The sequence below is a fragment of the Lutjanus erythropterus genome, chromosome 17 (genome assembly GCF_056507025.1).
Source record: "Lutjanus erythropterus isolate fLutEry1 chromosome 17, fLutEry1.hap2, whole genome shotgun sequence".
Lineage (NCBI taxonomy): Eukaryota > Metazoa > Chordata > Actinopteri > Lutjaniformes > Lutjanidae > Lutjanus > Lutjanus erythropterus.
In genome coordinates, this window is record NC_139333.1 from 6,861,407 (window position 1) to 7,005,585 (window position 144,179).

Consider the following 144,179-nt stretch of genomic DNA (forward strand, 5'->3'; position numbering starts at 1 on the left):
TTAAAAATGTGAGTTAACTGAATATGAGTTGATTAACTAGTTCAAAGTCGTATTATGAGTTTTGAAAATGTAAAAACAATTGAGTTAAGTGAACTTGAGAACACGTTCAAGTTCAACACACTAAAATATGAGTTGTGGTTAGCATAGCTTTCATTATTATGAGAAGAATCAGCATGTACTAAACACACAAAAAGTTTCCATCAGAACACTTCACGTTAATAAGTTCTGAAAATAAAAACTAGACATTTTAAATCAAAATTTTAGATTAATAAAATTCATATATTTTAGTTACGTTAACTAGAAAAGATTATTTGATTCCTGTGTGATGTTTTGCAGTGCAGGAACCAAAAAGTTTTCCCCATGAATACAAGCTGAAGAACCCTGTATGGTTCTAGTTAGAACCTCTATTTCTTAGATTTTGCTGCACAGGTTTGACTGAATGTGTTCATGTGGATGCTCATGCCACCCAGGTGACAGAAGGATTATTACCTTCCTGATGTACTCACACATCCATAAGGGATTTTCACATGTGATGTAACTTAACTCCACTCCTGCACTGTAAAATCCATCTTTTACAATCACTTAGGACTTAAACACACTTTCTTTCTTCATGTATCTCCTGAAGCTCTGCTGAACATGTGCAGGGACGCTGATAGAAGCGCTCTCTGAAGCGCTGCTGTGCATCTGTGTATGAACTCCTACACTGTACAGGAGTACATACAGCGCGCCTCCTCCTACTGTAAAACAACAATCCTCACCTTGATTTATTTCCCTCACTCATTTTCTCATGCATATCTGGGCGGTGCACTACATCAGGGTTCGAACCATAAAGTTGCAATGGGGCGCGTTTCATTCGACGGCACAGAACATGTGGTCAATTAACACGCCCGGTTCAGTGTCCCCATGCAGGACCGGCCTGTGTGGAGTTTCCTGATTTCCTGTGGAGAATCAACTCTCTAATCTCACACTTGACTGAAAAGCTTCACCGAGGGTCGAGTTAGCTATTAGAGGCTGAGTGTGTGGTTGTCTGTGTGTTTTATTAACGTAATTGTCCAGGGAAAGTTGGACTGTGCCTCGTATATCAAGCTTCGTCCCAGTTGTGCAAAGTAGATTTGCATAAAACAAAAAATGTCAACTAATACCCAGCCCTAATTGGCTTCAGAGAAGTACGCTGTAAAAAACAGGTATTTAATAGAATCAACTAATCTCTTTTCATTAACTTCATGTAAATATAATCTTATTTTTTCAACTTAATTGAACTTGAAATATCTAACATTTAGTTTCAGAGTTCTTCTAACTTAAAGTATTCTGATGAGTCAAATGAATGTACTGTACAGAGTTTAGTCAACTCATTAAATTAAGTTTTTAAATAAACATGACCAGCATATTACCAGACTTCCCAGCATGCATTCCTTGAGAGTTAAAACTCTACTGAGACCCTCCTATTTTTATAGTTTGAAGAAAACATTCAGTGGATGCATTTTCACATGTTGTCTTTGTGTCAGAGGAACAAAGTTGCTCCAACAGGAGAAAAGGTCAAAGAAATTAAATTTGTATGAAACATTCATGAGTGTGAATGAAGAGTTGTTGGATCAACTTAATATCTTAAACTTATTGAATGTTTTTTCTCAAGTACAGCTGAACTAATATCAAGTTTATTTGACTCAAACTTTAAATCAAAATCATAACAAAATTACCCCAACTTGCCATTTCAAATGCAGTCAACTTAAAATGATCAAGTAGCCTTTTTGAGTAAAAACAAATATTAGAGATTAAGGAAATTAATACCTTGTTCAAGGACTTTTTGGACTACTGTAAGTTACTAAAGTAGTACTACTTAGTAGGACCTATTCGGGGCCAGTCTTGATGTTGCTGTTCAGGTATTTGATATGAAAGTTCCAGACTCTTAATACACAGAAATACTAAACTCACTAAGCTATGATTCCACATTGCTGTTCGGGGTAATGTTTGGCTAACAGTCATTACATTTGTTTATTGCAGCGAGTCAACTATGTTTTTGTCTGATTCATTTCAACAAGCAAAACTTTACCAAAGTAAATAGTTTGTAATAAAACCCTGCAAATGTAATATCTGCAAGTTATACTGTAGATTGAATAATTGTGACAACTGTTGGCAGGCTAAAAGCATTTATCTGTTGGAAAATTCAGCACATTGTTACTCACTACTACATCTTCCTGTATCTAAAACAGTGGCAGATTCCTGTGTGACTCTAGTTTTTGGCAATATTGAGCTTCTTTCCCTTATGTAAGCCTCATTAAAGCTGGAAAAATGAGTTAATTTGTCGCACAATACCTCATCCTTCTGGTCTTATCATCACTGGAAAGGGATTCAGGGAAATTAAAGTCCCATCACTCCTCTGTCTGTTACAAGTACCATCGCTCCCTCATTGTAAGTCCATAAGCAAAATTCTTGGCCTTGAACTATACAGAACATCAGGCCCTGGCCTAACCTCTGCTTCAGGGAGGCTGAGCCTCTTTCCTTTTGGCTGTTTGATCCTTTGCACAGATGGTTTTCTTCAAGAAAAGGTGCTGAGTGAGAGCTGAAAAACCAGGTTTATGGTATCAAACGAGCCCAAGAATACTGACCGTCCATGCTGTCCTGCCAAAAACAGCTCAGGCCAGCAGGGGAACGAGCAAACCAAAAGGCTCTAAGTGAAGGTAACGATAACAGCTGTTTTTATTGAGACATCTGAGCCATAATGGCATATCAAATGATTTTTGTGCAGTTCACAAGCTTGAAATTGTACGAATGCAGGAATAGCAACAGTAGAGGCAAATGTGTAGATTAGTTGCTGTGATGACAGCAAGAAGCGTCAACGGAAGCGACTCCTCTTGAACAACCAATGGCAGCTCCTGAAGAGGACTGGAGAGTATTTTGTCATTGAAAGAAGAGCAAAGGATGGCACTGAAGGCCTTTCTCTATGGAAAAGATGTTTTCGCTCTTCTCCCAACCAGCTTCAGCAAGAGTTTGATCTGATTGGTTACAGTTAGCCTTGTTAGATGTGATAGACAGGTGATCATTCAATCACCTGCCAAGTGTTTTTTTTTTAAGTGCCTGCCCTTTTCCAGACAGTTTCTAAGGAAGAGTTCCCAGACGGTTCTGTGTAACAAACTGTCTGGCGTGTCAGGTTAGACCTGTATGAGGTCAAAGTAGATAATTAGGGTGGGACAGAAACAAAACTGAATAATGTTTCATCAAAAGGCCATAGAAATGACAATACAAAAATACTCGAAAATACTTTTAAAAATACGAAAATACTGTTTTAATCTAACCATGTAGCAGTACCACTGGCTCCAGGGCCCACCAGGGGACATGACCCAGTGGTTGAGATTGGCTGCTCTACAGGATGGGTCATTAAATCACAAAGTACCCATGGTAATGATACATCTTGATGTGTTTTCTATATTTGACATATTGAACCATTAGATTTGCAATTTACCCTGGATGAATAGTTAAGTGTAGGAATGGCTTCAATCCAAACCTCATCAGTCACTTTCGTACACCAAGTGATGTGGAAAGAAGCCATAGTAGTCACATCCTGACGACACTCATCTAATCTTTTCCTTCCTCTCAAGCACACATCTGGACTGCACGCCTGGCAATGATGCACCGAATGACAGTTCAGCACTTGAAGCTCAGTGCAGTCAAGAAGTACTCTTCGTAGTCTAATTCAAACGTAGTTATGAATGATCACCTGTTATCCTCGGATCAAATGTAAGCTCATTCAACCATACTCCATACATACTACAAGATGCAGCCCAGATGCGAGTGCAGGAGGTGGTCATCTCCACATCAAATTCTTGTACTGCCTCACTGGCTGGCCTTGTTATGCAAACAGTCGGTCCTGTTCAACTGATCAAGAGATCGGCAGCCCATGTGGTCTTCAGCACACTCTCAGCCACTGATGCTTTCCCTCCACTGGCTCACTGAGTGCATATGTTTGCATAAAACCCTGATACTAGCATATCAGCATAAGAACAGACCACCTGTCTGCCTCCAGCATATGGTAAAATCATGTGCTGTCTTCTTTAAATTCAGACCGTATCAAGCATCAAAGATCCACAAAGAATGTTTCAAGATTTCTGAAACCTCAGTTGTGGATCTTTCCAGGATATTTATGACTAAGTGTGTGTGTAAAGTCCTTGCAAAGCTCTAACTACAATAGCTAGCTAGTGAAACTATGAATGCCTTAGCTAGTAAAGACTTTAGCGGGAAGTCACAATAGCATCACAAGTTGCAACGTAACTTGTATAACATTTGAAATGTTATTGAAAATCTTTCTGGTTTACATAATTTTTAAACAGAATCATGATTTCAAAAAGTAAACTAAAACTAAAAACAGTAAATTGAGATCTACTACTAATAATCATTTTACGTAATCACAGCCAGATACAGAGTTGTACATTGATCCTTTTCGTAACTATAAATGCTGAGCATTGCTTTGGATTGTTAGCAGGAAGTAGTGTTTTTATGCGTATAGGAGACACTTTCTGCCAGAAAGCCCTTTCTTTTTCCCCCAGTAACTCTCAAGAGGAGCTTTCTGTCAGAAGGCTAACTTCCCCCAACAGCTGTTTTTATTTAGCAGACTAGCATCAATTCTGTAAGTTGTTCAGCAGGTTTTTTTGTATTTACAACAAAGATTCTAATTTTCAAATATTATGAGCTTGTCCCAGGGTGTGAATTTATGTTCCCAGGGCCCTAAGTTCCGATGGTTCCAAGTTCCCAAGGTCCTTTGTTTCCAGGTTCCTATTTTCCCAGGGTCCCAGGTTCCTAAGATCCTATGTTTCCGGGTTCCTATTTTCCCGGGGTCTCAGTTTCCAAAGGTCTTATTTTCCCAGGGTCCTGTGTGTCTCAGGTTCCTATGTTTCAGGGGTCCTATGTTCCAAAGGTCCTTTGTTTCCTGAGTTCTATGGTTACAGTGTCCTAAGTTTCTAAGGTCTTAGGTTACCAAGGTCCTATGTTTTCATGGTTCTATGTCCCCAGGGTCCCAATTCCTAAGGTCCTATGTTTCTATGGTCCTAAGTTCCAAGCGTCCTATATTTTAAAGGTCCCATGTTTCCAGAGTTCTATGTTTATGGGGTCCATCCCAAAAAGAATTGTTATGTTCCTAAGGTAATATGTTTTCAGGATAATGATCTCAGGGTCTTATGTTCCCAGGGTCCTAAAATTGCCAGGGTCCTAAGTTCCCAATGTCCTACATTTCCAGTTCCTGTTCTATGCTAACCCCCAACACATTATGTTCTATACAGCAGCCAGCAGTGAAAGACAGTTGATGTGTGTGGCTCCCAGATGTAAATGGGTGTAACCAAGTGTGAAAAAGGGTGTTGCTGAGAAAAGCGCATGAGACACATTACAGTCACCTTTCCCAGGATAGGTGGATCCTGTCAATATGTCTTAAAGCTCCACTGGGTGGAACTGAGTATTTATTTCAAAGCAGAGAGGAGGAAAGCTGTAAATCTCATCTAATGAAGTAATCACTGAACCTTTGGCATCAATCAGAAACCTTATCAGCCTCCGGCAGACATATTAAGGTGATTTTGTGCGGGGGAGGAAGTTTTGACACATGAGGTATCAGATTCCTGTCGTCAAAACGAATAAATCTTTCAAGATCGTGGACTGAGACAACCGCAGTCCGGGCTTCAGCTCAGGTCCTCTCACCAGGTTGTTTTGCTTCCCTAAAGCAGTGGAGATGTATGATGAGGATTTCCGCTGAAAGAGCTGTTGAATTTCTCCCTTGTGTGTTAGGCAACATTCCCCTGGGGCGACCTCCCACACTGAACAATGTTGACACATTATGAGCCTGCTGTATAACTCTTCTACTTCCTTTGATTCTCTCATTTTCTCCAAAAGTGCACGTGTGTGTGCGCACATACGAACACACAGCCACTTACCCCTTCACCCTCTATTCATCTATTCAATGTATTGAACTTTTATTCTCTTTTGACTGCTTCCTTTCCACTGACAACCCCTCAATTACCTTTTCAATCTCCTCTGCCTTTCTGACTCCCCCAGAAAGGTGGAATTCTTTGGCCGACTGCTCCCTTTAAAATGCGCAATTACCATTGTTTTCATTTTTAAATATCGACCATCTTGGTCAGGATATAATTATAATTAGGATATCCTTTTCCACTCGCCAGTAATAAGTCACATTTGATGATTTCCCCTCTGCGTCTCAAGCAGAACTGGAGGGCTTTTTCCGTGTGAGGAGTTTGTGTCGCTGGATGCTCGGCGTTGCAGCCATGGTGATGGATTTGAGGCCCTTCTCAAAAACAACACGGCTTACCTTTAATCGTGCCAGTCCACTTTACACATTAGCACAATCAATTTAATTGGGGAAATTGCCGAGCGAGAGGTGACATCAAAGACGGAGGCAAACAGCCCAACGCATGCAATCACCCGGCATCCATTGCCGCCTCTGGACGGGGCCGTGCGTCACGGTGGCTGAAGTGGAAAATGTGAATCGCTCACAATGCCTTGTAATGCAGAGCGAGGTCTCCGAGGCCTGCCAGACTGCATCACTGTGCCCATTTGTCTGGGTGGTGTTTTTCGTGTTACTGCGGGGGTCATGGCGCTCTGGCATGTGACTCCATGTCAGCAGCAAAGATATTTTATCCATCTCCATGTGTGCTGGAGACACAGTACGAAACAATCAGAAACTTTTATGGTTTCAGGAGCCAGAGTCTCATATGTCACATTCTCCTTGCTTACATCAAGGTAAGGACGAGGTCAGACCAGACCACTTGTTTGAGCTCCAGTCACTGTATAATGCTGTTCTTTGTAAATGTGCACAATGCACACTAGCATGTAACACAGTATGTGGGTGGGAAATTGTCACAACCTGCATGTTTAAGTGCAGGTGGGAGTCAAAGCTTTTTACATTTGTCTGAAAGCAGAGCTGATCTTAAGTAAGAGAGAACTGGTTATTCAACATTAAAGCGGTATTAATCGATTTACTGGCGTCGTCTGGCACATTGTCACCTTATAAAGGTCATATGGCCAACATGTTAGCAAATAGCTGCCTATTTAAACATCCTGCAGGCACAGAGCAAAAGTGTATTTTATTAGGAGTCATGTTTCTGGCCACATAATGGATTCAAGTTCAATATTAAATTGTAGCTTGCTACTTTGTTTTGTCCTCCACTAACAAGCTAAAAACAAGCTAGCTCTGCAGTTGCTGATGCTTCACTTTATCCGACTACAGACTCTGACTCAAGTCGGACCAGCAACAAAGCTTAGAACCTGGGCTGTTTTCCTTACTACAAATCCTTTAAAGGCATAACTTGTAACATTTCTGGAATGAGATCTTTTTATCTACAGAGGTCATGGGTTCTCTTCCATGGAGATCGCCATTTTGCACCACGCAACATGCTTCTACAGTAGCTGAGAATGGACAAAAGAAACACTGGCTTTAGGTATGGCCTTTTATTTTGTATGGCTACCGTAGGTTACACACTTGGAAAGGGAGGGTGAGGCGAGGTGTTTGCAATCAGAAAGTTCGCTTCTGGACGCCACAAAATCCTACACACTGGTCCGTTAATCAGGTGAAGTTGGATCATTGGCACATTTGAATGCTAATAAATGAACTCAATAGGTAGATTAAATACAGTATAAATGTGAATGATGTCATGGTGTCTGAAATAATCAAAGGTGGCCAGAATTCCATTTTATTACAATCATTGGAAATTCAGAGAAATTGTCCCAGAAAAACTGTGATAAAAATGACTTTACAAGAAACAGAAACCCTGGTAAGTTTCTCACCAACAAAACAACAAAAATGATCTCCCCCGCTTTTTAAAATCATGCTTCTTGTTGCAGTCTCACACAGCACTTGGCACGGCTACCAGTGGCTCACTTCCAGCATATTCATCTATGGTGAAGTACCAGAGGAAAAAAAGTCCACCATGATACTCTGTTAGCACTTAATGAAATGTTCCCTGGTGTGTGCAGTCACGCACCTACGAGGTTGTAACAACACAATGCAAGTGCAAACAATCACATTTGCACGGTTTGTATTCTAAATCAGATTAGATTCAAACAATTTACATGTATTAAACATGCTGCAGGCCTTGCATACAGAGTGCTTGGCTCACAGTTTGTAAATTGCATGAATTCAAATGTGAGGAAGATTATATATGTATATATAGTAGACCAATAACTTTCTTTCAGCAGTGATGCTCTCACTGCACTGTAAAAATGAAAAAAGTCCAAAATTTTAAACTTTTTTTTTTCAAAGCTAAAATAACTTTCCTTCCTTAAATAAACTTAAATTTTTGAGTTTCAGAAATCCTCCCCAAAATGTATTTCAAATATTGACCCACTCTAAGTCCCGCCCCTTTTTGTGCTGTGCTTCAGAAAGAGTTGGGTGAGCTTGGTACCTGGTGGAAACTTGGTCTATTTTCTCCTGTCCTGTTTCCTGTACTAAGATGCCTCAGGCTCATCTTTTGTGAAAAGAAAATCAAAATTTGAAGATTGTTAAAAGATATTGCTGTAAAAGTGAAATACAGCCTACAACGTACATATATAGTCACACCTTAAGCTAATAGTTAAGCTAATAGGTATCTTACTGGGTAGCTAAATTCAGATAGCTTGAAGCAGATTAGTTAGCCAGTTAGCTTGTGTTTTGCTAAACTAGCTAATCCACATTGACTGTAAGCTAGTCCATTAGCTAGCCAGTTAACTAGCATTTTGCTAACATGAGCTAACTTAAAATATGACTACATCCACACGTTGCTTTTACAGGTCCCCCAGGAATATCCTTTCAACTTGTTTTCAACATAGATGAGCACATGGCATATCCAAGTTTAAGTTTATCTAAAAAAAGAAATGTAAATTCTCAACAAAAAATATAGGTCAGTAAAATTGTGTTCAGTTTATTTCAAAACTAAAACTTTGAGTTTGATTTACAGCTCAAAAATCTACACTGTAAAACAAAAAAAGTTGAGAAAACTCAAAATTCCAAGGCAACTTTTACCAATTAATAATCTTACATTGAGATAATTCACGTTTCTTCTTTAGATACACTACAATGTTTGTGTTTTAGAAACCACAAAAGTTGTATTTCAACAAATTATGAGTAAACGCACTGAAGTGAAAATAAATAATGGTTAATATTTTCATTTAAAACTATTTAATTTTTAGGCACCCAAATAATGACAAACAAGATTCACAGCTTACTGTGATTTTTTTTTCTGAAGAAAAGTAAATTATCTCAACTCAGGATTGTAGGTTTGCAAAGCTTTTTCTTTTCTGTTTCAAAACTAATGAGTTTGAGTTTTATCGAAAAGTGAAAAACCTATTGCAGGAAGCTGTCTTGAAATTTTGAGGCCTTGAAATTCTGAGTTGTTGCAAGTTTCTCTTTTTTTTTTTTTACAGTGTGTAGATACTCTCCATCTGGTTGTATGATGTTACACTGTAATATTTTGCACCTCCTGCAACCTCAGCCACCCTTAAAGTCTCATCACCCCACCCATGAGGTTGGAAATCACTTGAGCACAGCGGGGAGACAGCGATGTCAGCAGACGAGACTGGTGCAGAAAATCCATCTCCACCCCGTCTTGCACTCATCAGTCATCACCACGTGCAGTGACCTAGGCAGAGGCCGCACAGGTCAAGACCACGCTGTCCGTCTCTGTTACTCCGTCCATGAATAAACAGAGGCCAGTGTATGGGTGAGCGTGTCCGTCAGGGTGATTACACGCACACGAAGACGCACACACAAGCGCTCACACACAGCCTCGTGCCGACTCCACTGGCATAATTAGAAACATTTGGGATCATTTGCAAAGGGAACACAAGCTCTGATGGGATCCAGATGCACTACTGGGTTTCACCAAAATACAGGAACCCTTATTTACGAGGGGCCATTACTGGCTCCTCACCCAGGGAGGTGTGTGTGTGTGTGTGAGAGAGTGTGTGTGTATGCACAGCCTGGTTTGTCCAGATACTAAATGAGTGTTTTGGGGGTGGATCATCCATATTCAGGTCAGACTCAGTTTAATGGCTTTTATTTTTGTGAGAAAATGAGGGTTTACATTCAGCACAAAGAAAAGTTTGATGACAGTTACATTTTCTTTTAGTGAGAAAGAAATGCAATATATTCTGCAGTTTTTTTGTCCACAACAAAATCTACACCAGTGATTATTTTGCTGTTCATTTTTTGTCATCTTCTTCATTTGGTGTCAGCAAAATGTCTCCTTTGGATTCCCTGCAGAGGAGAAAAGATCACACTGTTAGACTCCCTCTCATTTCAATCAAATGGTGTTAATTGAGAAGTGAGGCTCAGCAGCACTGATGGTTACTCATTGCAATGCAAAGAAGGAAACTGCTGTCACTTGCAGGACTCTGCTGCCACCTTGTGGCTAAGAGATGAAAAAGAGGTTTATCAAGGAACCACAGTTGTCGAGGTTCTTTTGACCTGCAAGCTGCTGAAAAAATACTTCAAACTACTTTGTAAAAATAAAATATAATACAAAAAATTATCATGCCACACTGTAAAAATGAACTATTTCTTTTAACTTAAAAAAGGTATGTGTCCAGACTTCCTTCAGATTTTAAGTTGAATGAAGACAAGTTGCAGTAATTATGCAATGATTCAAAACAAATGAACTTTTGACTTTATTAAAGTAAAATTATATTAATTCACATGTACTTAGAAAAACATGTTCAATAAGCTTAAGATATTAAGTTGGAAAAAAACAACTCTTCAGTCACTCTGACAAACCTTACAAACAAATTTGATTTCCTCTCACATTCAATGAACCTGAATAAATAAAATATGTATATTCCAAATATTTAAGTTCATGAGAGAATATTAGTTGATTCCACTAAATTCCTGCATGATTTTTATCTACAGTGCAGCAAAAAAAAAAAAAACAAAAACAAAAAAACATGTTTATTGCAAAAAGCACTCACTTGTTCACAGGTCATAAATAAATAAATGAATAAATAAACCCCACTGTTCATGGGAAAGTGCAACGAATGTCAGCTCTGGTATTGTATTCAACAAATTAATTTTAGAAAAGATCAGAAAATGTTAGATTTAGTTAAGTTAGGTGTTTTTAAAGTAAAAATGTCACCAGAATCTCTGTTTTCCGCCCATAACCTAGCTTTGATTGGATGATAACCTTGCCATGAACCAACATGCATATTTTCATCAACAAATGAATCAGATCAGTAAAATCAACGGCTTTTGTGTTTGGTTTATGTGAAAACCTGCAGAGCACTGACTCTTCATGGCTCATAAGAGATTTGGTTTGTAACAGCAACTGACAGCAACAGTTTCCATCCACAAAAGTGAATATTTTGACATGAAATACTGTAAAATCTTATTTCAGCTGTAAGAATTCCTTACTTACCTTGAATACTGAATACAAATTACATTGAGATTTTGTAATTAGTAACATAATGTATGTAAAATGTAACCTTACCCTGAGTATTTTTGGATTACTACAAAATCTAACATTGAAAATATTACGTTATGCAAAAAACAGTCCTCTTCCTTGCTGCCTCGTACACACACCCACCTGACACCTCATTATCCAGCCACTTACATTTTCATATCATATTTGCTCCACAAATCCATTCTCGTTCAGCCTCCGACCTCTCTGCTCTCATGTTCTGTCACTGTTTCTTCAGTGTGCCTGGAAAACAGACAGGACGGGACTGTTCTTTTAGTTAGACACTGCATAACTGATTTGAAACCTCATGGTAAAACTCAAAGACAAAGCAAACATAACAAAACAAAAATACCTGTTCTGATCTACTCTGGTGGAGGCTGTGTGTGAAGAACTAACATGAAAACATCAGAAAGAAGATAAACTACATTTGTTTTAACTTAAAATTGAATTTGAAAAGACAAACTTGACATTAATTCAGTTGTACTCAAGAAAAAGATGTTCAATACGCTTAAGATGTCATGCTTTGAGGTTTTTTGTTGGTTGTTTCCTGTTTTACTTTGTAGTCCCTCATGTTTCTGTTGCTTTACTTCCTGTCTTTGTCTGTTTTCCCGCCCTTTTGATTCCTGATCAGCTTCACCTGCTCATAATTAGTTACTTGTGTATTTAGTTCCAGAGTTTGTGAAGCTTTTCAGTCATCCAGGTCTTGGTGATTGAAGTGACCGTGTCCCTGTGACAATAAACCATTTGTTTTAACTGAAAAAGGTAGGGTCAAGGCTGCCTTAGAATTTGAAGTTGAGGCAATTTTGTAATGATCTAAAACAAACTTTTCTCATCACATAGACCCTTTTACAGCTGATGTCACTGAAAAGCTGCACGCACATTACATCAACAGAAGCATCATCTCCCCCAGAGGTTGAATTAAATGTTTTACAAACACCAAAATCACCAAAATGTTGAGTGTATGATACTTAAGAATCAATATTCCAGTGGTTGATATAAGTGTAGGACATTGAAACTCATAATTGTATTAATGACAATAAGTTCATATGAGTCGTATTTTGTCTCACTGAGTTTGTCATATCACAGCATGTTGTGTACAGCGTGTTACACTGTGTCAAAATGATGTCTTCTTTGTGTGACATTAATGCCTGGCTGCAGTGTTGTGAGGTGACTAAAAACATGAGTTTATCCCTCTGGACTATGACAACACTCATTAAATAAAACTCCCACTGGCTGGTCATCAAGAAGGTCACAGCGTGCTGCGTCAAATCACATCCTGTCATGTCACGCTGTGGAGTTTCTCTGACCTCTCTGCAGAGTCTGTCAATGAGATCAGCTTAATGCGCCGATCGGAACACCACTACGGTTCACCCCGTCCTCGGTTCTCCTTCACCACGTCCTGATCGATCAGGAAGCACAGTGGCGCCTCTGAACATCCGTATAACACTGTGATGTCACTCATGTGCCGATAAGCTGATCAATGGAGGGAAGGATCCCTGCAAAGAACAGACAAACAGGTGAGGAAATCAGGTGGCCGCTAACATCTACGTGTGTATTTTAGAGTGTGTGTGTGTGTGTGTGTGTGTGTGTGTGTGTGTGTGTGTGTGTGTGTGTGTACCTGGTGCAGGCCGACAGAGGGTCAGTCGAACCTCAGCTGGTGAAGTCTTGAACAGTTTTATCACCTTCTGCAGAAAGAAGAGAGAACTTTTATCAGAGTCGGGCACAAATAATGAAGCTGCAGATAGATGATGTCAGCGGTGGAAGGAGTGTTCAGACACTTAACTTTCCCTGCCAGCCAGTGCCAGCATTTTTGACAAAATTCACTGACTTTTCAACAGCCACAGAATATTCCTTTCTATGAATATGTTAACGTGGAATATATCAAAAGAAAGAACAAATCTTTCAGACAAAAAACGAGAAAACGGCATTTTTGTATAAGAGACGTTTTAGGCAGAATATCGACTTCAAGTTTTTATTTTTGTTTGCAGCAACATCATTATATAAAATACAGGAAACATCACGCAGAGTATGTTGAACAGACGTTTCAAAACTACTATAGAGGGGTTTTCAACCTTCTGTAACTTAAGAATTTGTGAGGATCACCTTTCCAAAAACCCATCCAATTTGAGTCGCTGCATCCGCGGGAGCGATAGCTAGCTAACATGCTTGTCTCTACTTGATGATGTGTCTTGATTGGTGTGATGATATTAAAACTTTCAAAATTTTATTATATTAATATTGTTTTACATTTTAATCTAACCATTTGTCACATTTATCACTACCTCCAGGGCCCACTAGATGGCAGTCTGAGGCCAAACCAGTGGTTGAAAATGGCTGCCATAGAACACCTGTTACCCGGTATTGTTTCAGCACCTTAGACGTAACTGGTTCATTTCATTCAGTCGCTGTGAGTGAACCATCTCATAAGCATCAGATCCAAGAGGAGTAGAAGTCTGGTTTTCTCTCAGACCACTTGAAATACGTTGTTATTTTGGAACTTTTGACACCACAAATACTGCATACCCCAGCTTTAATCCTTCAGTTCATCCCAAATATTCACATTCAAAAGCAGCAAATTTAGAGATACATGAGGCAATAAGGAATTCAAACTAAGACATCATCATGCAAATGATAAATAATTTTCTATTCTGAATTTATGTCAGATATAAGAAAGTGAAGGTTAACTAATGAGATTAATAAACATGTAAATACTGCACATACTGGATAGGACAGCTCCTTGAGCGACTGGCCGTTGATGGCTAACAGGACGTCTCCCTCCTGGATCCTGCCGCTCTCCTGGGCCGGCTGGCCGGGGAAAAGCTGCTTTATTCGGACCAGGCTGCCAAAGTCGCGAGTGGGCGGATCCAGCTCGCACATCACGAAGCTGAAGCCCAGGCCGCTGGCGCTCTTCGTCAGAGTCACTTCCTGGGTGTTGTCTGGAGGTGGGAGGACGGTGGGAGGCAGTATGGAGGCCAGGAGTGAAAAAGGAGAGAGGAGGTGGATGGATGGGAGAGGAAGCAAGAAGGGTAGAGAAAATATATAGCTGATTATATTCTTTTGTTTGAGGAAATTCATTATATTTGAATCAGCTTTGAGTTGTTGAGATTTCAACTTAAACTGAGAAATGAATGGAAAAAACACTAAAGCAGAGTAGATATTTGGTGTATAGACTTGGACCTCATCACTTCTTACAAGGATGCAACAAAACTACAATGATAACTTTCTCAGAGATGAGACTCGGAGCCTACAGGTGGATGCTATGGCGGTAGGTGGGTCTTTTGAAAGTGACTGCAGCCGTTACAGCATCGTTTTCTGGTGAACAACGTAGCAACAGGGATAACAAAGCTACAGAGAGAGCAGATGGTCAGATAGAGTAACCAGGTGTGTTGGACGTGCAGTGTGTTTTAACCAGAACATGTCATGAGAGCAGCAGGAGACTCAAGTTTTCTCTCTAGAATTAGGATTTACTTCATCCTTGTACAAGGAGCCAGAAAGTACTGACATTTATTTCATGTATTATCTGTTTTTCGTCTAATGACTGTCTTTACTTTTAAAGCAATATGTTTTGCTTTCATGCTGAAAGTTAGAAGATCAACACCTCTCTCATATCTATCATAAATATAATTCAGTCCCTTCAGGAAGTTGTGATCGCAGCAGTGAACACAAATCATAACCAGTCCCTGTGGATTCTGCACAACCTTGTAAATTTGACCAATCACTGAGTTTGAGCTCCATTGAGCTTCTTTGTGGAATATTGCCCAGGTGCGCTTCTTTTACAAATAAGGCATATTTTGTTAAAATTGTTGTAATCCTGAGCCTTTTTGGTAAGGTTACTTAGATCACTCAGAACAGAGTGTGGTTTTATTCTCACCAGAACACGTTGCCTTTTTGTTTTTGTTTTTCAAATTTCTCTTGCTCCCTCAAAAAATGTCTAAAAACGCTGCAACATGCATCACAATTTTCAGAAAAGCTGCCTTGAAATGAAAGGCACTCTCTGCCACAGCAATCACAAAAAAGGCCAACATTCTTGTATGGATTGTATAATATATAAGGTCCTAAATTCCCAAGGTCCTCTGTTCTAGGTCCTGACTCGTATAGAGCTGGAGAGCACAGGACCCTGGGAATGTAAGAATAGAATAACCCCTATAAAGCTACAGCCAGCAGTTGGTTAGCATACGTAAAACTGGAAACGGGGGAAACATCCAGCCTCACTGTGTCCAAAGAAAGAAAAATCCGCCTGCCAGTAAAACATGTAAACTACAACTTGTTGTTTTTACACTTTTGCTTAGTTTAAACAAATGACATATAACATATTAATGATTGAGGTGGGGGTAGTAAACACTGCCACCTCACAGCCTGCTGGGGGCCTGGGGAGTTTGTGACAGGGGCGAGACCCTAGCTAAGCTAATGCTAACTAAGCTAACTGGCCACTAGTGAAACAAAATAAATGTGCTTCCCAAAATGTTTCCTTTTGCTTTTATTTTGCAACAGTTGGTCCCATTTTTCCCCCTTTACAAACATTACACACACACAAAACACAAAAGATGGTTTTAAATGAGTTTAGTTGGTAGCTTTCTTCTGATTACAACAGCAATTTGTCAAGAACAGATTCTCGATTACAGAATAATCACTTTATCATCACAGGAAATCAATACTTGCTATTTTAAAATTAAAAAATAAATAGATAAAGGAATCATTACTTGCATGTCATCTGCAGCCTTCTGCAGACATGATGAAAGGCGACAGTAAGTCAATTAAGATTATTTTGATAAATAGAAATTCAATTCAGTTATATTATTCATTGACAAATGCATATATAAATGTATATAAAATGAGCACTGATACAGGTGTGTGCAGAAATGGACAGGAGGGACATTTTGAAGGTTCTACTTTGGCCTCATGTGTCCTGCGTTAACGGTCGTCGAGATGATAACCTCTTAATGTGATCAAATCCACTCTGTATTGTGTTAAAACATGCCTGTCTGTGTCAGAGGAAAGAGGAGAGATGTGGGATGACAGATATAGAAGGACAGGCCGAAGGATAAGGGAAGCCAGAGGGATAAGAAGAGGAAGGTCGGGGTCAGCAAGGAAGATCAGGATGAAGAGGAGGAAGTGTGTGAAAGTTCACCTTGAAGCAAGCAGCCAGACTAGCCTGGGTGGGCTATTAAAGCACAAAACAGCTTAGAGTCAACAGGTTCTCTCACGCAGGTTCTTCCTCAGCAGTGTGAGGCGTTGCTGTGACTTAACGCTCTGACTCAGATCGATCTCGGAGTTTGCAAGAGACACAAATGCTGCCTGAGCACCTCACAGAAAGAAAAGATCCAAGTCTTTCTTAGTTTGTCGGGGCACTTGAATGTCACCCGTTCTTCAGAACTGGGAAAAATCATGTCCAATCTTAAAAAATATTAATACCAACCCTCTAATTTAGATTTTTTTTGGGTGAAAAATTATTCTTTAAGGATTTATATATAAGAAATATATGTGATTTATGAAATGTTTGCATTTTGATTTTTTGTTTAACTTGCCCAATGCCAGAGAACACCCTTGTCCCAAACAAGAATTCACAACTTCAGACAATTTAAAAATGTGTCAAAAACCTTCAGCATCTAAAACTAACAATACCTGTTAATAATAAAGGTATAAAAATGTGTAAAAATGTGCTATTACAATCACCTTGGGTCAAATGGATTTTTGAAAATAAAAATGTTGGCCCTTTCAGGTTGTGTCCCAAATTTCCATCAAGCACTGATCAATCAACCCTGTCAGATTTTTACAAAAACATGATTTAATTAGGTGTAACAAGGGTTAGCTACACCCTACGCACCCCTGTCTCACTTCCTGGTTTAAAAAAGGCAGGAAAACTGCTCAAACACTGGTGAACTTTTTAGTTTTGGCAAATTCATTAAATGTGTTAATTAAATGTATCTCAACCATAACATGTCAACTCTGTAGCTCTTCTAAATAAGAATTATGGTTTAAAAGTGTGTATTTTGATTAGCATTAAGGAACTCTGAGCAGCTTCAGACCCTCAACGTTCAGTTTTGTCCCAGTTCTCAAGAATAAATGGTGTATTTTGTGTTACAAGTCCAGGGGTCTCCTACCGTCAGTGACAAAGCTGTAGTCCCTGGGCCGCTCAGTGGTCGTGTTTGGATTAGTACTGGTGGACGAGCAGCTGTTGATCCTTTGCATTCTGGTAGCTGGACCAATGCTCTGATTGGATGTGCTGCTGCTGGTGTCTGCACTGAGAGAAACCCTGGGCAGGTTCATGGACTCCCTCTCCACAACCAAGGTTACCATCTAGATGCAGGAAGGACAGGAAAAGACAAGAATGTGATTGGGAGACATAGAAAAAAGAATATGTGATTAAAAAAGGAGAGCCAAACTAAACCAGGAACTTCAGACACAGTGGATCTTTGAGTTAATGCTAACATCAGCATGCTAACATGCTCAGAATGACAGTGCCAACATACAGAGGTCAGACTATGTCATTGTTTTGCTAGTCACAAGTAATTCTCAAGTCTTTGCACTGAAGTCCCAAGTCAAGTCCCAAGTCGTTCACATTAAGTTTCAAGTCCTAAACAAGTCAACATAATAATGTGGCACATCGGCCCAGCCCAGCAGGGATTTGTATCTCCATTACAACAAGGCAACCCAGCAACGCAGGTGAGAAACTAAAGTTCAAACCACAGAGATTCAGTTAGAAGCAACGAAAGTACGGAAAACAGAACACACAAGACTTTTAAAAACTTGCTTCACTCTTTTGCACACACGAGTTCAGTCTCACAACATATGCTTATTTGGAGGGGGGAGAAAGGGGTGTAGACACGGTTTGACCACAGTTGGCGAGACATCGCCGCTCACCACTTGAAGGTAAGACGGGCGCATTTTGGCCTCACTCTAGAGAAGGTCTGTCTTGGGTGCAATTCGCCACAGCTCAGCACATTAAAAGTGGTAATGGAAATGCAAATAAAAATAAACTCCCAAAACTTACTCTGCTGTTAAGCTAACATTAGCTATGCATGAGATCACTAACTATGCTAATATAGGTCTTGACTTACTGTTCTTTGTGGAACTTCAAATGTCAAAAGTTGGAAGTTGTTGTGTCTCCGTCTGTAATTTTCAACCCACATGTTTTACATACGAGCTTTGCTATCATTTTTTCCAGCTTGCGTTAAGTAATGTAACATTAATTCGTCATGGTTCCCTCCTGCAACATGATGGTGAAATCATAAGTCACTGGTGTTCAAGTCCAAGTATAGATAATTAATTTTGTCAAGCCAAGTCTAAAGTCAGTTCACACCTCTGCTAAAATCTTTAGCAGGTAAGATGTTTACCATGTTAAACATTTTAGTTTAACATGTTAGCATGCTAACACTTGCCAATTAGCACTAAACTCAAAGTACAGCTGAAACCAAAGTATTAAATAAACGTGTCAACTTCATTAAAAGAGGAAAAATTAAAGGGTCACTTCATTTTTTCCATAAAATACTGGATCAAATTTGCAATGCAACATTTCACTGAAAAACCACCATTATCAGCCTCATGGCGGTACAAGATGAACATTTAAGGCATCATCAGAGACACAGGGATTTGTCCTCTGGGAACCACAAATATCTGTACTGAATTTCATGGCAATCCATCCAATAGCTGTTGAGGTATTTCAGTATGGACCAACAGAACAACTGAACAACAGACATTGTCATGCCTATAGCGATGCTGCTAGCGTGGCTAAAACACAGCTCATCACCATCGGCGCAGGTAATCACTGGTCTCTAATAGACTTCTCACACTGATATAATACAACATCAGTCACATGTCGTCCTTTACCTCCCCAGTTTTACTCAGACACCCCACAGCCTGATGGTAGGTGAAGCCCTGGAAGCTAATCCCATCCACCTCCAACAGTCTGTCACCTGTAACAAAGAACATTTGGGACACATTAAATTAGATTTTTCTCCTCTATTTGCTTCGGTTCTTTACGCTGTTACATTTAGATTTTGTGTTCTGTTTTTCTCCTGTAACATTATTCTTTCTGCCTTGAAAGCTTCATCTAAAGGCCAAACCGTAGACACTAAATGTTCTAATCTTAATAGGTGTTGAATTTCGGTGACACAGTGTTAAATGGAGTGTTGTTTGTCCACTCTGAGAGCTGTTATGGCTCTGGGGAAGATGGTCAAAAATACATCTTAAGTGTTAAATTAAATTATTTGCTGTGTGCTCTCATTACATTTGGTCAAACAACAAAAAACATTAAAGATAACATTGCATTACCCTGTATTATTATCTTCCTCTTTTCCAGCTTACACTTTCATGTGAATGTGTAATATGCTGGTCATTATTGTTACTGTATGCCTGTTAGCTGCTGCTGTTTTCCTTGATCCCCTCAAAGAAGAATAACGCAGGCTTTATATAGGTTTCCATCTGAGTAACACATACACCCGTTTTTAATTTTAGATGTTGGATAGACAATAATCCTACAGTCCAGTAATCCTGCGCTCTTGCTCAGGGCTGTCTCACTATCAGACTCAGAACGTGCTAAAAGACTGCAGCAGCCGTCAGTGCAGAGCTCACGCTGGGAGTCTGCAGCAAACCTGCACATTTATAAGAAGGGGCGACCCATCATTCATCGTCATTCTTGGGAATTGAGACAAAATCGTATTTTGAGGGGGTTTTAATGTCTACTCTTTAATTATCCTGGAAAAATTGACATCTTTTTCATTTCATTGCATAGTTGTAGTGTGCAGTCATTTTATTTGCTAGAAGTTCTCTTAATGCTAATCAAAACAAAATTTTTTTAAACCATCATTTTTATTTAACTTTGATATTGCAGGGCTATGGAGTTGACATGTTATGGTTGAGACACATCTGTTGCAATTGTTTGATGAATTTGTTGAAAAAAATAAAGTTTAAAGGTGCCTGGGCAGTTTTCCCGCCTTTTTTAAACCAGGAAGTAAGATAGGGGTCCTTAGGGAATAGCTCAACCTTTATAAGCCTGATTAAATCATGTTTTTGTAAAAATCTGACAGGTTATGTTTGAGACGCATCTGATACCAATTTTATTTAATGAATTTGTTGAAAAGTAGAAAGCATATCAGTGCTGGAGTGATATTCCTGCCTTTTTTACACCAGGAAGTGAGACAGGGGTCCTCAGGGTGTAGCTTTATGTCCAGTTAAATCATCAGACAGAGTTGACAGAAATCATCCAAAATTTTCAATCAAACACACACACACACACACACACACACACACACACACACACACACACACACACACACAAATTAAAAGAAATATTGTTATCATTGCACATTATTATGACCAAAAATTTAAACTGACCAAAAAAATATTCTTGTGTTGGTATCAATATTTTAAAGTTTTTTGTAAGACATAATTTGTCCCAGTTCTCAAGAAAGGGTTTTTATAAGAAACCAATAAATTGCCACTCTGGGGAGGATTCAAATGGCTGTAAACAGATCAAACATACAATTATTTAACCAGTTAGAAAGGATTACCCTCCACATTTACACAAGACCATTGCTGGATATGATATTTAGCTGTAATACCTGCATGTAGACGTCCGTCTCTCTCAGCAGCTCCTCCTGAAACCAGGCTTCGTATGTAGATTCCTCCATTCCGAAGATTGGTGTTGACACCACCCTGAATGATTGATGAGAAAAACTTTCATTCAGAACACATCTGTGATTAACTGTAGGAGGGAGTAGTAGGGCTGGATACTGATATTGGCACCAGTTACAATACAGATTATGGATTACGGTTCCTCATCCACACATGTCGTAATGACTTGACATCTATATGTATGATGATGACAGCAGCCTTCCCTCAGGTCAGCAAATATAAGAACTGCTGAAGTGTAAAGCTGGAGTTCGTACAGTACCAAAAACACCAACTCAAAATGTACTTTGCTGTTATTAGTACTGTCACTGTTATTTAATGCAGTAGCAATCAGTGAAAGTGACGTAACATAAACCAACACTTCTCTCTCTCTAATCTTGTCACATGGTAATCAGATTGTATACTGCAGACTTTGTGACCCACTGCTGGAGTTACTGGACTAATTTTCTCCTGACTGTTAATGTATTAAATCACATTCTCACATTGTAAACACAGTATTTAAATGGGTGCAGGGTTTTTCTTACAATTTTTTATTACTGTCATGATGGAAAAGTGTCTGAAAATGCATTTAAAAGGATCGTGGGAGTCGGAACACAAACTGTAAGTATTAATTTAACTTACTGGAGTTTTCACCAAGAACAAAATTAGGCTTACTGTATAAAATTGATTTGGGCTTCTCTGCCGAGACTTCATGGAAAGGCTAACTAGGCTAAATATCTTTTTAGCTGGCTAGCAAACAAGGTGACTTTTGTTCACTTTTTAGCAAACTACAATGGCAAACAATGTAATGTCTTCTTAACTTTTTAGCCAGTCAGCAAACAATGCAACATTTTGTCAGCTTTTTAGCTTGCTAGCAAACAATGTAATGTTTCGTTAACTTTTTAGCTAGCTAGCAAATAATCTAATGTTTATAGGGCAACCAAAAAATTTTAGTTGTAACCGTTTCTCAACTCCTTTAGACTTAAATTTCACATAATTTTTAAACGTCCTGACGACTCATAAATCATTTATTTATTTATTTTAGGTAATTAGGTTTAGGTTTACATCAATAAACTTGGAATTATTAAACAGAGATTTGTTTTTGTTTGTGCAACAGAGCTCTGCTTAATTATTAATCTGGATTTACTCATTTTAAACCTTTGCTAAACTGATCAGAATTAATCTGAGATTAAATTATTCATTGTTTGTGCCCCCAAGTCATATAGTCACATCAATGGCAGATTAAAAATGACAAGAATGTATTTAAACAATAATATCAGACTTAACAGCAGCAAATGTATCACTGTACTTGTAATGACATTGTTTCTGAATTCCTTTTGGCACAGTTTTACATGTTGTCAAAGTCAATGATTGTAAGTACAGTCACATAACTTTTAAGCCTGGAGTGAGTTCTACAGTACCAATTCACAACTTCATCTTTGATAAAATATTTCAGAGACTCACAGAGATGCTGATGCCCAGACTCCCTGATATCTTTCTGAGCTCCACAGTGACCTCCTCCAGCCTCGCACAGTTTAGAGGAGGAGACACAGAGCAGCCGTCCTGAAAGCAACACAGACAGAAACATACACGCATACTGATTACTGTTAGTATAAAATTACTATAGTGGTCACCAATTATTGATCAAGACCAGCAAACAGTTACTTCACCATGCCAGGGTTGTCAAAATTCTATACTGCTGATATGAATTCTGGCCATCTGCATGAGGTTTTACTTAATTAATGACCCTTTAAATGATTATGCTATGATACTGACACAAAAACACCTGAACCATCACCATGACTCTACCTGTGAACTGAGGGCTCGTACTTCTCGGGGGACATGCAGCCTGTTGCCGGTCTTCGGTGTCATCATGACTGAAACAATCTCATCCGAGCTTTCTTCTCCTGATCGGCCGTCGGCCATCAGTGTGGTCTGGGACTCGTAATTCCTCAAAATGGGAGACCGCACGCTGTTGGGACTGAGGGAGACTGAGGAGAAAAAGAACAGACGGTTAATGTTACACCTCAAAATACTGAAGTGGGAAATGTTGTAAACGCTCAGAGTATGGTGATGGATTATACTGTCACTTTGAGAAATTAGAGCCTGTAGCCAGTTAGCTTAGCACAAAAACTGAACATAGGGGGAGCAAGCTAGTCGTTTGTTAGTTTCTGTCAATTATGGCCAAGAAGTAGTGAGGCACAGAATCCCCTCTTAAACCACAACATGTAATTTTTACATATAACTTTAAAAAAAATACAGATTTATTAACCTTTGGACAAAAACAATGCTACCTGTTTACCCCTGTTTCCAGTATTTATGGTAAGCTAAGATAACAGCTGCCAGCTGTAGCTTCATGTTTACTGAACAGACAAAGAGGCATCAATCTTCATCAATCTAGTGTATTTCAGTGTATCTGAATATGAAAGATCTGACGATTACAAACTTTCTTTTTGTTCAGATTCGTAGATATATTAGCCTGTAGAGTGGTGCAGGCTAAAACCTGGAAATGACTTGGCATATTTGCACCTCCAGTTCCCCTGTCTTGAAGTCAGTGGATTTTTTGGAAGGGCTTTTGGTTAGATGCTTGAAATAAGGTCTGTAGTTAACAGCTTATCTTTAAGTTTTGTTCTATGATATAAAGTATGCCTCCCACATGTGTATTTTGAAGCTTTTGCTTGTTTTAAAACAGGTGGTTGCTAAGAAGTGACTGAAAGAGGCTACATAAGTTGCCATAAACATCATCCCGCTGTTCACTTAGTGGTTGATACACTGTGTTACATTAAGTTACATTATGTTGCGTTGTGTTACGTAACTCTGTGTTACATTACATTGTGTTTTGTTACATTGTGTTACGTTATGTTACCTTGCCCTGTGTTACGTCATGTTGTGCTATGTCATGTTATGTTACAGTAGGTGACTGTAATGTAGTTGCAGTTCATTTATAGCCTAATGTTACATTTCACTAATTGTATTCACAGGCCAGTAATAAAAAAAGGTGTTCGTTTTTCATTGTCAGATTATCTTGCCAAACAAAACATGTTGGTATAAGCTTTTTTATTTTCTGCAATAATCCAAAATCCAAAACAAAAACTGACTTCTTGTTAAAGGAACCACAGCAATTCTTGGCTTGCCTACAACAATATATCATCAATAAATCATTGTGACATCCTATTTTAGCCTTTAAAATATAAATTCATGTCAGATGTAGAACACTTTCCTAACACTTTGATTTTTTGCATTGGGTCTACAATGTGTTTAACATCAGAGTTTGAAGCTTTGTACTGTATCATGAGAGGTGGAGGATGGAATATGTTTATGCCCTTGAGAGCAAGATGAGTCAACATAAACTGACATTTTGCCCAAAGACAAACAAGTGGGATGATGATATAAAAATACACAAATATTTTTTGACCTGTTATTGCATGAAACAATAGAGAGGAAAATGGTACATGCAGGGACATGTGCTAAAGCTACAGTAAAGGCACTATGAAGCACAAAGAAAGAAAAGTTTTACATGTTGCATCAGGCTAATTACTAAAACTCCAATGTTACATGCAAACAAAGGAGGGCAAGGGTCACAGCCACAGTATCAGTACACTCATACAGTAAACACACACACACAAAGCACCTTTTGGCTGTGAGATAATGAGCTGCACCTCCTCAGGGCTGCTCTGCATGACCTCCGCTGCCTCGCTGAAGGTGACGCCCTCCAGGCTGATGTGGTTCAGCGAGATCAGACGACCACCTGCACGCAAAGGTCACAGTGATCTGGTGCTGGTGTCCGATAACAGCGGAGTCTGAGGACCTCGCCGCCACCTCTGAACCCACGCGTGACCCTAAAAAGCCTGTGATTGAACCCCACAGACACCTCCCATACCCTCTTTGTTCTCCTTTGCACTTTCCTGCTCCATAGTCTCTACAGTCATTCTCATAAACAAGAGGAAGATGCTGGATGAATTCAAAAGAGAAGAACTTATCACCAGATAATTGGACAAACATGAGCAAACTAAAAGGACACCAACACAGACACAATTAATAAACGCATTTAAACAAAATAAATTAGGTTTGTTTTTAGGACAAAAATGGAAAAACAGAAGTGATGAGGACAAAGTGTGATTTTTAAATGAAAAACAAAGCAAAATGCAGTAATCCTTTGTACAAAGTGTTTCTAAGGATAAAGCAAAAATGTCCGCATGATTCTCTACCTGGTCGGATTCGTCCGTCCTTATCAGCAGGTCCATTAGGCACGACGGAAGCAATGAAGATACCCAAGTCATAATGTCCCACAGTGTCCTCTCCAACTATCACTATACCTGTGCAAACACAAACCACAGATGTGTCAGGAAAAGAAATTCCTCTGTCACCTTCAAAGGGATTTTCTGGAAGATTATGATCTATAATATTTATTCCTGTCGGATTTGTTCAAGCATTTTGCCTTCAAAGTTCCAAAATGCTCTGATAATCCAGGAAAAGTCCACATACACTCAAAGTCAAACACATATGTGCAGTGGAACGCACAAATTACCAGTTAAATCAAAATCTTAACAATTCTTCTTGGGTGTGATCATCTTACCCAGGCCAAGCTTTGGGTCTTTCTTTAATGTAACGCATAAAACCTCTCTCTCTGATGATGACCCCAGTTTTGTTGGTGTTTCTGTAAGACACAAAGTGGAACATAAACCTTAACATACTTAAAAAGAAAACTTGTTTAACAGTGTGATTTTGATTTGCATCACACAAGTATTGTAAACGCATTCATGAAGCAAAATCACATCTGTAAAGATATAAGGATGTTTAATGGCGGCAAACAGCTGCAAAGATGTCAGCTAGCAGCAAAAAGCACCCAGCGCTAACATTATCTTTGTTTGGCTACTTTATGACGGAGCTGCTTGTTGAGTCCATCCAGGAGACAAAATGAGCAGTGCACTCGGTCGTACCTCTGGCTGCCGGGGAGCCAGACGGAGCTTCAGAGCCGCTCCTCTGAGAGCAGGCTGGGGAACGCATACCAGTGCTGCTGCGCAGACTGCTGGAGCAGGTACTGCAGGTGAAACACAGAACACCAAACAGGTTATTTCATGGTAATAAAAAACAATGGTTCTTATTTTCAGATGGTCATGCACTGATGAAAAAATACTTATGAATATTATCTTCAATTTTTTCCATATTCTATCAGTAAATACCAACAAATCTTACACTCTAGTTTTAAAATGTGTAAATCCAGATCTATAATTAAGCAGAACTCTATTGCAAATTAAAAGCCAATCTCAGTTTAGTAAATCTAGGTTTAATGATTATTGAAATGAAATTTTAATTGAGTTTCATCAATATGGCTATGCCTGCTTACACAAATTAACATAATATATTGCTTGCTAGCTTGCTAGCTAGGTTAAAGGTAAAAAAAAAAAAAGTTATATTATTTGCTTACTGGCTAAAAAGTAAAAACAAAACATTCCACTGTTTGCTAGCTAGCAGATAAATAAATAAATAAATAAAACAAGTTATATTGTTTGCATAAAGGCTTAAAAGTAAAAAAAAAAAAAAGTCTTATTGTTTGCTAGCTAGCTAAGAAGTTAGTTAGACTAATTAGCCTACTCATGATTAGAGGAGACATACACATGATAACTGAGATGTGTTACGTCTGTCCCTTAACTTGAGGAGTAATTTGATTATTTTGCTCAGTCTGTCTCAAAAAGGCTGCCATTTTAAAAGTTAAACCTCAAATGTACGTTTAAAGTTAATACTGCATCACAGCATCTACGCAACAGAATTCAATTTTATCTAGGTTCAGAGAAAAAAACTATACTGAGGTTTAAAGAGAAGTTTAAATTTAATCTTTCTCAATTTTAAGCTAGTTTGGTGCAACCTGATTTAAAGTTAAACCATGATTTAGCCTGGTTTAACACTTAATCCTTGTTGGTGCAACCCAGCCGTAATGAGTTCAAGAACAACTGAAACACCAGATACTGCGGTTGTTTGAATGTGCATAAAACTACAGATTTCCTGTTGAATGTTTAAAGCAGGAATATGAGAAGTGTTTCATGAGTACCTCTGCTCATTGAGGCTCTGGCGCTGCTGTTTGATGCGGGCCTCGATCCTGGCTGCGACATCATCGCACAGCTTGCTCAGGGACTCATCCTGAGGTGTGGTCAGACCGCTGTCATCCTGTGGCGTCTCTGAACAGGAGAAGGACTTGTGCCGGCTGCTCTGAGCACGACACACTGCCGCATATTGCACGATGCTCTCCTCTGGAGGCAAAGAAACATGGAGGAGTGAAAATAATCAGCAAACAGCAGAATGGATTTCAGTTTTTTTTGTTTTTTTTTTTTTTGGCTTCTGCATCCCGGAAGCTGGCTTTGGCAATCGTCAGAGTGCTTTAACTAACCTGAGGCCAGGCTGTGGGTGAGCTGGCGAGAGTTCATCTCATTGTTGAACTTGTGTTGGGCTGAACAGAGGTTACACAGATATTTGGCTATCTTGGATCTCTCTGTGATGAAGGTGTACTTCTTCTTGCTGGCCCGACTCTCTACTACAAACTTCCGCCTCTGCAGGAACATGGAGGAAAAGTTTTTAGGGCACAACACAAAGAAAACTTGACAGACGTGCCCTGAAGGCAACAATATAGCTACATGTGGGAAAGAAATGGTCAAACTGCAGTCAACCTGAATAACTGCGTCAGCCCTACCACTGACCTCATTCGTATTTTGGCAGCAATGTGTTTTGAATTTCACTCTGTAAAAGGAATTAAATGATAAAACCATCAGTCCGCTCACATTAGAGGAGATCGTTGCTGTCTCCCTCCAGTATAAAGTCTGACTGGTGGATCGGCAGCCAGCTTTAACCTCATAGACGATGACTCCTTTGGCACAAACCCCGAGGATGATCTCTCCTTCTTGAGGCTTTTTCTCACGCATCACACGGTGGAACAAAACGCCGTATTCCGGCAGCTGCTGACACACCTACAGACACAAACAGAGACTGGTAACTGTACTTCAGATGATACTAATAGTTGTCATACTTGTATAGGTGTTAAATGAAAGCTTATGGAACACTACTAAATATTAATTTTCATTATAAAATTCGACTGTTCTACTACCTTGAGGAACTCGAGCTCTGATTCGTCGCCGAGCATCTGAGCGTTGTTGGTGTGAAGTTGTAGCAGCTCCCCCTGAATGTAAGGCAAGGCACGTTTCTCCATCACGCTCTTGGAGACATACTGGTCAGGGCGGTAGTAGTTCCTACCATACACCTAAACACAACAGATCAAAACCTTTCATTTAGAAGAGCTTAATTTATGCACTAAAAACTCAATAATTCATACTATGGCATCTTTTTAAAAGACCAGTGTGTAGGATTTAGTGGCATCTAGCATTGAAGTGTCAGACTGTAAAAACCTTGTGTCTCGCTCTCCTGATTGAAACTGGTTGGTTCTAACTTAAGTAAGTTCATGTCGTACTTTGTTTTACAGTAAGAAAACATGATTGGACATCAGATCTAAAAGGGTTAAAAATGCTTTTTTATCTTGACTTGAAATCCATTGAGCTGACCATTAAATTGACTTTATTAGAATAAGTAATTTTATGAGAGGGCTCCTTTCAGTTTAATTTGTGTTTTACAACCTCAGGCATGCAGTCTCCGCACTCTGTCTGCAGGGCCAGAGCTCCCAGGTAGAGAGCCGTCTCCTCATGGCAGGACAGCCTGTCCTCCAAAAGGTCTTTCCTGAGCTGGAGGTAATACTGGTGGCGGGTCTGTTTGTGCCTGATAGAGAAGACCGCAGACATTTAAAGGATTCGACCCGACTATATGAGACATACTTTGTTCTTTCCGGATAAGACAAGAAAGAGAAATACTTACAAAAGAAGAGAAATGTCACTGACAAAGAATTTGACCCTGAAGTAAAGGACAAAGGTGGTTGTAGGCACTTTCTTCCAGCTATCTGGAGCAACTTTGGAAATCTTGGTATCATTGTCCACAAAGAAAAACTCATTATCTGACCAGAGAAAAGATAAAAGAACAAAGAAAGATAGTGAGTTTACATAAATCTAATCATCGTAATGTACCAGATTAAATTGGTAGTTATGCTACAATTTACTGTTAACATGTTGAACTACAGGTACTCATGACCTTGTAGTTAAAAAACCTTAAAAATTAAATCTCCTCAAGTGTAAATTTAAAGTTAATCTTGGATCACATTTTAAAGGTTTGGTGCAAAAGTATTCAATTTAATTTAGGTTTAGAGTAAAAACTAAGCTGAGGCTCAAAAGAGGTTTGAATTTAATCTTCCTTCAAAATAAATTCACCAGGATTTAATTGGGTTTATAACATTAATCCTTGTGGGTGTAACCCAGCCCCAGTGTTTTTTTTTTTCTAACTTCAGATAATGCTCTCACCTATGATAAATCAAACACAGTTCTCTTAAAAAAAAAAAAAAGTTTGAAGTTTTATTTTCAGGCTTTTGCTCCCAACAGGATGTAAATTAATCAGCAATTACATCACCTAAATAAACGACCTCAGTTGGCCATTTAGTTATTTACTCATCCCAGTTTTACAGTTTTCATCTTTGTTCCTTCTGAGTACGATGCACTCACTCGCTCAATTTTTTTTTTAAACCTCTTTACCATCAATATAAGCAAGGCCAAAGTAGAAATGTTCCATCAGGTTGGAGTGAGCCACGATCATGTCAAAGACGTCTCCTCCTCTGGATTTCACTTCACACTTGACCAGGATGCTCTGACCGTTTGGCATCAGCACACTGAGCTCTCTCTGGGTGGTTGGAGACTTTCCTTTCTTTGACTGTCAGAGGGAGAAAAGACTTTTAACGACAATTGAAAACAAATAAATAAAAGAAAGTTGATGGGAGTGACCTTTTCAACTTTTGGTGGTATGAGATGGATGAGATCAGATGGTCATTACACTGTTATAACCATGTCATGACACCTGTCATTAACACCTAGGAGTCTTTATAAATGTTTATGACTGCAAAGTTGACATTGTTTGGGATGTCTTTGTTTAGACTACTTTACACAAACCAAAACAAAAATGTCTGTTATGACAACTTGACATTAACCAAGACAACCTAAGATATAAAAGTCTTTGTCATGACAACTTGACATTGCATTAAACTTGTCCTTGACCTCAAGTTAAGTGTTTGGACTTCTCATAAGCATGTCATTAAGTTTTATTACACTGTCAAATGGTTTTGTGACAGTTTCAAGAATGTTACAAGGCCAGTTTGACGACAGGGTATAGCACCAAGATGAATTAGCTGTCAGAGTTACCTGATGACGGTTAGCTAGTTTACTTGTTGCTAAGGCTAACTGCTGTCTGCTGGTATCTGTGGGTAGTGTTAGCCAGTTAGCTCATGTAGCCATGGGGCTAGCCACCTAATTAGCTGACTCAGTCCTGGAGTGCCAGGAGTCAAACCCAGCAAGAAAACCCACATCTACACAAAAAAGACATTATTGGCTTTATTAATATCAATTTGTTATAACAACTTGACATTAGTTGAGCGAATAACATCTTTGTTACGACAATCTGATGACAACTTAATGTTAATGTCACGTGTCATGACATAGTTAAGACGGGAATAAATGTGAAATTTGTATAATTTGAAGCAAAGCGAAGCAAATGATCCAAATCACACAATGCGAAATCCGAAATGATCCGGCAATCAAACTTGCGTGACTAACTCAGTCAAATATTAATTTTGCTTTTGGTGTGAACATGCCTTTATGCTCACACCTTCAAATAAAGTGTTGCCAAAAAGTAAAAACTTGGAAAGAGGTCTCTGAATATGTTTAGGGATAAAACTTATCCATGCAGCTGCAGAGTAATGCTTTATTCTGTATGTACAAAGGGCAGTGGAACTCACCACGATGGATCCAGGCAGCTCCAAGACAACCAGCGGCTCATCTGACATCCTCATAAACTCAGGACCCATGTCCTGCAACAGAGGACAAGGCAAAAGAAAATATACTGTCAACTCATCTATCACATCATTTTATTATTAGATTTCATAACTTGCTATAATAATCTGGCTCACCTTCACTTTCTTGTCACTGAGACTCAATGTGGACTCAAACCTTGAGTTGGCATTTCGATTGCCATCCAAGAACGGACTGCAGGGGCTGCGGTTCAGCGGCTGCCAGCTGCTGTAACTCTCCCTGTGTCGACCTCCCGAGGGAATCCTGGGAAAAAATGAGTTTTCCATTTTCAGTCTGATGGGAGGGGAGATCTGTCACTCATGACGCGATGGCTCAAAGAAACATCACACATTTCATGGCAGAAGTTTCCTCAGGGGATTTTGTCTTCCTAGTGCTGTCTTTTTACTTGTCTCTTTATTCTTGCTGTCTTTTTTTTTTTTTTTTTAAAAAATCATTTAAAGGGACAGTTCACTACAAAAATGGATGATATATTTCCAAAACTAATTTTTTTTACAGGCCTGGGAAAAATATGTATTTTTGATTCTGTGGTGAATTATTCCTTTAAGCAACAAATTAATTTCACTTGAATTTGGTTAATGAAAATGTATTGTGTTAAAAAAAAAAGAAAGATATTTATTCAAGTGTTTATTCATGTGTAATTATTCTGAGAAGTTTGGTTTTAATTAGTTATTTGATATCATAAAAAGGGGGTCATGAATGGGAGGAAGTGGAGAGGGGTCACTTTGCTGTCAGTAGTTCGTACCCTGTGGAGTCGCATGGATAAGATGCACCAGAAAACGTTCTAGCAATCTTCTTCCTCAGCGCCCATGATGAGTTAAAAGAGCCTCCTGAAAAACAAATTAGTATATAAAACTCATATTCACGTGCTAATATGAAGCTTCCACATTGGTAAAGCCTCTAAAAGCAGTAGTTTGACATTTTATAAAAAATATGCTTATTCTTTCTTGCTGAGAGTTAGATGAGAAGATTGATACCACTCTCATGTCTGTCCGCTAAGTATGAAGCTATAACCAGCAGTCAGTTAGCTTAGCTTAGCATAAAGCCAGCAGCGGCGTTTTGCATGGCTGTTTGTGCACGGATTAAACAAACAGGATATAACTTGCTAAGTGAGCTTTAGAGGTACTGCTAGGTGCTCTGCCCACAAGTAACACAGCCCACATCCTACCAACACCTGTAAATCTCACTCTTTTCACTTTTCACCCATTTACACATTTCAATTTTTGTACACATTCAAAAATTACATAAAATAAAATGTATTGTGTTGAATTTCTTCTTCTGTTGGATGGAGCTAGTCTAACCTTTTAGGCCTAGCTTCCTGTTTTTATGCTTAGCTAAGACAACTAGCTGCTGGTGGTAGCTTCAAATTTAGCGTACAGACATGAGAGTCGTATCGATCTGCCCATCAAACTCTCAGCAAGAAATGGTTCCCTTTTTGACTTTGACTCTCTCTAAAAAGAGAACATAGGATGTGTGATTTACAGAACAGATTTGAAAGCTGTAGCAGACAAAACATGGAAATTACTTCCAGTTGAACTGACAAAAGGAATCAGTTTCTTACTGTGTAATCTGTCCCTGACCATTTGACTGCGGTCTGTTAGCGGAGATCCATTGTCAGCCATGGACACATGGTCAACCTGCAAAGAAGGAAACAAGCAGAGAGTTGGTGCTATCAGTAACAAAATACACTAAAACTACTCAAAACCAAACATGACCTCACCAATCCAGTCAAACACTCACTGAGTTTCTGTAGACGTCCTCAACCAGCTGCCTAACGAGCCGCTCAACAGGAGGAAGCATCGCGGCCTTGTGGTGAAGCTCGCAGGCCTCCAGCACCGTCAGCAGGTCGGTCCGCCTGACCACCATGTCCTCGCACATGCTCAGCAGCAAACCTTCCAGTTCTGCACTCAGCGGGACCGGCTGGGAGCAAACAGGAGACAGCGAATTGGACAGTGGGTAAGAACTAAGAATACGCAAGAATGAGTTTGTGCAAGAGGCAGAAGTGGGAGGAAAGTACCTGGTTTTGAGGTAGATGATAATCAACACACCAATAAAGAGTCATCCCCAGTGAGTACACAACCATCTGAGGACAGAAAAACAAGGAAATGATTCAGTCATTCATTCCTGGTCAAATAAAAACACTTCTCTGAAGCCCTGTTCTTGTTTTCCTATTGCTACTGTACGTGTGGAGCTTGTGTGATAAACCAGAGGTCTCAAGCCTTTGCCTTGAAGTCCACTGTCACGTCAGAAGTCCTAAACTTTGATTTTTGAGTCCTAAACAAGTGGGTTTCCAGCCTCATTAATTTACAATTACTTAGCTGTTAAGCTAACGTTAGCACCTTATGTTAGCTTAAGCTTTTGCTCCCAATATTTGAGTTTAAGTTGTTGCGTTTCTGTCGGTAAGTTTCAACCCATACACCAGGTGATTCTTGTACATGGGCAAAATTATCTTGAATATTACTTTTTCCAATTGGCCCTCATCAGCGTGACGTTAGTTCTTCATGGTTGCTGCTGTTGGGTTGGTTCAAATGAATTGGATCTGAGGAATTAAGTGCTGACTTGTTGGCAGCACATATTTTTTAATCTTAGGGCTTAGTGTAAAGTATCAAGTATTTTCAAGTCGAAAGGTTCAGGTCCAAGTGAAGTGTCAAAGTTTCATTGGTGTTTAAGTCCAAGTTGAGCTGCAGTCTTTTTTTGTTTTTGTCAAGTTGAGTATAAAGTCATCAAATTTGACTCTTTCTTACTCGTTTTGACTCTTAACTATTTATGTCCTTTTTGATTAATTAAAACTCATTGTTCATATGTGATAATACTCCTATCCAAATAAAGCACTATGCAATAATGAATAGCTTTAAAAGCGGCAAGAAAAAGTTTTATGGACCAAATTTCTTTTTATTTCTTGATGGTCTGGTTCACATTTTCAACATTCATTTTCAATTGTATCCTCGAATGCAAACTTTCCTTTTAAACCCTTATATTGTGACCCCTTTGTAGGTTTAATATGTTATGTATGTGTGAGTGTTTTATGAGTGTTTTCCCCTTGTAATTTAATTCTATTCAAATAATCCTTAGAGGCTTGAAGTGATAAAACTACCCATTATTTATCTACCCATTATTATAACCATATAGCAGTGATATGTGTAGAAAAGACGGAAAAGTAAACATAGTTTTATGTTTTTTAATCTTTTCCTATTCCGTTAATCCTTTTATAACCTCTAATATTTATCCAGGGTGCCTCACCACTATTCTACATTCTGTTAATTTTCACACGAGTCTGCAACTAATTTGTAGTTGATGTCCTCACAACAACAATTTAAGTCTGAGTTTTCCAACCTTCTCGGCTGCCGTCCTGGTAGTGGCGGTGTGACCCTGCTGGACCTCAGGAGCTGTGAAGGAGGCCACGTCTTCATATCGGGCACAGCTCTTGAAGGCCAGACTCCCATTGGCTGACAGTAGCACCGAGCCTGGGCTCAGAACACTGCACATGTTACCTGAACCTAAACAGAGAGCACAACAGAAACTGGCGACATTTACCAACTCAAAGGGTTTAGTAAGTTTCTCTTGGGTTATATGAGAGAGCACATTGTTTCTTAAATGCTGCCTGAGAAAAGAGTCTTGTGGCCAGACAACAGGTGGAATAATGAGGAAGTGAGAACTGACGAGCACTTACCTTTTTTAGAAATGTCCAGTAAGGCCTCAGTGGTGGCGAGGAGGAGACACCAGACCTCATCCTCATCCAGTGGTGAACCCCGGGCCTCCAACACTTCTGCCAGGGTCACAAACGTACCCATCCTGCTGGGATACACAAACACAACAAGATACACATATTCAGTCAACTATTTCCTTTTCTGTTTCCTGTACTTAGATATGCTATGTGCCGGGGTCATCCATGTTGAAAGAAAACCAAATTTGAAAGATGGTCGGAAGATGTTGGGGACCTGTTAGCAAAATGTTAACTAGCAAGCTAAGGATTGACGTAGATTAGCCAACTAATTAGCTAGCAGATGTTACTAGCTAGCTAACAACTGATGGTAATTAGCTAGCTAGGTAGCCTGAGTGCTTTACTAATGTTAGCGAACTGTATGTCACTGCATTTACAGGTACCCCGTTTTTCTTTCCTCAGAACTCCACAATATAAATTAGTTTATTTACCTGTACAATCAATTTCAATCAATTAATCAATCAATCAAAGTGGGAACTACAACAAAATCTCAATTTACAACCTTGTAAATGATAAATAAACCATCTTGTGTGATATCCTTGTATTTTCAACATAGAGGAGCCAAGTACATACTATGTCTAACTACAGGAGACAGGAAGGAGAAAGCTGGCAGAGGTTTGAAAAAGGGGCGGGGCTTAGGAAGGGTCTATCATGCATGAGAAAAACCTGCTCCTGTACTGTACATTTGTTGCCATATTAAAATATCAGCCTTGAAGGATAAGTATGTAGGATTTAGTGGCATCTAGTAGTGAGCTTGCAGACCACAATCAACTTGCCTCACCCTCCCCTTCCAAACATGTAGGAGAACCAATGATAGCTGTGAAACTTGCAAAAACACACAAAAAACCTTATCTAGAGACAGTGTTTGGTTTGTCTATTCTGGATTACTGTATTTTCAGGTGATTATACAATAATGAAAACATACTTGTGAATATTACAATTTCTGCCATATTCTGCTAATAGATCCCCCCCTAAATTTTACACACTGGACCTTTAAACATCTGAGAGAGATTGAGTCAGTAAATAGGAGATGACAACCTTTTTCAGAAAAGAGGACACAAGTTGGAAGACATATGTAATCTAATAGTTGTCTCTCCTGTCAGATGTCTGATGTGTTTTTTTAATGTCATTTCTTAACAAACTGGCTGAATGTCATTATGGACTACAGTCCCACCGAGGAGTACGTCAGACACAGTGAACGCTTCAAGGTCAGAGGTCGGCATTTGAGACAGACAAGCTCAGGGTTTAGTGGTATTAGACCTAATTAAGAACAAATCCAACACTTGCGTTAATTGCTTTCATACTATTCCTCTCAAAATACAGTGACCACATGTAGTTTCACATAAAAAAACATGCAGAATGGTTCAACTGCTTCAATGACTCTGAGATCCCAGGACGCTGCGGTTTCAAGTTTGAGGTTTCAGTTTTCAAAGCTTAACGAAAAGAAAACGCGCTACATTTGTTCTTTACATGTTTATTTTTGTTGCTTGTTAAATTTGATCATTTTTCTTTAAGATTCTGCATCATCTTGCACCAATTCAGTTCACTTGAGCCTGAAGGTGTTGAGCAGTTTTAAAGCACTTATGTGCTTACGTCGGAGGATTTCTGAAATGCTAAATTACCCTGAGAAGCTTCTGGTAACTCTAGTAAATGGCCGGCATACTGAGGACAACACATACCTAGTTCAGGAGAAAGCAAGTAGTGTAACTCACTGAGCATTTCATTTTATGAATTAAAAGAAAAAAATGTTACCATTTATTATCAGTCATATAATCATTGTATTTTCTTATTTGTATTTTTAATTTCTTGTTTGTATTACGTACTCTTACATCATCAAATTCATTTAACAAGGCTTTAACCTGTAGTTTCTGGCTGCTTAATCATTTTTAACTGTAAAATTCTAAGTTGCTACAGTGTACGTTGATTAAGTCGGATTTATTTAATAATCAAAAGCTAACACAGTGTTTGATTTGATATAACTGGATGACATCCCACTCACAGCTATAAAGCTTTAGATTGATTTAAACGGGACCGTATACTAAGGCAACAGTCATTCCTGTTAGTTGCATTACATGTTTTCTTACTGTTGCACTTCCACCACTTGCTCTGGAGCCCATTGTCATAACCATTACAGCTGAGCCAAGCATATGGGGAGGGGTCGGGAACAGGACTGACGTGTGTGAGTGACATTAGCACTTCTCACTGATCCCTGTAAATCTCTGTTGAAACTGATGACAACAGTAGATTTTCTGAAAGGATTTTTTTTAAGTGGGGTTGTATGAGATTCTTATCCAGAGTCAAAGTGTATTTCCTATAGTAGCCAGCATGCTCCCAGTCTGGAGAAGCTGCTGGTGCTGGTGTAGGGGCTAAACAATGAACTGCTGCATATTTTAGCCACCAAAATCAATATCAGTTTAAGTGAAGGCTATATTTAGAATATTTTTTACCACTTTACTTTGCAGTCAGACAACTTTTTCTGATGGGAAACCAACTCTATATGAGCCAAATACAGCGTTCTCCAAGCTAACCAAACTCCACTGGCAAAAACAGTAGTTTTAAACCAAAACACAGGAGTGACCAATATACTGCTGCTCTGACTGGTTTGTTTGTTTGTGTTACTGTGTGACTTCAGTGAAACAAAACTAACCCTTTAAAGCACAGAAGTCATATGTTAATACAAGCTAAAAGACTGGGAATACAGACAAGCAACTCCCATGTTCTGTGAGGTAAAATTACTGATTACTCTCATGGAGTTTGGTTGGTTTGGAGAGAGTGGTATTTGGCTTATATAGAGGCAGTTTCTTGTTGGAAAAAGCTGCCTGAGGTAACAAAAATATTCTAAACATTGTGCACACTTGAAGTGATATTGATTTTCTTATGCGGGACATTTTTTAAGTGGCTAAAATATGTTTTACTGTTGACAAAAGTCAGACTCAGTAGGCCAAATACGGTAGCATTATATGTAGGACTGGCACAAAACAGAAAAGGTTTAAGTGCACACTATATTTAGAATCTTTTCACCACTTTACCTTGCTGTCAGACAGCCTTTGATGGGAAACTGCTGTTGCATAAGACAAATATCACTCTCTCCAAAGCCACCAGACTCCTTTGGCAAGAACAGTAATTTTACTTTGCAGAACACAAGAGTTACTGGTCTACTGCTGCTCCGATTGGTTAGTTAGTTTGTTTGCGTTGTTGCGGGACTTCAGTGAATCTGAACAAACACACGAGTCATACATTAAAAGATCAAGACAATACACAAGCAACTCCTGTGCCTTGCAAGGTAAAATTACTTATTTTGCTAATGGAGTTCGATGGCTTTGAAGAGAGCAATATTTGGCTTATAAAACAGCGGTTTCTTGTCATTAAAGGCTGTCTGACAGCCTGTAGGATTGATTTATGGCACAAAACAGGAAACAGCGCAAACAGGGGTTACTTTTTCATCATGGTAAATGGAAGATGGTGGACAACAAGTAGGCTTCCAACACATTCAGTAATGAGAGAAGTAAAACTTGTTGACTTAAGATTTTTTTTTTTACAGCACAAAGCCATTGAGATTTGTGGTATTAATTTATTACATCTAACAACACCACTGATGTGAGAAATGGCTACAGTGACTAACCAGATTAACATAACACTCTGTGTATTAACATGGTAACCCCCGGTAGTTTTCGTTATATATCTGACAATCAGATTAACATCCGGATGTTACTGTGGCAGCTTCCTAGAAGCATCTTAATATAATCATCCTATTTCTAGTCATATTAGAGTGAAAACAGAAGAATATTTTTGGTGTTTATTGCTTTCTGCCTCGATAATTTAAATTCTTTAATTGACTTTAATCTCTTCTAATTCAATCGAGTGTACTGTTTTAACTGCTGCTGGCATTTCTGCTGTTTCGACACCGTGCAGACACTCTCTCTGCTCTGCATTCATTTCACTCTGGGACCTTTCTGACATACAAACAGAATTGAAACTGACAGAAAGCAGACATGCTTACTGTGGCATGTCAGGTGACACATGATAGATCGGCAAGTAACCCAGCTCTGTTAATCAGGTTACTCTGATTCAATTCAGCCAAGACAATCTGCAGTGAGGTGTCTACAGGTGGCCGTAACAATCAGTATGGGACTTTTCACAGCAGACATTTTGACTCCATAGTCGGTAAAGCACAAGTGTTAATACTGATAGCAAAATGTCCCAGTGAGCCATGACAGTGAGCCAACATGCCAGCGTTACAACAGTGTGAGATTTCTTATTATAATTATCCGTTATAGTGACCCTTTAAACACACAACTACTCACTCTGCAAAAGAAAAAAAGGAATATCAACAAGAGATGCAGTTTGATGATGTTGTGACATGGCAAGGGATTATGGGAGTTGCTGTCTTCACTGTGAAAACATTTTAAATATGTAATAACATAATTACATATATTAATATTACCATTTTATTCATGTTACGAATAACTTCCCTCCTAACTCTCACACGTATCTGATGTATCCCGTATTTAAGTTACAGCAACTAGCAACGACTTAGCAACAACTGGTAGGAGATACAACGTTAAAATGAATAAATTACAGATTTTTTGGGGTTTAAACATTGTCGGAAACACTTGGGATAACATAATACATGAACTTATATGTACTAGTTTTATTTGAGTTACGTCTAGTCACATGCATGACTTCCGTCCTCGCTATCTGTCATAGCATAGCAACTAGCAGTTAGCTAGCAATGGCTAGCAGGAAACACACTGTTGCATGAATAAATTACAGATTTTTTTCCGTACTTGGACATTGTTGAAAACACATTACAGCTTTAAAAAAAATGTAAACTTTTTTTTGGTGAGGAAACACTTTCATATAATTTCACAAAACTTTAAAAATATATATTCTGTAATAATGATGGCACAGTAGAATTCAGAACTGTAGTTTAGCAAATGCACACATTATGCTAACCAGTAATGTTCTTACTTTGTTATACTGTGATACCAGCATATTGCAACCCTACAACCTGCACAGCACCATGACCCCAAACTGAAGCAGCTAAATGGAATTCATCCATTATTCAAGTTATTAATTACCCCTGTGCTTTATTTTTCCATTGGGCCCAATTTTTGATGTCCTTTTTAAATTACATAATAAAATTAGTGGGCATGAAAACACAAACAATTATAGTAAAGTATAACAGTTAATTTGGTAATAATTAGCTAGCAACGGCTAGCGGGAATAGGTCTAATAAATGGGATAAAGTTAGTACACATTTTTAGACATTTTAATGCAGAATTGTTACATACACTAATGCAGTAGAATTGTATTCTGTACTGTGGTATACTGTGATACTGGTATACTGCTAAAACCCAACAGCATGCGCAATATCTAAACCCTGAAACTGAAGCAGCTAAACTCCTTTACATACACACTGTGCCCATCATTTTAATGTCTTTTAAAACATCACATATTATAAAATTAGTGGGCATGGAAATACAACTAATTATACTAAAATATAACAGTCATTTTAACAATAATGAAAAGTGAGAAACTTCAACATAATAAAAAAGTCATTGTATTGTAATCATTTTGGTGTTACTGACCAAGTATATGTGTCAGTTACTTTGTGTTGTTTGTTACCTTGATTTATTCAGAGCTAACAGGTTCATTTTCAGTAATATCCTGCTTCTAACTTAGTAACTTTGTGAGTTTCAGCGAATGGTTTGACACAAGAGTGCCCTTTGTCTCATTCACTTTCATTCAGTTGATCCCAGGCACTGACTGTGTCGTTACAGCAGCAGCATATACTCTATGTAAAGAGTCCCGTACCTCGTGATCCAGACACTACGGTGTCTGTAAACACACGTTTGTAGGCCCACAGGTGTTTTATGAGCGATGTTCAGACTGAAAACACTGTAACTTGACACTTAATGCAACCTACCTTATTTCATCCGGTATCTGAGGAGATTCCTGTTAAGTTCCTTCAGACATCCACCGCCCTGAACTCTAATCCCTCTTCCTCCTATGCATCCCCTGCTGCCATTCCAGCCACCTCTCCCTCGTCCGTGTGCCACACACCCTCATTTCCTCATGACAGATCAATTGTCTCTGCAGAAAGGACGCATCAGCTCCATAACATAATTTGCTCCGCGCTCACTAACTAATGACGTGTTGTTTCTGTGTTTTCCTTCATTTTCAACTATATTTAGACGAGGGAGCATAAGAACATAATTGGATTTGCAGGGCAAGCTAACGGCAGATGGGGCAGCAAAGGACCAATCCATTGTAGGCGGCACTGTGTTAATCTGATGTTTCAGCCACAAGTGACACATTAATTGTCCCACTTTCTATTAGTTTATTAGATTATTGAACATGCTGCAGGCTTAAACTGTGTATCCCTCCACTTAGCCTGCTGTTTAAAAAAAGCATTTAAAATGTCATTTGGTGAGAAGTGATAAGAATATAAAGTAGGAATACCACCATTCAAAGAATTAACCTACGTAAAATTTAAAAAGTACCAAATTACTCTGACATACATGTTGTGAAATTTCAAAAACATGCAAAGAAACAAGTACAACTGTCTGACAGACTGAGATGAAGTAAAAAGTGACCTTTGACCTTTGAAATGTGTGGAAGTGTATTGCATTCATTTGAGAAAAAAAACACCTAGCTAAAACTAAAGTCTAATAAAGCCCTGAATATGCATTTACAATGAAAATAAAGGTTCAATTTCATGGTTGTTTTAGCAGCTAGGCTGCAATTATTCACTGAAAAAAAGAGAAGTGTTGGACCAACTTAAAAAAATAACTTCAATTGGCAACACAATAAAAGGATTTTTAAAATATCAATTGTGTTAATCTAACTTGTTTATTAAGTTTATTTCATTTGTGTCTCACTAAAGTATCTTCTTAGGTTGTTTTTTAGTGTGGTTGTACTCCAAAAAAATGGAAAACTGTTTAAAAAAATCCTCTGTTTTTCTTAATTAATTAGTTCATTTTTCATGTAAAATAAATCATCCCTATTTTTCTGAATTAATTGGCATAGAGAGCCTGCTGGATGTATCTCTTTAATTCAGAAAAACAAAGCATTTTTTTATTACATGAAAAATTATCTCATTAATTCAAAAAAACAGAGCCGACTTTTTCTTTTTCCCTCAAATGACTGTGGAAAACTGCCATAGAATGTAATGCAGTTGTCTAAAAGTATAAAATCTTATCAACATCCTAAGGGCTGTCGGGGTGCTGCTTCTATTATTTTTGCTGTTTTGTGTGCAAACTATGTGCCAGTTATTTGCAACACAATAGCTAGTAGCTTTAATAGTTTTCTTGTACACATACTCATTACCCACCACTTCATTCTGAGCTACGCCATCAAGAGACGCCCTGTAACTGTCAGGATTTACGTCTCCTTTGTCCTTTACAGAGGAAGGAGTAATTAACACACTGACCTGTGGAAGACGTGTCAAGGTGATGCCTTCGTGTGACCTCCGGCCACCAGAATAAGCTTTCTTAAGGGTCACACCTGTGTTCATGATTAAACACACCAACTTTAGTGTGCTGATCAGGGTGCTGAACTCTTAAAAGCTGGAACAGAAAATCATCAGCAGGAAAGCAGTGATTAAATGAATGATTGAACAAAAAGTCCTGTGTTTTTTAAAAGTCGAACCAGAAGGATTAGTCCAAGCTGTTCTCAAATGAACCAGAAAGATAGTTGATTGTTAAGTCTCATTCTTAAGATGTAGAGTAATGATGTTTTGGGTTGGTAAAATGCCCAGAGCACAGAAAAATAAGGAGAAAATAGGGAAAGTACAGGCAGAGAGCAGGTATCTGCAGATACGGAGACTTCTAATGTGTCAAAAGTGATGATTGAAAGGGATATTGTTGATATGAGTCTATACTTTGTCTTTTTTTTTTTGTTGTTGTTAAGAAAAATGTTGCATTTTATGTCTTTAACAATGCACTGCATTTGATAAAATTTTAGCTTTTTAAAGTAAAATCTTAATCTGAAAAGTAACTATAAACTGATGCTGTCAGATAAATGTAATGGAGCAGCAAAAGTGCAGTACTTCAGTGAATGTGCTGATTATTCTCCACCATTGTGAACTTTAAGTAGCCTGATATTTAAATGCTTATAATTACATTACAAGTATTGTGGCTTTTAATGTTGTCCAGATGTTTGATGTTAGTGATAACCATGAATAAAGGCCACCATGGCCACCAAAAAGAGAATTATTTTGATTTATTTATACTTTTATGCCTTCTGACATTTATGAAGATGTTGTGTACTTTGCTTATCATTGTGTTTAAAATATGGCAACTTTGGCTGATTATTATGGCTGACATTGTAGGGCAAATATGTTGCTAACCTACACTCAGTTTCCACTTTTATTAGGTGCACCTAGCCAAACTAAAAAAAAAAACCAAAAAACTTCCACCTGGCAACACACAAATGAATTCATTAAAAAATAAATTGTGTTAATCTATCTTGTTAACTCGTTTTGAAAAAGCTTGGTAGCACTTCATTTGTGTGTTATTAACTGCAGTAATTTCAGATGACTACCACACATTTTTCAGTGTGGCTGTGCACAAAAAAGTTCACAAATGTATTGTTTTTTTCACATCAAGTTAACAAGTTAAATTGACACTTACTTTACTTTGTAAATTAATAGTTACAACTTCATTTATTTGTGTTCATAATTGCAGCAATTTAAGTTGGTCCAATTCTCTTTTTTCAGCGTTGTGCTGCTGAATTGTGAATTATACTCAAATATTTTGTTTTGTAATATTAATCATTATCATTGGTAACACCTGTGTTTACTCTACTCGTTTATGTCAAAATGGCAGCAATGAAAAGGTGTAATAGACATCACTTAAAGATGAACTAGCACCACACTAAACCAGTTTCAACAAAAACTGAATGTTAAAACCTTTGTGAAAGTAGAATTTGCTGCATTGTAGTACTAAACTGCATTTGTTTTAGCTAGCTGTACCTATTAAATTGGTAACTGAGTGTATATCTACCAAATAAAATAGGGCACTCTGATTTTGCAGTTAAATTTTTGTAAACTGTAATCTACATTAGCTGGCCTTTAACTTGTTCAAATAAAAATTTGAGTGCCTAATTTTGTTTGACAATTAGCCACAAGTTAACAGGAAATAGAAAAAACAAACCTCTATATGCTATCTGAAATGCTATGTTGGTTGCAACATCATTTACATAACATATATTTGTATTTATGCAGACTACATATTATGTATATATGCTTAAATGTATTTTGAAGCAGCTACGTTTTAGCTAGCTGTACCTAATAAATTGTTAGCTGAGTGAATTAAATTAAATGAGTTGTATTAGCCAGCCTATAACTTAAAACAATATAAATTTGGGTGCCCACTTTTGTTTGATAGTCAGCTACAACTGTAAACAGGAAATAGAAAAAACAAACCTCAACATGCTAACTTAAATGCTATCTTTGTTGCAGCGTCATTTATATACCACATATATGTATTTATCTATACATTATGTATGTATTAAATGTACTTTGAAGCGTTTTTAAAATACACCTGCACGTATATGTAAAATAGCAGTATCCTGTCGTCATTTCAAAACGTTGCGAAACCGTCGCTTCCGCTTCCCCGGATCGGCGGCCGGGAACGCGCAGGCGGTCTTGAACGTCCCCCCGGTCCTCATTGTGCAGCCGAGGAAACATCGCAGGGTTTCGACGACGTTGGTATGAAATGGCAGAAACTGCTTGTGTCACGGAAGCACAAAGATTAGGTTACGTAGAAGCTACACATGTATTTTGCGATGATCCCGGCCTGCTAGTGTGAGGGAAACGGGAGAGTATCCGGAGGAAAAGAGGGATTAAAGAGCTGTTTTTCTCCAAATACAAACGTCCGGGTTGTGTCTCCAGCAGGCAGGCAGGCAGGCAGCAAACGGCGACTGCGGGTCGACACTGTTGGAATTAACCGGAGAGGGTGAGCTCGACATACGGATTTTTTTCCTTCCTTTGAGACGTGTTTGACGTGTTATTGTCAACCTTTTAGGGGCTATGAACAAACTAATGTGGGTCCCACACGACACTGTAAATATGTGTTACTACAGTGTACAGGGTGACCACCACAGCAGGCAGGACAGGTCTGGCCTAACTGGTAAAAGGCAACCAGACTGAGTGGCTACACTGGGAAGCACACTACTGTAACCTGTCCATATCAGTGCTACACACACATTAGCTCTGCTCACACTGTACACTGTGAACCGGGTGGTGTTGCCAGTCATAGAACAAGTGAAAGGTTCAAGTAAAACGCCGTGACCTCCAGTCTGTGGTCACCTAAAGACGATAACATCTTCCATGTAAACAGAAATCATCTCTTGACGCCTTTGAATACACCCTGTTTTAGCTAACACCAGTTTGCTGGTATTTACAGCTGTGATATGATCTCCTGCATATTTCTATTGGCTTGAAAGGTGGGCAGACTAAATTCCTGCGATGTAAACTGGCTATTATACTGTAGCAGCATGTCTGTGAATTAAATGACAACACTGTGCAGATGGGAGATCAATATTTGGCTGTGTGCAAGGCTGCAGTCTGTCGGTTTATGTGTTTTAATGTGAATTATGTGATGTGTTCATGGCCTTATTAGGGCTGGGAAATATGGCTTAAAGACGATATCTTGATATCTTTAGACTGTTCCGCTATGTATGATACATATCTCATTACTAGAGCCTGACCGATACAATAGCTCATTATAAGCCAAACAAAGGTAAATCAGTATCTTTGTGTATATGTGTCAGTATGCACTAAAATTAAAACTGCTTTATGGAAAATTTAATGGAAAAAATGGTGATGGTGTGATTTAGATTTAGCTCAATTGGGATCATGTATGAGGACAAGATGAGCTTCCTGACAGGTGTAAATGCTGAGAAGCTGCTAAAATATTCAGCAATAGACATATTCTTGACTTTACTGATGTTTGCTTAGCTATTTATGTACTTTTTAATGTATTCTTTATTTTCTAATTTCTTTCATTGGCACGTGTATATGTTAAATTGTTTAAAACGTTAAAAAGGGCTGCATGATGTTGAAAAACATATTGCAGTTATTTTGACAGAGATTGCAGTTGCACAATGATTCCCAGCTAGTGGGGATGATCATTTTTGCGTCACAATTTTCTTTTTCGCTGACAAAACTGTTAAAATCCTGATAATGTGACATTTGTTTCTAACGTCTTATGAGATTTGTAAGCCAGGGCATCTCTGCAGCACTACAGGACTTCATTAAATTCATGTTTTGTCACACATTTCTCCTTTATCAAAAAAATGCAGCTTCTGCGATTTAGATATTGCACTTGGCTATATTGCAAGTTCGATAATATGTTGATTCATTGTGCAGCCTTAATGTTAGATACAATCTATAATATTCTTTAAGTAAGCTATTTCTTTAAGAAAACAGCCTTCTTAGTATCTTTGCATTGTCATATCAGTGCAAAATCCATATAGAAAAAGGTTTATTTTTATCTAGCTCAGAAATTCGCCATATCACCCACTATATCTGTAATCAGTGCATTTTTCTCCTCTAAATGAGCTCAACCATAAACATTTACATCAGTAAAATAGAACATACACATTAATGCAGCAGTAATAGGGTTCAATGTTGATGAGTTTTTTTGACCAGGGAAAAGGGTCAGAAATCTACATACCCTAGTACAAATTGTTTTATTTATTAGAGGTAATCAAAGAACAACAAAGACTGAAGTTAGCCTATTTATTAAAGTTTAAACTAGGGCTGCAACACCTGTAAAATAGCAAAAAATGTTCATCCCACTTTTTCCAAGGTGATGTCTTTAATGGTCTTGTTTTGTCAATCTAAAACCCAAAGATATTCACTTTGATAATGATAATGAATGGAGTGGCAGAAAACAGCAATTTCTGCCATTTTTCATGAAAAATTACCTAAACAATTAATTGATTATCTAAATAGTTAAATTCATTTTCACCACCTGCCTGGTTGGACAAGTGAAGTGCAAGATTTACTTGCCCGACATGGCATTTCACTTGCCCTGGGCTAGTGGGGAAAGCTCACTGTCGAGCCCTGAGTAATATTAATCCAAAACCATCACACTAACAGGGATCATTGTGCTGCACAAAGACTACTTTAAGTACGTAATACAATAAGACATACATATTATTGTTAAGATTTAGAGTCCCAAAGTTTTGCTTGTGGTGGAGTCTGGGCTTGATGATATGGACAAAAATCAAATATCATAAGATTTTTTACCATAATATTGACAAGAGCTGTGAATTCAATATATTGTGTATATTATATTCTGTATAAAGATTGGATGATATATTGGTATCAGAATTTCTTCTTTACTCCGGTCAGGCCTTAATTAACACAATGAGATAACTGGTAAACATCAGTAATGTGGGTAATGACTACGTGGGTAAAGGCAAATAATAGTGCTGCTAGAACAGTCTGGTAAGTTCAGATAACTACATCATTTACTGTAATGTAGCCTTTAAAACCAGGAAGATACAACACTTATTCCATACCACAATATAACAATATCCAAAATCTAAGACGTTATCTTTTCCCATATTATGATATCAATATAGTATCAATATATGGTCCAGACCTTGGCCTCACTAACCTCCAAATTATAAAGGTGAATGTGATTATTGCTCCTTTGCAAATGAATAATGTAGTTTGGTTTATCCTGCATCACAGCAGTCAAATGGTGAACATGTATCAGCTTCTATCTTTACAATAAAGATAGCTTATCAGGCCAGGGCATCAAATGTGAAATGATATTAATAACCTGATCTGGTTTACTAGAATTGTCTGGTCAAAGGTGGGTTAGGCTGAGATTGCTACAGCTTGTGTGTGTGTGTGCGCGCGCGTGTGTGTGTGTGTGTGTGTGTGTGTGTGTGTGTGTGTGTGTGTGTGTGTGTGTTTGGTGCATGCATCTCATGCTATCTATCTAACATGTTCCTGTAGTCATATTTGGGTGATGGAGCCAGACTGCACTGCACATTGCTAGCGAGGTTTTCGAAGCAACCTGCCAAGAGAACAGCAGCAGTCAGCCAAAAGCACCGAGAAATCTGATTCCTGCACCAAAAGTGTAAGGTAGCCTGCAGAGATGGGATTATGAGTCCTGGCTAACACATGATGAGCTCATATGCAGATCTGGAGCTCCTATTGGCTGATACAGACAAATTGTGGGCCTGTTTACTTGTGAATTTTAGATAATCTAAAATTTTCTCAATGATTTTTACCACGGTGGTAACAGTATCAGGGCTGGCCACTGGTTTCTTACTTCCTCTGTACCGAAATTGAATAACCTGAGTCCACACTTTCAAATCCACCCACTCCGCTGAGTTGGCTGTTTCTCTGAATATGGAAATGAAGTGTAATGAGTTGACAATTTAGTCTGATTTCAGGCTAAAAAAAATCGAAGAGAAATTGGGCTGCAACTAACAATTATTGTCATCATCAACGATTTGTGAAGCAGCTGTTCACAGTCGGAAAATGGTAAAAAAAAAATGTTGATCCATGCTTCATTGTCGTCAAATGTCTTGTTTTGTCCACAACCCAAAGATATTCAGAAAAACACAGAAAATAGCATTTAAGAAGCTGAAATCGGAGAATATTCACTTTTTATCTTAAGAAAAAAAGCAGATTACTAATTATTTATCAATTATCAAAATAGTTGCTGATTAATTGAAAAGCTGATTCATAATAGACTGATCGAACAATTGTTGCAGCTCTAATGACAATACTATAATTTGCCTCATTAGGTGTGCAGTTAGTATTTGGTGTAATAATAGTGTTGGTTGTCCTGCTCTAACCTGGCAGCCCAGACACAAATAAAACAACAGCATGTCACAGTTCAAACAGTCACGGTTGAGGGCAAAGTCAGTTTCGTTGAGAAAGAATCACCACTCTCTCATGGCTCTGCACATCTTTGGATCAGTTAATCAAAAGTTACTTACTTCGCTTACTATTTTGATACCCAATTAATCATTTCAGTCATTTTTCAAACATGCCAGACAGTTGCTGCTTCCAGCTTATTAAGTGTGAAGATTTGCTGCTTTTCTTTGGTATTTGATAGTAAATCGGAAGTCTTTTGGGTTTTTGGACTGGTGGTTGAACAAAAGAAGCAATGTGAAGATGCCACTCTGGGAAACTTTGATCACATTTAGGAAGCTGGAATCAGAGAATTTATTTATTTTTTTTAAAGTACTCATACTAATCAATAGATTATTAGAATAGTTGGCAAATGTTTAATAACTGATCCATAACTGATGAGTCGATTAATCGTTGCAGCTGTACTCCAAATTCTCTTCTGCAAGATGTGATGTTTTTTTTTCTGTCTTTGTGCAAATGTTTTGTGCTTACACCACATATACAGTAGTTGTTCAAATGAGGTTTGCTCTGCTGTATAAAAGTATGATGACATTCTATATTGAAATATATCATGATATAAATTAAGTCACTATTCCTACTGAACTTAAAGATTCCCTTAAAGTTCCAATGTGTAAGAAGTTTAACTTTTTTTCTTTGAAAAAAAAATACTCAAATTGATTAATCTATTATCAAAATAGTCCTGATTTCTCATCTTTGTGAATTGGCACTATTTCTGTGGCCATTAAACAAGGCAGCAGCATGTGTGAGGTGTTTATTAATGGGGTGGAAAGCCTGTATTAATGTTACTGTTTGTTGTGGGGGTGGTTCTCCGAGCGCCGTGCTGCAGACTCCAGTAGATAGGCGTATTTTCTGGTGTTTGAGACTGTGCACTTGCACTCTGCATGCTTTATCGGATGATGATGATTAAGGTGATAAAATTAGGTCGTGGTATGTCTCGTCTGCGTCGGCTGGGAATTTTAGCTAAGTTAAGAGTGTAACAGTTGCATCACTTGTCTGTTCGGTGTCGGACCTTAAGAAGCCTAAACCTGTTTGAGACTGTCTTGTCCACCGCACGGCCAAATGGGGCTTTAAGTAGCCAAAGTATTACTGATGTGTATTTACCTCGTTTGGCTTTGTTTCTATGACAGGATCAGTTGTTTGTATGTTGTTGCAGTGCAGCTCATGTCTAAATTTCATATTGAGGAAGATGTTGTCAAAGTGGGAGGCTCAAAGCCCCCCACCAAAAAATATGTGTTACTTGGTTGAAGAGATTGTCCAGAGATACAGAAATTTAGGAGAATTTTACTGTTTATCCCACTTTCTCAGAGTCAGAACTAACCTTTTTTATGCCAGCTTTTTGTTGTCATGTGAAGTTATGTCAAACAGCAATATTAGGCTAGCTTGCCTTCATTTTTGAGTGTCTATTTGATCAAATAATATAATCCCGATCCCGTAGACACCCAGGAATTTAACAAAACCAACCAAGTAAACTAAGGGGGAGCACCTATCTTTTATATCACCCTAATTCAATGGATAAAATGTATTTACTATTAAAGCATATAGCCATTCATGCCTGTGCTGGTTGCAGAACATGTGAGAGGCTTTGTACACTTTAACAGTTCACCTATTTCAGGCTCAGTGGTCATATTTGAGGCTCTCGTCTCCTGGCAACAGATAAAAAGCTAACTGCATAGCCAATCTTCTTACTGCTGGTCTTGCTTGCTTATGTGGGTCATATAGAGACATCAGTCATGAATTGTGTCTGTTTTGTAACCAGTTAAAAACTCCCTGTACTGTAATAGCTTTGAACTATTTTGTTTTATGATGAGCGCATTAACTAAGGTTGGGGTCAGATTATAGGAAGTCTGAGCTCAAATACCCCCAAATTGTCCCTCCAAGCAATCAGGAAAGAAATGTGGATCTTTGCTTTTTGGTACCAATGTTTGCCACAGAATGAGCTCTGATCAGCAGCCATTCACTTTGGCTGAATGTCAGCAGCTCAATGATAAAATCCAACTCTTCCAAATTGCTGGCGAACTAAATCTCGGTCTCCCGGATAACTCAGACGTTGTTGATTTTTGCAAGAATCTGGAGGGTAGAGTCTCTGCAATCGGAGCGAACAGGAGCAGACCTGTAGCCAGCAACTCCCAGGAGAGACGTTGTGATGGACAGCTGTGAGGGAGAGACCGGGGCAGATCTGGACAGGACTGCCAAGGCGATTGTGTGTTCACCTGTGCAAAGGCACACATCTGACACTTTGTGACACGATTATCTGTTCTCTTTTTGTCTGGTTGTCAGAGATGTTATTCCCTCACAGGCAGGGATTTTCAATGGATTGCAACAAAAATCTGTGAAAAAGCTGCAAGCTTGATGCCTCAATCATGTATGTTACCGCAGGAGCATTATTGAATGGTTATAAATAGATCAGAATGACCTATGACCCTTGAAGGTGTCATGCGCTCACATAGATAAAGTGTTTTGTTATGTGTAAACCAACACTTGATTACTAAGCTAACGACTTTCACTCATTCATTCATGTATTTGCGTGCAACCCTGACTGTAAAACATTGTGGGAATGTGTGATCTGCCTCTTAACAGTTTAATTGGCTTGACAGACTGACACACACTGTCATATCGCTCTCCCCTGTTTTCACATGCAGCCACAGATCCTCAAGTCTCACAGTAACCCTGAGATGTGCCGTTTTATCTTCAGACGGCACACTGAAGCTTAACATCAGCTTAGGCATATTCTGCAGTGTTTTAATAAACCTACCTGTAGCTAGAATAAAATAACACGAGTTCACACTTTCTCCAATGTGGCCTGTATTTGATTTACCAAGCAACATTTTCAGAAAAGCATGTTAGAAGTGACAAACATGTTATTTCTGGTCCCTTTGCAGCCAGATACTGCTTGCAAAAGAAGTTTATATTTTTGCTGCTGCATGGACCAATCTAAAGATTATGAAAGAGGGTTTAAGTCATGTTCTCTGAAGTGTGGGTGCTCATCAGCAAGGAAGAGGAACTGGATGTTGCAACATAAATTTGCTTATATGCAACATTAGACTGAATAATATGGAAATGCTGGTATGTGGGAACATTAGATATTGTGTCACATGTGGCTGCAGCAATTCTTCATCTAGAGCAGTGGTTCCCAAACTTTTTTCTGGCCTGTCCCCCTTCAAAAGCCAAAAAAAGTTCATGCCCCCCACCACAACCCACAATTTCTATCAATCATTAACAATAATTGGGCAAGCAAGTGATAAAAATGGATTCAAAAGTTGAATTGTAGTGAAATAAAAGTCAGCATGAAAGTCAGTTTAACTCTCGATGTTAGGGATGGCTCGACACTAGGGATGTGCACGGTTAGTCGACTACACGATTAAACGTCGCCTCCCTCGCTAGTCTGCATCAGAAATACTGGTTGATTAAACTATTTATCAATATTTTATGACTGCACAATGCAAGGTAATTGTTGCCTCTAAGATGTTATGCAGCTGCCCGCCGCTGGTAAGGGCTGCAGCCCCTCTCGCCGTACGCCATAAGCGCGTGTGCCCCGATGGTCCACGCAACCCCAGATGTTTTTATCAGCAAAGTTGGACAGATGACAGCTTGTAAAACCAGCACGGTTTGGCAGTGTTTTAATCTAGAAAATGGAAATGACGTTAAATGTAGACTGTGACAGAATAAACTGGTATATAATCACTCGACAGGAGCAACATGTGACCACATTCAGCACAGACACGGACATCCTCTTCAGTCTGAAAAGTTGAAGCATCTAGTGAGTTGTTGTCATGTTTTGATGGTTAATGTATAATGTTTGTGTTGCACAATGCAAATCGGCATACATTTCAGCGCCATTTAAAATACGATTTAGCGATTGTAGACCATGATTAATGGCTGCAAATGGCTCTTAATACATACAGTATTTTTTTGGACAGTGTAACATCAGTTAATAAATTGTGCTCAGTTTGAATTGCTTTCTGAGTGTTTTCTTACTGTTAGACTAGTCGACTAGTCTGAATAAATTTTTGCGTTTTATGTCCACTTTTTCACGTCCAATACAGATACTGCAGCCTTGAGTATCTGATACGAACACCTCTCTTAAGTGGTTAATAATAGATTAATATGGATGCAGCTTTGCATGCAAGCTTTGCTTGACCTAGTCATCTAAAAAGCATCATTCTCAAACTGTGAAACAAATATTCCAATAAAGGAAGAAGGATTTAAACTTTTTCACATACGTGACTTTTAGCAGCATTTTTGATTTTCACCAAACATTGAAAACAGAATAAAAATAAACTTCACCTGTGTTACTTGTGACACTTTTCTTATCCACAGTTCAAAGTTTAGTCAGGCCTTCAAATAGTGTTTCCCTCCTGTTAGAGTCCATGGTTGGGGTTGTGGCTGAGGTTGGGTTATGCTCAGGCGTAGCAGAGAGAACTGGTTTGGGTTAATGGTACTTTGTGTTCAGACTGGTCGGGGTTAGGGATTAGGTTGCTTGCAGCAAGTTAAGGTGAAGAGACAGCAGCTGTCATCATCACAAGACAAATCTGAATAAATGCATCTGAAATTGTTTGGTAAGCTTTTGATTCTGTGTTTACTTGTGTTTCTGTATCTGCAAGTGTTTGACTGTTTGATCAAGCGTACGTTTTTTTTTTTTTTGTGTTGCACATCTGTCGCTGCAAGATAAAATAACCACGATCAGGTTCTTCTGTGCTCCTTTCATTCGTCCGCGCACCTCTGCAGCGCATGGCCCAGCTGCAGACTGGAGACGAGGCTCTCCAGCGGGGGAGAGAAGATAATGTTAAGATCAGAGTCAGAGAGAGGAAGGGAGGAGAGAGGAGAGGAGACGAAGATGAGACGGAGCAGAAAGGATAAAACACAAGGATAGGAGAGGAGGAGAAGGAGGAGACAATGTTAAGATCATCTCTCTTGTGTATTGGTCTTGATTTCAACCACTTTTTGAATTTCTAAAAACACTTCAAAGAAAAGTTTTTTCATCAGTTAGTGTATAGCAAGCAAATGATATTGATCCTTGAATTGCTTTAGCCTCCTTGACTTTGTGTCTACTCTCCTCTGGTCTGATCCCGACTAAACCTGGGCTACGATTTGATCTGGATTTAACTCTTTTCGCAGCTCTGCGAAATAGAAGAAAAGAGCGAAGGTTTGAAGAACCATGTATCCAAGAATAGGAAGCGCAGAGGAGAGCTAGAAGAGGGAAAGGCTCGTAGGCTAACCGATACTGAAACGAAAGGGGGGCTGGGTTGACGGTAGTCTGAGAAATCTAGAGGTCGGGTCGTGGTCCGTGGAACGTAACAGCTATCATCACAAAGCTGACCTCCTCAGCACAATGTTCCAAATCCCACTAATGATTCGACGTCTTCAGAGCCGGCATGAAACCCAGCTTCCTGCTTCCTCCATGCATCTCTGCCTGGATCATCACTCCACCGCCCAGACCTTTGAGTTTTATATAGTGGTCGTTAGAATTGATGAACCTCACTTGAGGATTGGAGGCATGGCTGCTTTCAGTTTCTGTTTTTTTTCTTTCAATAATATTTTATTGAAAGGAACATGCATTGTTAGGATATTAAAACTCCTGTAAGGTGTGGCCAGCTTGAGTGATTGTTGCAAAAAATGCTTAAATCAAAGTTTTTATTAGGTTAAAGGGGCAGTAAGATAAGATTTGTACTGCACCATTGAACACACGAGCTGCACCCTAGTGGGGTTGGTTGACTGATGATTTGACAGTTCTTTGAGGAATAAATAAAACTTGACATTACATGAGGTCACTGCATAGTACCAAACCTAGTAGTCATTAATTGAATTAACCGAGTGAAATGTTGAGGCAATAAGCTGTTTCAGAGCCAGACGGCCTGAAGTTTGGGGCTTTTTTGATGGATCGATTTATAACATGAGCAGTTCACCAACAGTTCTTCAGTGTTTCATTGGCCGTTGTCCAAAACTCTGTCTTTGATGGTGGTAGTAGACAGGGAGGCAGGTCCTGTTTACCCACCATGGTAAATATTAGTTTGCCACAAACATAGAGTGTGGACATGAAGTTTGACACCACCATAGACGTTTGTTCCAAAATTCAGTGAGTCATTCGAAAAAAGTTCCTGTGTTTTAGTTCAGTGTGAATGTTTTGGCTGCTGGAAGAGAAAGTGTGAAACCAAAGGTTGAAGACTGCTGAAAAAAACGACAACCTCTTTTCCTCTTTACACACTGCAGGTCTTGAGAGGAGAGCTCCACTTGGATGCCCAGTCACAGCGTTTGTCCAAGGCCTCACCATGAACCGGAACAAGCGTGAAAAGGAGTACTACAGTATAGATGTGGGCGATTCAACTTTTATGGTTTTAAAGCGCTACCAGAACCTCAGACCCATCGGATCAGGAGCACAGGGAATTGTCTGGTGAGTCCAAAGGAAAACAATTCCTTGTATTTCAAGAATGTCTCGCTGAAATGTGTTGATGTTGTAAATAATAGTTTGACAAGATAAACTGAACTCAAGGTCCACTTACCCAGTTAATCAGCCTTTTTCTGGAGTTTTTAAATGCATCTCTTGGGCTTCATGAGTGGATGGTGTTAAATTAATTGTCATGGAGATGGTTTAGGTCAGTTATGCGCCCCAGCGGGCTGCAGTGACAGTCACTGAATACAGACAACCTGTGATGAGCCCCATTTTCCCTTCAAACAAGCCTGTGTCTGTCAGCTCTTATCTCTGGAGAGCAAACATAAAGGCGCTTTTGAATGTGTAGGTTTTGTCCGCTCTTAGTACATTTGTAGCTTCTAACTGAATTTCTGTGCTTTGACTTTTAGTTTCACGACTGCGTTGTTGTTTGTACTTTCAGGTATCTGCTCCAGTTAATATTTAATTTGAAATACAAGCATGTATTTTAAATTTTTTAATATTTTTTTTCTTTTGAATACTTTATTTTGAAACCCAAAACTATGTTTTCCTCAGTTCTAATGTGAGTATTAATATGAAGAGTTTTGTGTGCTGTTTCAAATTTGTGCCATAGACCTTTCAAAAGCAATGGAGAGGGCTGGGGCACAGGGATCATGGGGAAGCTGAAAGAAAGGTTGCTACGCCCAAAGATGGGCTTTAATTGGGTCACATGATGACCACTAATTCATCTCCATGACAACTAGACAAACTCTATGAAATGTGATTGAAAGCCCTGGTAAAAAACAACAACAATGACAACAAAAAACTAGTAAGCAGATCTTTAGGTTATTTTATCAAACTATTTTGCTCCTGTTTTTTTGTTTTGTTTTTCATTTATATTTGATTTTGACAGACTTGACATATAATCAAAGAAGTGTTTGCTAATGTCTTTGTCACTTTGTCTGCTACTACAGCATACTTTAAAATTCTGACCTCTCTTTGAAGTACAATAACACCTTTTCTTTATGAAAGCTAAAACACGATAAGAAATGTGTGATCAGTGATAATTAAATAGGAAATTCCACAGCCTTATGTATGAATCAGCCGTGCGGACAAGGTGTCTGGAGTGTCTTGCACGGATAAAAAAAATCTCTTCATCTATTCATCAGTCAGAAAAGGTAGAAACTGCAGAATTGAACTGCCCACGCAGGAACAGTCTGATGAAAAAACATTTGGTGGAGCTGATGCAGAGCTGTCTGCTCTGAAAGTTGATGGGATCAGATGTTATAACATCAGCATACGTTGCATACAACACAGAAATTGATGCACACTGTTGTGTTTGTTGACAGTACAGTCTGGTGTTGTGTTCCCTGTGGATTTCGGTCTGATATTCTATCACATTTGCAGTTGTGCCATGTCTTTACATCTCCATCATTCCATCGGTTGACTGATTGGACCATCAAATTTATAATCAAAGTCCAGAGTAACCCAGTCACAGGTCCTGTAACACAATCTGGGCATGATTAAGTTGTCTGAGTTCTTTGCTGTCATTAATCTTCTCTGGTCCTCATACCGGGTAGGAACACCAAGAAACTGATGCGCACAAGCATCAGTCAAGACTTCATTTTGTCATGTGAGGAATTACTGGTCATCAAATATCAATATCTGCCATGCTTCTTTCATCAGCCATCACATAAGAGAGCCGACTGTCCAGCCATCTAGTGTGACAGTCTTTTTAAACAGGAAAATACGCTTAGTAAATACAGTCTGATACAATTCATCTGTCCAGACACTCTCCCGTCCATTTCTTGTTAACGTGAGAATGTGTGGCAAAATCAAACTACACATTTTCTTTCTATTGTCTCTTTCCAGAAATCATTATCCGGTTACTGAAGATAATCCACAGACATGGTTGTGAGCAGTTTCATGTAGGAACTACTTTCTTTCCAGTAGAAAGAAAGGAGTTCTGGTAGATTCTACTGCAGAAAGATAAGAGTTCCTACCTGAAAGTACTCCCAAGAAGATCTGTGAATTACCTTGAGTAACTGGGATATGATTTCTGAAAAAAAGACACTAGTTTTCAATTTTTTCAAATGTATGTTTTGGTGCTTTGATGACCACAAGCTGAGTGCTGTTTATTCCCATTATGCTGGAGAGAAGGCAAACATTTTTATGGCGGATATCTCCAAAACTCTGCAACTCACACAAAAAAAATCTAGATGGATAAATAGCACAAGTTGGAAGAAAAAATCTTTCTGCTCTTAGTTTGCATTGAGTTACCAAAACAGATTTGTTTACAGTGTCCCTGGTGTCTCAACTGTATGTACACAGATACACACTGGAAAAGGCTTTGTGAGAAAGAAAAGAACATTTTTTCTTATTTTAAACAATAAAATGTAAAAATATGAACAGTAAATTAAATACTTTAGGCTTTTATGCCTTTAATTGATATGACAGCTGAAGATATGGCAGGAAATGGGGAAAAAAAGACAAAAAGCCGTGATTTCATTCCATCGCCAACATTGCAAACAATCATTACAAAACAGTGCAAAGGGTTAAAGTATCACTACTGTCTGGCTTACTGACATATTATTGTTGACTAAGCTTTCGTTTTTCATCACAGTTCAGCGTATGACCACAACTTGGAGAGGAATGTCGCCATCAAGAAGCTGAGCCGGCCGTTTCAGAATCAAACTCATGCAAAACGGGCCTACAGAGAACTGGTGCTGATGAAATGTGTCAACCACAAGAACGTAAGAAGAGCTGTCTGACATTTTCTGTTTAAGTGTTTATGTACATCAGTTTCACAATTGGGGAAGGTAGATGTTGATCTGTGACGCACATGCTGCCTTATTTATCAGTGTTTTCCTATGGATACAGGCATGAATCTGGGTTTAAATGCATAAGCTTGTTTCAGAGTTGAAATCACTTGAAAGTAATGTGATGAACAAGCATGTGGGAGCAGTGAATTCTCAATAGAAATAACAGAGGACACTTTGATTGAGCGGAACTTGCCCCGAGGACAGCCCTGGAAAATGTTTAGTCTCTAAATCAGCTTGGACATCATTCTTGTCCCTGTCACAGTGAGTCATTGAATCATAATGATCCAAAAAGCTGCCCACCATGTCTGATTGACGGGTGATCTTGAAAACAGGAAGCTTGTGGATTACCCACAGGGCTCCTTCCTGCTGCTGCAACGTGTTTTTGTTTTACAGTACGTGGTGTTTTGAATTAGGAAATGTCCTGTTGTTATTCATTATTAATGCTCTGGCTGCAGTAGCAGTCTGTCAGATGCTCCTACTGTATCAGAGAGGGAGAGGTGGTGGTGGCGGTGATGATGTCATTCATTACAAACCACCATCTCCAGGCCAGACTCGCAGAGTAATATCTGTGCTTTCTGTTTTTTTTTCTTTTTTTTTTGCAGATAATCGGGCTATTAAATGTATTCACACCACAGAAGACACTGGAAGAATTCCAAGATGTGTGAGTATAACTGAGCCAGATAACATCTGTTCACTGCTTGTTGGTAAAATCAATACAGGATGGAGCTTGCTGGGGGATTATCTCCTCTAACTTTTAGGGGCTTGTGGTTACCATGGTATCCTGTCTTACCACAAGTACACAGTACAGAGAGATGTCTTTCAGGGAATAATCATAAAGCCGTATTCACAGTAAGTGGACATATTTAAAGGGATTGTTTGGATTATTTGAGTTGTGCTTGTGTGAAGTTCTTACCACTAGTCGGTGCATGCCTGCAGTTTGGAGGAAAAAAGCAATAGCAGTTTAAGTGCACACTAAACTACCAATACAAATATTTTATTTCAGTTCTTCAGAAAGATCTGATTTTCACACAGACAGAGAAAAAAGAGACTAAAAGTGTGCTTCCTCCTTTAGTTTGTTTATAAAATTCCAGCACCTGCCCTGCAAACTCCACACGCCTTCATGCTGCGAATTAAGCGTTTATTTTGACCAAACCAAACTTGATGATTGTTTAAGCGGTGGAAAGAAGATTGCAGGGATGTTAAAATTTTAGTTTTGCAAAGGAAGACTGGTCAGTTTGGCGAGAGCAATCAATCAGCTGTTTCTCATTAAACAAAACATCCTATTCATTAAAAGCAGGTTTCTCACTGTTGCGATCCTTTCCATAATGTTGTCAGACACTTGTAATAACAATCTGAGCCTGTCAGTGGCAAACACAAGCAAGCGCCGCCTGCCCTGTTTGCACCACAGTGTGCTGCGGTGAAGTGGCTCACAGCGCATCACCTGCACTCTGTTTATATCACTCTTCTCAGTTTTAATCACAGTTAGTTTTGTTGTTTGTGGTGATTCACTCTGTGAAACGTGCAGCCTACCATGCTGTTGCATCACTCTGTGTACAACAAAAAAGAAAGAGATGAAACTTGTTTACCAGCCATCCGTTTGTGCACCAGCTAATATATCTATAATTATTCATTGAAATGTTATCCCTGTGCATTTTTGTATGCTTGTATCTGTTTAATCCCGCTATTGTCAAGCACACTGACTGACATTGGGGAAAAAACAACTGCTCGACTGGAAGGCTGACACGTCTATGACTTTGAACCTTCGACTTTTTAGGGGGAATATTTTCAATGCTTTCCCTTGCCATTAGGCTGTCTGACAGCAAGGTAATGGGGTAAAAATATTCTAAATGTAGCATATTCTTAAACTATGATTGATTTTTTCAGGTGGACTTCTTTTTTAGGAGGCTAAAATATGTTTTGCTGTCCACAGCAGTACATTGCTTAGCTTCCATGCTGGTATTTATCTGGAGGTCATCTACTGTAGGTTATACGCTCACCATGAAGAAGTACCTCATATAGCCCCACTTCAAATAATCTGAACTACCCCTTAAAGACACTTTCTACAAACAAGATTCAGTCGGTGGATTATGAGGTGGAAATGTTTCATCTTAAATGAACTATGAGCACTGACTGAAAAAAAAAACATACAAACCACCAAATAACTCTCTGTTTGTTCTGTTGCAGTGCAACTTCTGCAGTCTGTGCTCAGTTTCATTCATTTGTAAACTCCAACCTTAACAAATTCTATGTTTGGGTCAACACTGCCTTTAATAATATCAACACTGGGGCATGTTAGGCAGCGTCCTGGATGTGTTTCGAAGTCGACAGGACGGCCATGCGAGTGGAAACTGGCTGTGGAATCGCAGAGAGTGGAATACTACACTGAGATGTGGGGGAAGTGATGGTTTCGGAGAGTATGACGGGAACAAACATGATTAATGCCATCCTCTAGAAGCTGTGTGTGTGTTTGTGTGTGTGTGTCTGCAGTGCTGTGTCTGCCTGATTGGAGCTAAAAAGGAAACTGGACAAATCATAGCCAGAGGGTTGCGGGGCAAACACACAGTTAGAGGATGGAGGATGAACACTCCATTTGCCTGTGTGTGTGTGTGTGTGTTTGTGTACCTGAATACACACTTATATTGCAGAGCAGTAGACAGTGCATTATACCAATTTCTAAAAATATGGATTTCAGCATATATACGTATGTCAGGCTTGCACAAAAACCTTCTTTGACAGTGAATTAACCCCATTTTCAGTTTCTTACACATTGCATTAAAACATGGAGCATGAACACACATCATCCAAGCAGAAGTCCTACATCTTACAGTCTGAAGCTGTGCGCTCTGTTGCCAAGATGCTGCTTTTTATATAGAAATCTGTCAGAAGGTCCTTACTCCATGTAGGAGGATTGTAGGGACCGATGATGTAACAGCTGCCAGATAACATAACATCATCACTGTTTTGAGAAAGGGAACTCTTACTGTCACTTCCTAAATGCCATGGAAAACAAGTGCTGTGTGGGCAAGGGGCTAAGAGCTCAATATGTAGTTTTAAGTTTATTTCAACCCTAATCACAGTGAAGTGGCATTTGATTTCAGGTACCTCACCAACCAGTTTGATCCAGTTACATTGCATATTTAATGAAATGAATTTATTGCATTGTCACATAAGTTATAGAAATATGCTACATCCTCACATCCTCATGAAAAATACCTGGTGAAAGCTCTGTGTGTACAAACTGTCACATCTGTAAATCTTTATCAGGGATGTCCCTGCATTTTTCAGTAAGACGATGCTAAGACACATTCTGTATGTGTTATAAAAGCATGGCTTCGTAATAAAAGAGTTCAGGTACTAGACTGACCTGCCTGCAGTCCAGACCTGTCTACCACAGAAAATGTGTGGTGCATTATGAGGCACAAAATACAACGAGAGAGACACCGGACTGAAGTTGTGTATCAGGCAAGAACGGGAAGAATTTCGCTTTCAGACCTTCAGCAGTTATTGTCCTCAGTTCCCAAATGCTGAGTGTTGTTAAAAGAAAAGGTGATGTTACACAGTGGTAAACGCGCTGCTGTCCAAACCTTTCTTAGAACGTTTTGCAGTCATGAAATTCAGAATGAGTGTATATTTACAAAAAAACAAAGTAAATCAGTCTGAGTATTTCATATCTTGTCTTGTACTGTATGCAGTTAAATTAGGTCAAAAAGGATTTCCAAATCTCTTTTTATTTACGTTTTACATGACATCAGAATTTTTTTAGAATTAAATTTGTGGCATTCCCTGTGCACGTATGTTCGCCTGCCCGTGTGCGTCTTTGCGTGATTACTTTACCCTCTGTGGTTTCCCTGCAGGTATCTAGTGATGGAGCTGATGGATGCCAACCTCTGCCAGGTGATCCAAATGGAGCTGGACCATGAGAGGCTGTCCTACCTGCTCTACCAGATGCTGTGTGGAATCAAACACCTGCACTGTGCCGGCATCATACACCGGGTGAGGCTCACTCAGATACATGCGCATACACACAACATTTTGGATGCATCAGCTCCAGATAAGTGGGTCTGATTGCTATACTGCAAGCACACATGTGAACACACTGAAATACAGCTGTAGATTTACAAGCCCCGCATGTCTCAGCATCAGAGATTTGGAGGAATCAGCGATGACAAGGCTGCCAACATTGATATGTTAATAAGATTCAGCAAAATGTTCAAAGTGGCCGGCAGCTATTAGCCAGAAAAAACATGGCATTGAAAAGCCAGTGTAAGCCAACTGAGCAACAGCAAATGGAGCGCGTGTAATGTTTCCAGCTTTAAAAAGTTTAAAGTTTGGAGTTGAAGGAATAGTTCAACATTTTGGAAAGTACTCTTTTTCACTTATTTGCTTAGAGTTAGAGGAGAAAATTACACTATTTCTCTTGCTGACTAAAGAAATTACACTGGCCAGAATCCTCCATAAAAACATAATTTGTTGTCTTAACACTTACGTTTTTGTATGGATTAGGCACAGAAGGTTTGTGGCCCTGTTTCAATAACGCAAGCACAACACATGCACTGAGTGTTGAGTCTTGTGTGTACGTACTGCATAGGTGTCTCCAGCTGCACCAATATGATGCTATTTCAGTCATAATTCTGCTATATGGGACATTGTAAATGATTATGTTAGAGTATAAAAACAAGATACAGCCGCATTAGCTTTGTAATGCATTTCAAGAATAAAATGGAAATGAGGCTTTGATGCACAGAATTAATGAGCTGTGGTAGGTTTTAGCCAAATAATTTGGTTATTTTGTAGCACCCTGGTATAATTTTCAGGCAGTTAATCAAACATAAAGGCAGTGAATGGTCGGGCATAATGGCGCCGCGCTCTTGTAGAGACATCCCTAGTCAAAGGCTGCAGTGAACTATTCCTTTCAAATTTGAGAGTTGGAAGAATCTTGTTTCATTTCCATTCACTGACACTGTAGTAATCCATCCCTCCAGGATTTCGCAGGCATTATTTTGGATTGTTGCAGCCTGAACTGCCTGAATTTATGTCAGCTTTTCTAAAAAAATTTGTGATGCACATTGCAATGTTTTAAGTTTGTTCAGGAGAGAGTAAAACTGCACTCTGTTCTGAGTAACTTTACCAAAAAGGCTCAGATTATTAAAGATCTAACAAAATATACTCCATTGTAAATGACATGCCTACACAGTGAGCTGTGGAGCTCAAACTCCGCAGAAACAAATTTCTAAAATGTAAAAGTGCACAGAACATCAATTTGAATGGGGAACTTCTGTGATTGGTGGAAGTTGTGGGATATGTGTATGATGATTGATCAAATTTGCAGAAAAGTTGTGGTGATTGGACATAATTGCAAGGCTGTGCAGAATTCAGTGAGATTGATTGAATTTGCATTAACTGTTGCAATCGCAACATCACAGCTTCCTGGAGGGACTGATTAATATATGAAATCAGCAGAAAACAGAGCCAAACATGAACAGGTTGCTATGCAGTGGAGATGATGTACATGTTGCAGTAAAACAAACACGCCCAGGTGCTCATTCACTTTGAAACAACAGACACACGATGACATACAAACACACACCCTGAAGCGCTAGCAGCAACATACAAAGGATCCCTCATCTGTGCGCACACAGTGAATAACACACACACACTGACAGCACTCTGTCAATCACCCTCAGTGAAAGACGCAGCAGTAGATTAGCGGAGCTCCTCCTGCTCTGCCAGCCAGAACTAATTGAGCCACAGGCGGAGCTAACCAGTCCCGCTCGCTCGCATCAGCCCGGCTCGGCACGCAAAGCTTTCAGAAGGTGAACGGATGCAATATGAGTCATGGATCGCCAAAGATTCTCCTGTTCTTGTGGGCTTTGTCTCCGTGATGAGAGCTCTCCAGTCCTTTTTAAGATGCTAAGCACTCCCTCCAGAATACACTTTCCTACATCTCAAGGCAGCCGAGCACAATCCACTGTGCTTCAGCCCTACAGTCTGATGATCTCATTGTCAAGAAGTGATTCTATTGATTGTGATAATGAGGATTTGTACCTGTAATGGATTTAATATTTCCTGAAATAAGAGCTGTACTGTTTGCTAGTGAGCTGCGCCCTTGACAGCAGCAGGAGTGCATAATTCTCCAAACCAGGAACTGATCACGACGGACAAAAGTAACTGGTCTGACATGACAAGTTAAGTATCCAATTTGTTGCTATGTAAATTATGCTGCATACCAGCTAGTCAAGCTGTCATGACTGACAAATAGGTTGTTGTAATAAGTAGACTGGCAGATGGCCATCAGTAGTTTGTAGCTGCAGGCACTGAGTCCGGTTCATGACATGACACCTTCCTGGATAGAAATGTGAAGAGCAAGAGAGATAATAATGTTAGTTTGTCAGGATTACTTTCAGAAGAGGCAAATCAAGCCATTTCAAAAGCTCTTTTTGTCCTTAAGCAGGATATGTAAGACAAATGAAATGAGACTACCAGTGACAGTTTAAATTAAAGGAAGGTTTGTGGGAACTGAGGACACTAATTGTTGTCATCTTGCTGAAATAAGCAGGGACATCTCTGAAAAAGACATAATCTGGATGGCAGCATATGTTGCTCAAAAACCTTTATGTACCTTTCAGCATAAAAGGGACCTTCACAGCTGTGACGGTTACCCATGATGTAATGGGCACACACACACACACACACACACACACACACACACACACACACCCCAATACCATCGCAGATGCTGGCTTTTGATTATCTGGCATTTCAAGATAATTGTCATCTGCTGATGCCTGCTCTCGCAGGGCCCAAAAACAAAAAATGTCAGCAGACACATCTGCGGGCAGCTCTGTCAGTGTTGCTCCTGTGGAACAACTTTAGTGCCCCCCTCGTGAATCTTGGGTAGGTAGTGAAAACTTTGGGATCATAACTCTCATGCATCCTGCTGTAAATGTTTCTTTTAGAGGAAAACAAGCACCCCTCTACACCTACAGTAGTGTAGTTGTTTTAGAGAACAGCCTGGCTGATATCTCAAGAACATCTTGACAGAATTTCTTCAAAGACCTCATGTCTGTCCCATTCTTCTTAATCCAATATTTCAGTAACTCCAGGACAGATTCTTCACATTTGGTACAAATGTCCACTTGGACTTGAGGATGAGCTGATTAGAATTTGACAGTTTGTCAGAGTTCGTTTGTTTCTCACTGGGAATTACTCTCTGGAATCACACGTGTCAACATAGTGGTCATTTCCATTTTGACAAAAAATACCCATCATACCTTTGATTAAAATTTTTCACTACATATATTTTAGTCGTCTGGACAGACATGGATGTAAACTGCAAATTGACTGGTTGGCAGATGCACACAACGCAAGGCTGTAATTCTAGTTCCATTATTTCCTGCACATTACAGTCTAATATACGTGGTTATCATAAACAGTAACATATCGTTTTAGATGGAATTTTTAATCACTGAAATACAAAAATACTTTGAGTTATGTTGTAGTGTTTAAATACTGGTAGTTAACATAGATCAGGGTGCAGTACGTCATTCAACTGCATTATATTAAACATCAGATTATGCATATATAACGCCACAGTTACAGTTGATTAGGTTTGCTGTCATTTAGGTTGACAGGAGAAATGTGTCAAACAAACAAATATTTACATGACACTTATGGTACAGGGTCAAGACTAACTTTTTTTTATTGCCTTACCAAAACTCAGCCTCGTGAGCGCTGGCTTCAGCTGATGTCGATTATCTCAAAATGGCAGATAATCGTCCCCATTCATCAGCAGACTGATTAATCAGTCTATCATTACTGCGGTGTTTCCTGTTCTACCTCAGTCTAAATCAGGCTTGTGTTGTGTTTTCTGAACAGGACCTGAAGCCCAGCAACATCGTGGTGAAGTCTGACTGCACACTGAAGATCCTGGACTTTGGCCTGGCCAGGACAGCCGCCACCGGCCTCCTCATGACGCCCTACGTGGTGACCCGCTACTACCGCGCCCCTGAAGTCATCCTGGGCATGGGTTACCAGGCCAACGGTGAGTGGAGGAAAAAAGCAGCTTCTTGACAGCGACCGGCCAATGAGGAAGCTCTTGAGCTGCTGCCTGGCCTGCTGCATGGCCCCTCCCCCCCTGGGATGTTTTTTTTCGACAGCACCTCCCAAACACACACACACACAGAAACACACACACCCACACACACTCTCCCTGTTCCTGTAAAGGTCACATTCAGGGGGGAAGTTGGCATGTTGGGCATCGGTGCTTTGTGGGAAACTTCCTGTCTGGGGACTCCAGTTCCCAGCAGTGCTTTAGCATGCGTTTGATGTTTTATTAAGAGGTTGCCTGTCCTGAGCTCCTTACAGTCTGGCTAAAAAATGCCAGTATGAAAACAGGCACTCGTGCATGCTTCAGCAGTTTCACTTGGTGCTCCTGCTTGGAACGTATCACAGTTTATGCAAAGCGGTCTTAAAGGATTAGTTCAACATTCTGGGAAATATGCTTATTTGCCATGTATTAGATGGGATGATTGATACAACTCTCATACCTGCACTTTATGTAGCAAGCTTGAACCAAGGCAAAGTTAGCTTAGCTTAGCATAGAGATTGATAGCAGAGGGAAACAGCTAGCCCAGCTAAATCCAAAAATAATAAAATCCACCTGCCAGCTCCTCAAAAAGTCATGTTTGTTTAATGTTACCCATTCTTGAGACAAACTTTAAAAATTATTACCACTTATTACTAACACTCAGGAAAGGACTTATGTGAAATATATGCATTTTATCAAATTTATCAGATGTTTTGGTTTGCTTTAATATTTTTAATTTCTTAACCTGCTATGTTAAATCAAAATTTAAAATCTAAAACTAACAATACCTGCTGATAACATATATATATATGTATGTATATATATATGTATATATATATATATATATATATATATATATATATATATATATATATATATATATATATATATATATATATGTATATGGTATTCTGATCATCTTTTTTCTGAAAATGGTGGCCCTTTAAAGTTGTGTCCCAGATTTTGCATCAGGTTTTTATAAAAACATGATTTAATAGGCATAAAGTTATACCCTAAGCTCCCCTCTCTCACTTACTGGTTTAAAAAAATGTTATTAACATTTTGTCAACTTACAAAACTTTCATGTATTTAAGATGTAAAATAAATGTTATTGAAATGTGTTACACTGTGGGAAAAAATGTAATTAAATTATTGTTCCTAAGCAAAATGTTGGCAATTACAAAGGGGTTACATTCATTTCCCACATCTGTTAGAGATCTGCACTCTACTAGTTTCAAATTAAAATTTCAAAATAAAAGTCTCTCAACATGGACGTCTGAATGTGAAGAATTCACAATATAGCATGAATAAAATATTTTGTTTCTAATGGCTGGGGAAACACTGAATTTATCTTTTAATAAAAATAAAAAATGAGGAATAATTTGTCAATTTGTCAGTTGAATATTGATACTTTTCAAGGTATCATATCAAAGTTAGAAATTCCAGTATTGTGATAAGACTACTTTGAACAGAGCCAGGCTAGCAGCTTCCCTCTGTTTCCAGTCTTTATCCTAAGCTAAGCTAATTGTCTTGCTTCATGTTTAGCTTGAAGACACAAGAGTGGAATCAATCTTCCTATCTGATTCTCAGCAAGAAAGTTAACAAGCGTGTTTCCAAAAATGTTAATGCATTCCTTTGATAGACACGTGACTGGGGCTCCTTTAGCTAAACAAATAGTTAGATTTTTAAGTATTAAGTCAGATGCATAGTAGCCAGTTAAGCAAATCTCAATTTTTTGAGTTTAAAAATACATCTTCCCATTTCAACAGGCACTATAATATGATTAAATAGCAAAACTGAGTAGAATCTTGTTAATACTAATACTCATCCTTAATCCTCTTGACCAAAAACACTGACCCTATTTTTTCCTGCTGACTTGTTGCATTTTTATTTGCTTATTCTCTTCTCCCTCCTTTTATGCTGCGCATATGTAGTGGATATTTGGGCTGTGGGCTGCATTATGGCAGAAATGGTTCGCCACAAAATCCTTTTTCCAGGAAGGGATTGTATCCTTGAGCTGCTTGCAGCGGTTGTCTGGCACTTCATGTGAAACAAAAAAAAAAAAGACACAGCACACAAACTCCGTCTTTGGTCTCTTCAAACCATTAGTGTCATCATCAAATGGATCGCATGGAGATCACATCCTGTGAGCAACTACAGAAATTCTATTTCTCGGATTTGCCTGACACCTCGACTTTGCAGCCACCCACCTGCTCTTCCTACAGACGCACAAACTCACACGGCTCCCTCCTCACTCACCTAAGCAGGGGAACTGTTGCTTCAAGCACGACAGTCACATGGAAAAACCCGAAATAGAATTTAATAGTTTGCTCTTCCATAGCTGAGAAGTGAACTGCATAAAAATACCCTCGTCTGTCCTCAGACTGCTTTCCATATTGTCTCTGTAGATGCCATGGCAGCAATTAGACAAAAAGATGAATTGTTAGACTTGGCTTCACAATTTGAAACTGAATAAATTGGTGCTCTGCTACAGAAATATTTGTGAGGCTCTGATTCTGCAATGTTACACATGAGGGTGTGACAGAAAAGCTTAAAAATGATCATTTCTGGCCTTATAGATCAGAATAATCCTGTTGAACACGTACAGCATGGATTGCAGTGAGGATACTGAGGGTGTTAAGATGCATCGCTGCAAAAAAAAAAAAAAAAAACATTTTCAAAGACCTTGAAAGTCAGTGTCTCGCTTTTCAAAGCTTCTGATTCAGCCTTCTTGAAGTTATTTGATTAGTAATACTGCTGTTCTTACAGAAGTAAATACAGTTTAAGATGCGTTTATGTCAAAATTAGTCCCAATCATTTTCCTCAGCCCTGTGGGATGCTGACCCAAGTTTAAAAGTGCACTCAACTGCATGCAATTCATTTTTGTCATGTATCACACACATCACCTGGCACCGCATCATGTTTTTTTCCCCTTTTGTTCTGTTAAAGGTTTTCTTTTGTTGTTGTTGTTGTTGTTGCGGTTGTTTGTTTTTCTGTTTCTTTTTCAGTCCTGCATGCTAATTTGGTGGTTGTCATTTCATTTTTCAGTTGATGTCTGGTCTGTTGGCTGCATCATGGCTGAAATGGTCCGGGGTAGTGTGTTGTTTCCAGGCACTGATCGTATCCTTAAGTTGAACCTCCATCCAAACCCCCGAAATGCCGTCTCGTCTCATTGTTTGTCTGACATCTTGTTCATGTCTTTGCACACAGTGGGGAAAACCAGCCGAGCTCCTGTGCCAGTTTAATCACAGATGAGGTTATTGTCTTCAGTGTTGATGTTTGTTTCTTTTCGTGAAGAGTTGTAAACCTTTTTAAAAGGTAAACAGTTTGACAGTTAAATCACCAGTGTAATCCATAACAGCTCCGTGACATATTTTCCTGAAACTTCGCCAAGGAAGCTAAAAAGTTGTGTACAGTTTCCTTCCACCGCACAGAAGGTTAAAGCTAAGGATTAAAAGCTAATGCTATATGAACCTTAGGTAACCAAAGTCAACCATTAGCTACAGGAATCTAATACTGCTGAACACTGTAATATGTTACAAAGAAAGCTTAAATGATCAAGCTAATGCTATATATCAAGCATTAGCATATAATTAGCATATGTTGGGTTTTCCGTTTCCAGTGCTAAGTGGCCTATAAATAGAGGTGACAGCTAGCCACATGAAGGTAATTGTTGCTTAACATTGTAACATGCTAATGGTTAGCTAAGGTTTATGTAGCGTTAGCTATATAATTAAAAAAAGCCTGAATTATCAAGCTAATGCTATGTGAACCTTAGCTAACCAACGTCATCCATGGGCATTTAATTAGCATATCTGTGATTATCTATTAGCAGTGTTAAGTGTCCTTTAAGGAGGGGTGACATTGACAGAGAGAGCAGCTAGCTGCATGAAGCTAATTGTAATATGCTAGTGGTTGGCTTTGGTTAGCTAAGATTCATATAGCATTAGCTCAACAAATAAAAAAGCCTGAAGTATCAAGCTAATGCCATATTAACCTTAGCCAACGTCAACCATCGACATTATAAGCATATGTTAGGGTTCTCTACAAAGAGAACTGACAGATGGCAGCTAGCACGTGTTTTTTGTCTGTGAGCAGCAGTCTTAGACGTTTTGGGGGTTAAAATGGTGAGTTGCATAACTAAAGTGAAAGTATACCATTTAACAAACTAATATGACATAACGTAACACTGCCATATGTCAGTTTTTTTGAAAGCTTAAAGAAAATAACTCTCAGTGGGAAAGTTTTGTCTAACCAAAAGTAAAGCAGAGGCTAGCTTGGAATGGTGGCAGGACTTTAGTGCTCTGAAAAGGCTTCTTTATAATGACATTTTTTATGTCAGTTAATAGTAATTTTGTTGGTAAAAAATAAGCAGCATACTTCAGTATTACCTTTTTTTGTATAAATGGTCAGCTTGGCTTTGGAGGACTGAGCAGGCCTGATAATTAGAGTGAATTGTCATGTTGTTTCACGTCAGTACTCAGTCTGACATTAGGTCCATGTTAGCCGATTTCTGTTTTACCCTAACCTGCCAGCAGCACGTGACATATCAGTCCTACAGCTGCAACGATTCACCAATTAATCGATTAGCTGTTTGAAAGAAAATTAGTTGCCAACTATTTTGATAATCAATCAAGCAAACGTCTTTCGGTTTTGGCCTAATTCTGTAATTTTGGGCTCTGGGAAATTTGATGACCATTTCTCACATTTGGACACTTTATAGACTAAATAATTAGGATAATCAATTAATTGTGAAAATAATTTGATTAAGAAAATAATCTTTAGTTGTAGCCCCTTAAATATAATTTTAAGTCGAAATTGAAACTGAGGTAGTGATTGCTGTCTGGAGTTTGCTGTGTTTTAAGGAAACATGTTTGGTCTAAGTTGATAATTTAAGGGAGAACCTTTTTCTTTTCTTTCAGCAAGAATCAAAGCAACAGGTTGTAGTCTAGGTGTAAATGTCAAACTAATCTTGTCCTGGTTTGAGCATGACTGGCTGGGCTTCCCCTCCTTGTTGTTCATTCAGTTTTAAGGATGAACAAAGATGTGAACAAGGTGTTTCTGTGTGTGTGTCCTCCAGGTAGATCTGTACGTTACGTCTGTCTGTATTTATGTATGTGTGTGTTTTTGTCCTTTAAAAAAAAAAAGAGTTGCACACATATTTCCAGCATCTGGACTGTTTAAGGTGAGCATCTCATCTCACTTAACATGCAGCACTGATGAACTTCCAGATGTTTGAAATGATTTTTGCATAGGGTTGAAAGGGAATTTAAATTTATTTATGATTTTGTCCTTACAAGTAAATATCTCTCTAGACAACCTTTCACCAAATTTATTAATGTTTTCCTGTTGTTGTTGAGGCATTTTCTGCAATAACACACTCTGTTATCTGAAATCATCACTTTACAGAAGAGTTTATTGTCTGGTGTACCTTTTTCAACGCCCCTCCTCCAAAAACAGCGTTGAAATGTTCTTTTTCAGCACAGTTACACAAGTATTTCAGGAGCATATCCAAGCCAGAACAGTGCGGTTCGAGACATAGCAACTCCAGATGGCTCTCTTTTATTATTCATCGGTTCAAAATGTCCCACCCCGACTCTGGCATGGCCGCTCCTTCTGTCCAAACCCAGCCCAGTGCTTTTCTTAATACTGTAACCTTAAGACATCGACCAGTGGAATAAAGTGATCGAGCAGCTGGGGACGCCGTCACAGGAGTTCCTGATGAAGCTGAACCAGTCGGTGAGGACCTACGTGGAGAACAGGCCACGGTATGCTGGCTACAGCTTCGAGAAGCTCTTCCCCGACGTCCTGTTTCCTGCAGACTCTGAACACAACAAACTGAAAGGTAAAGATGCTGTTGTTGATGCTCTCTTAATGACCGCCATGTGTAGCACAAGAAAATAGGTGCACCGTATAGAGCTGCAATGATTATTTGATTAATCAGCAACTATTCTGATCATCAATTAATTGAACACAATATTTACATTAAAAAAGGTAATCAGAACTAATTAAACAAAGCCACAGGATTCAAATTATGCATTATTTCTCATTTATCTGACCTATTCTGACAGGTTTTACACCATATTTGGTGACCCTTCACATTAACACCAGAACTTCTAATACCTCTTACACCTCTTACATCTTGTCAATGGCAGAGAATCGTAATGATGGAATACCTCATCACTGGCGAGACAGGAAGTAAAATGGAAGGATATGCAAGTTTACACATTGTCACATGTATGTAAATTGACTATCAGTTCGCTCTGCATTACCGTATGCCCACATTTACATAGAGTTGCTCTGTTCAGAAAACAGAACTACATAAAGGTCTAATTCTCATGTGTTGATCAGAGTTGTGACTAAAGGTTTGTGTGGCCTGCAGAAGACTTTCAGATTCCAAACTGGGCGGCACCATTTTTAAGTTTAGGAATGGCTGGCATACAGCATTTGCTTTGTCTGTTGACCCATCTTTTCTCCAACATCCGGAGTGTTTCCACACTGCGGATATTTCCCGCCTTCTTGGGAATAAATCAGCAAAGTCTTTTTCTTGGTTGCTTGCCATTATCTGCCTGGTGCTAACACTGTTTGAATGTTCAGGAAGGAGGTGTGCTTGGACAGAGACAGTGACACAGACATGCCAATGGAATTTCAAAATGAAGGCATATCTTAAAGATGATTACATGGATTGATGTTTTTACTTTGTATTTATGATATTGGATGGCTGATCATTACATTGATACATTGATCCATCATTACACCCCAACAGCTGAGAGTTAAAACCATTTTGCTGTGTAGTTCCTCTATTACAGGTGCAGCAATCGCACAGCTTGAAGGGGAACCATTTCTAAAATTTAAATAGCTGTTTTATCACATGCCAGGCGCTGCAAGGAATAATGAGGCAATCAGTGTTTCTGGAGCCATGAGTTTTATGTCAGAATGTGCTGCAGTTTCACTGCTTGAAATTTGAACAAAAGACTGTTTAAAGCTGGTTCTTTTCTGCTATTGTAGAATTTATCACAGGTGGCTTTTTAAATGTCTATTTTTGTAATTGAAAGATTAATATAATAGGTCCATGGTGACTCTGAATATCTATCCAAGGACTTGCAAAGCAAAAAGATGAACTTTTCCCCCATTTAGCATCAGTCTATGCTGCCTTACAACCGTCTGCTGACGGCAAAGCCCAAGTGACAAATCACTTTTCAGTGGCTGCCTGAGATTAAGCACTTATTACGGAAGCTGACAGTTCAGGACCAAGTTGTTTACTGTGAAGAGGAATTTACCTCAAGCGTGTTCATGTGTAAATGGAGAGAAGATGACAGGAACACTCACAGTGAACGCCGTGGAGCTGTTGCAAGACTTTGCAAGAAAAAAAAAAAGGAGCTCTTCTTTTTCTGTCCTCATTAATTTACAGAGGCAGGAATATGTGACAACAGTGTATTTCCCTGAAGTGTCCCTGTTAGGCTGCGTGTATTGGGTATTAACATGTGGCTCTGAAAGAAATGATAGCCCACGCTGGCAGGGCTTTCAGACAGAACATATGATAATCAAGGTGCATGTCCAAAAAAAAAAAATAACAACAAATACAGCCATGAAAACAGGTGCACATATTTTTTTTTCTCTGTGGATTATATTTAAAAGATGAGGTTTAAAGGCGCACTGTATAGTTTTAGCCACAAGTAGCACTGTGGAGTAGTGGAATCACTCTCAGCAATGCATCATGGGAATGCAACCTAGGGCAGGCTGAGTTCATCAGCTGCACATATAAATGTCATTACAGCCCTACAGTGCCCCCCCCCCAAAAAAAACTACAAAAACTTTCCAGACTTAAGTTCACTTTTTACTGCTACCACTACTAATACTGGCACTAGTAAAAATTAATAATAACAATTAATGCCAGTCATAATTAATAATTATATATAATCATAAAAATCAAGAAAAAAAGAGTACTGGTATTGGTATCGATATTGACAGATATCCAGATATTGGAACTGAAAAAAGTGGATTGATACATCTTTTAAGTATTTGTACATTGTACCAGTGGATACAATGAAACCAATTAGATATCTGAACACTGGCCCTCATTGTCCCTCAGTGATGCTGTTTTCATTAAAGATCCCCTCCAGCTGTTTTATTAAATAAAGAGATTCTTAGCAAAACCTGAGGAATACCTTTCACATCTCTCTGCTGCGTTGTATCACTCCACTAAGTCCCTCCCCCAAAACTCACAAGGTTGAACAGCAGCAGCAGGAGTTGCTTCCCTTGTGAAAACAGCCAATAAGGACGGCCTCTAGCTCTAAATGACCTCATGTTAGGAGCTAGAGTTTTTTCTCTGCCCACTTTTATTACAATATTCTAAAAGGTTATTAAGGAATTTTTGCACAATGACACCAAAAATAAACTGCCTACCCCAGTTTTAACTAGTTAAAATCCCTAAAATTACATCTACTCCTTCTCTCTCATTAAAAATATCCAGAATCCATGAATATGCAAAGATTTTTCACTGCAAAAGTTAAAGTTTTGGACAAACTAAGTTCCACACTGGACTGTGATTGGCCTCCACCCTAATTTTGTTGTCATAAAATCCCGGTGTGAGGCACTCATCTTAAACCCAGATTTAAAGTGAACACAGAGAAACTTTTAATCTATAAACGTTTAAACATCCTTGCAGTGTCAGACTCATTCTGCACAGTGAAGCACAAACATCACCATCGAATGCTGTATCAACATTCAGAGCAAACGATTTTTGAGTGGAGGGGAGCTTTAACACTAAATGATCCCTGTCTGAACAGAACATCACAATAGAAAGACATTCTGGTCAGTTTATTTACTTTTCATGTTGTCTTTTTCTGCCGCAATTTGTTTTCAGCGAGCCAAGCCCGAGACCTACTATCCAAGATGCTGGTAATAGACGCGTCAAAGCGGATCTCAGTGGACGAAGCTCTCCAGCATCCTTACATCAACGTGTGGTACGACCCGACTGAAGTGGAGGCGGTACGTTCTCACTAATTAATAGTTCATTCTTAATTGCTGTTTTAGAGCCCTTAAATATATTTTTTTTCTGGTGTGTGTCGTTTGATTAGATTTTATTAACATAAACCAGCAGGAACACAACTGCCATAAGATTTTGATTCACATGTTGCTGAATTCTGATCGGTGCACAGACATGTTGGACGACATATTTTTTGGGCTTTTATTGTTTGGCTGTGCAGTGGTAAAGGAGCATTCTGCTGAAATTTGGGTCAATTTAGGAAAAGCACTTCATATCTCCTCCCTAACCACATGCACACAAGTAAATAAGTAGAATGTAGTGTTGCTCAGCTTCTAAATCCCCTGTTGAGATATTAAAATAATCCATATCTTAAATATAAAAACCCTAGCTATAACAAGGTTTGGCATTAATCTGTGAGCAAACAGTACCGGCTAGCTATGGATATGTCAAGAGTGACAGGAATGTGGGTTTACTAAGCCTACTCAAACTGATTCTTGCAGAAGGTGGACGATGAAAAATATGAATTTGTGAAGAAAATTTGGGAGTGATTGAAAGCAGGAGTTAAAATGGCGAGGATATGACACATTTAAGGTCATAATGTGTGGTGTGTGCTGCTGGTTTCCTTCAGCTAGCCCAGAAGCTTGAAGCCTTTAAGAAACACTACATTACAATTCATGGGAAAAGTTGGCAACACAAGTGTCAGAGTTAACAAAGGCTGTGTTAAGTTGCCTTTTCTGTGTTGTCTTTACAAGAGTTCACATTTAGGCCATCAAAAATGTACTTTGGCTACCAAATTTAGGGGCAAGCGCTTCAAAATAGTAGTTTCTATCCCTGTATAAGGACTGCTCTATTGTCTCTTCTCCCTGAAACTGTTTGTGTTCTGCATAAAATGTGTTGTCTGTCTGTGTTTGGTGACAATCCACCACACTCTCCTTGGAAACACAATGACTCAGCCTGCGCAAATTGATTCTGCCTGTGATCAGGCACATCGGGAGATGAGGTGAATTGTTGCTTTCTCCTCACCCCTCCCCCCCCCGTTCCTCTCCGGCATGAAAGGATTCCTCATAACTGACAGCACAGCCTTGAAAAGTGCAGATTTGTGTTCGGACTTTGCTCTGACACTGCATAAATGCATCAAATCTCCGTTTGACTCTGGGGAGGACGGATAACTCCGTCCCAAGGCTGGCTTTGGTAGGTAGTTTATTCCAGCCCAGCGTGCGCTATAAATTTGATTTTTAGAAGTTTGTGGTATTTTCTTGGAAAGGTTTTTTGCACTCCAAAGCAGAAAAAAAAAATCTGCATTAAGTGGGTTTTAATGTGAGGAAGGTTAAATGCAGCAGTTTTCTATCTTTTGCCATCAGTCAGCTGAGTGTGTATGTTTTCAGTTTGAGCTGGGAGCTGCTGCAGCCGAGTTTCCCTTCTCTGGTTTGACTTGGCTTGATCATTCACTGCTGTAGTGTTTAGCTGGAATGAAAACGTGCATCAATCTCTCAAATGACTGAAAACCTCAGGTCTGTTGGTTAAAACAGACTTAGAAACTGTCTTTGTGAAGTTCTTTAAATGTCAGTATCAGTATTTTTTTTGACAGTCGGCTGGTCTGGTGGTTAGACTGTCCTTGACTGTCCTCTTGAAAAGGGCCGCAACTCATGATTATTTTTTAATTAATTAACCTAACATTATTCTTTTTATAACAACAATAACAATTAATTTACCCAAAATAAATATTAAAAACTTGTCTTATTAATATTTTAATATATATTAAATCATAATACTGAAAAATAGACACACAAAGCAAATTAGAATAATGAAAATGTTGGAATATTTGAACTGCCACCCTGTTTCATTGACCCAGTTTGTCAGAGAAGAAAGAGACGAAAGGATTGCTATTATTATTAATTAAATCTCTGTGCCAACCTATCCCTGAACTGCACAATCAGTATTTTTATTTTTTACTCTTTTTCAAATATTTGGGGATTTTTTGATGTGCTCGTTTAGCTGAGCGCGATATGCATGGACTCGTCGCTCTGTTTTTAAATCTGTAAAGGAGACTGAAACATAAAAAACATGTGCCTGTCGTTTCTTTTCCAGCCACCACCCGTGATCACAGACAAGCAGCTGGATGAAAGAGAGCACACAGTGGAGGAGTGGAAAGGTAAGGAAAGCTCCTCTGTTTCTCCTCTCCTCTTTGATAAGCCGTCATAACTACTCAGCCTTTTTGCAGTGTGTTGCATAAGGTTGGTGTGTGTTTGTGCTTCCCTGCCTGTGGGACATTTAGGTTTCGTTCTCAAACTGATATGCATGATTTCCTCTGAATTCCCAAATGCACAACTCTAAATTTACACTGGAAATGACTGATGCGCATGTTGCATACATGTTCCCCTGGTTTCCCATTTTTACTGCCTGAAATTTCAAATTATGAGTCTGTGGCTTTTTCACATAAATATGCTAGATTGTTGGGTTTGATGAAGCACAGGCTTTTCAAGTTCCTTTATTTTGTCCACGTTTCTCAACTGAAAAAAACCTGGGGAAATAAAATGGCTGTGCAACAAGTCGATCAAAGGAAATGTCAGAATTGTAGATTAATTGTGGATTAATTTCTGGTGGCGTACATGGACAGGGGGCCAAGACATGACTGTAGATGATTGATGGGATTTTGTAGAACGAGACAAACCTGCCAGGCTCATGTTTTCATCTGCTCTGGCAGATTCATCCGTCCCCCTGTTTATTTAATATGGGATGTGTTCAATACAGCAATTGACGAGGAGTATTACCGGTCAAGATTTCAGAAACACATTTTAGTGCACTGTTTAGCCATAAAACGAGCCAGATCATGATCCTGCTTGAAAATGGGCCAAGCACCGCTACATCACACGTTTTGTTGCTCGGGATCGGTGGCAGATCTATTCAGTTGCTTCCAGAGGCATTTTGCCACTGAAATCAAGACTAATTAACATTTGCAAATGAAACTCTTATTGTCAGACACCAATTTTTACCGCCAAATATAACATCAAAATGGATATTTCTTTTTAAGCTGCAGGAAGTTGTATGAGATACAAACCTTGACATCTCATCAACAACAGCAAAATATGCAACTGTTTGTGATTGTGAATGTATTTCAGAGGAACAAATAACGGAATATCATCAGCATAGAATGGCATAGCACTTAAAATTGATATTTTGTTTACAAATAATACTGTTTAAATGCAAAATGTAACTGGAAAATGACAGTGGACCAATGATTGAGCCCTGGGGAACATCATGGGGAAGAGAAGATGCTCTATTCATCTTCCTCCTCCTCAGTGCTGACAGAGTGATAATGAAAGCAGGAGATTCACACCTGCGGTGTTTCCTGATTCCACACGCGCTGCTGACAAACGTGTCATCACATCTTTCTCTCCTTGGAAATAACTTATTATGTAAAACCGGGCATGTATTAATTTCACCGGTTGAGAGAAAAACACGTTTGTATTTAAGTAACATCTGATCACACAGTCATGGAAAATGGCTGAAGAGCAAAATGGTGACGAGTACTTGACATCACAAAACCAGAAAAAAGGTAAGAAAACCTGTACGGTGACGTCGGTGAACTGCATGCAGCTCATGGGGTCTGTGCTCACTTTTTTCTGTGTTAATCATTGTCTCTTCTCTGTCGCAGAGTTGATATACAAAGAAGTGTTGGACTGGGAAGAGAGGACAAAGAATGGTGTCATCAGGGGACAACCAGCGTCCATAGGTTAGTGGAGTTGTGTTTGATTTTATGTCTATGTTTCAGTGAGCGTGTGCCTCTCCATCCACTCATGAGCTCATCTTTCTACTAAATTAATTTCAGTAATTCCTCTAATAGAATCAGGCTGCATGTGGGCAGGAGAATGACTAAATTAGCGCCTAGTTAGACACTTACTACACGTTGTGTTATGACCCTGCTTAGGTTTGGCATAAATCTACAAGTGACAACAGAGTATTAAGCAGAATAAGACTTGTAGCAAGGTCAGCTGGAAGTCCACTGCAGTGTATTTATCCAGCATGTAAGATCGCATTAGTGCTGCTCTTTTTGAAATATAATATATTATGTAATAAACTGTTTCTTATCCATGTAATTGCCAAACCAGCCCAATGTGCTGCAGACCTTATTCATTATTTTTATTTCATTACTTTTTTCTGTTATGTAAAAAACAATGTAGAGAAGCTGTTATTTTATTTTTATTTTAAGAAAGAGCAGCTTTTCTGGCATCTGTGTATTTAAAGGTGCAGTAACTATTCAGGAGGAAGATAGTTGATTGTTGAGTTTCAGTCCCAGGTCATGAAATACCGACTAAACAATCAACTGTCTTACTGACTTGTGATTGGCTAAAGTTTCCCATCATGAGCTACATTTTTGAAACCCTGAAAACAGGGCCGAGAGGAGGAGCAGAAGTCCAGCTTTCTAACAGGACCACTTGAATTACATTATTAGTAAACTGCATACAACACAGCACATATTTTGTATCTAATACTGAATTCCCTGTCATTTTTTCTTCTTCTCTTGTTTTTTGCTAACTTTATGTAAATGTATCTGAAATTTACAAAGCTTACATTACAACTTTTGAAGTTTATAGCATGGTCCAGACTGGCTTCATTAATTAAAGGGGCAATCTGGAAGATTTTATTTAAATAAATGTCTGCTGAATCACTATCACCAATCACTGATGAAAATATTGCAGTATTTATGTATTTGTGAACTGGGTGTCTGTGGTGTCATTCCCAGAAAAATGTAATGAATGTAATAATGCTAAATTGCTCAGACAATAACTGAAGGGTTCTGAGGCGACTCTGTTTCCTGCTGCTGCAGATTCACATTAAAAGCATTTAACTGGGGAAACACAGGTTGACTTTTATTATGAAGGAAATGCGGTGTGTCAAGACAACTGACATTTCTGGCATTTTTCATAGCTAATTAGTTTGAAATATTGCTGAGTGATGGAACAGGAGCAGCCACAGTTAACTGTTAGATGAAGACCTGCAGGCAAGAAGCTGCACACCTCCAGCCTCTTCATGAGGAAACTGACTGTGACCTGCTGCTCTCAGTCTTGACATGTGCAGCATAAAATGAGATCACAGTTGCACAGAACACAGAATGATGGGAAAAGGCCAATTATTGCCCGACTTGTTTATTAAAACGACAGTACTTTGTTTTGCTGCGTCCAGAACTCTGTGACTCTGAGTATTAAACCACATTTTCAGTAAGCACCAGTAAATACAGGTGCTGCTAAACTAACCAGGAATGAAGTCTTGGATTTGGCGCAACCCGTGCCGCGCGCTCACTTTCACTGGCTGACCACAGGCGTGTTCCTGTTCCTCATAGCACAGGTGCAGCAGTGAGCAGCGGCCCCCAGCAGCACCACCAGCACCACACCTCCACGTCCTCCACCTCCTCCATGTCCACCGACCCGACCCTGACCGACACCGACAGCAGCCTGGAGACGGCCAGCGCCGCCGCTGTCCCTGCCGCCACCGCCGCTGCCACAGCCGCCGCTGCTACAGCCACCGCCCCCGTGGGCTGCTGCAGATGATAATCATCTCCACCTCCTCCTGGTCCTGGGCCGGGCCTCGCCCCCCTTGGTCACATCCAAGACCACTTAGCCCGACACTGGCTCCTGGCCCCACCCCACCCCCGCATCTCCCTCCTCCCACTTTCCTCTCTGTGCTTGTCTTTAGTAGTGTAGCGATTAGCCAGCTAGCTGTTTGAGAACTATTTTGATTTCTGAAAGGACAGATCTTTTTTTCTTTTTTTTTTTTTTTTTATTACAGTTAGTCTTTTTTTTTTTTAATTAGGATTTCTTTTCGGTTGAGTCCTAGCTGTAATTTATTGTGGCATTTCTTAATTTTTCAGAAACCTAAGATGATGATAAGAGAATTTTTATGATTTCACTATGTTCCGGTTTGTATTAACCGACAGTGAGAATTTAAAGAACTATCTGTAAAATGTTTTAATGTGATCTATTTTTCTGTTGAAAGTCATTTGTTTCACTTGTAAGCTACTGCTTTTACAACTTGCCATATAAATGTAGACTGAGTTTGTACAGATTTTATGGTAGATGTAGTTTTATCTTCGATACGAGTTTGCAGTGAGCCATTGAAACATAATTGAATTGACAAACATCTGGTCTTAGTACTCCCCTTTATCTGTTTTATCTCACAAAATATGGGTATTGTTTTGAGCACATCTGGCATATCCATTTATTTGAACTGAGATTTAGTTGTAAAAAATGTTCTTTTCTTGTGAGTCACTACTACTTCCAACATTACTTCCAGTTTTAATGAAAGCTTTATAATTTTCTCATTCTTCACTCCCTGTTCAGACATGACAGGATTTTCACCCACCATGTGATTCATTTTCCCACCTACATTTAAGCTATGGGATTGTAATGGCACGGTTTGGTCCCGCAAGATAACGGTGAAATTTTGGATGACTGTCTCCTGTATTTTCAAGTGCTTTAAAGTACCTCTTCCTCTTGTCCGCAACAGGCTGCGCTGGTGGTTTTTGTTTTGGAGGACCGGACGCGCGGAGGTCTTGCACGTTCTCCGCCGGCTTGCTTTGACAGTGAGGCATCGCTAAAAGTCCGGGACTCGAGAATGTTTTATTTGGCTTTTGGAGGTTTTTTTTTTCGAGATGTAGAGGTCGTGCTGCGTGAGGTTGTGAGATCGGGGACAGGGTTAAGTAGAATGTGCTTCAGTCAAGTAGGGATTCGTGATGTTGAGAACGCATGTGAACGTGTTGATGTTTGGTGTCTCGGAGGGGGATAGTGATTCTGCAGCCTGATGGAACGGTGTGGAAAAAAAGGTGTCTGATTCCTACTACCAGATCCTGTTATTAGTAACGTGCTTTTGTGAATTTGGACATTTGAAAGTGATATTTTGTTTTTCTAAAAGTTGGCCAAACTCTTTGTGTACCAGACTTGCCTGCGATCGTGAATAAAACTCAAAAGAACCTAAAACTTAGTATGTTACACAGCAGCACAAACAACCAGAGTCAGAGGAAACAAATTCTTATTCTTTGTCGGTATGCAATAATAGTGTGGAGTCATAAGAGTGCCATAAAAAAAAGAAGAAATCCTTAAAAGAATAAGAAAACAAATGTGGAAATCTAAAGAGGAATAAATAAGTAAATAAAAAGAATGGAAATATAAAGAATAAACCAATGTGGAAGTATTCAGTGTTTCATTTATTTTCATGTTTATTTATTTATGTACATATTTTAAAAAAATATATATTTATTTTTTGCACATAAATTACTCTACATTACTTTTTTCTGTATTTATTTTACATTTAAAATTAATTAGTTAATTTAAAATGAATTTAATGTAATGTATTTGTTTATATGCCTTCATTTTCACTTATTATTTTAACTATTAGCCATTTTATAGTAGACATTTTATAAAAATCTGTACATTAAAACAGAAAAAACAGGAATTTATTTGCAAAAATTAAGGAATATATGTATTTAAAATATATATAACTAAATATATACAGAAATAAATGTGAAAATAAATGAAAATGGCTAAAATTAATTTTTAATATTTTTTTAACATTTGTTTTTTATATTTCCACATTTATTTATTCTTTTATTCATTTATATTTATGTTTTATTATTTTATTGATTCCTCTTTATATTTCCACATTTATTTTCTTATTTACAGATGTATTCATTTTTATTTCTGGCTCTCCTGTGACTCCGTATGATGGTGCCCTTTTTTTGCGTGTTTTTGATTCATCTTTGAAAGGAAAAGTGCCTGTTGTTTGTCATTCATTCCCGAGAGGACGTGTGTTCATTCTGTATGTAGGAGTCTGGGTAACAACAGTAGTTTCCATATCAAACCGGTAATGTGTGACGGGGTTGTAGTTCTCACAAATGTATCGTATATTTTTCTACTTGTTTTTGGTTTTGACCCTCGAGCGGGAGGCCGCGGCGTGTCTTGCAGGGTGAGACGGTGACGGCGTATACGTCGAGATGCTTGAGCACGTGTTTGAGTCATTTCAGAAGAAAAGGCAGTTTTGTCAAGGTCTTTCATCAAAGTAAAAAGAAGCGTTTCTTTGCAGTGACAGCAACCGAAATATAGGTTAATAACAGTTTATTGGCTTTTCTTTGAGTACTAATTTAACGTGATGATTGTAAGAGAGAAGACTGAACAGGATGGACATGGATGTTTTCAAATTTAACTACTGGATCAAACTAAACGAGTGAACTCTGCGACTGCATTGCTGTCAGTATTTTGTGGTGGTTTTGGATACTGTTGACTGTTGGAAGGCAGATTGATGACAGCTTTAGTTACGAAGAATTATCTGAGAGGCAGAGTACAACAACCACAGTGCTTCTGGCTGATTCCGTTTTTAAATTTATTAAAGAATATCAGAAAAATGCTCTAACCATGGCTTAAATGAACCACATTAGCTTAAAGTTATCAAGGCAAGTGGTGTTATGAATATCGAGGTCGTTTAAATTCTTTTGCTCAACCTATCGAGGTTTCGTGGAGCCATTCTGCCTGCTCAAAATGTTTGCATAACTAAACTTCCTATCAGCGAGAGGCAGAGTTAGGATGTGTCGTACTGTCAGGGATCACGAGCAGCTGCGGCTGTCGACAGCGGAGGCGCGTCTAGAACTGTCCTGGTCTGCGATAAAGACGTTTTTCTAAGAAGCTCAAAGCAAAGTTGCATGAAAGTTTGTCTTCAGACTGTAGCATAAAGCTACTGTACCTCTGTGCTGTGCTCGACTTTAGCAACTTGTCATTGTCTGCCAAATATGTACGGCTGAACACGGACGTAACCATTTATTTAACGGCACGATTTGTCATACTGCTGCAGTGTGGCTCGGTCTCTGTTTCAAGCACCAGCTATTCGTAAATCCGTGACTAAGAGTGTGTTATGTTCTGTTCTTAGTAACAACTAACTGGTTTCTAACTAGTGATTTAGTAAATCGGGTTGCACCATTAAAACTTAATGAATGCCTTAGCAATGGATAACTATACACTATAAAATGGAATTTACTGTAGCATCACAGGCTGTAACATACAGTACCTTCCAAAAATAACAGACAAACTATATATTAAAAGTAACAGCCAGATCTTTATAAATGTGGGTATGATTTTGTTATTTATATATGCATAAATACAGTAAATAGATGAGTATGTGTTTCAGAATTAGTAGTATCCATTCAGTTTAGAATAACAGAGAAATATTCTCATTATGCTGTTTTGCTCACATTTTATTTGGTCATTCAGTCTAACATTATTGGCATAATGTTTTAGAATTGTTGTAATTTTTTGTCATTTGTATGGAATTTGTTTTAAATGTTAAAATCTTTGTAGTTTACATCATTATTGAAGAATTTTTCAAGTGTATGTCAATATCGAAAATATCACATTACCTCCTTTACTCTTAAGTCTAAACGGGTAATATGTTAGCAAGCAAACGTTAGTGTTGTCATTGAGCTTAACAACAGTTAAAATTTAATATATTAGCAAGCAAACATTAGCAATGTCACTGGGCTAAACAACAATTAACATTTAATATATTAACAAGCAAATGTTACGTTGTCAGTGAGCTAAACAACAGTTAACATTTTATATGTTAGCAAGCAGCTGTTGGCTTTGTTATTGAGCTATGCAACATTTCACACATAAATTTAGCAAGAAATTGTTGAAATTGCTAATGTTAGCTGTGTCAGTCAACAGTTAATATTTAATATGTTAACAAGCCAATGTTAGCTTTGGCAGCTAGCTACACAACAGTTTAAATTTGTTATACTAGCAAGGTAACACTAGATTTGTCAATTTGCTAAAGAAAAGTCAACATTTAACATATTAGCAAGCTAACATTAGCTTTGTCAGTTAGCTATGCAGCTGTTAAACCTAGCCATTACTGGGTGTAAATATTCAGAAACAACTATTATCTCTGTAAGAACTAGTTTATGTGGTGCAACCCATTTTAAGTTTGTAAACACTTCTGTTTGAAGGCTGAACTTACGAACAGCTGGTGCCACAGGCTCCTGCTCTCTTTTCAGTGAATTTAAAAGGAAGTGTTTTATAATGATTGAGCATTAAGAGTTTGCTAGCGAGGTGCAGCAGAAACAACTTCAGAGCCACATCAGTACAGTGCAAAAGTAAATTCAGTCTGCAGTCATGCGTGGTAAATGCCAGCAGCAAGGAAAAAGTTGTCCAGTAGTAAATGTGCAGCAGTATTTTAAAAAACGAGGCGTAAAAACTAGGACTCAAGCAGTGTCACATCTGTAAGAAGGGAGAAAATCAGTGGTATGTATCCATTTGTCATATTAGCCCATTTGTCATGTTAGCTAAAATAATCAATCAGAAAAAAAAAACACTTTGTTGTCTAAAGTGCTCTTAATTTTTTCAGCCCAACATTAGGGGCTTTAATTGGAGTATTTTGTTTTCTTTTTTTCTTCTTCTTAGGTTGTTGTTGCTTTTTTTATATATATATATAATTACTGCATCTCTCCAAACAATGTCATTCTGATTTAAGTCGGCTTTGATGAACTACCTCACGCTGAATTTCTGCCAGTTCTTGCATATACTTAGTCGCCTGCAGAATTAGCTATCGAAGACGTGTGAATAACAGATTCCATTATTTATTTATTTGAAAGTGTACTATTTGTTGGTTTCAACAGACTTCTAGTTTTGTACATTATGTATACTTCACCTAGAAGTAAGAGAATTGTTATATGTATTTTTTGTTCTTTTTTTTGTTTTGTTTTGTTTTTAAACTAAATGTGCAATACCTTCAGCAAACTGTGCTAGTAGTATGTGATGGGCCTAGCCTTTGTTAGCTGTCTCCTGAAGGTAAAGAAAATGTTTGGTACTGTCAATCCATGTTTTCCTTTTTTATGAACAAGATCAATTTTTATTTCTGTGACTTGTTTATAGTCATGATGTTACGTAATCAGTCTTACCCACCAGACGAATCTGTCGGCCGACGTTTGACGCGGAGACGGGAAGTTCTCTGAGCCACAGCGTGGCCGACAGATTTCGATTTGGAACACGGTAAGGACAATAATGTTAATAAACACAAAAAAGATGAGTAAATACCTACAAGAAATCATTATATGTATGGTGCTGGTTTGTAATGTTTGCTAGTGAATCCAGCCATGCAAGTAGTTTTAAGAATTCCTGGATCTGCGCGTCCCAAAAACCGCAACCAACGAAGAAGTGCACTACTAGAATACATGCACTGGGATCTGATGATGCCACCTCTTAAAAAATAAATAAAAAAACATGTACTGCAAATAAAACAAATACACTTTGATTTATGGTTGTATGTCTTTTTTTCCTGCAGTAACAAGTTGCAAATCATTTGTTTCTTTGCATACAGAAAAGTCCTGCACAGTAAAGTTTTGGCCACCTAAAGAAATTTGGGTCTGCACTCCACCCCTATCCTAAAACACAAGGAAATACAGTCCCTCCCATAGCCCTTTATTTATTTCAACAAAAAGCTAACTTTAGCAAACATTAACACTGTCTGTAATGTGATACGATGGGTTGGGGCTAGCTGATTAGCATGCTAACTTAAGAATATTTTCACTGCTTAGCTGTCAGTCAGCTTTTTATGATGGGAAACGTCCGTTATGTGAGCCAATCCACTCCATAGCCAAAATCAGTCATTTTACCTCACAGAATACAGGAGTTGCTTGTCTACCTCTGCCTCACTCTGTTAGTTTGTTTGTGTTATTTTGTCATTTCAGTGAATCTAAACTCTCCTGTTTTTTAAAACCCCAGACTCACACAAAAACAACACAATAACAGATGGAGGCAGTGGAAGATCAGCAGCTCCCCTGTTTGGTGAGGTAAAGTTACTGATTTCACTTATGGAGTTTGGTTGGTTTGGAGAAAGCGTTATTTGGATATTTTATACGTTGTCTCTTTCCTACCAGAAAAGCAGTAATATTGTGTACACTTAAACTGACATTGATTTTTCTTTTTTAGGTGGACCACAGCAGTTCATTCATGCTCCTCTCTGTCTCCAAACTAGGGATGTGGTAACCAGCATCTAGTGTAGCTCATACACTGACTATAGATAAGTACCTCATGTGATCCAGCTTCAAATAATCTGAACTGTTCCTTTAATTTTTAAACATTTTAAGATGAACTTCTATAGCTCCGTTAATTTAAAGGCTATTTTGAAAAACACCTCAAAGAGAAATACTGTTGCACTGGCTGCAACTGACATTATGCATGTGCACCAAATGTATATCAATCCGCAGCTGAAAATAGTCCCTAAAACATGAGCTTACTCCTGTTTGAGTAACATTTGCTGAAACCCACAGAACCTAGCTGTTTTAAGTAATTACTCTTTTTTTAAAATGCAACTTTATATTTATGACCCTGTTTTAAATTATAATAAATTATAAATAAATTATTTTTATTGTGGATTGTACTGGTAATGTCCATTTGAGCTGCAGTTGAAGAACATTTTGAAAAGGGTCTGCCTTGTGATCCATTTTAATTCTGTCTACAAATGCACAATTAATACCCAGATTCATTTTTCCAGGAACTTAAATGCTGTCTCTCATCAGGATCTTTTCTGTCCATATGTCCTTTTTTACTGCCATGTGTTAGTTCACTGATATCTATTTGAAACAACAATCACATTTACTTGAGGGGGGGGAAAAGCATTTGTTTTTCAGATCGAACACTCAAAGAACTCAGGCTGACTAATGTCTCACAGATGATCTTTGTCACCTTTATTCCCATACATGTCCGGTCATTACAATAGTGGAAATCCATAATAAATAAGCACCACAGATAATCAGCAGAGCAATAAGAAACATTTAGCCTTCGTCATGAGACACACATAAAGGGACATGAACGCATCTGTTGGAATCAAACAACCTGAAATAGACTGAGACCATCTTATCGTCAGCTGTGATAGTGGTAGATCATAGGAGTCAAAAATTACCTTGTAAACCTGTGCAATAAAGAGTGTAATGTAATAACATTGGCTTTATGTTTCTTTATAAAATATAAAAAGGAAAAATACAGTCACATTGTCCAACCAAAAGCGCACTTTCACTTGTAATTATACTGTTCGTTGGGCCCTTTAAAGGGATAGTTTGGATTATTTGAAGCAGGGTTGTACGGGGTACAGTAGATGCTAGTTGGCACGCCCTCAATAGAGAAACAGTGAGGAGCACCAGCACTGAAGCTCAGCAATGAGCTGCTGTGGACAGGGTCAACAACAAAAGGTCCACCTGAGAAAATCAATATCGGTTTAAGTGTATGCTACATTTAGAATATTTTCACCACTTCAGTTTGCAGTCAGACGGGCTTTTATGGCGCAAAACTGCCATTACACAAGCCAAATATCGCTCCTTCTACAGCAACCAAACTCCATTGGCAAAATCAGTCATTTTACCTCACAGGACACAGGAGTTGCTGGATTACTGCTGCTTTAATCTGCGGGTTAGTTTGTGTTACTGTGTGACTTTGGTTGATCCAAACTATCATTTTAAAACACCAATGTCACACAATAATACAAACACACTAAGAGATCGAAGCAGTGGCAGACCAGCAACTCCCATGTTCTGTCTGGTAAAATTAGTGATTTTGCCTATGGAGTTTGGTTGGTTTAGAGAATGTGCTATTTGGCTTATTTAACAGCTGTTTCCCCTCGCGAAAGGCTTTCTTATGGCAAAGTAAAGGGGTGAAAATACTGTAAATATAGAGTACACTTAAATTGATAATAATTATTTGTTTTAGATGGACCTTTTTTAGGTGGCTACAATACTTAATGTTGCTGATGGTGCTTCTCCAAAGTGCTGATGTGCTGTGGGTAACACACTGACTATGGATAAGTACCTCATGCAACCCTACATCAAATAATTTGATCTATTCCTCTCAATCCACAATCCTGGACATTCTCCTAATTAGCGATTTGATACCACAAAAAAATTCAAATTCAATATGTGACCACATGCAACTCTCACAAACGAGATGTCTGCAACTCATTTTGGAAACATAAAGTTAAGAGTTAATAATTCAATAGACATCGCATCACAGCTTCCTGATGTGATGTGCGTCACGTGTCCAGTATTACCAAGAGTTGAGGTCAAACTAGGGTAACGAGTTGCAGAACCGGTTGAACTGAACACCATCGGGGATCATAATTTTTTTTTTTTTTTTCCTTCTCTGGAAGTTTACATTTTTTCATCAGGCTGGTTTCATCAACAACACATTACATTCACCACAAGGATACATTCTTAATTCAAAACTTCCATTCAATTCACAATTCACTTTCACAAGAATTGGCACCTTCTAGGGAGATCAAGTTACTCATCTTCAGCAGTTTGTTGCCATATTAAAAGAACAAAAAAAAAAAAAACAATGCAGCCACTGTGTGTACTATGCGCGAATATATGCACTACGTCTCTGGACAAGCAAGCAACACTACATTTTTCCTATTCAAAAACACTTCCCTGAAGGCACAACCAGGAAATTCCATTGTTTCTTTGAGGGCAGTGTTCAGCTTCATGTGCCAAAATCAACATGGCTTCCAGGCAGGCCATTCTGATCTTTAGTGAGCGAACAGCTGAGGCGGTCCGGCTTTGGTATTTACTGTGTACTGTAAATGGCCTTCACCTACTGAGCCACGTGTCCTGTGTCCTATAGGCAGCATGCGCTAAGTTGAAAATGCTTGAAGAACTGTCTTCATTGTCCCTGTTGTGTTATCTGTACATTAAAGGTATAGTGACATCTGTGAGGATCGGACTGAACCGAAGACTGAGGCTTTGCCATCAAATGGAAACCATGTCGATGGTGACGAGAGAGGCACTGGAAGGGCCTGAGGAAAAGAGAGCACAGAGGCAGCTGTTGCAGAGGTTCCACCTATTACTGGAAAAATCTAGTGATCTAAACCTGCTTCTGTGTTATGACATACAAATATGATTTTATAATTGACCATCCAGAAAAAAAAGTGTGCAGTACAAATACAGGAAAAGGAGGATAAATACAAGCGGAGGAACTTCTGTTAAAGGTACCACTGTGCAGTTTTACAGTCGGTTCACTCAGATTTCAAAAAACATATTTTCTCATTTACCCCCTGAAGTGTCCTGCCATGCAAATAATTTTTGTTTTATTTGTGCACGTTCTTCCACCTTTCTGTCTATGAGATATGTTGGTGATGCATTAAAAACTTTATTTAAAAAATGATTTAATTTAGCAACATCCTCTGCAGAAGCCGAGAATGAACAGTTGTACTTAAAGTGTTATCTGGAGATCACAAGTTAATTATTTTGTTATTATTATGTTATTATGTCATTATCGACATAACAAGATAAAGTAAACTGATATTAGAAAGCAAGCTTTGCCTTCAGATGACAAAATACTTGACTAGTTAACACACAAAAAACTTTATCTTTGTTATCTTGATAATGAAATAGTTCGCTTTTGATGATTTTTTTAATGCATTATCTGGAAAGCAAAAGTTAATTATCAATGTTAAGTTAAATTATTTTGTTATCACTACATAAAGCTTTTTTTTTTCTTGATAGCGGGTTGATTATCTCATTATCAAGATAAGAAAGCATGTTTTCTTGAGATCATAAGATAAAGTAACCTGATTTCACAAGAAAACAAGCTTTGTTATCTGGAGATAATGAAATAATTAACTTGTGATCTTGGGAAAATGGCATTAAGGCTTATGTATTTTTCTGAAAAATTAAACCTGTTACTCTGGATAATTCAGAACTCTCTCATAACTTCAAAACCTGGCCAAAATGAAAGCATAGCATAGCATAGCATGGCATAGCATAGCATAGCATAGCATAGCATAGCATAGCATAGCTAGCACCCAACACAGGCAAATGAGAAAACATGTTTCTTTAAAAAATTTGGTTGAACTGACCCTACAGTTAAAGGAAGAGCTTGAATTTGGGAAATACATTAATTTATTTGCCTTTTTCCAGAGAGTTAATTAGAAGAGAAGACTGATAGCACTTTTATGTCTCTGTATTAAATATGAAGCTGCAACAAGCCACTGATTAGCCTAGCTTAACATAATGAACACTGCAGAAAGTATAAAAAAGATCTTGCTACATATAAAGCTAAAGCCAGGAGCAGGTTAGCGTGGCTTTGCGTAAAGACTAGAACTCCAAAGCTTGTGTACTTAATACTATGTACTTAATGTAGTACTGTACTTAAATATTTTTATACTATTAAAAAAAATGAGATAAAAGAAGTTAATGCTTAGGCTGGCTCTTTTCCAACGTTGTCTGTCTTTATGTTAAGCTAGGCTAACCTGCAGCTTGTGGTAGCTTCATATCCTACAGACATGAAAGTGTGTTTCAGACTTGTCATCTAACTCCTGGAAAGAAACCAACTAAATATATTTTCCAAAATGTAGCACTGTTCCTGAAAAGATAAAGATCAGATAAAGATAAATACCAGTCAGCCGTCTGCATTCAACTGTGACAGACTGACTGTATCGGGCCTCGCAGTTTCAGCAAGAAATCCATTCTGGTAATGTCCTTGTTCGATAGTGGTTGAAGAAGTCAGTGCTCTCCAGTATAGAGAATGTCAGAGAAATGACATTATGTTCCACCAGTCACATACAAGCACCTGAACTGTTGAAATACTGCCTTCACGAGACAAACCCTGGACTCATCAAGGAGTGGAATCACAAGAGCGCCATCTTCTTATCTCAACACTCCATTTCAAGCATGCGTAAGACAGTCAAAACCACTTGAGATGGAGACACAGTCGGTCCCTATGTGATATTTGTGTCCATCAGAATTTCCTCTGTTGTCTCCATATTTCAGTTTCCTTCGACTTTGTCCTGAATGTACACAAATACGGTCGGTTCCTTCATTTTCTTGTTTTGCTCTTCTTTTGAAGGAACGCCCTGATGCACAGAGGAGGACGTGAGCCCTTTTGAGACACCCAACCCCCCAAAAATACAAACCCTGACAGTTTTGGCCACAGACAGATGAGTGGCCCGGCCGCGTCAAATGTCACTAGTCCTCGCGCCCAGGGCCAGGTCTCCCAGTGTGGAAAAGAAATCCTCCATCTCCTTCTCCAGAAGCCGGTTGCGGTTCTCCGCGTCCTCCCGCGCCCGCTCAGAGTTTCGTAGTTTGATCTCCAGCATGCGTTGCTTCTTCCTTTCCTGCTCCATCTCTTGTTCCAAACGCTCCATCTGTGCGCACAGAGCCGCACTGGACTCCTCCAGCCTGAGGGGGGCAGCACAACACAGACAGAAAGCAAAGGTCATTGACATTCATAACTAATTAAAACCAAACAAATCAGAACAAACATCAACCTCATAAGAACGACCTAAAATGACAGAACATCTTTAGGAAAAATGTGAACCTTTTTTTGGCCCATGTCACATCTGTTAACATGGAGGGGAAGCCAGGGGGTGACTGAGATGACAGGGCTTTTTGAGGAGCTATGATGTTGTTGCTTTATCTTTTTTTCTATGTCTTATATAAATTGTTTTCTCTCTCATGTTGAATTACTTCTTTTTTCCATCTGGGAAACAGGTGGAGCAAAAACTGCCAGATTGAAAAAAAAAGTTATTTTTTAATTTTGTGTAAACTTTTTCAGGTAGCTTTTAACTTCTCCTTGCACTCTAAACACAATGTACTTAGTGTATAGTGTGTGTTAGCGAGTTATGCAACACTTTGGACATGCCTTTGCGCCAATTAAGTCCTCTTAAGGCCCACCCTTTTTTGCTCTGTGCTCAAATATCAGTTGAGAAAACTTCGTACCTTCTCCTTTTCATACATATCGACATATCTGAAGTAAGCTAATGTTAGAGAAATGCTAGCTAACTAGCAAGCTTAACATTATCAAAACACTTCCCAACTAGCTAGCTAATGAGTGCTGTAGATTGGCTATCTAGTTAGTATTATATCAACATTATCTTAACTTAGCACACAGTGGCAAGAGGCGGGACTTAGGAAGGGTCAGTTGAAACATTTTTGTAACCAGCTCTGACCCAACGCCCTCAAAAAATGAACCGCCAAAACATTTTTCACTTGTTTTCATGAGATGAAAAAAGTGAATGGGCAAAATGATCCTGGCAAAACTTTTAAAACCTTTTTAGATAATGTTTAGTAAAATACATAAGTTTTACCGTGTGACCAAACACCTGGCTCGGTGCTCCTGTAGAGTGGAATAGTTTCAATTGGGGACCCCAAAACAAAAAAATTATTTCTTATATTTACAACCAAACAACAAAAATCTACACACATTACTAAGTTTAGGAACCTTCAGAACACAGACTTACTTTTGGATTCTGGCCTCGTATGAAGTCTTCTGCTTACTCAGCTCTTCTTTCAGTCCTTCCACTAAACTGCTCAGTGTTAGATTTGTCCCGTCTCCATCCTCGGACATGATAATGGACGGCACCCCGGCCGCCACGGCCATGTTTCCGTTCTCGCTGCAGGCTGCACTGCTGCTGCACAGTTCCATGGCCTCACAACTGTCCTGCTCAGAGCTCGGCTCTGTCGTCATGCCCCCGTCCCTCCCTCTGTCGGCCTCCCTCTGGCTCTCCATCCACTCCCCTTTTTCCCCACCTTCACCCCCAACTCCGCAGTTCTGGTTTGCTGAGGGCTCACTTCCCGAATCTGGCACAGAGATTTCACAGGAGGAAGTGGACCAGGGTGTGCTGGCCACGCTTGGAACGCTCCCCATGCTGGAAGAAGAGGTGACGTTGTCATAGGTGGACAGTCTCTGCGAGGAGCCAGTGGAGTCGCGGTCGCGGGTGGACCGCTCACCTGACGACGTGCGCCGGTGTCCCCTCAAGGAGGACAAACCGTTCATGAGCCAGTTACCTCCACCTCCACCTCCTCCCCCACCAGAGGACACACTAGTTACTTCAGCCGCAGAGCTGCCACCACTGCTGCTCTGCTTGGCTTGCGTCTGGGAACGAGGTGCCGAGGAGCTCTTGAAAGAGTATTTCCAGGAAGGTATGGTCTTGGCTTGTTTACTTGGGCTGACAAGCGTCTCTCCTTTCCCTGATGAAGACCCAAGTTTTGGTCCAGGGTTCAGGTTCGGGGTCTGGGTCGGAGTGACGGCCGCGCAGAGTTTGGCGTCCAGAGACGAGGCGCTGCTGTGCAGTTCTTGGTCTGGGTTGGAGACCGGGCAGGTCTGGAGGTCTTCCTCTGAGATCCAGGCTCCCAGGCTGCGATGCTGGAGCTGATGCCCCTGGACAGGGAGCTCTGTTTGGGGTGCAGTGGGTCCCTCCTGGTCCCTCCCTGAGTACAAACGGATGTGTTCCCTAATGAGGACTGTCATCAGGTGCTGAACCAGAGAGGTGCCTGCAGATCACAGTCAGGCAAGATATCGTTAATGTACAGTGGAATTTACAGTTTTTATCCTGCAAATACAGCAAATTTAAAAGTATTGGCCTGTTAATTAGGGTAAGAATTAATACTGACTGTTCGCCGAGCCTCATTTGAAGCCAACTCAGTAACGACAGTAGTAGGTCAGACGCCGATAACTTGTTTTTCATGTTGCATTTTTTGAAAGTTAATACTGTAGCACTGACAATGGTTGAGTTAGCATTAGCACTGATGCTATATGGAAGCTGGTTCTCTTTTATAATCCTCGCTGGTATGTGTCTGTGTGTGTATAACTGATGTATGTAAATTTACTTGATAAAGAAACATGTTTAACAATGTAGCTACGTATGAAAAAGAAATGGTCAAACTGCAGGAATTATTTTGCTTGGAAACACTCTGTATCTTTGATTAGCACCCATTTAGGTTAGCATTATTTAAGGCGGTGGCACATTTCCTGCTGGCTGTTGCTAACTAATAGCTAGTTTCTATAAATTCTGGAAAAAACACAAGGAAAAAAAAAGTTTCCTTGGAAACCTGTGTTTAATTTAGAAGACTTTCCAGTTCTTTTGCAGTGACTTTCACCATGAATTTGATTATTATGTCACAATTGTCCATACCTTCCATGATAGTGACTGGGTCCTCCATCTTGGGTCGAAGGATGTTTGGTCCAAATACTGTGGCGAGATTCTGGACGCTCATCTTGTTCTCGTTACAGTGGGACTGGACCTCATCAAGGAATCTGAGGAGAAATAACAGAAAAAAGTTAAAAGATAAACATATGACATTATGACATAAAACATCATGAGGAATAAAATGTCAGTGGACTCACTTGCATATGTACTTGAGGAGATTGTAGTTAGGTAGAGGTAGATTACTAACTTGCCTTCCAAGCTCCTGGACCCCCTGACAAAAGACACATTGAGCTGTTAGACACACCCACACATTCATATAAACACACACATGGTTTACTGAACGCACCTCCTCCTCATCTTTGGCCAAAAGCTGTGCACAGGTCAGGAAGTCTTCATATTTGGAGAAGGGAATGACTGGTTCAGGCAGCTCTCGCAGGTACAACTTTAGCAAGGATGCCACCGTGTGGACGTCTGTGTTACTGCAAGGGAGCACAGAAAAAGAGCTGTCTACAGGATGTTCTATCGTTTAATTAAAACAGCTGATTTTCTTCACTTGTAAATAACTACCTGTCAAACAGAGGCTTGTCGCCACAGTCGAAGGACTCCTGCAGCTCTTTGACCAGGTTGGCCTGTCCTGGCATCCGAAAGAGACCCTCCTCGTCCAAGCCTCTCTCCCTGATGAAGTCCACACACTGCTCCACCAGCAGGGGGGCCAGCCGGGGGCCAAACTTCTTCTCATACTGGACTGTGTCCTCTAAACGCTGACCAAATATTCCTGGGGACAGATGGTGGGAGCACGCTGATTATTCATTCATTCACTGAAAGCACGGCACTATGCTGGACTGTTTGGAACAAACATCTTCAAATTCTATTTTACATTTTAGAAATTCTTTATTATACATCATGTGTGTATTGAACATGCGAGCCATTCTGACGGACACAAGCATATAATTATGGCAAAAAAGTGCAGCCATCAGAGTTTACATTTGAATATTTTATATCATCATTAAACTTGAATGTGACAGCGTGTCTGAAAGCTGGAACAAAGCTGACTGTACTGTATATTGATGCCCCTCAGTCACAGTATCACCAGTATCACCATTAGATTCAGTGCCTTAGAAACCAAATCTATCAAGATCTTTGCAGTTTTATGTCTTGGTGCAGATTTTTAAGAGTCTCTAACCCCTCTGAGGATGAGGACATTATCATACCATGAAAGTGTAGTTTTTCATTCATTATCTGCAGCCACTTATCCTTGAATCTTCCAATTAAAGAGAAGTACAGAAACCGAGAACGACCAGACTTGCAATTACTTTTTTAATATGTGAGTTAAAGTTTAAATCACTTATGTACTTATGTTGTTAGCTTGAGAAAACAAGCTCTGCACTGTAAAAATCATATATTCAATTTAGTGGAAACAGCAAATGAATTCTCATTAACTTAATATAAATTTATAAGCTTCATTTATTCAAGATAATTAAACTTAATTTTTCTAGTATTTCTTTTCAGAAGACTTAAATATAAGTTCTTCTAACTTGAAATCTTTTGACTTGAAATGATGAGTTGAGTGAATGTACTGTACAGAGTTCAATCAACTCATTAAATTAAGTTTCTATAGAAACGTGAACAGCATTTTACCAGACTTCCCAGCATGCATTGTTTGAGAGTTAAAACTGTCTGGAGATGCTTTGTTTTTATAGTTTGAAGGAAACATATGTCATGAAAACTTTCTCTCTCTTTCTGGTTCAACGTAATATCTTAAGTTTACAAAACATTTTTTTCACGTACAACTAAATTAATATCAAGTTTATGTGACGAATTAATTTAATTTTATTTGTTTCTCTATAATTTTCCAGAGGCTATTTTTAGGTGGTGAATTATCTCATTATCTCGATAAATCTGCCTTTTGTTTTCTTGAGATAACAAGATAAATTAACCTGTTATCACTTGAAAACAAGCATTGTTATCTTGAGAAAATGAAAGTGATTTTCTCATGATAAATTATCTTTTTGTATCAAGAAATTTGCCCTTTCTTTTCTTGAGATAACAAGATAGATTAACCCATTATCATGAGAAAACAAGCCTTGTTATCTCGAAAGCCATTTTCTCTTGACAAATCATCTCTTTATCCTGAGAAAGCAGTGCTGCTGTTATCTTGAGAAATGTACCTTTTCTTTTCTTGAGATAACAAAATAAATTAACCCATTAATACAAGAACAACAAGCATTGTTATCTTGAGAAAACAATATTAATTTTTTCATAATAAATGTCTCTATCTTGAGAAATCTGCCTTTTGTTTTCTTGAGATAACAAGATAAATTAATCCATGATCATGAAAAAAACAAGCTTTGTTATCTTTAGATAACAAATAATTAACTTTCAAATAATTAAACTGCAAGCACGGCTGTTCTTACTACTACAAAAAAAGAAAAGTAGAAATAGGTTAATAAGTAAATAGTATATCAAAAACAACCCCCTTCTTAAACAAATCATTTTTAAAAGTAGTGAAAAACGACAGCATAGTTTATGACTGAATGTGGTTATCTGGCTAATGAATCACTGTAGATTGTTACCTGCTGATTGGCTGCAGCAGTCGCAGCTGGCTGACAGCTCGCAGTAATCGTAGTGAACCACCGAACAGGAGCTGCACAGCAGCAGAGAGCGTTTCTCGTACATCCCAAAGCCACATTTCACTAAGTTCATCCATTCCGGCTCAGGCATTTGACTCCACTGGTTAGATTAATCCTGCATTTATAAACTTGGGCACAGCTCACACACTACAGCTACAGTTGGAGGAACTGACGGAGGAGTTCAGACACACTGCAGCTGACGGGGGTCAGTCTGCTGTGACCGCACTGCTGTCGTTAACGACGGGTCTATAAGTTGGCGACAGATCTATTCTGGACTGAGAAGCGAGAGACAGACACCCCCCCCGCACTGTGAATCCGAGAGGGAGGCTGGACATATGACACAGCATGAGGTAACCCAGCAGATAACACAACACCTCCACCATCTATACACGAATGCTGCTGATTTTGATGCTGCTCTGAGAGAAAATGTATTGCATCCATAAACAGGGGTGCAGCTAGGATTTAGGGGCCCCACACAGTCTTGTCCCCCATCTCCCTCCATATGCACCAGCTTCACCAGAAATGATCATTAATAGCAACAATAATTGCAAGAACATTTTTGTGTTACAACATAAGTTTGTATGTAACAATCAGGGCTGGCAAAGCATAAACGAACTAAGCACCAGGCCACCAGAGGGCCACCAATGACAATCACACAATCACACAATATCACGTTGATGGGCTGGCTAGCTGATACTACTGGTTTAATTTCAGCTCCTTCTGTCAATTATACCAAACCTGTCATGTGAGTTTGTGTCTTGTTAAGATTAAAAACTCATGAATGACAGGCTGACATTAGTATGATGTAAACAACACACTTACAAATAATAAAATCTATAACAGATGTGTTATATTTGTAGTAGGCGTGTGAATGGTCAAGCATCAACAATAGTCAATAGTATTGGCAGCACTGAGGCAGTGGGGGGCCCCAAATCAAATTCTGCTCAGGGCCCCATAAATGTTTGCACCATCCCTGGTCATAATAATGTTAAAATATCTGATGATACTGATCAGTTTTTCCTTTTTCTTCCTTGTCTTTTGACATCTGTATTGTTTCTGTATTGAGCAATTAGTTGACCAACAGTAAATCAGTTGATGACAACTTAATGTGAGAATTTGCTGCTTTTTTTTATTTCACTGTGATGGAAATTGGCAAAATGTATCATATTTATTGATCAAAACTAAGGATGAAATTCTAACTGTAATTAGTTGTAGTTCTAGTTGTTGATATCTTTGTTCCACTTGCCATCAACAGACTTTAAACTTGGCTGATTAAAAGTAAAGTTTAAAATGAGACCAGTGATGTCATACACTATACTATTGGTGTGTTATTCTACATTTATCCTCCTATTAATATAACGCTCCTTTTGTAACCCAACACCGGGCTGTTCAGCTGCTCCTTATGTCCCAGTTCACACCCAGACAGACAGGCCAGGTTGTATTTCTGGCCTCTTGTCAAGTACACTAGTTAGACGAGCAGAGCAGAGCAGACAGGGTGAGAATTAACCACAGACTCACTGCTGCCCGGGGAAGAAAAATAGTCCCTCTAGGAGTCAAAGAAACTCAGCTTGATTAAAACTCACAGGCTGAACTGATCCACCATGTTTATGCTCTGCTGATACTTGTAGTTTACTACACTGTAAAGTTGTAGTTGAGAAAACTCTCAAAACTTTCAAGGCTCTAGACTTTTGAGCTTTGAGCCCAACTCAAACTCTTAAAGGAGAAATCTGTGGTATATTTACTGTAATTTATCATTAAATAACCACAGACGTCTTACAGTGCGAGAATCATTGTCGCTTGTTATTGTCAAATTACAATGTGGCACTCCTGCAGTGTTTCTGCAGCCTGCCTCAACCATAGACCATAAATTAAATATTGATTCAACCTATTTAATGTACAATCTATGGCTCCAGTTCACTGTTGGACTGCAGCACTAATTTTTTTAATGTGCAATTGCTTCATGTTGCTCTTTTAAGTTTATAAAAAGTTCTGTCAACTAATACGTTGTTGTTGGAATAATATATTTTTCTTCTTTAGATAAACTTGAATATTTGAGTTTTAGAAATGCCCAAAAACTTGTATTTCAAAGGTTGTTGAGAAGACTCATTGAAGTGAAAGTAAATAATGATTAATAATTTAAAATTATTAATTGCAGCCAAGCACCCAAATAGATCAGAAAAGGTAATAATCTCAACCAAAGATGACAGGACATATTTTAAAACTTAACAGTCTGAGTTTGGTTCAAAACTAAAAAAGTGAAGTTGAAATTCAGAGTTTTCTCAACTTTCTTTTACAGTGTACACACCACAGTAAGACACCCAGTAGAAACGCCCTGTCCTTTATTTTTGAAAAAGCTGCACTGGAATAGACGAACTCTGATCACATTTCCCAGGTCAGGTACAGCATTTGGACACCAGAAATAGAGACTTCAGGGTGAGAATTAATTGCCGGCTAAAGACATGAGACACAGTAGGGGACGGTGATACTTTTCGTGACTGGGCTCAGGTTTGTAACCCGCGCAGTATGACATAGACACACCAGAGAGGTGGGCTGTAGGTTTTCCAGGATCAGCAGCAATATCTTGTTTCAAGAGGGGTCGCAAGATCTCTAGAGGAAAGGAAACAAGGACTTCCTGGTTTAGGATAGTGCTTGGAAAGAACGGCCTCCGTCGTATTAATAATTATTGATAAAGAAATTTGTTTAAAACTTATTAAACTGCTGTCTTTTCAACCACACTGATGAGTCTCTCTGTAGATAGACTTAATCTCTCTTCTTTGTTGGTAACTTAGTCTTCCTGCAGCCCAAAGTTTGCATTAGAACGGCCTTGAATTTTAATTGCCGCCCATTCCTACGAGGTCAAACATGTTCAAGGATGAAAATCTGTCTGTGTTTTTAAAAGTGATCATGTTTCTCGTGTTTCGGTTCAAAGGTTTGGCTTTTACCTCCTCCAAACGGCGCCCAGATGACCCGCCGTATGGCCTTGACCCAGTCATCCATGTCTGTCTGGGAGTTTGCCATGAGCAGGACGGATTCATGGCTGATCGGTGCTCGGTCCTTCTCTCCCGTCCCACCTTTAGAGGCAAGAAAAAGACAAAAAGTAGAGGTGAGTACAGCAGTGATTGCAAATATTTATTTTTTCCACTGGCATTAATCATAGAACTTAACCACGTGGCACGTTGACAGCTTTTTTTGCACATCAAGTCTCAACGGCTTGAACCATTTCCCAGATTCCCTGGTTCATAATTTTTACTACAGTAAACTTCAGTGTCAGGGACCTGTACTCAGATCTGTCTCTCAGTACAATGACAGCAAACTTCCGAGGAAGTTTTTTGAACCTACCCAAGCAGTTTTTGTACCTAAACCTAACCAAAGGGCAACTGTTTCACAACATAAACCTTGGGAAGAGAACAGGTTGCCATGCGTACTGGAGACAAGTTGCAACAATAGTGGTAGCGACAGTGGAAGAACAACGTAAACAACACGGACATACGGTATTTGGTGAATCAACTTAAATAGAAGATGCAGTTCATTATCATTACAAACAAACAGCACTGACCCCTTTCAGAATAAAGGTCTGAAAACAGTAAGAAAAGTGATATTGACTGGTTTTAACTGCAATGTTTCCAGTTGCTCATGATGACCTTGCAGGACACAGAATCTTTCAGTGGTCCGGGCCATATTTACCCTAATTTGGCTCTAGCATGTTTCCACTGTGGAGGCTTATTTGGCGTTGAGCCAGCCACACAGATATTGAACTGGTGCTGACAGACCTTGAACCAGCAGGTATTTTTCACACAAAGACAGTAGAAAAACAGTGAAATTAAGTATAAAAAGGCAGTGCAGAGAGGAGAACGAATCAGCTGGCCTCTGAATTAGATGAGTGCACATAATCACACACACTGATGAGTCACTCAGGTTGTGAGCGGAACATATGAAAAATGAACCCTGAACCACGATTGTGAAGACAAAATGTAAAGCCTGTTATTTTAGTGGGTATGAACGGATTTGTGTGTACGTTTTAAGGTAAGACAGCTCAGTCTGTGTGTTAATGTTTGTGGGACGTGTAAGTGTGTAACTCTTGCAGGTAATATGGCATGAATGACATTAAGGTGAAGAGATGTCCAACTGTTGTTAATCTGTGCTTGTGTTTTTAATTCAGTTTACCACTTTCCTTCATTGTGGTTAACCTAACAGTCACACTGGCAATAATCATTTAATTGTTTTCGTTTATAAAATGTAAAACAATTGTCAGAATGCTCATGGCAATTTTTCTGAGCCCAGGGTGATGTCTTCTGATTGCTTCTTTTGTCCAAAACCCAAAGACTTTTTTTTCCTATCATAAATGTCAAAGAAAAGCAGCAAATCCTCACATTTAAGAAGCTGGAACCAACAAATGTTTGACATTTTTGACTGAAACATGCAGATTGTTTCGTGACATGTTAATATCCTTTCAAACTAAGTGATTAATCAACTAATCATTGCAACTCTGTTTTTCTGAATATAAGTTTTTGTGAAATAGGTGAAGCACCCGCACACACATAATATTTAAATTAATTCAAAAAGTGATGCCTGAATTTGTTGCTGAATTTAGGCAATAAAGTTGCTTTTAATGAATGTATTAAAAATGCTTTTAAGCCAAAAACCCCCAAAACAAAAACAAATCCCCACCTCATTAGTTGTATCTGGGGTTGATACCAGCTTATGTGCTATAAAGGATCCTCACCACTAGATGGCACAATTGTCCTGTTTGCACTTTCTATATTAGTGCTGTAACCCTCCAGTCCTGTAATAATGGCACCAGTTCACATTTCATTTAAAACACTGGTTGACATTGTGGTCCAGAACAGCTTTCAGTGAGTGCAGAAGTTGTATGAGCCTCATTTTCTACTTTTTTCTTTTCTTCATAGCTGTTTGTTAACATACAAAACTAAATATTTCAGTGACAGTATAACTAAAATGCATAATGAGCGATGTTAAGTTGAGGTAATGATGCCGGTCATCTTTGCTTTTTCTTTTATAACAGCAGCCTAGTGTGAAACATCATGAACTGCTGCATGAATACATATTAAAGGGATAGTTCGGATTATTTAAAGTGGGGTTGCATGAAGTACTTATTGATAGTCAGTGTGTTGCATACAGTAGATGACGGCCTGCATGTACCCAGTTTGGACAAGTGGACAGTGGACAGTGTCAGCAACACAATGTGTTTTAGCCACCTAAAACAATTAATATCAGTTTAAGTTTAAGCTCTGTTTAGGATATTTTTACTGCTTTACTTTGCTGTCAGGTGACCTTTTCACACTGGAAACCTCTGTTATAAAAGCCCAACATTGCTCTCTCCAAACCAATCAAACCCCATGGATAAAATCAGTGATTCTACCGAGCAAAACACAGAAGTCGCTGGCCTAATCACTGTTTCGATCAGTTACTTTATTTGTGTTATTGTGTGACGTTGGTGAATCTGAACCATCCTTTTAAGACACTGATGTCACACAACAACACAAACAAACTTACAGATCGAGGCAGAGGTAGACCAACAACCACCCCATGTTCAGCAATATAAAATGACTAATTTTGCCTATGAAGTTTGGTTGGTTTGGAGAAAGCAATATTTGGCTTTTATTACAGAGGTTTCCAAGGACATATTCTAAATATAGCATTCACTTGAACTGATATTTGTTAATGTGGACCTTTTTTTAAGTAGCTAAAATACCTTTTGCTGCCAACCCTTAGCTTACATGCTTGTGCTCCTTTCTGCTTCTCCAAACCAGGGGGTGTTGAGCACCATCTACTGTAGGTAATACACTATAGACTAGTAGTACCTTACACAACCACACTTTAAATAATCTGAATTATCCCTTTAATACCCTAGACAACAAATGTTATTAGTTTTGTGAATGTGCTGTTTTCTTCGGCTCCACGGTTAAATAATCTGGATGTCATGTGCTTCCCGTTTGTCTGAGCCATTAGTGTTGGATGGTGTTGTTGCCACAGTCACAGTCATTGTTGTCACAGTCATTTAGCTGTGAGGAGGGAATCCAAATATAAACAGCGGTGCCATAAAGCTAAGTGCCATTGTCACCCAGCTCTGCAAACTCACACTGTCATGATGAACAACACACTGTGGTCAGTCCTCAGATGGGCCCCAGTCTCTTGGAAATAAAGAAGTGGAGATTTACTATTATTTGATTCTTTTGCCCTCATTAATGCAGACCTACAGTGTGTATGAATAATAATGAGTCATATAAAAATAATTAATACTTCAACTCACCCTGAGGAAAAGAGGCCAATTAAAAGTCTTATTAAAAATATAGAGGGGGGACTCAGACGTTAAGGAGCCTTACCACATCCAAGACTTCCTCTATAAGACACACACTTAAAATCAATCTCAAGATAGCCGACAGACACCAAAACTATTGGGAGATTGAAGCCTGGATGGATAAGAAGTACAAAGATCCCTTCTGGAGCCAATTAAGATAACACTGGCTGCAGGGTTTGCTGAAGGAGACGCACGATAAACTTGAGTTTTACTCACAAAGTCTCAGTTCCTGCATGGCGATCATCAGACAGAGGTTGACATTTGAGCCTGAGACAGTTGAATGTTTACGGCTTGCGTGCATAAATCTCGTGCCTTTCAAGGGTTTGGCATTTAAGAACCGAAGATATAATTTTTCACAATTTTAGCTTCAGTTCTTAAATGCCAGACCGCTTGGAGATGCAGCTGAGTGGGAGATGGCAGGAAAGAGAACAGGTAATTTACGTAGTGCTGAAATCCTTTCTGATGATTAAACTGTCAACATGGAGGAAGATACATACACTCAAAGAGGAAAGTCAGGTTTACAAATGGCTAATATTAGCAAGCAAGCTAAGACGTAGCTACAGTAAATGAGCCAACTAACAACAAGTAACCAGGAGGCTTATTTCCCCCACACCTTGAGCCAATGTGTCAAGCTAACATGTCTATCTGTCTAATGTTACTGAATGCATAGAGATGAAATTGATAACAACCCTCTTGTACAACACAAATATCAGAGTGTCAAAAGTTAGTGGAATAAGTAACTGTAATCATTACTGTGTTACTAGCAGAACCTCTAGATAAAGAAAATGTAGATCTGGGGAAAAAAAACACCCCCGAAACATTAAATTCACATATTTGGTGATGCTTTTTTGACAGCAATTTGCTGAAAGGGATATTTTAGCATATTTAAGAAGCATTCTTCATGTTTTCTAGCCAAAAGTTAGATGAGAAAATCAACTCCACTCTGTGTCTAACAAAAAGAGTATAAGAAATATGAACCATGAAATATATAGACATGCCCATTGTTCCAACAGTCCATTAATCTGAAACCCCAATGGTCCGAAAATTGTCCCATCGGACCAAAAGCCCATTATCCGCCCGCCTGTTATCTGAAAAACAAAAACCCACTGCTCCTAAGGCCCATTGTACCTGAAATACACGCTCTCCCCAGAGGGTTTTGGTCTTATTATCGCAGTTTATTTGGATGACAGATGGAGTCAAGTGCCCTTCATCAGGTGACCTTCGTTTGTCATGGTCACGATAGTCAGGTGATCCTTGTCATCATAGTCAGGTGACCTTTGTAAGTAATAGTCATGTGGTTGATGTGAAATGATCACACTTAGGTTAGTTTTAGGCATCAAAACTACTCCACTAGGTTTAGGAAAAGATCTTTGTTTGGGTTAAAATAAGTATTTTCATGTCAGTTAAGTTACGCACAATCTTAAAATCTTACAGTTTCATTTAGCAGGTGCTTTTATCCAAAGTGAACTGATCTGAGAGCTGACAGAACACATGGAAGGGTCGAGTCAGAGGAGGGAACAACACCACCAAGTTTGTGATACCAGAGTTTTTGGATCTTCAAGGCTGTTTGTTTTGGGAATAGCAGGCTTTTGGAGAAATATGCTTTTGGTCCAATGGACATATTTTATTGGGCTTTCTGAATAACGGGCCACTGAAGCAGTAGCATGACACCTGGGGACCAAGTAACCTAGCCTGACCCACCTTCATAAAACCATGACTTACTAACCTGTAACTGGTTAGCTTTCTGTCTGCTGTGGCCAAGAGACATGACAGACTACACCAATCATAGCTCTATCTTTCAAAACATGCGTGATGTCACCAGGAGGGAGGTGCTAGACCAGGGACCAACTTCTAGGAATACACATCATTTTGGCGCTGTTGTACCACAGTATCATGTTTAGCCAAGTAGCTGTGTCCAGTTTCGCTAGCTATCATAAGGAGCGACTACAATGGAGCAATGGCTTGTCATAAAAAGAATTCCAGCTCAATACTGGTGGAACAATAGGTGACTGGACAGGAAATGGACACTGTTGCTGCACTTACACTTTCTGTTTTGAGTGCAAAAGTGCATTCACATTGACTCGAAAAGGTTGAGAACCACAGAACTAGATTGGGTAGAATGACTGATTGCCAGACGTGATGCTCATTTTCATTCCCACCACTCTACATCTGTCAGATCTGACTGTTATAAGGCTGATATGGTGTAGTCTGATCCCGGCATTAGAGGTGCTCATAGGAGAACTTATTTTACCGTTGGAGGAGCCAGGCTAGCTGCTTCCCTCTGTTTCCAGTCCTTAAGCTAAGATAAGCTAATTTGTCTCTTGGCAGTAGTTTCTTACCCAGCACACAAACATAAAAAGTGGTATTGATCTTCTTATCTAACCCTCGGCATGTTTCCCAAACCGCAGAACAATTCCTTTCAAGTTGATTTAGAGAGTCTTCAGGCACCTCAGTGTCTCTAACCAGTCTTCTGGCCCAGCAAAGGTCGTGCAGTTCATACACTGTTTGGTGTGTGTTGTCCCTCAGGCCGTGTCCTCTATTAATAATGTGACTGTTGATTGGGCGCTGTGAACTGGTTGGGGATTAACTTTATACGACCTTATTATCGGTATTATTTATGAGAGAGACAGACACAGACAGAGACGGAACAAGTTGGTGAACAGGTGAGTGAGTGAGAGAGACTGAGAGAAAGTTGTGTGTGTGTAGTTACACAAACAAAAGGCGCAGTCACTGCAGCCAACAGTATTATAGGTTCACTTATGTGACCTGTGACTGTGTGATTTTGTTCCTGTATGTGTTCAGCCTCATGTTTATCAGCTCTTCTCTTGTGTGTCTGAGAGAATTTGAATGTTGTTGTTACTTTGTGTTGCCAGTTAATAGAAAATCAACATTTCAGGATTTCCACTCATCATGTTGAACCCTCCGCTCGTGATGGTCAAATACACACCATCTTATCTAATGATCCGTTTACAACAATCAGTTATTTTAATCAAGTTGCAGGACGAGATGTTTTAACACTTAAATACTCAAGCTAACTTTACAGTCACTATTACATTTCTCTAAACAAAATGTATTTATAGTGTGGTCTGGACGGGATTCGTTTTGCAGAACAGTGACGGTAACATGGTTATATTATAGTACCAAAAGCTGTGCAAAAAACAGTAACAAACAGTTAAAAAAAAGAGTGAGAACTCCTAATTTCAAGACAACTATCTTCGCAAAAGTTTTCAGTTTTGAATCAAACTCAAATTCTTATTAAAAAAGTTTCATCAACCTGTAACCTTTTGCTGAGATAATTTACTTTTCGTCTTTAAAAATGCAAAATAAATCTGTATTTCAAAAATTGTTCACACTGAGCCGTGAGGTTTTTTTTTAAGTTTATTTAAAAACCTTTTTTTTTTTTATCAATAAATGACAATACAATGTAAAAAAGTTGAAGAAAATCACAATTTCAAGGCAACTGTTTTCACTAAAGTTTTGGGCTTTGAATTCAAATCAAACTCTTTCCCCAACATTAAAATCTTTTGTTGAGGTGGTTTACTTTTGTTCTTGAAAAAAAAAAGTATTTGAATCTTTGAACTTTAGAACGGAAAATTCATTAAAGTGAATGTGAAAAATAGTTAAAAATGAAATATTTCCAGTTGCAACTATTTAATTTCCAGGTATCCAAATAATGACAAATGAGGTTTACAGTTCACTTAAAACAATTTTTAAATACAGCATTTTTTGTGTTTCTAAGATTCAAGTTTATCTAAAGAAGAACAGAAAGGTTTTTGTGAACCCAGAATTTTTTAAACCATGTACAATACTACCCCATACTAACCTCACAGTGAGTTGCAGGAAAACCAAACCACAACCAAAGACACATTAACGTCTGACTTTAAAGCCACTTTTCATATCTGACCTCATGTTTTTCATCCAGCATGCACTGCTGTGGACACAACATGCTCCCACACCACAGTGGACACTAAACCACAGTCACACTGTATCAGTAATTATGTACAGCTGACCGCCAACCATGCAACTACAGTAACTGCCCAGGAATGCAGTTATTACCTGCTTAAAACAATTCTCTAATATGACATGAATTTCAATATTTCCTTGATAATTAGACACCAAGATCAAAGCAGGGGAAGAAGAGGTGCGAAAAATAAGTTATCAAATAGGAATTATTCAACCAAATACTACTTTTTATTATTGGGAACTGGACAACAGTTCATCCACTTTCATATTAAAATATTTAGCCAAGATACACTGTAAAAAAGTACACTGTAAAAAAAAAAAGTTAGCATCCAGACCACCTTAAAACTTAAGTTGACTGAAGAGGAAAAGAGGTAATTTTGTAATGGTTCAAAACAAATAAAGTTTTTTAGTCAAATAAACTTTTCAATAAACCAGTTCAGTAGTATTTGAGAGCATTTTTTTTTTTTTTTTACATTTTCTTGGTTTGAAAAGGCAGTTTTCCAATTAAGAAAGGTTTTCATTATTGCAAAAACAAGCCAACATGACTTACAGACAAAAAGTTTCATCATAGATGTTTATAAAAAGAAGGGTTTCAGGAGAGTTTTATACCTCAAACAATGCATGCTGGGAAGTCTGCTAATATGCTGATCTTCTTTCTGTAGAAACTTAAATTAACTTCTGTAGGCTTGAGAAAGTAAACACTAGAAACTTTAAGTTTAATTAACTTGCATAAATAAAACTTGTACATTTACATTATAGAAATGTTTTCAGTGGGTGACTTACTCACAAAACTCCTTTTGCAGCAAAACTTTGCACATAAAGTCATTCTGCTGTCTGTCTGTGTTGCTGATCCGTAAAATAAATCACAGTATATGTTGTATCTTGCAGGAAACCACACATGAAACAGGAGTCAGTACCTTTTAGCACTATGCAAAAAAGCCCTGAATAAGAGGTTGTATATCTGAGCTGCCATCAGTCTCAAAGCTACCCAAGCGCTCCACTACACTAGTTAAAAATCTCCAGCATCTGTTTCCCGTTACCTTGGAGATGTTGTTTCTTCAGTCTGTCCGGCTTGCAGCAGACCGGCCCCATGTCTGAGCGAGCGGCGGCAGCGGCGCAGGCTGGAGCTGGGACTGGCTCTGGCCTAAAGCTGCAGCATGAAGCGGCTTCTCCGTCACCACTAAGTCCACTTGGAAGCAGATCAGTACGCAGGTAGCACTGACGGCCAGAACCACCTGCCAGTGAGGCATGCTCGATGCCAGCGGAAACAAAACCCGTCAAACGAGTCCCACTACTTGCCCTTCACTCATTTATTGTGTCCATTCATTCACTCTTTTCTCCCTGTTTTCTCTCATTCAGCAGCGTGGGCAGCAGGTCCGTTCCCTCAGCACCCCTGGGGAGAAGCAAATCCCTGAGGAGGAGTGTAACAAGGCTCTCTCTCTCTCTGTCTGTCCTTCCCTCTCTCTCTGTCTGAGTGTGTGTGTGCAGTAGCGGGGAGATGGGCTGTCCTCCAATCTTTGCCAAACAAACTTGTATACACACACAGAGGGAAAGCAGACAGTGCCAATCAATCTCTGTGAGATACAGTACAGACTTTGGATTCTTCCTTAAGTCAGACTTGTTCCAGGATCATACTGACCTGCATCGGTGTAATGGAGCTACTGTTTCTGTCACTGATTGCTACAACCCCAACACATCTACCCACTCCATGGAAAGGTTTCAATTTGCTGCTCTGAATACAATCTGACGAGGTAAATTCCTGCAGTTCACAGCTAATGAAAAACTGCTTTCTTCAGAGATACAAACTGAGATGTCCTAACTTCACATGAACATGGTTAAAGACCAGCGCACTCTCCAGGCTCTGCAGTTTCAGCTAAACTGATTAACAACATAACTTTCTCTGGCCCTGCGATATTTTGGAAAACTGTTGTCAGTAAACACAGTTTGTCGCTGCTTCTACAAATGCAAGTTAAGACTCTGCCATATACGGAGGAAGACAGATATCAACAACATCCAGAAACGCTGGGAGTTCATCTGAGATGGACTGACGCAAAGTGGAAAAGTGTGCTGTGGTCTGAGGAGTCCACATTTCAGATTGTTCTCGGAAATCACGGACTTTAAAAGCCAGCATCTGTAATGCTATTAGGGCATGTTAGTGCGTAGTGTTACTTTTTAGAAATGCGGTTGTAACATTAGCTATTGCATGTAACTATCTAGCTAACGACTGATGTAGATTACCTAGCTAGTTAGCTCACATTTTGCTAATATTAGCTATCAGGGTTAACTACCTAACGATTATTGTCTATTGGGCTTGCTAGTTACTTAGTGTTTTTTTCCTGCTCAAAATCATCTGGTTTTCTTGTCAGCATAGACGAGCCTCTCACGTAGCATATCTAAGTACAGGAAACAGGAAATGGAAACGTTGACCAAGGTTCCAAAATGGACAGGGCTTATGAATGCTCAGATGGTTAATAATCTACAATGGAAATATAATGAAGACTGCATTATTCTAATGTGCCACATATATGTATTTTGGGCCACCATACCTGAACAGATGAAGAAATACTGTAAAATATGGACAAGTTATATCAGGGAAGTTGCTAAACACTCCTGCAGTGGTCAATCAACAGGATGGAGGATAAATTAAATAGAGAACTGCTTTGACTGTATAATTCATTTTAAGCTAACCTTTATTAAAGATATCGTATGTATTATGTCCATATTCTTTCATGCTGCAAAAACCCAAGAGAATTATTGAGTCCAAGATGTACCCGTATGTGACTTTTGGTTTGGTGTAACATCTTCACTAGCATTCACAGTGTAAACATTACACAGTGTAGACTACATAACATTCTTGGAATATCTTGTATTTACAGTACTCTATGTTTATTATCCCACTCACCCATATTTAGAGTGCAGGTTGGTCTACAGTCTTGAAGTTATTTAGTCTAAAATCAGCCACAGGCAGAAACCACTTTCTTCACTCGCAGTTACAAAACGAAGAGCAGAAAGCAGCGCAGCTACAGTCCAAGCTGCAGTTTGGAAAAGGGATGATTTTTACATTTCTTGACCTGCTTCATTTCTACTACGCTGTCGCATCACCATTAGTCTTGCCACAGACAATCCTCAGTCCAAAGTTTGATGGGTTTCCCAGTTTTCAACATTCACTAACAAATTAATTACATTTCACTTGTTTTCAGCGCTTAGGTCGACTTCGAGGTTTATTATTCATTATTAGCTAACCCAATATATATATAACAACATTAACAATGCACCATAAGCCTGAATTCAACTCTTATTTGTCAATCAACTAATGCAGCTTTGTTAAGGCCATTGCCAGTCTGTGAGTCAAATTGGCAAGCTTTCTGACAGAACCTGTCAGTATGCTAACAGTTGAAGAAAAGAAAGTCAGCCTTTCAAGAGGAAGCTTACTCCTTGCTTCATTAAATAGTTGACAAAAGTAAAAAAATGCTGTGTTCATGGTGTCCACAGAGTTGAAAGGTGCACTCAGTCAGCATGTTAACCCATTGATCTCAGCCTTTTCAAGTCACAACTCTCCAGAAAAATAGTGTTTGAACCATCTAGTGACCCCCAGAAATTATCTTGCAACACACTTGGGGGTCCCGATGCCCAGGTTGAGAATCACTGTGCTAAGCACTGAAATAAATATTCCTAATCCTGATGAAAACACCTATGGTGCGTGCATAAGCGCATACATGTGTGCATGTAGGACCCCTAGTCTTAGGGGTCTGGAAATATGGTCACCCCAGTGTTGGTGAGTCATCAGCTGGATAGTTAAGGCAGGCTGAGGGAAACTCGTTGCACCAAGAATTTATTTATTTGCTTTTTTTGCTGACAGTTAGATGAGAGGATTGATACCACACATGTCTGTATGGTAAATATGAAGCTAGAGTTAGCCAGCATGCTGTTAGCTTAGCACAAAGTTTGGAATCAGGGAGAAACAGCAAGCCTGGCTCTGTCCAAAGCAAAAATAATGTGCCTGCCCACCAACTCAATTTTTTTTTTATTACTATGATATATTTAGTTTAATCCATACACAAGTGAAATGTAAGCTGTTGCAAGCCTTTTCCTTGTTTCCAGTCATGCTAGGCTAAGCTAACTGCCGGCTCACTCAAGCTTCATATTTAGTGTATGAGAGTGGTATCAATCTTCTCATCTAACACTCAGAAAGGAAGCAAATAAGTGAGTTTCTCAAAATGTCAAACCATGTCCTTTTAACAAAAGATGAAGAAAGAATCACTTTTTCCTTGGGTGCATCTGAAGTTCATGGTATCTGACAAGAGAATCTCATAGTGACGTCCCTGTATGTCCTTATAAGCATCTTACACTGCTTTTTGAAGGCCGAGAGACCCACTGAGGAATTGAAAGGCCACCATATCATACATATACAGTTGTGTTAATGTTACAGAGGTCAAACACTAACAGTGACTGTGAGGACTCTGTAAACCCTGATGTGGGTTTGTTGTTGCATCTTGGTAAAATGACATTTCTAAGACACAGAAAAATCCTGTGTGTGTTTGTGCACGCATGGACAGGCTGCGAGTGTGTGGGCTGCCTGAACGGCCGGTCCACAATAATGAATTAGCGGAGGCTGTCACGTTTGCACAGGCACAAGTGTGTTTTGTGTGTGTGTGTGCTGTTTTCCAGATGGCTTAATTGCTTCACACTACCACAACAGAGGGCTTATAGCCTTGAGTCAGCCGTTAAATACAAAGAATATTCTAAAATATCCAGTTATTTGCCCGTTTCCTTCATGCCTGCAGGCTTTGAGACGAGCTCAGTACAGACTCAGGCACATGACTGTTGAATCGGCTTTGTTTGGGTGCACTGCTCGCTCTGTCTGGAGTACGTACAGATAAAAAACATGGTGGGAGTCCAATTTTTAATTGCTTGCATGCTAGACTACTGCTGTTATTTCATTCAAATGCCAAGAGGAAATTACAAGGGCCGAGTTTTGCTTCCACTGAGCAACATTCAAGACAGAGCTGACTGCCAGGATAGCTGTATTGTCTTGAAGGTGTTTATGCAAGATTAATGTAATGTAATGGAGATTTTTGTAGTGTCTGCGACCCTGAGATTGTGTACCCGTAAGACATTTCTGCCGAATGATGAGTTCACGCTTTTCAACCCGTGAAAACATTCAATCGATGCTTACTTTAATTCTTTCCCGTGAGGTCACAGAGGTGGCTCAAGTACTCAAGTAGAAGTACAGATACTTCAAATGAAAACGTAAAAAGTTGTCCCCTGAAGAACATTTATATTGGCTGTTTCTGTGCAAAGCTAAAACTCTCCACAGTCAAGTCTCTGTCTGTCTTGTCTGTCTCTTTTTTTCCAGGTCCTTTTTGTGTTGGTATTTGTTGTTTTATGTCTTGTTAAGTCTTCTTTGTCTTATTTCTTTTTTGTCTTGTCATGTCTTTTTCAATGTTTCAGTTTTGTTACATATTTCACATTGTTTTCATCTTGTTTTTCTTTCTGTCTTGTTAGATTTTTCCATCTTTTACATCATTTTTTGTCTTTTTATTAATTTTTTTATCTTCCTGTTACATCTTTTTTGCTTTGTTGTCTTTTACTTTGTTTTCGTATTTGCCTTTTTCTTGTCTTGTTATGTTGTGTTTGTCTTTCACATCTTTTATTTTTCATCTTTCACAACATTTTCATCTTGTTACATCTGTCAGGCGTGAGATGCACTGATGGATACACCAAGGAATAATCTTTTCTATGTGTTATTGTCCTAGTCAGTCTTGATGTATATACATTATTCCCATCAAATGCATTAAACCTAAAGTAATGAGCCAGTTTTTAAAAAAATGTAAGGAGTAGAAAGTAAAGATTTTAGTGTTCAAATGTAGTTAGTAAAGGTAAAAAGTTGTCCCAAAAAAGTCAAGTACAGATACCTGAAAACGCTACATAAGTTCAATTTATAATTTACATTTAGAAGATGGATTTATCCAAAGTGATGTACATCTGAGAGCTGATACAAGGCAAGGATCTAGTCAGGAGAGAACAACATGAGTAAGTGCCATGAAGCAAACATGACGTCTGAGAGGACGTAGGTGTCTGCAGACAGTGCCAGTGGCAATAATGTGCATAGAGCGCGTGAGATGCATTGGATTTTTTAATGTACCTTTTTGTGCAGTCAATCAAGTGCAAAGGTGTTCATGAAAAAGCTTGGTCTTCAGTTAAAGACTGCAGTACAGTAACTAAGTAAGTATTTATACTTAGTTACTTCCCACATCTGAATCAATGTATGAGAAAGTCCTCAATCTGCCTCTACAAACATGGACAAAGTCTCTGTGTAATCTATCAATAGAAAAGTGTACTGTGCACAGGAGACATTTAATTCTCACAGCATTAACCTGTGTGTGTGTGTGTGTGTGTGTGTGTGTGTGTGTGTGTGTGTGTGTGTGTGTGTGTGTGTGTGTGTGGTGTGTGTTGGGGTTCAGCATGTTGCAGCTGTTATCTGTCTTGTATCTACCTTTTGCAACAGGGTTGGGTTCTTTATATCTCCACAATAAACATGACCAATGGATTTACCCCATGGCTGGACACACACACACACACACACACACACACACACACACACACACTGTCGAACAAAAACAAAGTCCATCAGTCAATGACATGACCCAGATGAACGGCCAAGGTCCCTGGGCTCCTTTGAAGGACAAGGCTACTATTACAGTAGACAAAGGAGTGCTGAAAGTGAGAGAAACCCAGCGGTTTCATTTCTGGGCTGGTCTGACCTCAAATTGAGGGTTTATCAGCCTGAGACTCGCCTCTTAGATGTGTGGTTTTCTACCATGTGTTTGGTAACAAAGGCCAGGCTTGCACTCATGTACAGCACGATGCGCTGCACACAAAATAAACCTTTGTAGTAATTAATTAATGCAATGAATAAAACCACATTATCTCAATTAAAGAACACTGAAATGAGCAAATGCTTCCACCAGTCATTCTTCGGTGGGAATACATACACTGTCTTTTCCTTGAATTTACACACCTTTAAACCTTTCTAATGCAAAAATTTGTTTGTCAGCCCTTCTAGCAAGAAACAACGTGATCTAATATGATGGTCAAAATACCGGTATTTGCCAAAATAAAAATTGTCTTGCCCAAAAACAAGAGGAAGAGCAATTGTCATGAAACAAAGCTGAAATTTAGAGAGTCAAATTTTCAGTATTAGTGACAGGCATAAGAAATTAAACTTACATTTTTTTTTAAGTTTTTGGATTTTGAGAATAAAGTCAAAATGTTAGGAATAAAGTTGAAATGTTGAGAAAATCTTCACAAACATGTTGCGAAAGAAGCCGAAATGTTGAGAAGAAAGTCAAGTTGTTGAGAATATAGTAAAAATGTTAAGGACAAAGTTGAAATGCTGGAGGGAAAACTGAAATGTTGACAATAAAGTCAAAATGTTGAGAATAATGTTGAAACACCAATACTAAAGTTGAAATGTTGAGAATAAAGTTGAAATATTGAGAATAAAGTGAAAATGCTGAGAATAATCCTCATAATAATCATCTCATAATAATTTTAAAAAACTGTATTTATTGCTCACATTTCAACTTTATTCTAAAAATGCAAAAGAAACCCTTTGTTCCCTGATTTATTTTTTCTTATGCCTGGCACTAATACTGAAAGTTCAACTTCATTTTCAACATTTCGACTTTATTCTTGAAATGCAAAGTTAAAAAAACAAAACAAAAAAAAAACTTCCCTGTCTTATTTTCCTCTTTGTTTCTGCCTCTAATACTCGTCCATACAGATGGACAGGAGGAGCCTGGGATCAAGTCGTCAACCCTGTGAGACCGTGTGTTTATTAAGGACTCATGTACAAGGACTCATCAAAGAACCCTTAAGAAGCTTCTTCTCTCTTATCAATGATGGCTGAGACGTCCTCGAGTGGCAGTTCTTTCAGCGGCCAACAGTAAACACTCACTATCGTCTTTACTTTGCTTTCCTTGAAGGCGGGGACAGAAGCATAAAAGATTGTGTAAAAAAGCAGCTGTGCTTATTGAGCTCATTGCTGATTACTGTTTTGCCGGAGCGGGCTGAGAGTTTTCTTGTTTCATCAGGTGATCTTCTTCTTTTTTTTTTTTTTTAACCAACAAGCTTCTGTCTCTCTGCATTGTTCAAAAAAAAAATTGGCTGCTGTTGAGAGGAAAAAGCTGCAGACATGACTGGACACCGTAATGACTGTTTTAAAACCGGGAGGAAGCCCTGTCCTCCGTGAAGCATTACTTTTAACTCAACGTGAAGTCTGAAATCTATTCAGTCTATTCATTTCATACAACAGGAGTGAATAAAGCCTTCATCACTCTAAGCCGATTACAGAGTGAAGAAAGAGCAGAGTAACTCATGTGTTTCCCCCAAGGAGCCGACAAATCTAATACATGGAAGATCTAGTCAGCATCGAGAGGAAAAGAGGAAGAATGTACCTCTTACAGATTGATTTGGATCAAACTGAAATACAACCAGACTCAACAGCAGCTCTTCTGTTAACATTTTATTCGATGTAACATAAATGATGTTTTTGTGGGCGGAGCTTAGCTGGAGGGAAAATGAAACTGGCTAACACTAGCTAGCAAGTTTTGTTGCCTTGCTAACGAAGAAAATACGAGCTCTTCTGATTGTGTACAGTGGCTCCCTCTGAAGGCCTGAGTATTATTTGAAAAAGTTTTAAAAATGTCGGCTTAAGTAGTGTTAGATGATGTGATGTGTTGAGGATGAGACATTTTCTAACCTCGGAAAAGAAGCACACTATCCTGAGGAAACCCAAGAAATTTATATTTTTGACAAAACTATATGTAACACAGAGAAATGTGGATTCCAGTCCTGACCACTACACTGTATTATCTGGTGGTATTAATCGTTGTGACAGAAGAACGCCAATTCAGCGCATGAAGATGGGACCTATGGCAGCTACCTTCACCCTAAAAAACCTCTTTCATTCTTAAGTTAGCTACTTCATTTTTCATCCTGATAGTATTTACAGTTCATTTTGCATTTTGATAATCACTTGAGTGCCCTGGATAAATGTTAGCTAGCTAGCCAACATCATCAACTTTGTCCAGACTTGACAGAAACAAAAAAAAAAAACAAACCACGTACCAAAAATATCTTAGCTTGTCTTTTTACTGCTCCAACAATCACAATCTCTGGTTTGGTTGACGGTAGATAATACATGCTGTTCCCCCTTGCTGCTCCTCTTATGTCCGACCTACTGCTCGCTCCTCTCCAGATATTTTCACATCTACTTAAATAATTAATGATTAATTTCAACCAAACCGGAGTTGGTGATTTCTGGAACAGCAGAAAGACAAGCCAAGGTAATTTTGGAGAGTTTTATTTTGTTTCTGTGAGTTTCTTTGAGTTTGAATGAGGATGACAATGTTAGCTAGCTACTTAATGTCGTTAACAGTTATCTGAGACAATGAGTTGATTATGAAAATGCTCAAAAACAATATAAAAGTGCAAAAGCAACAGTAAATATTATTTACAATATGTAACACGCTAACTGTGAAAAGTCAACTAAGTAAGTTAAGGTTTGTTGGCAAAGGTAAAAAACAGATATATGTCACACTACACTACAGTAGACCTGTAGAGAATCAGTCCAAATTGAATAAAAAGTAATTATCTAAAGCATCTTTCTTCATGTCAGCGATTTCTGCTGACCTGCCTCCTTCTTTTCATCCAACCTGTCACTGTGCATCTTTCTTCCACCTGACTGCGTTCCTCTGGCTGTCTGCCCACCCCCCCCTCCCTCCCTCCCTCCCAGCCCGTCTCTCAGGCTGCTGCCCCGCAGGCCCCGTCCGTAGAAACTCGCCGGGCTTCTCACCCCTCTGCTATGTTGACCGGCCATAAACAAAACACACAGAGACTCACAAGCCTGTCAGCCATTCTAAACACAAGGAGAGACCTCTGAGCAAACACTCCCAGAATGACAGGGTGATATAGGGAGCCACAAGGTTGGACTGCACCGCCTCTGAGCTCAGCTGCTGTCTTACGGTTTCAACTGTAGGACTAGATTTTCAGCTTGTTTGTGTGTGTGTTGAATTGTGGTGTCATGTTTTAAGCCCCAACACTTGAAAACACCACATCCACACACATGCTAACAATAAAACTAAGTGTTGTATTGATTGAGTGAAATCTTAAAGGGCTACGTGAGGTCAGTCTAAGCAGACTGTTGAGCCGCAGGCAATCCCTCCGCGTGGGTACAACATGTGAAGCGTGACGGCTCGCTAACAGTCCTGAGATCTGCAGGCAGTCACGGAGCAGCTTGAGATGATGGAGAGGCCAATTTGTTTTCTATTTATTTTAACGTGCTTTTTCTTTTTTTCTTCTTTTTTCTTTTACAGAGCTTGAGATGTAATACTGGTGACTGACATGTCATCGGCTCTGAGGTCATGAGATGTGAGATCAGCCCCCGCGGCAGCAACTAATCCTTGGCTAATAGTGCTCTCTGCTGTCTGCACAGAGAACAGCAGCCACAGAATGAAGGTAATCATGCTGCAGTTTATACTGTCTGTTTAACCCAGTGCAGCATATAGTGATTCTAATTGCTGGTTCATTTTTTAAAATCTAAACTTGTATATGTTTTAGACACTTTCGGTGGGTATACAGTGCACTTTTTAAAGTGTTTTTTGTAGCATGCCTCACTTGTAAGGCACCTGTTGGAAAAATGCATCATCTATACTAGCAAGGGTTCTTCCCCATATTCACATTTCTTCTGTTTTTGGCCACAATCCCATCTTGGTTTTTCTTCTACAGAGTAAAATTCTTTCACACACATTTAACGTGAAAATAGACAACTTTTTTGCTTTAACTTTCTATTATGAAGTAAATGTTGATTGCATAGTGTAATGGCTATAGAAGAACCATCTGTGTTTAGATTGTTTCCCACCAAGCCTTGCTTTGATTATGCAAATCTTCATGGATCTAGGCTCTCCAGACAGAAAATTATCTGTAACCTGGCCCTGCAGTGTAATAGGCTGCCTTTCATGCTAGAAAATTAGCTGGCCTCCACATGCCTCTAAATAGTTAAATTGTTAATAATTCCTCGTGTGTTTTTATCATAGAGGTACAGTAGATGTTGTACACGTAACAGGCCACAAAATAAATCAGTGCTATAAACCCGGAATTGGAACTTTTTCACCATAAATACATGTAGACTTTCAGTGCACTTGTGCCACTTCACATACAGCTGTTGCCCTTCCTATTTTTTCCATCCCTGCACCACAGACAGCCTGAGTCTGCCAGTGTTATGCTGAAGTGTGTTCTCCAGTCAGATCATGTTTCCCTTAGCAGAATCCTGCACGGTTTAGGTTATGGTTAGACATAGCAAAGTAAAGTAAGGGGAAACATAGACATGGAACAGTGTAGACAACAATTCTTGTTGTCTTTGCCACAGCAGCACAACAGTGATACTACTTGGAAACACTAGGGGCTAAAAAATTGCCCATTTCCACTGTGTAGTATGATGATTGTTGATCTCCCAACAATATGCATACATTCGATTTAACCAACACTTGAGTCCACATTTACAGAATCTAGGCAAATGGATAAAAAGTGGGAATACAAACTATGCTGAAATATGGAGAGGAGAGCAGTATAAAAGTCATATATAGGCCACATCTGGTGTGTGTGGTGATCTGAAGAAGTGTGCCACCAAAATTAAGCTTCATAAAATCCCTCTAATGTTCACTCTAGCAATGGATGACATTTCCAGGGTGTTTTTGGAGACATGAAGTGAACCGGGGGTAAGAAGTAAAGGCAGCGGTGGATGTCTCACCTGGTACAATTTCAAAAAGGTGTCTTCCTGGTTCGTCTGGATTGGCTGTGAGCTCGTTGACCTGGCATCCCTGCAGAGTTATACAGCCCTGAAACAGAGACAGAGGCGTTCAGATATTGAGCTGCATTGACTTTCTCTGTTGCAATAAATAACAATTTTGTTCATTTCCAGCTGATTACGGCTTATAGGTCACCAAGAAGATTTCCAAGAGATCTTTAGGGGTTATTTAATTAATATTATAATCATGGAAAATACACATAAACACATTACAATAATAATAATATTGGCATATTTTAAAATAAACCTAATTTCCACTCCCTAGTTCCTCATATTTGTTTTGTATCAGTTTAATCATATTGTCAGCCCTTTTTCCTGACCTGGAGAATCAGTATTATTTGTGACGTACTTGACTAAAAACTTAAACTGGTCGGGACAGGGCTTTATTTCACCACTGGAATAATATGCAGTCAAGATCATCACTGGCAAATGTATACATGCATCAGTGCGGGGCAAAGAAAATAAATGATTTACAGACCGTAACAATAGACACAGACTGTAACAACAGCCTGTGACATTAGTTTAAGCCATTTTCTCACTTTGGTAAACATGTAACATTAGCACAAGTGAGCTAGCTAGAGCAGTGAGTTGGTAGTTTGGAAAAATGAAAATGGTTCGTACATTAAACTGCTCACAAGGTCTGTGGATTATCTTGAGTAACAGCTACTCACACCAAAACAATCTAGAGTGATAAGTAGCGCTACAGGTTAGAGGAAGAATATGTATTTTTCATTTTGAAGTCAACTGTCCCTTTAAATTATGACTGTATTTATTGTTTAGAAATATCGCAATTAAATATTTTCCTCACATTCAACCCTAAAATCATAAATCCCTCCTGCCTGGCATCTTTCTTTCTTCTTCCTTGCATCCTTGCTCCCTCTCTCTTCCCCCCTATCCCTCCACTCTTAACCCCTCCAAAATTTTAAGCAGCTACTCCTGTGATTGAACAGGGACACACACAGATTATCAGAATACATTATCCCGATCAATACCCATTTAGCCCGGAGAACTGAGGCCAAGCGAGCTGTGAAGAGATGCCAGCGTCTGTGGGTCGGCCCACGTTAATCTGCACACTGGCATCCTCCATCAAATGGGGAGAGGAGCCTCTGCCAAAGAGCTTCATCCAGAGGGCCGGGCTGTCGCCAACATTAGTTGCCATGGCAACAAATGGAAGGGGTGGGAGCCGGGGATGGATGGAGCACAGGGGCAGGGCACCGGTGGGGGGAAGAGCTCCCAAGGGGGCTATGTGCTCGGAATAACACGAGTAGCTGGCCGGGGATGAATGAATAAGAAGAGGCAACACGTCACCCGAGAACACAAATCACACGGCCAAGCAGAGTAAGCTGAAAACGTAAAGCTTTAATTGTCCTTTTCTAGGTGTTACCTTGGTGATGGAGTGACTTTGAAAAGAGCTCACAATCTGTTGCAGTCAATATGAAACTGAACCTGCAAGCATGAGCCTTTAACCAGCCACAAACAGATGTGGACACGCCCGGTTTAACCTGGTTTTCACATAAATGACAATCATCATTCTGGACCAGAACACCAGCCTGGACCCTGAAGACTCACTCTGGCAACTTCCTTCACTGGCGCCACAAGAATCACACTGCTATTGATTGGTACCATGTGTGCAGGTCTTAAATTGGGGCACATAAACACCTCAAACGGCATGAAGCTCTGATCAAGTCTTTCACCAGCTGTCTCCTCACATATAAACCAGTCCTACTGGATCGCAGTCACAGCAGCAGCAGCAGCAAACTGCTGACAAAACCTGACCACATCAGACTCAAGGCTCAGAAGCAACCATTCAACAAGGGGGTGAACTTTATTTTGAATTGTAGTCAACATCCCAGAATCCTTGAATTTTGAATGAATTTGTCTAAAATCTGAAGTCTAAATCTAAGTTTAAAGTTAGACACATCATGCATAAGTCTGGGAATGAGATGGAAACATTATCCTTTGGATTCAATGTGGTTTGTAGTTTCATTAAAACAGACTTATGTGGCCTGAGGCTGGATCTGGCAAGTCAGTATCATTTTGCTTTGTTTTCCCACCTTTATTCTTAAACTAACTTTATCTACTCAGTGGCATACATCCATGTTGTTTACATTGTTCTTCTTCTACTGTTGCTACTACTGTCATTGCAACCTGAGTGACATACCGTAACACTTTGTGGACCAAACCTTTTTGCCAACAAAAATACTTAGCCCACAATTCCACCTTATGGCAAGTCAGACTGGGTGACCATCAGAAGAAGTGCATTACTATTTTAGCAAGCCGTGCTTATAGTGACAAACCCACAGAGGATCATCACTAACTCTGCAGTTCTCCTCAGCTCTTCTGAGTGTTTTAGCCCCTTTAAGCACATTGTTTTGATTTTATTTGCCACAACAGTTCTGACAAACCCACTGTACACTGCCTGCCAAATGCAATTAGCAACTAGCTGGATAACCAGAGAATTTATCATCTAAAGAGCCAGCTCTTTTTTGGCAATTGATAAAAACTAAAACAGAGCTTAAAATGAGATTGAATATTTGACCATACATCCACAAACACAACTCCAACTGAATGTCAGTGTTATGTTATTGTGCATTTGCTGGCTGCTGGCCACTGTTTGCTAACACATTAGCCAAAATTTTTAAGGTGAGAGGATATTCATGTTCCAGTATGTAAGATTTAGGGGGATTTAGGGCCTCCTTCAAATTTTGCTACCTGAAACTGGTAACCACTTATGACAGAAATTCTCTTGCAGGCATTGGAAGAGGAAGCATGAAGTTTGGATTAAGGAACAACTGACCTTGAGACAATCAAAAATGTGCACATGATATCTTTCAGCCACTCAGCCAGATCAGCTGGATGCAGCGTTGCGGAAAACCCCATGAGGAGATTCAAGAGCTTTGCTAACTTATCTTGGATTTAAGGCTCCTCCTTGCTAATGGACTGCTGTGCTGACACAGAGAGACCAGTTCCACCCCGACATCTCGGATCAAGCTGTTGCATTTGACAGGTGGACCAGTTCTGAGCTGACAGGATGCAACACGTAAGGCTCTTCTTTAATATTTACAGAGAAAGAACTGAGTAGTTAACATGAACATGAACTGGACTAAAGCCCCATCAACATACAACAGGAGGGACAACTGAAAATACATCACAGTCTTGTCCTCACTGTTTGACTCACATGTGGTCCCTACAGGCAAACATCACATTAGTAGCATTTGGCAATAAAGATGGAGGCAAAACAAGCTTCTCAAGTTTCTCCACTTTAAAAATTACATTTTTTCTTGGTTTTTGTTTTAATGAATTGCAGCTGAAGACTCATTTTGTATTCAGCGCACTAATGATTCCCTCCTCCACCACCTCCACCCATGTGTTTGTCTTGTAGCAACAGAAATCTATTGTCCGATAACTGAAGTCCATTTGTTCTAGAGTGGATTTGTCCCCACATGATGAAAAGGAAAAGAAAACCTGTATAGATCTCGCATCAGTGTTGCCTCCCCTTCAACCAATTATCACGTCTTTTCATCTTGGTAGGAGGGGGGATGGTCTAGGTCTTGTTGCAGCAATTTGCCTACATACCCCCCTCCATCCGCCCCTGTAACCCCCACCAACCACTCCCAGCCTCAAATTTCCTATCGATTTGAAGATGGGAGGGAGGAAAAAAAAAAAGGGCTAGAGTGACACTTTCTCACACATCCTGCTCTCTGAGGGGGGGAGGATCTGTATGTGTGTGCGTGTGTGTGTGCATTCCTCTGAGTGTATATATGTGTGTGTGTGTGTGCAGTCAGCCATGTGTGTGACTTGAATCCACTGGGAGTTGCAAATCAATACGGGCTGGATGAGTATTGGCAAGCTCTGATTAAAGACAGTCTGTCAAAGCCTTCAGTCAGTTGTTCCCCGCAGAGTGGAGACTGCGAGGAGGAGAGACGTCATCCTGTGTGTATATAGTGTGCCTGAGTGTGTGTGCGTGCTGACACACTGAAAGACCCACATTAGATGAACAGCCAACATGCAGAGTGAAGATGGAAGAAATCAATAAAAGGGTCGAGATTTCAGCCAGGAATGTAAAGAGATGATTATTAGGCTATAAAGGCCGTGTGTGTGTGTGTATGTGTGTGTGTGTGTGTGTGTGTGTGTGTGTGTGTGTGTGTAGACCTGCCCCCGCTGTCTTTTGTTGTTGGATTACATCATTGCCTCATGTTCCGGCTATGTAAGCCTGTCAGCTGTTGACTGTCCATCCCAACATTGTTTATATGGCTGTGTGTGTTCGTGTTAGTGGTTTAAGTGGACATTTGATGTGACAATACACCAACGCTCAGAGGACATCTTGAATTAGCAGGACGTAGTGGCCCTCTAATGCAGCAAAAACTTGATTGTGCAGCAGTGTCAGTTTAGTACACAAAAACCTGCCTGTGTGTGTGTGTGTGAGTGAGAGAGAGAGAGTGAGTGAGGTCAATCCAGGCCAGCTCCTGTACTGTTTCTGAACTCTTCAGTAACAATCATAATGGGAAAGTGTGAGTCAGCACCTGGCCACAAAAGACGTCCCTCATCACAGGAACGATGGGATCGATTAAAGGTTTACTCTGAATATTTTTATGATGGTGCCCTAATGGAAGAGGAAACCAGGCACTGCTGTGCTGTTTTGTACTAATGCACTCAAATGTCCTGTGAGTGCGGTGAGTCATCGTTTGTGCTGTGCATTTCCATCTGTTGTCACAAACAAAACACGTACAGTAGTATTGTTTACTTAAAGATCATCACCGGTGTTATTTGTAGCAGGACTTTTTCAGCCTGGATCATTTTGTAATGCTTGGAAGCCTACTGCATTCACCTGAGAGAGGAAATAGCTCTGTTGTTTAACTTTTCATTTTTTAAAAAAAGGCTCTGTTTTCTTTATTTGTGAGATCATTTTTCATAAAAAAAAAAACAGCCCTGTTTTTCTGAATTTATGAGATGATAAAAATTGAATATCAGTTTAAGTGTACACTATGTTTAGAATATTTTCATCACCTTGCCATCAGACAGCCTTTTCCAACAGGAAATCAAACATTGCAAAAGTTCTCTTTTAATTGCAATTCTAATTATGGAATCCTTTTCTCACAAGACAAAAAGCTATTTTGAGGAACATTATTATAATTACTCCTCTCTCTTTACCAGAGACAGTAACTTGTTTGCAGTTTTAGTGTTATCTGACTTGTTGCCCTTTTAAAAATTCCATCAGTCCAGAGAGTGGAAAGCTACACCACTGAGAGCAAGATAAAACACTTTCGTTTAGTTGTGTCGGTGTAATCACACAAGCCAAAGAACAGTAACTCAGCTTGAGTTTCACCATCCTGTTAGTGTATTCCGTAGTGTGGCTGAAGTTTTACCTGTGGTTTGGTTTCTTCCTCGTCCTTGTAGAAGAAGAGCTGGTCTGAGCGCAGCACAAACCAGCGGAGCTGCCAGTTCTTCATGATGCTGCGTTGCTTCTTCAGCCAGCCAGCCTTCAGCGCCCCCTCCTGGAGGCTGGGGGAGGCCGGCCGGCATGAGCCCCGTGACACCTCGCCCATCACCATGCTCTTGGACCTGGCTGTAAAAAAACACACACATAAAGCATTTTAAAGGCATAGTTAGGATTATTTATAGAGGGGTTGTGTAAGGCACTTATTGATGGTCAGTGTATTAGCGACAGTAGATGATGGTTTTATGCCCCCAGTTTGGGGCACTAAGCAATGAACTACTATGGACAGAGTCAGCATCAAAAGCTTAAGTTAAAACAACTTAAAAAATTATTAAAAAATAAATGAATAAAAGCAATCTTTTTAAAGGTATAACATGCAACATTTTCCCCAAAAAATATGTAAACATAATCCCTGTCAGTCATCACTTATGATCCACTAGAGGACTGTGGTGGAGTCTGTATGTATTTTATTTATTTTATTTTGATGCTTCACCAACCAAAATGTTGGTATTTGATGTCTTGGTATCTTTCTGGTGTGTTTACAAACAGCTCAGACAAATTCTACTGATTCTACCTTGAAGTGTATGCTATATTTAAATATTTCCACGACTTTACTTTGCTGTTAGCCTGAATTTTCTGCTGGCAAAACCGCTGTTAGACAAGCCAAATATTGTTCTTTCCAAACTAACCAAAGTCCATAGGTGAAATCAGCAGTTTTACCTCACAGGACACTAGAGTTGCTGGTCGACCACTGCTTCAATCTCTTAGTTTGTTTGCATTATTGCGTGACTTTGGTGAATTTGAACTAGACTTTTACAATACATAAGTCACACAATAACTTAAAGAAACTAATATATCGAGGCAGTGGTAGACCAACAACTACAGTGTTCTGTGAGGTAAAAATTTCCTATGAAATTTGGTTGGTTCGGAGTGAGTGATATTTGGCTTATATAACAGAGGTTTCCCATCAGGAAATGCTGTCTGATGACAAAGTAAAGCAATGAAAACATTGTAAATATAGCACACACTGAAACAGCTATTGATTTTTTTTGAAGGGAACCTTTTTTAAGTGGCTGAAATACCTTTTGTTGCTGACTACATCCAGTGCAGTTCATTACTTAGCTTCTGAGCTGGTGCAGAATATGAGGGGTCAGCTGGGTTAAAGGGGACTGAACTGGTGGCTCTGCTTGATTTACTATATTTCTCCCATTTTCTTTGGCTCATGCCTTTTCATTTTCACCCCAACAGAAGCTTGCATTATCCCTTATTCTGTATGCTGTATGCACACACATGCTCTGCCAGGCTCTTCAGTCATGAACACACACACAACCTTCTGCCCCGGGCTGCAATGCCTCTAGATAAAGGAGAGTGGGACTGCAGGGAGGCAGCAGGCACAAATAACAACAGAAAGCAGATAAAATAGGGACTGCGAAGGAGGGAATATACACACTCACATACACACACATAGCCTCAGGTGACAGGGATCCCCCCCTTCTATTTCAGAGGTCCTTGGAACAGACTTATTGTGTGTTGCCACTACCCAATAGCAGAGCAGAGGGTTTTCAGCTGAGATAATAGGACCACATGGGACTGACTGAGTGGCTGAGAGACTAGCTGGCTGACTGAATCATTCTCAACAAGGGTGTGTAACCTGAGCTCAGTCAAGGACAGGTTTAAAAGGGAGGGGATGGCAGCTTTACAGCTGTGTTTCAGTGTGAAATAAGGTTGGTCCCCACCGTGCTACTCACATCATCCTTGGATGATATCAGCCGATGAAAACATAGATTTAGGAGTGTGATGTGCATCATTTTCGACAATATTGAATGACAATATTACATCAGCTGACACTTTAGCATGACTTGTGGATGCATGAGTATAAAGCACGTGTCAGTTTTTAAGCATCAGTTGCAGGTAAATTATGTTCACACTCTCAAAACTGGCCGAAGATTTCAAGGTTTTACACGGATGATGAAATGCCACAGAGCCACAGAGCTAAGATGAAGGTTATATTCTGGTCAGGCAAATAAGGCAATGCTATTTGATGATCATGTATAATTTATAGAGATCAATTGTGCAGACATCCTCCCTGCTGGTGTGCATTTTGTGCCACACACACACACACACACACACACACACACACACACACACACACACACACACACACACACACACACACGCACGCACGCATAGAAATGATCAATGCTCAGATGGCGCAGAGGAAAGAAGGGCATGGATGAATGGGGAGGGGGGAAAAATCAATGTTTATTCTTTTTTATTGTCTCCTCTCTATATCTCTGGCATACATATAGCTAAAAGGACAGGGCTCACATCATTTTTTTTCATGTTACAGCCTTTCCTGGCAGCCTGCAAAGCCTGTTGATCCTCAGAGATGTGATGAATGTAGGATGGGCTGATTACTTCTAGAGAAAGATTTTTTGACCATTATAAGTGGGGACTTTTACTGTTAATCATGTTATTTCAATGCATTTCTGCGTAGGATTTATCATCATGAAAGTTTTATCATCTGTATTTTATTTCTTGGTCCCAGTTAAGGTTATAAGGTTATTAAATTAACCAACAATTATAGTTGCAGCTTGAATTAAACAGAGAAATTAGCTAGTTAGCGATTATCATTTGGCCAAATATATTATGTTTTAATCCTTATATTTTTTTTGTCACTTTGGGTCCAAACTTTACTCCTCTTATACCTCTGATTTTGGTCTCCACCAGCTTGGGAGGAAAATAGCCAAAACATGATTAATGTCTATTAATACTAACAATTTGGGACTGGTGTCCTTGAGGTTCTCTGCTGGTGTAGGTTTGGGCTGTGATGTTTGGGTTTGGGCTACCACTCAAGGGAAAATTGCGACATATTTGAAAGCTGAGTAACATGGTAGAAATTAGGTGGCTGAATGTAAATATGCTGAAGACATGTCAGCTGAACACAGCAAAATGTGCCCCTTTATGAGATCAAACATCTGCTGGAACATCTTTTCTGAGTGTTTTCCTGCCGACCTGTATCCGTAATGATCATAGTTTAATATCCAGACATTCTTCCCTTTTATTTTGTTCCCCTCTCCTGCTCTCTTTCTCCATTTACCCCTGTCCCCTCCACCTTGGCTGTTCTCATTTATCCAGCTTGTATTAATTCCACTCTTTCCCGGCTCTGTATTCTCACCCCCCCCGCCCCGTCTCCCTCCATTTCTCTTACTTTGACTCGCTCTAATTCGCCTCTCCCTCCTTACGTTCAGCACTGCTGGTCCTGTTGAATCAAAGCTCTGTTATTACTGAAAGCACATGTGCACTCTCACACACAAAAGAGGATCCTTGCTCTCACCACTGGCACCTCATTTAAGCAGTTTTTGTCTGATAAATGAGCTCTTGGATTTGAGGCACATTTTCATTAGCTATTTTTAAAATATAATTAGTTCCATTGTTTTTGAGGGCTGTTAATTTCTAAGCATTGCAGAGCCGTCTTAATTGCTTTTTGCAATTGGGTAATGCTTTACAGAACAGTGGTTTAATTTCTGCCTGTTAGTGCACAGTATGTTTAAATAAAAACAGTATTAAAGCTCTGTATTTAAATTTTAAAGGGACAAGTCACTCTTGTAACTTTCATAAGCGAGTTTTACTAATAATCACACTATAATTATACATCTGGATACCATAATTATCAATCTCTAAAACATCTGCATATGAATGCAGAATCTGTAGGCAAGGGGCGCCAAATTCATATCTGAAGTCTTCTGGTTTCCGTTTGTTGTTCGTTTTTCAAGAAGTGTTGCATGAAGGCTTTGGTTGTATGCAAGTACACAGTATTTTCATACCTTCTTGACATTTTTCCAGGGTATTAAGGTAGGATTTGTGTCATACTTGTGCAACTTGCTCGCTGAGCTGACCATTATAGTGATGCTATTCCCACTGTGTGGAAACAGCAGACACAGGAGCTCTACAAACTGTACATTTACTGCCAGACTGATGACTTCACTGTTTACCTCTTCCTTTGCTCAGCGTGCATTCATCGTCACTGTTGTAGACAGTAATTAGTCTGCCCCTTGCCTTCTGTCACGCTTACTAAAGTTACACATTCGCCTTGCCCCTCTAACCAATCAGTAGTCTGAAGTGTTTGGTATCTTTTCTACAGGACTAAATCCTGTAGTCCTTCCTACAGGAAGTCCTTTAGACCTTAAATCCTTCCTACAGGACTAAATCCGAAATACTGCCAGTTCAGAGGCATTTTTCTCTTTTACTAGTTAGTCCTGTAACTTCTGTAACTGTAACTCCCATGTTTCTCAGTTCAGCTGCATTGCTTGTCCACCAATAGAGAGACTGACCTCTGGTGGCATGTGCTGCACACTACAATACGTCACTTGAACACAGCATTTTCATATCAGTTTAATAAATTGTGTGTATTTTTGACAGCACCAAAAGCCATACCATCAAGATTCCATAATACCCTGGTATATTGTACCCAAGCCTAGTGTGGAGAGCAAAAGAGGTGGACACATTGACCAAAATACAGTCTTGGCATCTTGACATCACTGGCTATTTTTTTTTTTAAATATCTGAGTTCATACTCATAAAACAATTTGATTGTAGAGGTTGTCTTTCAACTCCAACTCCATTCTTGCATCTCAAGTTGCTAATCAGACTCTAAACAATGATCGAAGTATGGAAGAGAAAGTCTTGGCCTGGACATCCATTATCTGGATATCCACTGGCTACACCTGAAAGACCCCAGAACACTGGCTGTTGCTGCCAGATGTTAAATCATGGTCAGTCAATAGCTGATGGGTTCTGGTATTCTTGTAATATCGTATCATGGTCGGATATGTTTACTAAAAAACCTTAGCTGATGCCTAGTCTCTTTAACATTTTGAGTTTTTTCACTCCCAAACTGTGACTTCATCGAGCTGACATGTTTTCAGGTTTTCCAATGGCCTCTTTAAATTTGCTTCTTCAAATATTCAGAATTAGATTGAAGATTGCACTTGAGAGGTCACAAATGAGATCTTAGTCCCACTGCGACCCTTTCTCTGAGGACACCAACAGATCATTTGGTGGCGGAAACATCTCACATGTGATCAACAGCAATGTGAACTGAACATTAAAACCATGACTGGGTGTCTTGCTCATTTCCTGGTAATACCAGCAAGAAGTGGCACTCACCTTCCCTGTCCTCCTTCACCCTTCTGTTTTTCCTCACCACATTGCGTCCCTCATGTCTTTCCATCATTCCTTTCCCTGCCAGTGTTAGCATAAAAAAGCACCACTGTTTAATGCATCAGCTGTCTGGATCACGGACCGAGTGGAACATACACTGGCCTATGATTCACGCCTGAGTCACAACAACTGATTTTTGAGTGTGTGAGTGTGTGTGTGCCAAGCACGACTACCCACTGCGCCAATTTGGACCTTCTGCTCTGAGTGATTCAGACCTTCCTTGGCTTGGGTGGAGCTGCTCTGTGGTCACTTCTACAACTATCAACTACAATGCTGAAAAGAGGCTGTTTCGCTGTAAAGCGCTCTCTATGCATAATCACAGCAATTCACCGAAACAGAGAGCATAATTGTGGCTCATCCATTTACAGTAGATAGTAGTTAGGGAAGGGCTGAGTCAAATAATAGGGGCTTAACATCATGCCTGGCTGTGTGTGCAGATGTACAGCATGTCCACATTTGTTTATTGTGACACACTCCAATGATAATTTATGTAAATTGGTCCATGTGTCATGTTATTTCAGAGACATGGATGAATAATTCCGGGTATGGAGCTGAATATCCAGGAATACCAGACAGCTTGGCGACTCATTCAGTCATGAACATGATATCATAAACGTGTGAGTTTGTTGGTGGGGAGGGGTATGATGAGCAGACCACTGTACACTGTAGACCGTTTTATAAAACTTTGATTTCAGCTGTGATTTACAGCAAAAGAAAAACAGACTAAAATGTCCAGTGTGGCAAAGTATGGCAGAAACTGAATATATAATATTTCTCAATGTTTTCATTAGTGTATAATCACCTGAAAATAAGAGTGTGGGTCCTCTTCCACGGAGGCCACCATGTTTCCATTGTAGCCTAGAATGGACAAATCCAACACCCGCTCTAGATATGGCCTTTCATGCTTTGCACAAGTTTCATGGCCACTATAAGTTCTCTTACACAGAAGTAGAGAGTAAGATGAGGTGTTTAATTTGCAAGCTCACCACTAGATTCCACTACATCTTACACACTGGTCCTTGAAATTGAACGAACAGAGAAACACACAACAATCCTGACAGATTCAAAGCTCCGTCACCCTGGCATTTAAAATGGAATTATTTCCATCAGTGGATTTGTTCATGAGGGCAAAGTAAATCTGTGTGATTTTTTCCCACTGAGTTCAACATTGGTGGACATTGACATTTGCCAGTAGGAAGCCATCTTTACAATGCTGACCTTTGAATCCAAAATGGGGGAAGCTATTGTTGTTTATTAGCTTAGATTGATTAAATCTTGTCTGACAAAGTTTAAACTGCTCTGCAGAAGAGGTATGGTATTTAGACAGTGGTATCATTTCAGTTTTTGAAGAATTAAATTATGTATTGTCTCGTAAGAGATTGATCTGAAGAGCTGGCTAAATGAAAATTCAGCTAGCAAGTCCGGAGAGGCTTTTTTGTCCAATTTTGTGCCTACAGAGAAAACAGACAGAAGTTGTTGTTGTGACCAGCATATTTCCAGCTTGCTAGCATGTTAGCTCGTCAACTGCAGTTATACTTCACCTACTTCCAAGGTGCTCAGAGAAGGGAAAAAGATGAAAATCCAGCAACACTTGTAGAATAGAACATCTTTATTTTAGACCCATGCATTTACTACCTCTGCAACCTGACTTTGGATAAGTGGTTGAAGAAGTATTGATAGATTGATTGACAAGGTTGCATTAAGTAAAGGTTCTACAAACCCACACTACCCGAGATGCTGCAGATTCAGTCCGTTTGTCTGAATGCAATATGGCTGGTGTTGTTTATGCTTGCTCTGTTACAGGGCTTGACAAATTCAAAGAGAAATGCAATATTGAAATTCAGAGCACCTCCTGCCCATATAAAAAGTTGGACTCACAAGTGTCACGTCTACGTATGCAAGAAATGTTACAATGTGAACAAATGGTCTGCAGAATGAAATCAAAACACAAGTGGTACAGTATGGCACATGAAGGGACACTTGATGCTACACCCCCCCCCTCCGACACACACACACACAGACACACACACACAGGCTGTATGCCTGAACACACACTCTCCAAGCCCCCATGATGCCACTTAATGCAGTTTGGAGTCATATATTTACCACCAGCAGGAAATGGATGCATGGCTCTTATGCACATCATAGAGGAGCCCATCCATTAGGATGGCGCTCCACAATAGCTAGACAATACTACACTGATGACTAAATCACATACACACACATACACACAACATAAGCATGCATGCTGGGATGTTGGAGGAATTCAATTTCATTAATCTGGTTGTTGTGGAGTGATTTATGGCTCGTAGAAAATGGCAAAGAGAGTTACAGGTGCATCAGTGCGTAACTTCCAGTTAGCCTATCACTGTTGATTAATGCTTTAACCATTACATGTGTGTGTTCGTGTGTGTGTGTGTGTGTGTGTGTGTGTGGCTTCCTGCCTTAAGCTAGAGGTGTGGCCGGTAATATACAGCCTGTATGTGAAAGCTGCAGTGGAGCAGAACTGATCTGCAGCAGAGGGTGGATGGTGGATATCCGTGCATTTCTGCGCATGTTATCGTCTCCACATGCTCATTTTCCGAGTGTGTCAGTGTGTGAATGTTTTATCTCTGCGGCATGCTCTCGCTCACAGTATCTGGTTGTGAGGGTGTTCATTCATGCGCCCGGGAAAAGGCAGAATGTCAGGGTGTTGCTACGTCGCGGGACTTTGATCATAAAACCATGGCAACGCAGATCAGAAAGATATAGCAAGAGAATGAAGCAGCTGATATGTGGGCAATTAAAGCTGCTACTATGTTTCTGGTGACAGCCCAAGAAAAATATACCCTCGATAGAACCCTATTACAACTTTAATATGTCAGCCATGGAAGGACAGCAGTCAGAATTTTCTTCCATGGAGCAGAAAAGATTCCTAGTTAGAAAAATCCGTCTACTAGCATCCTAGATTGGTAGTAAAATGTGTTTTTACTTCTTCATGAGTTGCTCTGTAAGGAAGGCATAATCGCACCGATTTAATTACACCTCAGGGGCAGACCCCGAATAATCAGTTGGGTAAATAATATTAGTTAGACATTTTGGGAAATGTACATATTTGCACTCTTGGTTAGTGAGAAAATTGATACTAGTTTTGTGTCTGTATGCTAAATATAAGGCTAGACCTAGTTAACTTACATTAGCACAAAGACAGCAAGCAAAAGGGAATTGTTAGCCCAGCTCTGTCCAATGAAAAAAAAAGTTGTTTTTACAGTTCATTTTTTGTACAGACTAAATAACCAAAATACAATATGTTAACTGCCCACAACTTCCAGCCCCTGTGTTAAGCTACGCTAATGTTTTCCTGGCTCTAGCTTCATATTTAGCCTTAATAAAAAATATAGTAGAGGCCTAGGTCTTCATACATTTTAAGTGTTCAGTATTATAGCTTTAAGATACACTAACTGTCTCCTGGATCTAGCCTCATTATTAGCCTTAACAAAATATATAATATAGGCCTAGGTTTTCATATATTTTAATGCATAAGTGTTCAGTATTATAGCTGTGAGCCAGGCTAACTCTCTCCTGATCCTTGCTAATAGGGGCAAACAACATAGTGAAGCCAAGTTAATTTAGTGGTCTATTTTCTGATAAAAAGCTTTCCCTTAAAGTTTTGCACAGAATAAACAACTAAAATACAACGTGTTAGTTAGGTTGCCCAGCTACCAGTCCCTATGTTAAGCTAGGCTAACTGTGTCCTGGCTGTTTTTTTATATTTAGCCCTCAAACTGATTATTACTATGTCAATCTTCTCATGTAACTCTTGCTTAAAATATTAAACTATCGCTTTAAATACACAATTTGTTCTGCCAGTAGGAGTCTCTCACACAAAAACAATAATGAAAGATATTTGATAATATTTAAAGTAGCATGGAATCATGGGAGTTGTTATCTTCATTGTTAAATAACCACCATTGCAGATGAAAATTTATCTTACATGACTCAGGCAGAAATCATTTTCACGGATGAGATATATTCAGTTTAATTCACGTTAGGTTGAGTCATATTTCCCGACTTCCTTCCTCAGTCTCTGACGTATCTCACATGTCCCGTAACAGAAAGCGGTGAGACACATTTGGGATAAAGTCAGTACACAGCTCAACAAAATATGTAACATAAGTCTAGGTATTTAGACATTTTAATGCATAAATATTACATATTATAGATTTGGCTAGGCTAACTGTTTCCTTGCTCTAACTTCATATTTGGCTGACAGTGAATAACAAAGCCAAAGAGGGGGTATCAACATAGTGATCTATGAACTGAAAAAAGTCAAGTCAATTAAGTTAATTTCATCCATATAGTGAAAAAAGTCAAGAAAAAAACAATGCAATGTAGCTATTTTAGATCACATGCTAACCATCCAAATTCAAACAAGTCTTAAATGATATACAGAACATCTAAGCTAGTTAGCTTGTCAACTGGCCCAAAGTCAAACATGCCATAGCTTATTCACAGTACATCTATGCTATTTAACTTTTCAGCGACCTTCCAGCATCATGAATGTCGCGGCCATGAATGATCAATAAAAAAGTCAGTGACATTTATACTATTGATTCATATTTGGAGTGTCTTCTTTGACATTTTAGTTTGCCCGGCAGAAATGGTTCAGTCATGTAAAATGCCTCACTCACTGGTTGTGTTGTGTCCCGTTCTTGACCCGCTTTAACCTCGGCTGAGTCTGTACTACACCACCACATCTGTCACATACCCGTTTATTCATGGGCTCCGTGCAACAAATGTGATGCTGTCAGCAGTGAAGCACCAATTTACAGGGGGTATGTAGAGAATGTTTCTCACGCAGAATCATAGCGTCACTTTAATCTCTTCAATTTTCACTGTCTTAACAGAAATGCAGCAAAGATGAGTGGTATTCCCAACACCTGATTAATTTTAACCACAATTAAATCATGACTTAACTTTAATTTATGTATCACCAAACCTGTAGACCACAGTAAAATTAAGAAAGATTAAATTTCAACCTCTATTTTACTTTAGTTTTTACTCTAAACCTAGATTATATTTAATTCCGTTGCCCAAAAACTTTAAGCCCCACTTTAAACTGTGATCCAGTATTAAGTTTAAGCTTACACTTGAGAAGGCTTAACTTTTAAAACTGCTACCATTTGAGATGAATAATTCTCTGCTGAGCCATCATAAATAGGCTAACTGGGCTAATCAAACTTTTAGCCAACTAACAAACAAAATAACATTTTGTTAACTTTTTAGCTAGCTAGCGAGCAATACAACTTTTATTTTTTACTTTTTAGTTTGCTAACAAACAATAAACTTTTTTTATTAGCTTGCTAGCAAACAATGCAACCTTTTTTCTTTTTCATACCTTTTAGCTAGCTAACAATCTCACTTTTGTTTTTTACTTTTTAGCTAGCTAGAAAACAACACAAAGTTATTTTTTTCTTTCCCTTTCTGTCTTTCTTTCTTTTTTGTTTTACTTTTTAGCTAGCTACCAAACACTGCAAGATTTTGTTAAGAAATACAGAGCAGCCAAAAGGTTTCCCCCTCTTTTACTCCATATTGATTAAACTATTTAATGTCAGTTTACTTTATTTACTGAACAAAGATTAGTTTTAACAGAGCTCTGCTTCATTTTAAATCAGGATTTACTCATTTTAAACCTAGTTTTGCAAAACTCACAACAAAATCATACAGAAGACTTTCTTTTCTTTTACCCTAATGCTACTAGCACTAAACCATCATGTCATGTAAAATTATTCGATGCTGCCTAATTGTGATGTTGTTATCAATTAAGTGCCAGTTTACACAATGTACACAGTGAATCATACTTACTCATCAAGCCAGTTGAGTCTGTTCCACCTTCCTAATATATGCAAACACAGATTTAATCCACTTTGCTGCAAATTTCATGCCGCTCCAGCGGAGGATTTACACATCACTCTCCCATTCTTTGGAGCTATTCATTTCATCATAATCAGATCCAGCTGTATAATTGCAGTCATGGAGATTACTGCCAAGGAAGGAAGGGAAGGACACACACACTGGCACACACGGACATATTAATACATCCATCCACGCAGACACACAGACACACACATACTGTACATGTATGAGTGTGAGCGTACACACTCACACGAGCAGCTGACAGCAGCCTGATAGTGCTGAGCGCTGCAGTGATGAAACTGGAGATGCTGCTTGCTCCTCTTAATAGAATTCACACCGGCAGCATCGGCCAGCTGTAGTAGAATGCTAATGTAGGCTGCGTGGGCAGACCCGCCGCTTCATTCAGAAATATGTGACTGCAGTAGACACATGGATGGAGTGGAGAAAAAAGTGTTTTTACGGGCATGTTCTGGTGTAAAATCTGAGTTATAGGAGGAAAAAAGCACTTTTTTAAAAGATGCAACATATTTGAAAAAGTGCAGGTCAATGTCCATCACACATAACACATCTTCTGGTCTGATTAACTCCCATCATACACCCTGTCAGATGTGTCACTGCAGAGTTAAGGATGGATGAGCAGCTAATGGTACTGAAGATGTGAATCAAAGCGTGTCCTACCTCTCCTGGTCTGTCTGATCTTTGGGCTCAGCATGGCTGTCATCGCTCGTCCACGCACAGTCCTCTCGGCATGTTCATGTACATCCACACACCCCACCCCTGTCTCTGCTTCTCTGTGTCCTCGCCTCTCTCCTCCTCTTCTGCCTCTGACCTTCTGCAGTGCGGCCGGCAGCTGGGGGGTTGGGTGAACCGGGGAGGGGAGGAGAATGGAAAGAGAAGGGGGTGGTGATGGGAGAAGGAGGAGAAGGAGAAGGAGGAGGAGGAGGAGGAGGAGGAACTACCCCTATTTTTTCCAGCGCACACGCCCAGTGGCCTCCACCCCTCCCTGTTACATTATTCATAGCTGTACATCCGCCCGGGGTAGATGGAGGAGGAGGCTTTTTGGGGTGGGTCTCCCATTGGCAGACCTGAGCCGGGAACAGATGCCGGGTCGTAAGTGTTGTTATTTTCTGCAGTGAGTCCTTTTCATGAAGAGCTGCATATTTGTAAAGGGGAGAATGGGAGGGCGGGGGTGTTCATGTGGCAGGTGTCTCCTCCTTCTGCATCTAATTAAGCTGTGGAGGTCCTCAGCTTGTCTCCACCTCCTTCCCTTAATCACCCATCAACCCCTCATCCTTCCTCTGCTTTCTCTTCATCTTGCCGCATCAGCGTTTGATCTCCTCTTTCCCTCGTCACAATTCCCTTCTAATTCCACTTTAAATCTCTCACTCTGCTCTTAATTAACTTCCTTAACCATTTTTGTCATTGCCACTCTAAGGACGATGCTGCCTTCAATTCAAAGTCACAACGTGGGAAATTCCCAGCTCGTACAGTAGGTCGTAATTACATCCACCAGGCATTCCAGTGGCACAACTCAGGAAAACCAGAGGAAGAAAAAATACTGTTCCCCTTCTAACAGACAATGTCATGTTGGCTCGAGCTACAGTGGCTTGTAATACACATGAGAACGAGTGTAGGAGTGTGACACCGGTAGCAAGAGAAGACAGAAGAAGAAACATGTCACCAGTGTTCATTGTGGCATCTAATTTTGATTTAGTTGCAGTTTATTTTTTTTGACAAAAATGTGACTTAGTTTTAGTCATATTTTAATTATGTGATAGTGTTAGTAAAATTGTTGTCTTTTAGGTTTTGTTGTGTATTTTAAATTGTTTTAAACTTTTTGCCTGCCTGATTATGTTGGCTTGCTCAGATTTAATTCATTTTGTCACTTTTCCTTGATTTTAGTGCTTCTACCATGGATAAGTAGGCTGTGTAGTTATACAGCTTCTTTTTTTTGTCTGTTTTTATGATTGGGAGTCTGCACAGGGTCTTTTATTTTGAAAACTGACCAACTTCTCTCTGATGTTTCGGTGTCTCACTTCCTGCCTGCTCTATGCAGATTGATGTGGCATCTGTCAAAAATAGACTCGACTTGAAGCGAGCAAAGCGGAGAGCTGTTTCTGGGATGCAGAAGGCGGAATCACAAGCGTCGTGTAGAATGGCTGCGATCAGCTGCGGCGGACGTGGCGCAGCCGTAACATAAAGCAGCCTCGCCTGTTGGAATCGACTGTTAGTTCTAGTCCCATGTAAGTCATTAGTAGTACATTTTAATCTCATTTTTGTTGTGCAATTTCACTTTTTTATATCTTCTGAGTATTCCGAGGCAGAGTCACGCCCCACCATGGGACCTAGAATGTAGACTGTGACAGAATAAACTGGTATATAATCACTTGACTGGAGCAACATGTGACCACATTCAGCACAGACACGGACTTTAACCTGCAAGCAGAGCAGCAGCTGCTGCTGCTAGCACTGCTAATGTTAGCCACTGTGTTGCAGGCTGGCAGCTAACGTCAGCTCCGGGTCGTTTACCTGCTGACACTGTGATCCTCTTCAGTCTGAAAAGTTGAAGCATCTAGTGAGCTGCTGTCATGTTTTGCTGGTTAATGTGCAATGCTTGTATTGCACAGCGCAAAGTGCCACACATTTCAGCGGACTTCAGTGACTTTGCATTTCAGTGACTTTGATCATGCAGGTCACATGTTGATCACATGTTCCTCACTTTCAAAACGTAACAAATAGTTTTTGCTGTTTCCCACTGTGAGCATTAGCAAACTCCTTGACCTCTGTGTTATGTTGGTTCTTTACGTTTTATTAAATTGCTCGTGTTGAAGGAGCAGCTTTTTGTAAAGTGGCTATCAGGCCTCATAGTATCGGAATAGCTTTATGAGTAGAAGTACATGAGCACAGTATTTGATCAATACTCAATACTGAAATCAGTACTGGTGCATCCCTAAACATTAGGAATAAATGATGCTATGCAAATCCTGGAATATCAATATCAATAATCATCTTCCACATGTAGCAGCTTTTAATCAGTTGACCAGAAAACATTATATTGAAAGTTAGGAATTTTGACAACAATAATATTTTATTCAGGGTGAGAAAAGTACACAAGAAGAAGCGTTTGCTGTGTTAAATCCATCAGAATGTTTAGGCTGAGTTTCCTGCATGAAATTCTGCCTCCAAGAGTTTTTTTTTTCCTTCGTTTTTCAATCTGATTTTTGAAATTTCTTGCTCTCCAGCTTGTCTGGAAGGCAGTGTCAGATCTGTCATTGCTGTTAGCAGCTGTGCCACAGCAGCCGGGTTTCCCTCCTCCTCCAGTGTACAGAGGATAATAGCCTTAAGTCCTGCACTGCAATTGAATCAGAGCTGGCCTCGCGTCAACCACAGCTGCTCTTATTACAGAGCAAAGAGGGAGGGAGGCACAGAGGGGGTGGAGGGGTGTGTGTGTGTGTGTGTGTGTGCCCTCACATAAAAGACATGCATGTATACACACAAGCCAGCAAGCAGTTAAAATGAAGAAGCGAATGCATAGATAGATCTACTGCACACACACACACACACACACACACACACACACACACACAGTCAACCAAAGCCAAGATGAGTCTGACAGAAACACTGATAGAGATCACCCAAGCTGAAATGAAACAGAAAGAGGGGACACACACACACACACTGACAAGAAACCAAGATGAAGCAGAGCAAGGGAGGGTTGACACACACACATATACAAACACGCCAAAAAAGCCAAAATGAGACAGCAATAAAAAGCCTTCAGTGCCAGCGTTTGGTTACAGATCGAGGTTGGGTGAAAGCGATGTGGTCACACGGTGCTGGGTGTGGCTCCGGGTGTTGTTTCCCTCTGAATTATCACCAAAATTATCGTCCTTTTGTTCTGTTATCATAGAGACAGGAAGGTGAGAAGAAGAGGGAACATGGACGTTTCAAGCCACAGAGCGGGACGAGTGGCAGAGATGAAAACCACCAGAGCAGCGCTCAACCATAGCTTTCCTGTTTTTTGTTTAGCCATAACCACCGGGCTGCTCAGTGTGTGCACTTCAGTGGCACCATGACTCTGGCATATACAGGCCCCCATGCCTGTTCCAGACTCACTACAGCTTCATATGAAGGGGACAGTTTGTTTAAGAGTTAAGCTCTGTTAGGGTGGAGCATTGTGACTAAGACTTGTACAAAGCCCAATTCCAAAAAAGCTGGGATGTTGTGTAAAATCAAAAAAGAACGTGAGGATTTGTTCCAGTTAAGTTGGAAGTTGCAGAGTCATGTCTCCAACTGTGTTCTATCACCTTTTCTTCTCACAACACTCAATTACGTGTTTGTGGAACTGAGGAACATAATTGTTGAAGTTTTGAAAGCAAAAGTTTCCCATTCTTGCTTGATACACGACATGAGGTGCTCAACAGTCTTAAATCTCTGTTGTTATATTTTGTGCTTCATAATGCATCACATATTTTCAATAGGAAACAGGTCTGGGCAACGGGAAGGCCAGTCCCTGAATTCTTTTACTATGAAGCTACAGTTTTGTAACACATGTGGAGTGTGTCTTGTCATTGTCTTGCTGAAATAAGCAGGGACATCTCTGAAAAAGACATCGTCTGGATGGCAGCATATGTTGCTCCAAAACCTGTTTGTGCCTTTCACTATTGATGGGGCCTTCACAGATGGGAAAGTTAACCAAGTCATTCGCACTAACACACCCTCATACCATCAAAGATGCTGGTTTTTGAACTGGTACCAATCTGGACGGTTCTTCTCCTCTTAAGTCCAGATGACACGATGTTCATGATTTCCAAAAACAATTTCAAATGTGGACTCGTCAGACCACAGCACACTTTTCCACTTTGCATCAGTCCATCTCAGACGAGCTTGGCCCAGAGAAGTCAGCAGTGTTTATGGATGTTGTTGATATATGGCTTTCGCTCTGCATGGTAGAGTCTTAACTTGAATTTGTAGATGCAGCAATCCAGACACTTTCTTCAACTACCTCAATTTTTGTTAAACAAAAGTTTTTGGCCAGTCATTATTATGATTAAGGTAGTATTGTAGGTGAACTCAGGCCAGCTCTGCTGTCCCAAGATCAACAGGGGCAGTAACAGTTGGCACTGGAGGTGGCTGTGGGCTAGAGGTCTTTATGAGTTGTGCCCAAACCCATAAAGACCTGGAAATGTACTACCTGGAACCAAACCAGACCGGATCTTATTTGAAAGCTGGACTTGTGAAACCCGACCCATCTGGGAGACCAAGACCTGATCAGCACTTATTTTACAGCTTGTAACAAGTTAACTTATAAAATGTGGACTGGAACCTGTACGGGTCCCAGGTCGGGTCTCAGGTCCTTGGGTTTGGGTGGACCCGTGAAGACCTCTAACCAAGGTTTCTGTGGAACGAACTGCCATTGCAATAACGTCATCTGGTGGAGCTAGCTTGGTCTTGGCTAGCTTGGTCTTGGTGACATCGTTGCTGCTGCTGGAGTTACTGACCCCTTGGCTGGGATCTCAACTGTGTTTTACCTCAAAGCAAAAAAGGTAACAATAATGTTATTTGAATTACACGCTAGTTTGGGTTTTAATGGCTTTTTTAAAAAAAATCATTCAATCATTTGGTGAGTTGAACTGAACAACAAAACCCTTAATGTTGAAATGGAACGTGTGGAGTGTGCCATGATGAAAATGCAACCATTGATGTTACCCTTAATTGCATACGTCCTTCCCCATCGTCTGTCACTGACTGAGGTCAAACAATGTCGCTGAGGATGAACAACACTCGGAATGCTAACACGCCCTGAGGATCCATAGTGTTTAGAAAACCTTGTTAAATATTGATACTGAGGATGATTAAAATTTCATGTTGGCAGGGATGGGCTGTGCTAAAACAGACCAGCGGGTGGCTGCTCAAGGTGTGACTGTTGACTTAGCATTACTTATTGATTGCCACCGACGGGCCTCATCAGTCAGCAACACCAGCAATGACAGAGGGGCTGTATTAACATTAACTCTACCTCTCCAAATAATTATATTAAAATCATATTTTATTTTAACCCTCTATGGTACCATGTTGCCCTCAGGCAACAAACCCATTTTTGCCCTGTCACATCTCCACAATGCATCCCTTTAAATGAAGCAATACTTTAAAAAAGAGGTAAAACCATAGGGACCCATTAACAATGCTTTAAGTTGTCACATGACCTCCAGGAAGCGATTTTGAAACCCTTCTTGGTGGGCTTTTTCTAAGGAGACAGCTCTGCTATCTTGCTGCAAAAAAAAGACTCTCAAAAAGTTATTTTTTGTCGCTTTTCCACCTGGAAAAAAATGTCTTCACACTAATACGTGAGTAAACTTTACGTTTTGATAGTTTCATGCAACTTATTTACTAATTTAATAGTGGATACTTGTTAAAATGCAGCTGTTGCCCTGAGGCAACAATGTGCCATCATGGAAAGTTGCAATGTTGCCTGCAACAGTGAACCATTATGGAATCACTATAGCAAACACAACACTGACCACTGGCCTATTTGGGTGGAGAAAAAGGGCAGATGCAGATACCCTGGATGTAAGGGTATAGTGAAATCACACATACATACACACATACATACATACATATGGTAATACATATGACCATGCATACATAAATACATACATACATATGAGCATACATGCATACATACATACATACATACATACATACATACATACATATGACCATGCATACATAGATACATGTGACCATACATACATACATACATACATACATATGAGCATAAATACATATGAGCATATATACATACATACATACATACATACATACATACACACATACATACATACATATGAGAATACATACATACATATGACCATGCATACATACATATGAGCATACATACATACATACATACATAATACATACATACATATATATATAAATTCTTTTTATAATTCTTTTTAATTTAAAATTTAAAATCAATTGTGACTTCTTGATGTTATTGAATATTTTTGCATATGTTTATGAAATAAACAATGTTCAAATTGGAAAAGGAACGTTCTTTTTCACTTATGGTACAATGTTGCCTACAGGCAACGAACCCCAAAAACTTCCAAAAATAAAAATAAAAATGAAATTTCTTCAGATTATGTTTATTTAGTCTATTTTGAGACATAAAAACACATTTCCCTCACTGGCATCATAATATGTACCATAGAGGGATATTACCATACATACATACATACATACATACATACATACATACATACATATGACCGTACATACATACATACACATACATACATACATACAAATGAGCATACATACATACATGCATATGACCATACATGCATACATACATACATATGAACATACATACATACATACATACATATGAGCATAAATACATACATACATACATACATACATACATACATACATATGACCATGCATACATAGATACATGTGACCATACATACATACATACATACATATATACATATGAGCATACATACATACATACATACATACTTATGCCCATACATGCATACATATGACCATACATACATACATACATTGGACCATACATACATATGATCATGCATACATTCATATGACTATACATACATACATATGGTCATACATATGACCATGCATACATACATACATACATATATACATACATATGAGCATACATGCATATATACATACATATGACCATGCATACATACATACATGTGACCATACATACATATGGTCATACATATGAGCATACATACATATGAGCATATATACATACATACATATGACCATACATACATACATACATACATACATACATATGAGAATACATACATACATATGAGAATACATACATACATATGACCATGCATACATACATATGAGCATACATACATACATACATACATATATATGACCATACATACATACATACATACATACATACATACATACATATATAAATTCTTTTTATAATTCTTTTTAATTGAAAATTTAAAATGAATTG

At 39.3% G+C, this 144,179-nt stretch overlaps 3 protein-coding genes across 10 annotated transcripts; 1 reads left to right on the top strand and 2 right to left on the bottom strand.

The window, feature by feature from the left end:
• Window positions 1–12,739: 12,739 nt before the first annotated feature.
• On the bottom strand, window positions 12,740–40,888 carry frmpd2 (FERM and PDZ domain containing 2). 4 transcript variants are annotated; one of them, XM_084741626.1, is made up of 28 exons: window positions 40,618–40,886; window positions 34,638–34,759; window positions 34,301–34,464; window positions 32,985–33,050; window positions 32,708–32,887; window positions 32,529–32,604; window positions 31,713–31,797; window positions 31,069–31,213; window positions 30,898–30,969; window positions 29,645–29,819; window positions 28,881–29,016; window positions 28,646–28,784; window positions 28,123–28,275; window positions 27,800–27,985; window positions 27,412–27,571; window positions 27,076–27,274; window positions 25,967–26,067; window positions 25,603–25,683; window positions 25,235–25,342; window positions 24,658–24,774; window positions 22,836–23,017; window positions 22,491–22,589; window positions 20,978–21,071; window positions 19,245–19,330; window positions 17,519–17,714; window positions 14,139–14,353; window positions 13,036–13,102; window positions 12,740–12,913 (listed from the first exon to the last, which is right to left on the bottom strand). In XM_084741626.1, exons 2-28 carry the CDS (start codon window positions 34,756–34,758, stop codon window positions 12,876–12,878), a joined length of 3,441 nt encoding a protein of 1,146 aa, XP_084597752.1. In that variant the 5' UTR covers window position 34,759; window positions 40,618–40,886; the 3' UTR covers window positions 12,740–12,875. The 4 variants fall into 4 exon arrangements, with proteins under 4 accessions (XP_084597752.1, XP_084597751.1, XP_084597754.1 ...); XM_084741625.1 differs by having other exon boundaries at window positions 34,638–34,762; XM_084741628.1 differs by lacking the exons at window positions 12,740–12,913; window positions 13,036–13,102; window positions 14,139–14,353 and adding an exon at window positions 15,881–16,395 and having other exon boundaries at window positions 34,638–34,762; window positions 40,618–40,888.
• A 3,455-nt stretch (window positions 40,889–44,343) lies between these two features.
• mapk8b (mitogen-activated protein kinase 8b) lies at window positions 44,344–86,153 on the top strand. 2 transcript variants are annotated; one of them, XM_084740271.1, is made up of 12 exons: window positions 44,344–44,650; window positions 54,808–54,988; window positions 57,588–57,717; window positions 58,389–58,447; window positions 61,641–61,779; window positions 65,662–65,827; window positions 68,921–68,992; window positions 71,535–71,717; window positions 74,739–74,863; window positions 76,950–77,013; window positions 78,517–78,594; window positions 80,208–86,153. In XM_084740271.1, exons 2-12 carry the CDS (start codon window positions 54,867–54,869, stop codon window positions 80,408–80,410), a joined length of 1,341 nt encoding a protein of 446 aa, XP_084596397.1. In that variant the 5' UTR covers window positions 44,344–44,650; window positions 54,808–54,866; the 3' UTR covers window positions 80,411–86,153. The 2 variants fall into 2 exon arrangements, with proteins under 2 accessions (XP_084596397.1, XP_084596398.1); XM_084740272.1 differs by having other exon boundaries at window positions 44,346–44,650; window positions 80,203–80,363.
• Window positions 86,154–91,557: 5,404 nt separating this feature from the next.
• arhgap22b (Rho GTPase activating protein 22b) lies at window positions 91,558–137,269 on the bottom strand. Of its 4 annotated transcripts, XM_084740274.1 has the most exons (10): window positions 136,832–137,268; window positions 124,965–125,164; window positions 119,542–119,629; window positions 100,390–100,518; window positions 95,385–95,592; window positions 95,164–95,296; window positions 95,015–95,088; window positions 94,803–94,924; window positions 93,129–94,161; window positions 91,558–92,067 (listed from the first exon to the last, which is right to left on the bottom strand). In XM_084740274.1, the coding sequence occupies exons 1-10, from the start codon at window positions 136,872–136,874 to the stop codon at window positions 91,845–91,847; spliced, it is 2,253 nt and encodes a 750-aa protein (XP_084596400.1). In that variant the 5' UTR covers window positions 136,875–137,268; the 3' UTR covers window positions 91,558–91,844. The 4 variants fall into 4 exon arrangements, with proteins under 4 accessions (XP_084596400.1, XP_084596399.1, XP_084596401.1 ...); XM_084740273.1 differs by having other exon boundaries at window positions 95,015–95,296; window positions 136,832–137,269; XM_084740275.1 differs by lacking the exons at window positions 119,542–119,629; window positions 124,965–125,164; window positions 136,832–137,268 and adding an exon at window positions 108,770–109,870 and having other exon boundaries at window positions 95,015–95,296.
• Between the last annotated feature and the right edge of the window lie 6,910 nt (window positions 137,270–144,179).

Excerpts from the sequence above, each read along its gene's own strand:
- frmpd2 (XM_084741626.1), bottom strand. The coding sequence starts at position 34,758 with ATGGGTACGTTTGTGACCCTGGCAGAAGTGTTGGAGGCCCGGGGTTCA. Across the intron at positions 22,590-22,835 it reads TACGAGCCCTCAGTTCACAG|GACGGCTGCTCTGTGTCTCC; the intron begins GTAGAGTCATGG and ends TGTTGCTTTCAG. Across the intron at positions 14,354-17,518 it reads CTACAGCTTTGTCACTGACG|ACAACACCCAGGAAGTGACT; the intron begins GTAGGAGACCCC and ends TCCCACCTCCAG.
- mapk8b (XM_084740271.1), top strand. The coding sequence starts at position 54,867 with ATGAACCGGAACAAGCGTGAAAAGGAGTACTACAGTATAGATGTGGGC. Across the intron at positions 68,993-71,534 it reads GTTGTTTCCAGGCACTGATC|ACATCGACCAGTGGAATAAA; the intron begins GTATCCTTAAGT and ends TGTAACCTTAAG. Across the intron at positions 71,718-74,738 it reads TGAACACAACAAACTGAAAG|CGAGCCAAGCCCGAGACCTA; the intron begins GTAAAGATGCTG and ends ATTTGTTTTCAG.
- arhgap22b (XM_084740273.1), bottom strand. The coding sequence starts at position 136,874 with ATGACAGCCATGCTGAGCCCAAAGATCAGACAGACCAGGAGAG. Across the intron at positions 119,630-124,964 it reads AGGAAGAAACCAAACCACAG|GGCTGTATAACTCTGCAGGG; the intron begins GTAAAACTTCAG and ends TCTCTGTTTCAG. Across the intron at positions 94,925-95,014 it reads CTCCTCAAGTACATATGCAA|ATTCCTTGATGAGGTCCAGT; the intron begins GTGAGTCCACTG and ends ATTTCTCCTCAG.